The 131,931-nt window shown below is 53.1% G+C and overlaps 4 protein-coding genes, 1 long non-coding RNA gene, 1 other non-coding gene and 1 pseudogene across 10 annotated transcripts; 2 read left to right on the forward strand and 5 right to left on the reverse strand.

Moving 5' to 3' along the window:
- Positions 1–3,913: 3,913 nt before the first annotated feature.
- On the reverse strand, positions 3,914–34,356 carry LOC118613806. Of its 2 annotated transcripts, none has more exons than XR_004955896.1 (3): positions 31,341–34,356; positions 30,725–30,862; positions 3,914–4,366 (listed from the first exon to the last, which is right to left on the reverse strand). XR_004955896.1 is itself a non-coding variant. In XM_036237599.1 (3 exons), the coding sequence occupies exons 1-3, from the start codon at positions 31,788–31,790 to the stop codon at positions 20,870–20,872; spliced, it is 825 nt and encodes a 274-aa protein (XP_036093492.1). In that variant the 5' UTR covers positions 31,791–34,356; the 3' UTR covers positions 19,914–20,869. The 2 variants fall into 2 exon arrangements, 1 of the variants encoding a protein (XP_036093492.1); XM_036237599.1 differs by lacking the exon at positions 3,914–4,366 and adding an exon at positions 19,914–21,106.
- LOC118614024 lies at positions 24,210–24,328 on the reverse strand (annotated as a pseudogene).
- A 7,965-nt stretch (positions 34,357–42,321) lies between the features above and the next one.
- On the reverse strand, positions 42,322–49,893 carry RRP7A (ribosomal RNA processing 7 homolog A). The gene is made up of 7 exons (XM_016135791.2): positions 49,806–49,893; positions 48,150–48,292; positions 46,826–46,951; positions 46,023–46,140; positions 45,627–45,724; positions 45,021–45,219; positions 42,322–43,812 (listed from the first exon to the last, which is right to left on the reverse strand). The coding sequence occupies exons 1-7, from the start codon at positions 49,876–49,878 to the stop codon at positions 43,727–43,729; spliced, it is 843 nt and encodes a 280-aa protein (XP_015991277.2). The 5' UTR covers positions 49,879–49,893; the 3' UTR covers positions 42,322–43,726.
- Positions 49,894–58,615: 8,722 nt separating this feature from the next.
- POLDIP3 (DNA polymerase delta interacting protein 3) lies at positions 58,616–82,086 on the reverse strand. 3 transcript variants are annotated; one of them, XM_036237600.1, is made up of 9 exons: positions 81,939–82,086; positions 70,100–70,490; positions 69,275–69,361; positions 68,250–68,345; positions 66,272–66,451; positions 65,655–65,732; positions 63,468–63,597; positions 61,687–61,753; positions 58,616–60,700 (listed from the first exon to the last, which is right to left on the reverse strand). In XM_036237600.1, the coding sequence occupies exons 1-9, from the start codon at positions 81,950–81,952 to the stop codon at positions 60,523–60,525; spliced, it is 1,221 nt and encodes a 406-aa protein (XP_036093493.1). In that variant the 5' UTR covers positions 81,953–82,086; the 3' UTR covers positions 58,616–60,522. The 3 variants fall into 3 exon arrangements, with proteins under 3 accessions (XP_036093493.1, XP_015991272.1, XP_015991273.1); XM_016135786.2 differs by lacking the exon at positions 81,939–82,086 and adding an exon at positions 80,440–80,597; XM_016135787.2 differs by lacking the exons at positions 68,250–68,345; positions 81,939–82,086 and adding an exon at positions 80,440–80,597.
- LOC118614426 lies at positions 80,875–81,024 on the forward strand. Its single transcript, XR_004956033.1, has one exon. It is a non-coding gene; the product is annotated as a U12 minor spliceosomal RNA (small nuclear RNA).
- On the forward strand, positions 82,083–93,925 carry LOC118613807. Its single transcript, XR_004955897.1, has 4 exons — positions 82,083–82,220; positions 88,509–88,758; positions 88,985–91,927; positions 93,790–93,925. It is a non-coding gene; the product is annotated as an uncharacterized LOC118613807 (long non-coding RNA).
- LOC107505560 (NADH-cytochrome b5 reductase 3) lies at positions 84,051–107,118 on the reverse strand. Of its 2 annotated transcripts, none has more exons than XM_016135788.2 (9): positions 106,987–107,118; positions 98,432–98,563; positions 96,341–96,413; positions 95,911–96,017; positions 93,925–94,054; positions 93,364–93,447; positions 93,069–93,154; positions 89,829–89,928; positions 84,051–85,198 (listed from the first exon to the last, which is right to left on the reverse strand). In XM_016135788.2, exons 1-9 carry the CDS (start codon positions 107,005–107,007, stop codon positions 85,026–85,028), a joined length of 906 nt encoding a protein of 301 aa, XP_015991274.1. In that variant the 5' UTR covers positions 107,008–107,118; the 3' UTR covers positions 84,051–85,025. The 2 variants fall into 2 exon arrangements, with proteins under 2 accessions (XP_015991274.1, XP_015991275.1); XM_016135789.2 differs by lacking the exon at positions 106,987–107,118 and adding an exon at positions 105,109–105,219.
- Positions 107,119–131,931: the final 24,813 nt, after the last annotated feature.

Raw genomic sequence — 131,931 nt, forward strand, 5'->3', positions numbered from 1 at the left:
TCTTTATATTAGACAAAAAATGAAAACCTAAAAACTAACATCACAGAAATGGGGAAAGAGGGAAAAGTGTAGAGAAGACGAGGCTGGAACTAGACTTCTCTAATTATCCCTTGTTTTTCGATTTTGACTTCGGAAACATGTAAATGCCCTATTTAATTATAAACTAAAACTAAAACGAAATGAAAAAAAAAATTCCCTACAAACAAAAGCAAAACGAAACAAATAGATGTAACTGTATACAGTTGATGGTTTGATCACTCAGGAACTATTTCAAAAGTAAGTCATTTTACCGCCCATCCCTGATGAGATAGTTTAAAAATTTTTTTTAAAAGGCAAATAAATCTTAAATTGTTTTCAGTAATCATATGGTTAGCAATAACATTGGTATGTTCCTGAAATATATCACATAAATTAAATGTACTATATTATATTGTAATACATATTATATAATATATATTACATGTAAATTATATGTGGATAAAACAAATAAATAAGTAATGATGTTAATGGTTACAAGAACCAAGATTTTCAGCATGAGAGGAAAAAGAAACAAATATATAACCAAAGAAAATAAATAAAAGTTCTATCATCCTAAATTTAAGCTAGAAATCTAAGCGTGAACTCATTACGCATCTTCTCTTTAAAATAAAAACTATTTCCAGCTCTTTCCACTAAAAAAAAGGCCTAGAAACTAATAACCAGGCAGTAACAAAGCACTCAGCTTCCAGATTGTGGTCTCTAACCACCATGTCCCACCAGAAAGAGTTAGGGCCTCTTGGTCGGTTCCAAGTCCGGGTAAAAGAAAGGACAAGATGAGCGTGGAATGTCTGGTGGTATCAGAAAGCAAGAAAGCTCTCCGACTGTTGAAACTCTTCCTCTTCCCTTACTAATTTGTAAAATACTTATTGGCTTTTTCCTTCCTCTATTCATCAAAAGGCCACTAGACAGACGTGAACGAGGTCGGTCGTCAGGAGCAGGCAGACCCTGACTGGGTTGGAGGGTTAGGAGGTCACCCCGCAGGTGAATGGCAGTCCGCAGGTCAGGAGACGGGTGTCCAAAGAAGGGACTGAAATAATGGGAGACGCGTTCCTCTCTGTCAGAGATGGGAGATGCAGATGTGGAGAGGCAGAAGCTAGAATAAGGCCTGGAGTACCGGGCTGGAATTGGAGGTAATGCTGAGGACTCTTTTTTTTAACAGATGGGAGGGAAGTCATGAAAACACACTATTGCTAAGCCTCTTACACTTCCCACGAAGTAGTACATTATCACTTAAAGGCAGACTGCGATTAACGGAAGTTGTAGCAAAGCAACAATTAAAATAATAAATGAGTTATAAAGAGTAAGCCAACAAATGAGATGTAATAGAATCATACGAATATTCAATTATGCCAAAAGAAGTCAGAACAAGAGGAAAAGGGAAACGGAAAACAGGACAGATAAAAAATGAATATCAAGAGGATAGATTTAAACCTACCCATATCAATAGTCACGTTAAGTATGTTTTAAACATCCAAACGTAAAGAGCAGAGATTGTCAGAGAGGATAAAAAAGCAAGGTCCGGCTGTATGCTGCCTCTAAGAAACACACTTCAAATGCAAAGACACAACTAGGTTAAAAGCGAAACGATAGGAAAAGATACACTGTGCTTCACTAATCAAAATAAACAACTTCATATCAGACCAAGCAGATTTTGGAGCAAAAGGTATTACCAGGGATAAAGAAGGTATATAATAAGGATAAATGGGTCAGTCCATCAGGAGGACATAGCAATCTTAAGTGTTTATGCACCTAGTAATGACCTTTGAAATGCTTGAAGTGAAAGCTGACAGATCTACAAAGACAAATAGACGAGTTGACAATTTAGTTGAAGACTTCGATACCCTTCTCTCAGTAATGGATAGAGCAAGCAGACAGAAAGCTAGTAAGTATTTAGAAAATTTCAACATTATCAACCAACTTAACCTAATTGACATTTATAAAACCCTATACTCAACAACAGCAGAACACACATTCTCCTCAAGTTCACAGAACATTTGCCAAGACAGACAATATTCAGGCTAAATCTCAATGCACTTAATAGGATACAAATCATACAAATTATGCTCTCCTATCGCAATGGAATTAAATTACAAACTTATAATGGAAAGACCTCTGAAAATGCCTTGGAAACGAAATAAGATACTTCTAAAAACCCATTGATCAAAAAAGAAATCAAAAGAGAAATCCGAAAGTATTTTGAACTTACTAAAAAGGACAACACAACATATGCTTGGAAACGAAATAAGATACTTCTAAAAACCCATTGATCAAAAAAGAAATCAAAAGAGAAATCCGAAAGTATTTTGAACTTACTAAAAAGGACAACACAACATATCAAAACCTGTAGGACTCTTGGTTATAGATTTTTTTGTAAATGCTAAACAAATTCTCCTCTTTTCCCAGTTCGCTGAAAGTTTTAGGTTTTTAAATCATGAATGGGTGTAATATGTAGTGAAATGCTTTTTCTCTATTAATTGATATGATTTTTCTTCTTTAGCCTGTTAATACAGTGGGTTATATTAATTGATCTTTGAATATTGAGACAGACTTGCCTAAGTAGAATGCATCCTACTTGGTTGTGGTATATAATTCCTTTTTATATATTGCTAGATTTAATTTGTTAACATTTTGTTGATGATTTCTCTAAGTTCATGAGAAATATTTTTCATGCCATCCTTGTTTGATTTTGATATCAGGGTAATACTGGCCTCGTAAAATGATAAGTATTCTCTCCTCTACTATTTGCAGAAAGAGATTGTGTAATACTGATGTGACTTTTCCATTAAATGTTTGGTAGAATTCTCTATTGAACCCACTTGGACATGGAGATTTTTTTGATGGGAGATGTTAAATTATTAATTCAATTTCCTTAATGGTTATAAGACTTTTCATCTTGGTTGGCTTTTGGTAGTCTGGTTTTCAAAGAACTGGTCCATTTCATCTGAATTATTGATTTATGGGTGTAAAGTTGTTCATTATCTTTTCAGTGGCTGTAGGATCTGTACTGATACTCTTTGTTTCACTCCTGATATTGGTAATTTGTGTTTTCTCTCTTTTCATCTTGTCAATCTTTCCAGAGGCTTATACGTTTTATTCATTTTTTTTTTCCAAAGAACTAGTTTTTATTTCATTGGTTTTTCTCCTTATCATATGATTTCTGCTCTTTATCATTTTCTTTCTTCTGCTTGTTATGGGTTTATTTTGTTTTTTTTTTTTTAGTTTTCTGAGGTAGGAATTTAGGTTATGGATTTGAGACCTTCCTCTTTTCAAGTGTAAGCACTTCACATGCTATATATTTCCCTCTAAGTTTCGCTGGGCCTGCATCCCACACATTTCTATATATTTTCATTTTCAGTTCTACGTAGAGGATTATTTTTGAAAGTGGCACCACGAGATGTTTGGAAGAGACGAAGACAGTGATCTACTAAAAATCATGCTCCTGCCCGAACCGCACAGAGGTGTCGCCAGGAAGTGGCATAGATATTCCTTCTCCATCCTCTCCCTGTGCACTGCTGGACGATAGTGGAGCCAAAAGATGGCAAGGGTTTGGGGTCCCCGAATCACACTGTGTGGCGAAAACCTTGAACCAACCATGAAGACTCATACTGGTCTGTTTTATGGGTTAGAGACATGCCTTTTGTGTTAAGCTCTTAAGAGTTTGGGATTTATTTGTTAACGACAGCTAGCATCTCCTCGCCCGTTAACCGCAAAAACTCAGCATTGCAACTTGAAAGACGCCTTCTAATAACCCATTAGGGACAAGGCGACCATGAACATACTTGCACTTCCTGATTTTGGGTCAGAGTCAATTCTCAGGCCTTAATTTACTGCCTTGTTATACATTCTGTACTGAGCACTCTCAAAAAAAAAAAAAAGAAAGAAAGAAAGATTTTGGACGTTAAGACCTGATCAGAAATCCCAGTTCACAAGTGATTTGGAGTGACTCAAAACCACGGCCTCAGAGCCGTCGCCTCTGACGATGCCAGCCTGGACCTCTGCTTTTCCCGCACTCACATCTGCTGGAGACACGTGTCTGGAGAAATGAGGACCCCGCACTGTCTCACCAGACTGTTCTGTTTCCTTCGTCCCTGTGATGGGCACACAGAGGCCTCGGGGAGGAGCCGATGCTCTTGGTTACTGATCCTGTTCTCGGGTCTTTCCGCTTCAGTTTTGTAGTCAGGGAGGACGGGGTCTGAAACCATACACACAACACGGCCCCAAATGCCTCTCGCTGTGTCTCCCATTAAAACGCTGCTCTAGTCTCGGACCTCTCTTGTATCCTTTGCTGTATCTGTCTCCCTGGCCATTCTTTTTCAGCAACATGTACCTATAGTCAAAATAGAAAGCAAATGGTTATATTTTTAAAAGTTACACATCTTCCCTACCAGGCCGAATGAGGGCATTTCCCCCCATCTTTTCTCTCTGCACTTCTCATATTAAAGCTATTGAATTTGAGCTCTATTAACTCCTAACTGCTTTATAAGCTCTGATTTATAGAACAAATTACCTACGTGGCACTCCAGAAGGAACTTGCCTGTCAGAGAACACCGGAGTTGGCGTTCGGCGCCCCGCCCCCGCGCCCGTTTATTCATTCACGGCATGGCGAGATGCAGAGGCCAGAGCAATTTCATCAGCCCTCGGATTTCACGTCCTGCGAGCCTCCTTCTCCCCAGACCAGACCGCTACCATAAATAGACATCACGTGGCTTCCTTTTATGATAAGGTCAGAGCAAACGAGAGCACTGGGAGAAGCCGTTCCGAGAGGCAGGGCTCTGAGTTCCGGGTCCAAAGCCTGTCATCTTGCTGGGGGGCGCGGGGGGCACGGGGCTGGCTCGGAAAGGAGGGAAGGCGGAAGGACGGGGTTCACCTCCCAAGGCCAGGCCTCTGGCTGCTGGGGCGCTGCCCTGACTCCCAGCGGCGGCCTCTGCCCTCAGCCGCCCTCACTCCTGGCGACGAGGCCAGCACATTTCCCTCCCTGCCCGCCTTGCCGGGCTCTGTGGCCCCCGGCTCACCTTCTGACGGAGCCATCGGTTTTTATTGCTGATAGGAGAAATCATTTCTCTCTTAGCTGAATGTTAACTGGCCTTCCCCCCACCCGTTCATCCAGTCAGGACATGTAGTCCCCTAGTTTTCTCCGGCCCAAGGGAAAGGTAGCTTAGTAGAGAAGCCTTCCGGAAAGACAAGGAAAGTGGATCTTGCAAAATTGCTAATCGGAGATTGCTGAATCAGAGGTTAAGAAAGCGCTGAGGAGGAGTGCGAGGAGTGGGTTCTAACCATGCGTTTCATAGTTCCACGAGCGTCCCTGAGTGTCCCTGACTACGGGCTCGCTGGCTGCAGCGCCTACAGGCTATAGGGGGCACAGACTCAGTAGGGAGCCCCACGAACCCAGCGGGGTCTGCTTGAAACGTAGACCGAGAGCACCTTCCAGGTGCCAGGCACCAAGACAGGTCCTAGAGAGGCGGACACCTCTCCAGGTGTCCAGAATGACGAAGACACTGTCCCAGGAGACAAACCGGGGCCATGATTCGGTGCGACCAGAGCAGTGGCAGAGGTAAGCCGGGACACCGGCAGCTCACAGAGGGTCAGAGAAACTTCCTGGAGAAAGCCAAGCTGGAGCTCAGCTGCACAGGGACGACTCGGGGACAGCGGCAGGGGCATCCTGGGGGAAGGGGACGGTCTGTGCAAAGTCATGGTGCACGGAACAGGGCGGCACATGGGAGGCAGCTGTGGAAAGTTTGGTTTGGCTGAAGGTTAAGGTCATGTAGAGGACCGGGTCACATCAGGGCCTGGGTACCCAAGCAGGATTTTTTTACCCACATAATTTCATGTACTTCAGAAGAATAGCCTTATTGGGATTTAATTTATGTGCCGTAAAGTTCACCTGCTTCGAGTGTACAATCCAGGGATCTGTAGTATATTTGCAGAGTTGTGCACCGTCATCATAATCTAACTTTAGAACACGTTCATCATCCCCCAAAAGAAACCTCCTGAGCAGGGTTTCGGACAGGGGCCTGGCAGCAGGGCAGAGGGGTGTGCGGGGGCAAGCCTGGCCCCTCTTCGAGTCCAGGACACGAGCGACGATACAGCAGTGACCGCGCATGAGAGCTGAAGATGTGCGGCTATGATGGGGTGCAATTTCCTCCATCTCTTAGATTCTTCTTCTTCTTGACAGGGCAAGAACTGGGTTACGAGCACTCCAGCCACATTTTCGCCGGCTGGCTGTTTAGTGGCAGTGATACAAATCAGGATGACAGATGAACGTAGACGATTTACAGAGAAAAATGGACAGAGGCCATATTACAGCAAACTCCAGAACTGGGGAGCTTCTGCGGGATGGGAGGAGCACAGAGCGCTCTCCATGTTTCATGCAGCAAAAACCACAGCTTGTTGGTGCCAAAAAGCGGGTGGGGGGGGGCAGGGGCTCTGTCCCCAAAGCTCTGTAGGGTGACTGCGGTGTCATCACTGTGAACCGGGGTGGCGAGTGGCCCTACCTCTGTGTAGTGCAGGTGCCCCGCTGAGACCCAAGGACCAGAGAGAATGAGCACACCTCTATCTTGGCTTTGGGGAGCAGGTGGGTCTGATCTGAGCAGGATGCTATGATAATTGTATCAGGTTTTTTGTTTTGTTTTGTTTTTAAATTGTGAGTAAAAAACAAATTAAACCGATTTTCACCGTAAGGAGACTCAGTCTTGACAAAACCTTGACAAGGATAATGAGCAAAAGCTCGCCCTACAAAAATGTAGAAACGCATGATAAAAAATAACCGCACGCATAAATTGTTAAGTGCCTGGCTGAGTTAACGAGCTGGAAAGAGGTGTCCCCCAGGGGCCAGAGCACAGAAGGAAAAACCAGGGTGGTAATCTCCTGATTTGATCCCACAGCTGCCTCGGAGCAGATGCGAGAGAGGGGCGGAAGGATAGTGGCCAGAAACCCTGGGGCCTCGGCTTCGGTCTCCACGTTGAGACGAGATGTGGAGACGGGAAATAAGATTTCTAGCCGACAGAAGGTGGAGAGTGGAAGCTGGGATTCCTTGCGGGAAATAAGATTTCTAGCCGACAGAAGGTGGAGAGTGGAAGCTGGGATTCCTTGCAAAGCCAGGCTCCTCTAAGGCCTGATCTCTCAGTGCAAGGGCGGGCTAGGAAACCCCGTCTCCGGGCGCAGGAGGATAACAAGGAAGCTCGTCTATCATAGTGCAGGTGAGAGCAGTGGGGGCTTAGAAAACGATCCCCTGGAAAGTGCAAACTGCACGTCTGTGCATTGAGGGGGGCTTGAGGTCCAAGTTTCGATTGCCTGCCGGGAGCTTATATCAACAGAATAAAGATTGGTTCCAGGCTGGTTATAACCCTGGGCCACCTGGTAAGGCAGATGCAAAAAATGGCTTTGGAGGGACCTCCTTCTTCTACATCAGGTAACAGAAAAGTCCCACCAAAACAACAAAAAACAAAGAGCAAGCTCCTCCAGAGGTGAACTCACCACATGGAATCGCCAGTGCATGCAAAGAAAGAGCCGGTCTTGAACCTGCTCACGGGAGGACGGGGCCCTAAGACTCTGAGGAAGAATGCGCATGATGACGAGAGGCCACAGCGAAAGCTTCGAACTCTTAAGAAAATAACCATACATTATGAAAACAAGAAATCTGAACACTTCTTATAGAGGGAATGATACAGTGTCCGAGATGCACCTTGAGATAACCTCGGGGTGGGCGCCGTGCGAGGGAGCATGCGCACAACTGGACCAGCGGCGAGCCGATACTCGCCGAAGGTGAAGAATGATGAACGCGTGGGGGGTGCCTACTCTCCCTTCCCTAATTTTACATGCACTCGAAAACTTCCATAATAAAAATTAAAAGACAAACAAAATAAAAAGCTCCAAACAGAACTTCTCGAAATGAACAACCTAAATATTGAGATTTAAAACTCAGGACAGGTTTAGTGGCAGATCGAACACAGATAAAGAGAGAACCGATGAACTGGGACACATAAAGAAACCTCCAGAACGCACAGTGTGGAGAGATACATGTAAAACAAACCTCGAGGGACTTTAAGAGACACCGAGGGTGGACGACCCCATCGAGAGCGGTTCGACATTAGGCAGTGCTATGCTGCGACCCGACGGTCTCACGTCTAGTCGTAGACGCTAAGGAAACTTTGGCGTATGAGCTTATAGCTACGTGTGAGAATGTTCATAGAGAAAAGACGGAAATAAGCTAAACGTCCTTCAGTGGCAGAGAAGGTAGATGGTATTTTATTCATATAACAGATTACGATAGGTCAGTAAAAACAAATAAATGGCATCTACACGTGCCTACACGAATAAATCTCAAACACAAGTTGCAGAGGAATAGTTCCAAACGATCATTTTAAAGTTAAAAGATATGAAACAATACTACATATTGTTCAGGAATATTGACACTTTTAATGAAATGTACTATGAGGAATAAATGGGATTATTACATATGATAAGAGATAATAAGTCTAAAGACTACTATATCTGAAGAAGATATAATGAGTCTGAACTTTTTATGTAAACAATATAACATGTCGAGAATTGTCAGAATTACGAGAAGTTGAGCAATCCGCTGTGTTAGTTCGAATCATCCAAGAAACAAATGCAAGATGGTGTTACACAAGAGATTTACTGGGGGAAACACCTGTGAAAGGTAAAAGGTGAAGGTACGAAGTGGGCAGGAGAGCCTCAGACCACTCATGCAAGTCCGACAGCCGTGAAAGGCGAGAGGGAAGGAACGAGGCAGTTTCCGGCCGCTGCAGACAGAGGAAGCTCTGGCCGGGCCAGTGGCAGTCCCCAGGCGAAGGCTGCCCCGTGGGAGTCTTACACAGGGCAGTGATGGTCCAGTTCCTGTACCCGCCGGTGGGAAGTCACTGGCTGGGGCGGCCTGGAGAGGTGGGAGGGGGGAATGTGGTTTTGGCGTAAATGCTACAGTGGGTCTGAAGGCGTCACAGTCGGAAGCCCTAGGCTATGCTCCCTGCGGCGGGTTCCTTTGAAGGGGCATCCAAGTGGCATCTGTCCATCACAGTAAATGTCATAATGTAAGGTAATAGACAGCCCTCAGGAATGGAGAGTTCAAGCAGGCAAAAATGGAGATATCCTCTTAAAGATCAATGGACAATAACAGATTCCTAGATCCAAGAATTAGAGAATATACCTTTCAAAGCACACGTGGGGTTTCGTAAAAATCGCCCATGTGGTAGGTCACACAGCCGTTCTCAACCTGTACAAAGAATTGACATTTGGCCACGATGAAATGAAATTAGAAACAAATCTCAAACTATTTTTTCAAATGCATATGTTTTGCATCTAAATTCACGGATCACTCAAATAAGGGTCAAAGATATCATAAGAGAAATCTTAAACTATTTGGAACTAGAAGATTATTAGATGACTATGCGCTAAACCTAGAGTAACACTAAAGAAGATATATAGTCTTAAACACACCCATTAGGACAGAAACATTAAAAATGAATGAGCTAAGTGTCCGACTCTAGAAATAAGGAAGAGACTAGAATAAAACAACAGAAACAAAAGTAGAAGCGAGGAAATAAGAAAATAGTAAAGATACGCACAGAAATTAAAGGACAGAACGAGAGGCTCGACGAAACCACAGCTGGATCTCCGAGAAGACTGATAAAACGCAGACCTCTGGCAAGAGCGGCGAAGGGTAGAAAGGAGGAAGCACGAGGCGTCGTGGGAATGAACGAGAAGAACGGAACGCAGCTGGAGATCCGAAAATAGCGACAGCTCACGTTTACAGTCGGCCTTTCCACCTCATCCGATAATACGGTGTTTATTTGCAGTCTAGGTTGCCATACGAATCCTTTCTACAGAATCCTCTGCCTGGGTACAGTGACCGAGATCGGCTAACCTTGGTACAGAACTTTCCACGAGCCACCCCTTGCCCCTGTCGGGTGCTCGCCTGCCTCCATGCTTTTGCTTAGGCTGTTTGCTCAGCTCGAAATGTCCTTCCCCTTCAATGCGTCCTGCAAGGGTGGGCTAAAATGCAGCTCCTCTGGCTGTCACTGCCAGCGGCACGCCCATTAGCCACTCTGCCCTTCCTCCTTACCAGCAGAACGATGCTTTTCTTCAGGATAATAACATGCCCCATGAATGACCACAACGACAGCGCTATCTTCCCAGCTTTGGTGAATGAGACGTAAGTAAAAGTTTGCTAGGTATATTTTTTTAAGATTTTTGATCTATCCATCCACCCACCCACCCATCTACCTGTCCACTCGTCCATCCAGCCAGCCACCCATCCATCCATCCATTTACGAGAGCCTAGAAAGTGGCACGTACATTACTTAGGTACTTGACATAAAAGTTAGAGATATTTGTCACCTGCCTTTAAGTAACTACACTCTATTTGGGAAGACATATAAGGAAACAATTTGTGGTAAGTGCTGTGCTAGAAGTAAAAAAGAGGAATAAAGTTTTTAATGTGTTAATATTTTTCCCTTCTCTTATTCGACCAGAGGCTTCTGTTAGCCTCAGGGAGGATGGTAATTTTTAGGGTAAGAATGTAACAAGAAAACAAGGACCTTTTTACTTTTGAGCATCAAGACCGACTCTAAGTGCACATGAGACTTGAAACGGAGTTTGGTTCCGAAAAGAAAGGGGTTTCATAAATTCCAAATGCTCCCCTTTAAAAAAGGAGAACGGAGTCTGGTGGACTGTGGTCATAAGCAGGGCGTACAAGGTCAGGGGATGTGACTTAGGGGAGTTCCCACCAGGTAGAGAGTGACAGGGGAGCAGACACCAGGGGCCTGTCCCCACCGTCAGGTCAAAACAGCAGTGGGAAGGCCCCAGGTGAGCCTGGCACCAGGACACGGGGCTGCCAGGGGGGACGGCTGCTTGTGGGCACTAAGACAGACACCCCAGAACCACCTCAATCACGGGTCTCAGGCAGGAGCCAGGGCCCCATTTGGGAAGAAGCTTGGAGGAGCCCCGAACCTGAATGTCCTTGAACTATTGTCTCGAGGCGTCTGAGTTACCAGGGAAGGAGTTTTTGAGGCCTGAGGAGACTGAATTAGCTTTGATTAGCAAGTTCATGTGTTTTTAATTTCTTTCTTTTTCTGCCCTTAGCAGGAGTGGGGACTTGTGAGCAAGATGAATCAGTGCTGGACTGTTTTTGGTTATATTTCTGTGTGCTTCTGCCTACGGCATGCAGACTGTGACCCCGGACAGAGGCGTGCATGGTGCTGAGCTAGAGGGCTTGGGAGGGGGCATCGGGGGCCAGCTTCACGGTCGCGTACAGGCCCTTGCTCAGAAGGGTTCCGTGATTAGAGTTTCATGCTCTGTGGTCACTGTCTTGAAATCCTTAACGACTTCACCTTTGAATCTCTGTTTTGTAACAGAAGTCTGATGGGATGATGGATGTTTAGGGGCTTGGGGCCCCAACTAACAAGCAGTCCCGCCTCTCACTGCCTCCTGGGACGAGCCGGTTCTCACTCACCTGCTCCTGGCCTCCCCCTTTCCACCCCAGCCCGCTGCTGCCCTCAACCCGGGCTGGTGACTGGGGACGGTTGGTGGTGGGGGCAGAGGGGAGGCGAATTTGTTGCCGTCACCCTCAGCTCCCAGCAGGGGCCTCGGGGCAGGCATGGTGGCAGCTGTCTGCACTCCAGGCTGGCTGTGCCATGGTGCGTCTGACAGACAACGTGGTGGGGAGGAATCTATGCCCATCCTTTATCTGGGCACCAAAAAAAATGTGTCCCGGCACGGAAGTTGCATTCCTTTGGGGTTCCCCATCCAGCACGAGCAGGCCCGTGGGAAGGGGAGATGGACTTCCTGCCCCCAGCCAGGGCACTGTGGGGTCCAGTGGCTGGCGAAAGGGGGGATCTGGAGGCCTCTGAGGGTCTACGCTTTCCCTTCGAGGATCCTCATGCCAGAGGGAACCTAATATTAAGTAGCAAGTAAAAAACACGACAGGCCTTGGAAGGAAAATGCTTTGTGTGTTCGTAGAACGGCACTTCTTCCTACCTTTTGAACAAGAGGCCTGCGTTTTCATCGCCCGCCGGCCCCCACCAATCATGCGGTCAGCCCCGGCGTCCGGGGAGCTGGACCAGGAAGGGTGTCTGCTAAGCCTCAGGCCTCTGCGTGGGCTGGCCCACCAGGATGCAGGCGTCTACGGCCAAAGCCCAAAAGGCATCACCCCGTTTCCCAGGCTTCCTCAGCTTCACAATCGAAGTGGGGCTCCGGTGTAGAAATACTGAGGCCTGATTCAGTCTCTCGAATCGGTCAAATAAGTCCGCCCCCTTCTCTTTGAAGGGCGTATCAGCCCATTCAGCAAATTTAAAAGGTGACCTTCTCAATGAGCAGCAATTGTCTGCCTGCTACTGGTCAGATCTCAAAAAACTTTGTAGAGCAAACCCACGAGAGTCGCACGTTATCGAAACGCAGCTGCCTCACACAGAAGCAAGCTTGTGCTTGGCAAAGGCGTGGAAACCATACACGACCCGGCCTGGGAGAGAAAACCCCAGAAAGCTGCAGGCAGCGGCTTCCTTCCCACCTTCCCTGTCTGGGGCCCGTTCACTGTCTTGCCAGGTGGCCCTCCCGGGCGAGCTCTGATGGAAGACAGAAAATTGGGGAAATGGGAATAATAAAAAAAAAGTAGCTTGCTATTACAATTCAGAAAAGCCCATGCTTTCCTCTTAAATTATCAGGACAATAACTTGGCGAGACCTCCCCGCCGCGGTCGGGATGAAGCGGGTACATTGGGAGACCTGTCCTCAGTCTCCTGCCGCTCTCGACTGTCGTGGGAAAGGAGGTGACACTCCTGGTGAGCCGGGGCCTGGCCCCGTCTGGTGCCCCTCCTTGTATCAGCACTTGGAGCTTTTCTCTGGGAAGCCGCGCCTCCACTTCCCGACCTGGGCACTTCCGGGGGGGCCGTCGCCTGACTGCCACCACATGTCTAACAAAGGCAAGGGAGGGAGCGGGCCAAGGACGGGAGGCCGAGAGGCTGGGCCCCCCCCGGCCGCTGCTGCAGAGGCGGCGGCAGAGGACCTGGGTTTTTGCCCGGCTTTGCCCCCCCGCCCCCCGAGGCAATGATGGCTTTGGGTAAGCTGTTTATTTCATTTGCCTTATTGGCACAACGGAAATTTAAATACCAGCTCCTTGCCATCCAGTTTTTCACTCGAGATACACTGAATGCCTACTCGGTGCCAGGCTGGGTGCTATGAAAGACAGAAAGGCCCCCACGCTGCGGATCTTGTAGCTACAGAGAAACAGATGATAAACACATAAGCAGATCAGTAATTTAAAGACTCGAAAAGTCCCTAGAGATGACACATAATCCTCGGCTCCCTGTTCCTTAGCCGACTTCCTGCCTGAAGGCAAGTCCTTTCGGCTCCACCGTCAGACCCCGTCTCCCCACATCACTGCGCGGAGGTCCCGGGGGGTCCTGGGGGTCCCGGGGGTCCCGGGAGCCCTCGCTGGCCCGCCTCTCCCGTCTTGCCCTTTCATTCAGCTCCCTCCACACCAGCTATGGCAAACCCTTCCCCAGCACCAATCCGATATTATCCTGCTCGAACTCTCCCCCGGTTTTCAGCCCCCGCGGAGTGCCGACCCCCGTGTTCTCAGAGGCTGCGAGGTCACAGCGACCCGCCCCCTGTCCTCAGACCTCCTCCCTACTCCCCCTCGGTGACATCCGGCCACCTGTCCTCGCTGCTCGGGCACCCTGCCATTGAGAAGTTACCTGTGTCTCGGTCTATGCCGATTGGTCCAGCGCCGTTATGAAAAGTGCCGCTTTCGCTCTCGAAGGCCCTGGCTGGGTGATGGATGAGGCGGCCGCCCTGGCCTCCGGACCGGCTATTACGTTTTCTCTCCTCCGTCCAGCCTGTTCCTTCCCAGGATGGCTGCTGCCCTCTCTCCCTCACCTGCTTCGGGTCTCCGCCCACGTCGCCTTCAGCGATGCGTTCCGTGACCACGCCATTGACACGGCACACGCCCCCGACCCCGGCACCCCCATCCTCCTCCAGGATCGGCTTTTCCTCCCTAGAATTTCTCACCACCTGACACACTGTTTTTCTAATTTGTTCACTGTGTCCATCTCTCCCCCACGGAGGCTCTGTGAGGGCAGGACCTTTAATGTCCTCTTCACGGCTGTATCCCAAGGGCTTAAAACAGTGCTGAGCACCCGGAGGCGCCCGAGAGAGGGACTGCGTGAAGGTGGGGTGCTACTCTGGACGAGGTGGTCAGATAAGGCTTCTCTGAGGGGCTGACACTGAGGTAAAGACCTGCAGGAGTTCCCTGTTGCTGCCGTAACAAAGTGCTACAAATTCAGGGCCTTAAAACAACATACACGTATTATCCGACAGTTCTGGGGGTTAGAAGTCCAAAAGGGGTCTCACTGGCCTAAAATCAGGGTGCTGGCAGAGCTGCGTTCCTTTCTGGAGGCTCTGGGGGAGAATGAGGGTCCTTGCCTCTCCCAGCTTCTGGAGGCCACCCCCTTCCTTGGCTCGTGGCACCTGCCGCCACCTTCAAAGCCCGCAATGGTCAGTCACGTCCTTCTCATGATGCCACCTCCGGGTTCTGAACCTTCTGCTTTTCTCCTCCCCATTCAAGGACCCTGTGATCACGCTGCGTCCGCCAGACAATCCAGGGGAATCTCATTGTTTTAAAGACAGTGGATTAGTAACGTTCACTCCATCTGTAACCTTCACCCGCCCCCCCCCCACCTTGCATGGGACATAATATAGTCACAGGTTCTGGGGATTAGGACGTGAATATCCTGGGGCGGGGGGCATTATTCTGCCTACCACAGTGGGGATACTACTTTGGATAGGGTGGTCAGGAAAAGCTTCTCTGAAGGCAGGATCTGAAGGAGCCAGCATATGCGAAGAGCCGGAAGGGGTTCTCAGGCAGAGGGAGTCGCATGTGCAAGGACCCTGGGGCAGGGAAGAGCTTGGGGTATCCCGAAGAAGGTAGCCCAGCGCGGCTACAGCATGCTGGGCGAGGGGAAGGGTGGTCCAGGGTGTTTGGGGAGCGAGGCAGGAATCGGTCAGTGTAGAAACGAGCACCTGCTGAAGCCCCCCGTCCGCGGTGTTTGTCACTGCAGCCCGAGCGGACTACGGCACTGTCACCTGTGGCCTTCCCGGGCTCGGGGCGGCATCACCCTGAACTCTGCCTCCGTCTTCACAGGGCCACCTTCCCTCGCTGTCGGCGTCTCTGCACCCTACTTTCCTTCTTCTTATAAGGACACCAGTCATTGGATTAGGGCCACCCTAATTCAGGGGGACCCATCTTAACTTGATTATGTGTGCAAAGACCCTATGTCCAAGATCACACTGCCAGGTTCCAGGTAGACATGACTGCTTGAGGGGCACTGCTGAACCCGGGACCCCTTCAGTTCCTGGCCACCTCTCCAGGCCACCTCCACCCACTCTCCTGGAGCTGCTCTTGCCCAGAGACACCTTCTCGGACAGACTTCCTGGCTGCGGGTCTGCACACAACTCAGCCCTCCTCTCCAACCCATCGCCCTTCCCCCAGACTTTGATTCCAGCTGCAACTTTTTTTTTTTTTTTATCAATAAATCTTTCTATAGTGTATCTCCCCAGCAGACTGAATACAGTTGAAATCCTCCAGGTACCTCCTTTCAGGTCCGTTTCTCTCTGTAAAGTGCTTATCTTAGAAAACCCAGGTGGAATCTAAGTTCGACCTTTATACCAACTAATTAGCACACACGCAGGCTCCCGCTGCTAAATGGAACCGGTCACCCTGAGCAGCGGCCGGCGCCAGGCCTGCGAAAGGAGGAAGTGGACAGCGATGCACTGGGCTCCGCCTTCCGCAGGGGACACCGGCTGCTGTGTCCCCCTTAGTCAGGTGGCCCGAGAACCCCAGGGGACCACTGGTGGTCCTCCACTTGGGAAAGGAGGTAGTCGGGACCCTGGAAGTTTACAAGACTTCCTCAGGGCTACACGTATGCGATCAAAGAAGATTCTGGAATCCCGCCTCCACGTCTCTCTCCCATTTCCCACCCTGCCGGGCCTAGGCCTTCGGCACCCACGTCCTGGAAGGACTTCCCACCGGCCGGTCTTGTAAGATGACGGCAGATACGCGTCGTGCTCGGTTGTGCTTGTAACAGCCAAGAGTCCCGCCTCCGGTTAGCTCAGGTCCTAGAAAATGTGCCGGGTACACTGTGCCACCAGGGGCCACCGCCCAGCGGCCGTGAGATATGATTGCCGCGAAGGGGGGCAGAGAACAGTGAGCGAAAGAACTTACCAGATGTTTAAGTGACGGCGGCCCCCTTTAAACACTCCGCTGGCCCTGCCTGGGTAGCTCAGCATTGGCACGTTCCTATCTTTTACATCTTCTAAACTTGCAAATGACTACACAGCAGTCAGTCCATTCCGCGGTCAAAGTCATGATTCCCTCAGCAGGTGGATGCAGCGCACTCGGAGAGCGGTAATAACCCGCGCTCTGCAGCGAGCACTTTTTCTTCCCGCTCATGATTGCTGCTTCGAGAGAAGGGAGCCGCCGCGCGCGCCCCCGTTACAAAGAGGCACTTGGAAACGTGCTGCAAGAGGCCTCTCTGTCACCAGGAAAGACAATGGAATACATTTTAAATGCTTCCCTCCGCGTTCTGCCAAGCAACAGCACTGAACCCTCGGGGAATTCACTTTACAAGGAAAGAAAATGAGGCCCAGCGTCCCCGGCCGGCTGCCTGCGCCACGTGCGCTCCTGCTGGCGGTCCCTGGCGCCAGAGTTCGCACGGGTGGGGCAGGGAACGCCGGCTCCCAGGGGTGGCCGCTGGGAAGCGCTCACAAAAGGGAGTGCTCTCTGTAGTGGCTCTTGTCCCTTTCTGTTTTGAAGGCGCCTCCGAGTTTTCCCAGTGAACCTGCACTCCGCAGAGGACAAAGGGATTACAAAGTCCCCTCAGCGCTGTCTCTGGCTCTTCTTTCGTCCCCACGGAAGGCTCCAAGTGCCTTTGGCGCACAGCAGAGGACCTAGCGCTGGGCGCCCCCCTCCCCCCACTAATGCTCGAAGGGACGGATCCCTACGCTGTCTCCAGAATGAAGTTCCCACCGGAACGCCCACCGCTCATGCTTTAAAAATTCCTCTTGAAAATAAAAGGTAACCAAAGATTCCAGCCAGCAGGAACTTTAGAGATGGAGAGCTTGAAATTATTTGCTCTGAATGTATTGCTAAACCAGCAGGGTCATTCTGATCATTGATCTGCAAACCAGCTGGGTCAGACAGCGCTCAGTGCTGGACCCAGGGCTGGTGACAAGGATGTCTGACGGTTTGGCCAATTTGGCCCACTTTGGGGAGGAGCCAGTATGAATCAGTGAAGAGTCTAAATTAAGCAAAGTATAATAAAATATAACCATTTGAAACGATCTCTTTACAATCTTATTTTAAATTGTTCATGCACATTGTAAGGAAAGGGTTTGATAGGGTAAATTTGGGGGTGGTGCCTATCTACCAGAATCGAAGGAAATGATGTTTTGACTCTTGCTATAAACACAATCGAGGGCCAAAGTAAATCGTTTCAACTTCCATCACTACTCAGGAGGAACGAATATGCAGGATTTCTCATCAAACAAGACTCTCAAGTAAAGCAAGTTTTGCTTTCATTAACTAAATAAACTTATGAAACAGTATAATGGCCACGTAGTCAATATTTTTAAAAATCAAAATTTGGCTATTTAGAAGCCAAAGTATGCCTCTGTAACCAGAATATAAGATTTCTGACACCAGAAAAATCCTTCAACCATGATCATCTTTGACCATCTCTTACTAAGTATTCTTTGCACATAGGACTTTTAAGGAAAGTTTAGATCTGGACCTCACTTGTGTTATTCGGAGTTCTGCAGAAAGGTTTGCTAAGGTATAAATCAATCCTGAATTAAGACTAAGACTCTTACCAAGGCTGAGCTCCCCACTACAAGTTACAAAATATTGATTAAATGCTTTTAAAGGAAAATCACTAAGTCCATTGACATCATGCAGCACACAGACAGTCTATATGGAGTATATGTTTGCATTTAATTTAAAAAATATTCACATGCAAAAGAAACATTTTTCAGAATCCTTGTGCGTAATAATTGTGTGGACCAAGCTCTGCTTAAAAGCGTTACCTTCGAAAGACTTTTTGGATAAAGATTATGGGATAATTCATATCTCAATTCCTAACTATCCCTAGATTGTGTTTTCGGTCCCTTTTATTTTCTATTTGCAAAGTTCTTCATCAGCACCCATTTCGTAAACAAAGAAACTGGAGCACAGAGGCCACTCGCTTGAGCCAGTGATAGAACTGGTCGCGAACACAGAGCTGTCCTCTTCTGTTGTGAAGCCACAACCCCAGGGTGTGTGTGTGTGGGGGGGGGGGGCCGGGGAGATGCCACACCTACCCACTCGCCTGTGTGTAGGAGGACCAAGTATTTCAGAAATACACAGAGTTGAACGATGCAGTGTCTAAGTGCAAATGTGTTTTGAAAGACTGCCTAAGGTTCCTATAAGGTTTCTAAAATCTTATTTGCTGTTTAATATATAATAAGTATTGAATATCAACCACACATTGAGGTTTTCATAAAAAATATAATCCTGAACTCAGGCTTGCCCGTGAATAAATAACATACGAAGTGTGGAGTTGGTAAATGCTGCCCATGAGTGAGATCCATGTTGAAAGATGCAGTGTGCAATTTTTACATCAGGTGACCTTTCGCGCGCTCTCCTTGCATTTTAGGGTTCGGTACGGTACTCATTAAACACTGTGCAGATTATCATATAATACAGAGTATCATATAATAATAATAATCACATACATATATGGGCTAACATTTTTATAAACCTGTAATTTTCGAAAAAAAATATTGCTAACAATTTTTAAAATTGGGACTACATAATAACATCTCAGAGAATAATATTGCATGAAAACACTTTGGAAAATGATGTTTTCAGAGTATGAAAATTGTTCTCTTTTCCTCAAAAGTTGTAAAAAAATCAAACCAAAAATACAGTGGGCATGGTCTAGGAGGAAACCTACAGGTCGATCAGGAGACCCTGGGCAAATCATTTCATTTCTCCGGACCGTGATTCTTGCTCTCCGAGGTCCAGGGTTCAGCTCCCACCAGGATCTATGACCTAGCCTTTCCCACAGCGTTCTGCCCAACCCCTGAGCCTCACTAGAGAAAGCTCCTTAAATCATGGTCCCTGTGTGTTTAGAGTCAGCCTCACGCTACGCACCTTCTGCACAGCTACAAGGCTGCTCCACGGGGGTTCGACACAGTTTCGCCAAATGAATCAATGACCCGAGAAAGCACACGACCGATTACTGTGACATGGCAGTGTGAGGACAAAGGGGCGGGCACCTGTTATGAAGCGCTGCCGCTAAGCAGAAGGGTCATCAGACATTCACAGTACTTTACCGGTTTATCTTTTATCCATCCATGAATAGAGTCAGCAACACCTTATTTTGCACTGACTTGCGGAATTTACTAGCAGCAGAGGAGAGAGCCAGAGTGGCAGGTGAGAGACCCATCCTGCTGTGTACGCGCTTCTGCTGGCACCAAAGGGTCATCGTGAAACCAACCAGGAGCCTAAGCTCCGCTCGCCACAGAGATGAAGGAGACGTCTGCTCTGGCTACGAAAGTCCCGCCAGGGGCTGCCCTTAACAGGAAAATGAGCCAACTGCTGCCCGAGTCCTAAACAAAAGTTGATTTCCCATTGTTTCTGGTCTGCGTCTAATTCTGCAGGTGTATATGAGAAGCACAAACCAGCAGTCACAAAGCCCCCATCTCGCCCTTTAGGGGGAAAAAAAAAAAGCTGTCGAGAGGAAAGGAATTAATTATGCTGAAACTGGGAACGCTCCATAGGGACCGCAGGGTGGCCTCACAAAGTAGCTCTCCATGAAGTTACTGCATCGTCTCAAAGGGGCGGGGGGAGGGGTCGGGGGAATGGGAGGCAAGAAGGGCCAACAGTGACTCTCCGTCAACTCGGTCAAGGTGGCACTTGGGACTACCCTGAGCCGGGGCTCCTCCCCCTTTGCGGGTCACCCGTGGTCGGAGACTCCAGAGCAGGCTCTGGGACGCTCTTCACATGCTGCAGGTGAGTCCACGCCCCAAACTTCGCACCTCGCCTGCTCCGTCCAGAGCGCCTGGCACTGGCATCCCAGCCAGGAACCGGCCCTGCTCCCCTCCCCCACCCCGCGGCCTCTCTCCTTATCCGGTCTTAGCGTTTCTGATTCACGAACTCCAATCAACGAAATGTTCGCGACAATAAAGAACTTGTTTTCTTCAAGACCAGTGTGCCGTTCATCCTTGCCTCCCAGTTCCTTCCCACCCCTGCCCCGCCCCCCGAAACGGAACCCCAGGCAAATTCTGAGAATAACCTTGTCTGAAACCCAAGCTTCGGCCCCAGTGAGAAGCCAGCACTGACGGCTCGGTGGGGGCGCGTTCGCTTAGCTTAGGAAGGGCCTGCTGGGGACCTGCTGGGGAGATGGTGGGGGCAGCTCGGGGACCCCATCCTTGCCCAGCTTCCATTCGAGCAGAGGGAGGCACGCAGCACAGACAGACAGGAGGAGCGATGTGCTCTTCTCCGTGCTCATACAGAGGCAAAAGGAACCTGTAGAGGCGTGTGAGGGGGACCTCGCTGCTGGGGTGCGGAGCGGCCTGAAGTCACGCGCTCAGGGCAGACCTGGTGAGGAGGCGGCATTGAGGACAAGCGCAGAGGAGGTGGCGGAGCTGGTCACAGCGGCGACTCCTTAGGAGAGACGAGCGCCCGCTCATTAAAGGCGCCTGGCGGTGCCAGGGCCCAGAGCGGAATCTGCTCCGTGTTCCCAGAGGCCTACGTGGCGGGGGGGCAACAGGCAAGACCGAGGTCAGCAGAGGAGCTCGGAGAGGCACCGCGGGGCGCTTGCAATGCCACGTGAGGATGCCCGCGCGGAGCGGGAAGGACGGAGCCTCTGCGGGACTCTGAACAGGGCCCTGCTCCGGCAGTATCTCCAACGAGAGGTGAGGTGGCTCCAACCGGCCGCCCGCCGCAGAAGGGGAACGGAGTGGACAGGGTCTGCACTTATTCTAATGCACAGCCAATGGCATCTCAGGATAGACGGCTTCTGGGGTAAGAGAGGAGAGAGAAGGAAGGACGAGTGTAAGGGTTCGGGCTGAAGCGACGGGGGGGGGGGGGGGGCGGGGGGGGGTCGCAGGATGAGGCGTGTCGGGGGTGGGGGGCGGTCTGAGATGAACGTGCAAGCGGGGATGCTGAGGCGGCGTCTGGGCGCCAGGGGGTGTTCAGGGGAGAGGTTCCAGCCAGAGACACAAAGGGGAGAGCTGTCAGGCATGATCAAAGCCCTGCGAAATTGCCGCCAAAGGAGAGAAAAGGTAAAATTAAAAAAATTAATTTCTGGTTCATGCAGAAATGTTAATTTCATCCAAAGAGAGAAGATCATGAATATATTCATCAGGACTTCACAGAAAATCAAGTTATCACGAATAAATTTGGTACGAGCTGGAGTACAGTAGATGGTACTCTCCGCTCTTAGGCCTCTTCGCCTTGATCCTTTTCTGTTCTGTATTTAAATCATATAAAAACATCATGTAGCGTCTTAGGTCGTCTTAGTTGCTGGGCTTGTCAATTTGATTCAGTTTGGAATAATGCCGGCCTCTCCAAATGACCAAGAAGTCTGCAAAATTTTTGATGTCGAATCAGGGAAGACGAATATAACCCATTTTAAGATAAAAATTGGGTTCCGAATGTCAGTACATGTCTTATTTCAGAACTTCCATTGATATAGCACTTAACAGGGGACACCCCTGATCAGATCTGACGTGGAAAACACCCTCGGGGCGTGGGGAGGCGCCCCCATGAGGGCCGAGGGGGACGACGTGTGCCACACTCCCTGAGTGTAAGTCGGTCCCACCCCCCGGGCGCAGAGGACTAACGACCCGCCCGGCTCCCAACAGGCCCTCTCGCTCTCCACTTCGTATGGTTCTTCCCGATAATAAAGGAGTCGCAGATTGGCTCGAGGAGGGTCAGAAAGGGAAGCAAAAGGGAGCATAAAGGAGCCAAACGAGGAAGGACAGGAACGGCAGCTCTGAAACCCCCATCGCTCGAGACCCCGCAGATCATCGGTGCTGCGGTTGGCGCGGAGTAAAAGACGTTTCATTCTAAAGGGTGAACTGCATCCCCTGTACCGCCCGCCGGTAACGCGGAGCCCTCCCCCAGGCTCGACCAGCTCAGTCCGTGATGCTGCACACATTTCTTCAAACACTAGGGACCGTGTGCAACTGGGCGACAGCTTCCGGGATGCCCTCCGAGTACGTCCCGGTCTAGGTATCTTCCGTAAAAACATGCTATTTATGTTAATATTTAGTAGACATTATTATTTTCAAGTGCAGTAATACATATTTTTTAAATTTCTCAGCTTTAATAACATGTAATTTAGATGTAATCCACATAAACCAAAGCTCTTTCAGGTCCTCATTTTTTTTTCCTTTACGCCTACAGCACCTGGTCTTCCTGGGTGGTCTCCCATCCAAGTACTAACCAGGCCCGACCCTGCTTAGCTGTCGGATCCCCAATTTTTATGAGTGTGAAGGGGTCCTGAAACCAAAATGCTTGGGAACTGCTGGCTTAGTGGAAGAGACAAAGAAGCACATAGATAAGAAATTGGACTGGAAATGCCCAGTGCAACGAGCATGCGCGGATGGAAGGGAAAGGCCTCGCGGACCGGCTGGGCCCTGAGGAGAGGACGAAGCCCGCCCGGCAGAGCGTGGAGGCCGAGCAAAGAAACGCCAACCTCCTGCCCTCCCGTGGGCGGTGAAGGCATTGCCTCCCATGTCTGTAAATCTCTTAATGTCCGGTTCTAGAGGGAGGACTCTCTCTATAAATGTACTGCTTCGCTTTTTTACAATTATTATATGTTGTTTTTATCATCTGAAAAATGACGTCTTTTCCCCCAAAGATGTGCGCAGCTCTTGCAGGTGACGCCCTGCCAGGCAGTGTATCTGGCTCCCAGCTTTCGGCTTCACTTCCTGCACTCCGTTTAAAGTCTCTTTCCTTTCTGGCTCTGCTCACGACTCCCCGTCACGCCCAGTTCCCCAGTGCCTGGTGGGACAGCCCCGCCCGGTGCCCCCTCCTCTAACCCAGCCTCTGCGCCCCTGGCCCCAATGTCTGTCTAAAACACAGATCCACTTTGAACTACTTCCTTCCTGGGAAACGTCCCAGGTTTCCACTGCCTGTGAAATAAAAGCCAAACTCTCTGGCATGTCGATACAGGCCCTCCGTAAAACTGGGCCTAATTTCTTTGCTCACTTCCAGCCACTCCCCTGCTCCCTGTTACCTGTGCTCAAGCCACACCAACCGTTCATGGCTCTCAACATGCCACACACTTTAGGCTTTTTCGTCCTCTCGTCCTTGCTCAAGGAGCCTGGACTATGGCTCCTCCTTTGCCCTTACCTACCCCCACCTCGACCCCGCAAACTGACCCCAGGCATACGAATGCTTACTTTTCAAAGTCTGTGTAAAATTCCCTCCTCCTGGAAGCATTGTCTGCCTGCTCTGTCCCCTTAGCTCCTTGTATACACCTTTATCACACACAGTCCACTGCAGGAGTCAACAAACCACGGGCTGGTCGTCTGCCTCCGGTTCTTATACGGCCTGTGAGGTTAGTGCGGTTTTTACGTTGTTAAATGGTTGAACAAAAATCTAAAGGAGGAAATTCTGTGACACATGAAAATTATACAACCTTTAAATGTCAGTGTCCACAAGTAAAGCCGTGCTAGTGTGCTTCGGTATTTCCTGTCCACGGCTGCTTTTCACGCTATGGTGACAGCTGAACTTGCAACAACAGAGACTGTAGGACTGCAAAGCCTAAAATATTTATTATCTGGCTTTTTACAGACCAAGTCTGCCAACTCCTGGTCTACTCTATGTATTTATATATCGGTTTGCAACTAGACAGCAAGCCCACAAACATGAGAATACATTGTACATCCCTGTTTATCTGTAGCCTGTAATATTGTATCCAGCACACAGCAGGATTTCAATATTGAATGAGCAAACGCCTAACTCTTCAGTAACAGCAATGTGCTCTTGAGAGGGAGAACGTGCCGGGTCCTGATTCACAGAAGAAACGCCGCCAGAAAAGAAAGACCATATCAGGAGTGACTAGGGTAGTAGAAGTTAGTGGTTTTTTGGTTTTGTTTTGTTTTGTTTTATGCCTACAGCACCTGGTCTTCCTAGGCGGTCTCCCATCCAAGTACCAACCAGGCCTGACCCTGCTTGGCTTCCGAGATCAGACGGGGTCCGGCTTGTTCGGGGTGACATGGCCGTGGACCCGGGACTGTGGCTCCACTGGGGCACAAACCTAGGACCTTCCATACATAAAGCATACTTTTTAAGGACAAAAATCGAGAAAAGCTGGTTCTCATGAAAAATTTCCAGGCTCACAATTCCACCGATCTTATCCGGCACAAGATCTTGTAGTAGTAGTAGGCTGTACTTACCTAAGACTTCATTTAAGACATACAAGGGCTATTTCCTCTCTCATCATATCTAAAGAGCTGTTTAGTTTCCAGAGTCCCCCCATAATTTGGTCCCACCCTATTTCTCCAACCCCAAATAGGAATTCTCTCCCCACAGACAAGTTGGCTCCTCATCCTGCCCCAGGCACCTGCCTCCTGCCAAGGCCACCTATCGAACTCTAAACATCCTTGAAGACCTATCTCAAACCCATCCCTCCGGCCTTGAAGATATCGACTCCTCTAGAATGCCAGGACATGCACGGAAAACAAGGCAAATTACCTGTGCTTTGTTGTTTGAGAAAAGTTTTAAAATCTAGTGGCCACAACGGAACCGTGTGCTCTTTGTGAAAGAGCGCGTCCTCTTACTCCATTTGTGTATCCCGCACAGGCCTAGACCCTCACCGAATGCTTGTAGAAGGTTTGTTAAGTTGGGAGGGTTGAAAAGAAGGGGAGCTAAGAGGAGACGAGAACCCACAAACTGTAACACACGCAGAACCAAAGTAAATTCGATGACATACATAGGCTGCTAAGGGCAAGGCAGTGCGATCGGCGAGAGGTTTAGGGAACAGGTACATTTGAAATGATCGGTGAGTCCTGGGGAGGTTTTTCAGTCGTAGGCACGGGGCGGACGTCGCAGACTGAGCCACAGAACCACGACGCTGCATTCCTCCATCCTTCCCAGCGCTCCGCTAGGCCCGAGTGCGGGAGGAAGGAAAAAGTCGGATTCGGCTGGCTAACACACGATTACGGGCCTTCCATGGAGTAACTAACTTAATTTTCACAGCAGCTCTCTGAGGTTATTATTCCATTTTACACATGCGGGCATGGGGGCAAAGAGAGGGTAAGAGTGACTTGTCACAAGCACACAGGTTATCAGCGTCAGAACCAGGATTTGCACCCAAGCAGGGGGCACGGCGTCTGAGGTAAGGATCCATTCACCACACGGGTTAGTACTGGGAGAGGGAGACTCATTCGGAAGTCTTAAAAAACAAAACAAAACGACAAAAAAAAACACTCGACTTCAGACTGATTATTAATCTATTTCTTTACATGCCACATTGATCATTTTTTTTTGGGGGGGTGGGGTGAACCAATGTTCATCTTAAATTTGTTTTCTTGAAGATAGCCTGGATCTATGAAACCTTCACCGCACTGTCCCCAAATGTCCATCAATAAATAGGGGCCACCAGCCATGAAAAGGAAGGAGGCAGCCCTGCGGGGTTGCTAGGGAATATGACAAAGCCTCTGTCCTCAACCAAACTCTAGCCAAGCTCCTGGGAGCCCCCTTCTCCTCTAGAACTCGCCCTTGGCCTACGAGAACTGCAACTTTTTTTTTTTAACATTGATCGATGTTGGTTTCCGGCAGCTCAAAACTGTCCCTCGGATGAGGACCCCGGCCCCTCAAAATGCCCACTTGAGAAAGCTCAGGCTGCCGAGAATTGACCATTCGTTTCGGCCGACACTGGAAGATAAACCCCGAGCCCCCTCTTTGAGCAGTTATTTTAGGAAGTTTACAATTGTAAGTCTTTCCTCCGTCCCTTTGACACGGGTCTCCCACAACCCAGGAGTGTCACTGTCAAGGACCGGAAGGCGATTCATTTGGAACGTCAACATCAGGAGGGACAGGGCCCCTGGTCCCCCAGTCTCAGTGGGAGGGCAGAAACCTGACTCCCATAATTGCCAGTTACCAGACCCAGCGGGCCTGGAGCGGGCGCGCTGACCAAACCCTCTTACTCGCTTTCTGTAATTTTTCACGTCTCTGACTTGCTCCCCTCCCTCCTCCCTCCTCCCTCCTCCCTCATTTTCCCTGTAAAATGCCTGGTCACCTCTGCGTGGGTCAGAATGGAGCTCGGCTCTGTCCCCAGTGCAGCGGTGACAGAACGACACCTGTTGTTACCACATTCGCTAATGTCTGGCTTAGTCTTTGACACGTGCTCACCAAGACAAAGTGCGGAAAGTGCCAGGTACGGGCCTGGGTGGCTGGGGACAGCGTGGGAGAGGCCACGCTTCACCAGGCGCACTCTCAGCCTCGTCCGTTATAGAGTTTCCATAACTCTCTTTAAAAAGAAAGAAAAACATGCTCAGCCATGCCTTTCAAAGCCAAGGAATAAATACTGTAAGAATTTTAAGATATATTTACTGAATGCCGGGCATGGTTCTAACTCCTTCATCTGATTAACACATTCCGCCCTCAAGGCTCTCTGGAGTGAGACTTTACTGTACCTATTTTTCAGACAAGAACCTGAGGCACAGAAAGGTTGAGTAGCTGGCTCAAGATCACAGAGCCAGCGAGTGGCATAGCCGGGCCCGATCCCCACGCCGTCTCTGGCAGAGCAAGTCTGTCCATAAAGACGCGAGGACAGCGTCCACGGCAACTTGGTAACAAACGTCTTCACATTTGAAAAAATAAAGCACTGCGCTGAGCACATAGTCACTTTAAGCCAAAGAGAAAACGTTCATCACTTGTTTAAGCTTTTTCTAACAAATACAATGAGACAAAACACGTACAGGGGAAGAGGGACGGAGGAAGACGGAAAGTCTGAGGGGGTGTGCGGGAGAGGAAAAGGGGCCACGGAGAGAGAAAGAAGGGGAGACAAAGGCAGACAGGCGCAGAGGTTCCCCTCACCCGCTCCCTGTTTAAGATTTCAGTAACTTATCTTCCTTCCAAAAGAATGGAAAAAACAAAACCCCAAATTCATGGAAACTGGGTACGCTTGGCATTTAAATAAACATGCTTCTTTTTCATAATTAGATTTATCTTTAATTATGAAATGTCTTAACAAACAGAAGCAAAGCACCCTTAAAACCAACTCACGCCAGCCTCCAAAATAAACTAACTTTTATCTTATAGACAGGAGACTTGTTGCCTTTGCAAAACTTAAAATCCTGCAAACTTCACCCAATGTTCTTGTGAGTAACACATATTTTGAAGCATTTCTGATTACTCATTTCAACGGGTGCTTAAAACGCTAAAAGCCTGAGAGATACCAAAACTAATACACAGACTCTCCCAAGGAAGGCCTGTGTCTAGAACAGTAGCCACAGAGGTAGCAGGTTACTTTGGAGCTATGCAGGTGTACATCACCTCCCTTATAAAACAGACATTTTTTCAGAATATTCTATTAAACAACAGCAACTGGCATCTCCCATTTCATGTTTCCCCATTGTACTTATTGGCCCTAATTCAAGAATATTTTAAAATAAATTACTTCTCTCACAGCTGTTTTTATTTTGACCGTTTATTTCAGAGGTCAAGCTGATAATAGTAATAATAATAACAGCTGCCATATATCGAGCACATATTACTGTATCAAAACTAAATATTGTATGTACATTATTTTATTTAATCCTACAATAAGTTTTAGGTATTTAACTCAATTTAAAAAATATTCATGCATTATAAATCGATAATGGCGAAATATAAATATTCGAACAAAATTTATGAAGCTTACAATAATGACTTGACAGATTCTTAAGCTTAAAATACATCACACCAAGAAGCTTAAAAAGCAATTAAAAATGCAACCTTTGGCCACTATGTCGGTTTTCACCTACGTAGTCAAAGAAAAGTTTTGACTGCTGAGATAACTAGTGCCTCCAACAGGCTAAGGTAGCACCAAGAAGCTTACATCTGCGATCTCTTTTCTCACTGAATGATTTTTTAAAGCTTCTTTTTATCTATACTCTTTATTTTATGCCAAGCAACCTACTGGCATTATCTCATTGATTAAATGATTCAATACAAATGAAATTCTAAGAACCATGCTACACATAGCAAGTGCTCAATAAACATCCATTATGATCTTATTTAATCTTCACGTACCTAATAATTCCTAATAGGAGAAAGATTACTATGCCCCACCACAAATGAGGACCGAGTGCTCAGTCCGGAATGACCTGGCTAGCCGGTGGAGGAGCCCAGCTGTGGTCACTTCTCACTGCACATTTGATTTGAGAACATTCCTGGAAAGGACTCGGTGGCTTGTCAAAAAAATATATCTGCTGTGTCTACGGGCATGCCATCCTGAACAAACCCCATCCAGTCTGATCTCAGAAGCTAAGCAGGGTGGGCCTGGTTAGTACTTGGATGGGAGACCACCTAGGGAGACCAGGTGCTGAAGGAGTAAAAAATAAAAAAATAAGGGATTGTAAACTGACAAGGTCCTTGCATCTGTGAGGTCAACCAAGGGTTGCCTTGCCTAAAAAATTATAAAAACTATATACATATATGCACCGAATGTAAGTTCAGTTCAGAAAGAGGGCACAACGTAGATTCCATGTAGACTGGAGAACACTGTAGGAGTTACAGGAGATCTGGAGGGGGGGTGGGGGTGGGAGGGGGTGGGGGTGAGGTTATCAGGACACGGGGTGCAGAGTCAGCCAGAAAACCATATGAAAACAGGTCCCACCTTACACAGCTTCTAAGAGGGCTCCTGCCTCCAACACACCTATGCTGAGCGCCAGCTCTGTACAAGGCCTGCTCCTGATGCTGCGGAATCAGACTAAAGGTAAGTCAGTGGTAGTGGCAGAACGGATCAAAGACGAACAGAAAATGACTGCAAACTGGGGTAAGTGAGGAAAGCAAAGAGGGCGCAGAGCTAGTGTGGCAGCCTGGCCCTGCCTGCCCACTTCCTGCTCCAACAACTTCGTTCCTGCCTGCCGCCCCCACCCCACCCCACCTGCCAAAGACTGTCCGGCTAACTTCGGGTCTCTCACAGCTTGCCAACCAACCAGCGTTCTTCCTTATATCCGCAGCTGTGTAGGAATGACAAGACTATAAAACTGCCCGTTATGTTACAATCGGGGCTCAGCTGTTCGATGAGAATCCGCTGAGCCAGTGCCGGCGTCAATAAACGCTGCTTCCTGCTTATAGCCTCCGTGTCCCGCCTGTCTGTGCGAGAATCCCACAACGCGAGGGCCTAGGGTTACACCTTCAGATGTTTCAGGAAGCAGCTGCTTAGAATTTTCCTATTAAATGTTTTATAATCGAATCCTATGGACAAGAGAAGCTCCTCCTGAGGCACTCACTGTAAAGTGGCAAGCGACGATCTTTTAGCATCTTTGACCCCGAAGCGGTCTTTGAACAGAAAACGTTTGGAGCCCCTCACAGAAGTGGATGTGTATCAATCTCCACTTATTCACGCCAGGGAAAAGAGCCCTTCTGCCCCTTTCTCTTTAATTAAGTCCAAACAAGTAGCAATTAGGTAGGAAGGGGCAGCGGGTCTTGCAAGGAGCCGGCAGCTCTTGCGGCGCGCGCCGCGTCGCCCACGGCGGCCCCGGGGACGGCGCGCCGGGCTGCAGGCAGGCGGCGCGCCGGCAGGGGGCGCTGCAGGCCTCCCCGGCCGGGCCGGCGCCTGGGGTCCCCGCCTCCCCCGGCGGCGCCGTGCTGAGAGCCTGGGGTCCCGCCACGCCCGGGCGGTGTGGACAGTGCACCGACCCTCGCCGCGTTTCCCCTTTTTGCTCACATTCACCCTCCACCCCGCGGCGCCCGCGTCCGTCCTCGCACGCGGCCCACCGCCCGCGCCGCCCGAGCCGCTCACTACGGGCCGAATTCAGGGTCTGCGGAACGGCGGGTCTTCCTCTAACTCACCCGGAAAGCCCCCAACAGACGCCACCCCGCCGCCCTCATTTCGGGAAACGCTTTCGCCAGAACGAGTCGCGCCTCGCCCCGAAGGGTGGGAACGCAGTGAGGGCGCCTCCCCGCACGCATACCCCGCTCTGCCCCGCGGCTGGGAGCCGTTCCTCCCGCCCCGGGGTGCATCCCAGGGGCGCGCGCCCGCAGCCCGCGCGCTCCCGTCTCGCCAGGCCCCACAAACCCGCCCCGCGCGCTCCCGTCTCGCCAGGCCCCACAAACCCGCCCCGCGCGCGTGCCCGCCCCGCGCGCTCCCGTCTCGCCACGCCAGGCCCCCCAAACCCGCCTCGGGCGCGTGCGCGCAGCCCGCGCGCTCACGTCACGCTCCCCACCGCCTCCCCGGAGCGCGCGGCCGCCCCCGCGCGCCGGTCCTCCTGCTCCCCACGATGACGGCGCGCGCCCCGCCTTCCGCGAGCCCCCTGCGCCCCTAGAAGCAAATCAGCGCCACGGAGCCATCCGAAGGGCGGGAAGGGACTGGTGGGCGGCGGGAGAATCGAGTCGAATTGAATCCGACCTCAGCCCGCGGGCAGCGCATCCCTCGCCCGCGGGCCCCGGGCCGTGGCATTGAATAAAATACCTGTCTCCGCAGTGGCGACAGAGCGGCTCGGACGGAGTCCTGCCCGGAGCTCGCGTGAGGGCCTCTCGGCGTCCGTGCGGCCTCCATCCAGCCTGGAGATCGTTCCAGACGCCAACGGGGCCGGCGCGGCCGTTTCACCTGGGGAAGAATTAATTCCCTGACACGGGGAGCGTGGCGAGGCGCCGCTCGGGGGCGCCGCGGGCCGCGGGCGTCCGGGGGGACGGAGCCCAGCCCGGGACACCGCGATGGCGACACGCCGAGAGGCCGGAGCCCCGCGCTCGCAGACGCTCGGCCCCGGTGGGATGACCGGAGTCGGGCTGCGCGAGGCCCCTCGTGTCTCGTCCCGAGGCCAGCAGCGCGGGGCCCTGTGGGAGGGAGAGTCCAAACAACGACGAGGTGTCCAGGCCGACCCTGACCTCCCTCGCGACGTCCATGGACCTGCCCTGCTATGCCCGAGGCCAGAATAATTACCGGCCGCCCTCTGTCGAACTGCTCCGTTCAGTAAACATTAATTTAGCGAGGCCCCGCGCTAGACCCAGCAAGAAAGGGGAGATGCGCACTGGGAGTCATTACCGGCATCGTCATGGCAACCACACTTGTTAGGCCACCAGCCCACCTGAACCGTAAGGCTCCGGTCGCGGGCTGGGTTCCCTGGGAAACAGAAACCGAGTCTCCGCGACGTGCACGCACGAAGCCCGCCGGGCAGCGAGCGCTCCCGGGAAGCAGCCGGTGAGCGAGCGAGCTGGACGGGGCCGACGTCGTGCTGCGGTGCAGCCGGGAGCCTCAGCCACTTGCACCGGGAGCTCAGGAGCCGGGGTGGCCCTTCAGAGTTCTCCTGAATCGAGGAAAGGGGGCCAGCTCTCTGTACCCCTGCGTGGACAGGCCACTGGCCTGGGACTGCCCTGGGGAGGGCACATCCTTGTGCACCGCAGCTCCCTTCAGGGAAGGGCGAAGCCGCAGGCGCGAACTCCGCCGTGGGCCGCCGCAGCGACGCTCGGCGGCAGCTGCAGGAACGGCGCCTCCGCACTAGCAGGATTCTGGGTACCGCGCCCCACACCCGGCGCATTCGTTCAGGGCAGCTTGTTTCATTCGCCTCTGCTCTCTGCACACTTGATTCCTTTCCCCTGCTACTTAGGCTGCAGGGGTGGATGGTCGTACCACAGCTCCCTTTTTAGATGTTCCATTCTAAACACAAGCGCAGCCGAGAAAACAATCCAGTTTAAAAATGCACAAACGACTTGACATTTCTCCAAAGAAGCTGTACACGTGGCCAATACGCACAAGAAAACGTGCTCAACATCATTAGTCGTTATGGAAATACAGAACAAAACCACATGATATACTATTTACGCCTACTAGGATGGTTTAACCAAAAATACAGAAAATAACAAGCATTGTCGAGAATGTGGAGGATTTGGAACCTCTGTACATTGCTGGGGGGGGGGTGGTAAAATGGCGCGGCCACTGTGGAAAATAATTTGGCCATTTCTTAAAAGGTTAAACACAGAACTACCACTTGATCCAGCAATCCCACTTACGGGTGTATATTCGAAAGGATTAGAAGCAAGGACTCAGATGAACTTGTGCACCAATGTTCACAGCAGCGTCATTCACAATAGCCGCAACAGCTTTTGGCCTTCACAAGCAATATTACTTGTACACATATCTCGATAGACACGTGCGCCAGTTTCAAGGGCTCCGGTTTCTCTAGGTTTTATACATAGGAGAGGAACTATTGAGTTACAAAGTATCAATCGTCAGCTTTAATAGTTGGTAAAACCTTTCAAAGTATCCTAATTTACACCCCGCCCCCCCCCCCCACCAGTACTTTCAATGGCTCCACGTCCTACCCCAATGCCTGGTATTATCAGGCTTTCTAACGTTTTCCAACCTGGCGAGTACGTAATGGTATCAACTAGTCTCTAGTTAAGTAAACAGAAAAACGAGGCGTTTCAACAGAGGGACTTTAACAAGGAAAACAATAAAGGCGATGCTGGCCTGGAAGGAAATGCAAGCTAAGAAAGACGGCAAGATTAGTGCATGCGAGAAGCGGACCCAGCTCCTAGGACTGACGTATACATAGGAAGACCGACGCATCCTCCATCACCGGCTGCCGGGGACTGGCTGAGATGCACCTGACGTTTTGGCGAACACAGAAAGGGGCTCCGCCTTCGTGGTGCTGCTAACTACAATTCCGGAGCAACGTTTCCCATTTCTAGCACATTCACTATAGCTCCTGAGAGAAACGCTTTGCAGCCTGTCTCAATGAATTTTACCTTCAGCTTCCTAACCATGCCGACCTGCTCGCCTGATGCCCACCTCCTCCTAACTCCCCCGCCTTCCTCAGCCTGTTCCATCTCCCGAATCTCTCATCTGTGCCCTTTTCTCCCTCCTGTCACCACGGACTGTCCCATGGTAATGACACCTGACATGTCCCTCTTTCCCAGCTCCCAGCACATGGTCTCACACAAACCACCTGCTCCAGAAATGTTTCTTTGATGAATCTGAAAACCTAAGGGTTGGGGACCGATGAACCATAAGATGCCCTCCAGCTGGACGTCTGGCCTAGAGCAAGCAGCTTCTTTTCCTAACACAGGGCCATAGGAGGGGAGGGGTGGCCGCGATGACGGTGTGGCTGTGCCAGCTGTTGAACTGCTTGAAATGTCGTCACACCTGATGGTAAAGAGCCTCTGTGTGCCCCTTCCCAGGGACTCCCTGGGGGCACACCCCCCACAACGACAAGGGGTTGAGAGGACCTTACTTAGCCTGTCGGGTGGTTGCACAGTTTGAATACAGTTCGAATATTACTCAGAAGGGTGAGTTTTGGAGAAGAGCTGCTCTCACTGAGTCAAGAGCTTGTGTTTTGGGTGAACTCTATTTTGTAACTTTTAAGGTCTAATTGAAATGAGATGAAAGCCCAGGGTCCCCGGGGCAGAAGAACTGAAAGAGCAGCTGTGGTTATTCTCAGACAGGGCAGAAATACTCGGCAGTCACTTTCCTCCAACTCCTCCTCACCTTAGGAATCTGGGAAACAGGTCAGGCGCCGCCCCTTGGCGTGAGGGGGAGGGGAGGAGGGAAGAGCTTGCCTGGCGGAGGGTGCTTAGACACTAGGACTAAGGTCAGTAGGACAGGGCAGGCTGGCAGCCACCTCAGCCTGCGGGCAGCGGAGCTTGGAGAGCTCTCAGGACGGCATGCGGCGGGGTCCCGAGGACTGTGCTGCCAGCCCCAGGCCCGGGTGGCAGCAAAGGGTTTTTGGGAGCTCCAGAGAGTTTGCCAAGCTGCCCTGGAGTCTGTCCCTCACTCGGAAGCCCCTGTCACCAGGACCAGACACGCCGCAGGGTGTCCATCCGCCACCTTCAGGCACTCAAGTCGTCCTCTGTGCCCTCAGGCTGCCGAGACCCCTGGTCACCAGCCCCTCAGTCACGCCACGCTGGGCCCTGAGCTGCACCCCTGAACTGCACCCCTCCCCGCCAGTGACTGTCACACCATTCGGAGTGACAGCATCAGTTAAACCAGATGAGATCGCCAACCCTGGAGGGCTCCTGACTCATAGACCCTAATGTCACAGCTCTGCAAGCGCTTGGCAGTTGACAGATTGCCTTCCCGCTCCTGCGCCCAACCTGAACCCTCCGCGGGCCGGGCCGGGCTGGCCGTGACTAGTCAGGCGACTCAGTCGGGATTACAAGGCCAAGGAGCAGGGGCTGGTCCTGTGCCACCCCTCACGGGGTCAGAAGGAATCACCTCTAAGAGAGTGCGCAGCTGAGGGGCCCCCCGAGGGTGGGCTGGGGGAAGGGCTCTGCCTCCACTCAGCAGAACCACGAGCATTTAGAACCTGCTGACCTCCCAGCAGAAAAGCATGGAGCACATGCCGCAGGTGGAGGCCTCCAAGAAGCCCCTGCGCGGGTTCAGCTGGGAGGAGATGCTGCAGAGGTGGGTGCCACCGGGTGAGAAGGCGGCGGGATTGGGGGGAGGCCTGGGGGAGCCACGGGACACTGAGGGGAGAAATCTCTGGGGCACGGAGGAAGCGTCCATCCCCTACTTGCGAATCCACACCAAGCCCGTTTCTCTCTGGGCATCCGGCTTCCTGGCACCCGGACGCCCAGCTGCGGCTTTACCGGCCTTCCATCCCCCCCACTCTAGCCACGCCCTCCAGCCCTCGCCACACTCTCTGGCCCCCTTGCGCTCCCCTCGCACACAGCGCACACTCTCGCCTCCCACGCCCCGTCTTCCCTCCGAGAGACCTCTCTCCGGGGCCTTGATAGCTCCCCTGCTCCCCCTTTGGGCCTCGGCTGTCTGCCTTCCTCCGAAGGCCCGAAGGCCTGCCCTGACTCCCGCTCGCTGCCCTGCAGGTCATCTCAGGCCCGGTGGTGAGCACGACTGGTTGGTCACGTGGCAGCGTGTGGTAGTCGGGGCTCTGTCAGTGCGTGTCGCCTGCAGGAGTGAAAACACGGGCGCGCACGCGGATGTGCATGCCCCGCTCCGCTCCCTGAGTCCACGAGGGGTAGCCTCCCCTTCCCTGCCCTCCTGTCCTTTCCGTCACCCCTCCCGACGCAGACGCTCCTACGACTGTAATTTCCTAAGTGGCAAAAGTACTAGAATCATCTTTTGTTTTAATATTTGGTCTCTGGACCCAGTTCCTAACACAGAGGTCCTAAATCCCTTGGACTTTCCCAGGTGACAGGAGCATCTTTTGCTCTCATGAGGAGACTCTGGGTGGACTCCCAGAGAGCTTCGGGATGGGGGCCAATCCTGGGGGAGCAGAGGAGGGCTGGAGATTGAGGTTCCTCCCTGCTAGGAGAGAGGCGCGAGCAGAATCCGTCAGAGCCCTGCCAACACTCTGACCTTGGGTCTCTGGCCTCCAGAACCACGAGGGAATAAATGTCTGTTGTTTAACCTGCCCGGTCTGTGGGACTTCGTAACCGCAGCCCGAGGAAGTGGAGGCAGATCGTGGAGAGACCACGCTGGCTGACAGAGGTGTCCCAGTCTCTGCTCCAGAGTGGACTGGCGTCTGTCAGAGGCTCTGGGGCCCGAAGAAAAGGACTTGGGGAGCCTGGAACACCAGCTCCCTCGACGTCACCCCATCGCACTGGTGTCTGGGAGCCTGCATGGACTTCTTTCAGGTTAACCCCAGGCCACAAAGGGCCACGACTGCTTCAGAGGGACTGTCCTCAACGCAAGGGCCCAGCCACCTGTCCAAAGACCCAGATATATTTTTTTATTCTATCATAATATCACAGCCTCTAACTCCTGGCTGCGGCAGGAGAGCGGGGATTCTAGGGTTCTTATAATATCTCCTGTTTTCAAAACTGTTTTCTTATAAAATGTACATTTTATGCAGCTTTTCGGAGATTGCAAACCCTTGGGGGAGGCGTCTCTGGCAAGTCACCGGAGGCCTGAGGGGCAGTGCTGGAGCAGAGCCCGACCCCCCAGGCAGGGCCCGGCCTCGCCTCTCTCCTTCCGGGAAGACGGAGGTGCTGACATCTGCCTCTGTGCGGTGGTTGAGGCAGCGAACGAGATGTTAGCGGCAAAGGCCTGCTGGCCCTCGGCACCCCTCGAATCTGAACCTGAGAAAAAGACCGAGCACCAACCGCTCCTACTCCATAGACGCCGAGGCACTTGTTCTTGGCAGTCCAGGGCTGTGGGTGTGCCAGGGCATGCCAAGGTGTGCAAGGCTGTGGGTGTGCCAAGGCTGTGGGCGTGCCAGGGCATACCAGGGTGTGCCAGGGCTGGGGTGGTCCAGGGCGGTCCCGGGTGTGTCAGAGGACTGTCCTGGAAGCGAGCCTTGGAAGAACAGGACTTGGCCAAGGGGAGGAAAAGCCCAGGCTGCAAGAAAGAGGAAACGGTGCAATGGGATCCTCAGATAATTTGGGGATCATGGCACCCCCAAGATAATCTCCTTTTAAAGTTCTTTTACATTCTCTGAGCAGCTTCCTCCCGGTCCTGAGGAAGGAGGAAGGCAGCGAGCCCAGGGTCACCCCGGTCCCACACAGACAGCAGGGGATGGCCCTCAGTGCAAAGGGTCGTGGCCAGGGCTGAGGGTGGCCCGGAGGCCTCAGCTGTGGTCCCGTTAGGCTGACACAACCCAGTAGCGCGGTGACCAGAAAATCGTCCAATTCCATGGTCCTTCTATGTACTTTGAGTCACAAATACCTAAGAACCTCGATCAACAATCATGTAAATGTATCATCTAAATGTTCCATAATCTCTGATTACAGGGGGAAACTGAGTAATTGTGAGGAGTTGTCTCCATAGCTGCGTCGCAGGGAGGCCTAACTCCTCTCCCTGGGGGACCCCGCCCCGAAACGCTGCCGCCACCAGGGGTCTGATGGCCTGTCCAAAGAGCCTCGCTGTCATCCGTCCGTTTTTATCTTTTAACTTGATATTACTTCCTGAGCAGGTGCTGGGTCACATGCGTTAAAATCACAATGATATGAATAAGATGCGCCCGTCTCTCTGAGTCTCACCCCGTTCGCTGGCTCACCCCCACGAGAACCCCCTTTTAAGTTGGTTCCCATCCTTCCGGTGTTTTCTTAGGTAAATACAAACACGTGCAAATACATGCCCTCGTTTCCCTGGCTGATCCAACAGGTCCCCACTATAGAGCCGGCTCTGCGGCCTCCTTGCTCCTTCCCATAGATCTTGGAGATCGGGCCACGCCGTTTTTACAGACTCAGAATGTCCCCTACGTGAATGTGGAAGCGAATTAAACCAGTTCCCTACAGGAGAGACAATGTCCAGGCTGTGCTGTGACCGGCAAAGCTGCACGGCAGCTGAGTTCCTGGCTCAGCAGGTTTAGTGACGTACAGATCACGGGCATGCACACAACTCCAAACCACACCGAGGTCTCATTTCTCCCCTGGGAGGGGAAGAGGCATGGCCAGGCACCCTCCAGGGCTGTTGCTCAGCAGCCTGGCCCATGATGGATGAGGGGCCTGTGTCCCTGGCTCTCACACACATGGAGTTTTGCACATATCTCAGCATGGTTTTAACTTGTTTGCATGGTAAGGAGGAACATCTCTTGCATTTTTTTTTTTTCTGACAACTGTACGTTCCTGTCCTCTTCCTATCTTTCTATCGGGTTATTCATCATCTCTGTTTTTAGGAACTCTTCAGATGTCACAGAGATTGAATTGCAAGTACTTTCTCCCAGCTTGTCATGTATCTTTTGGCTTGTCTTAGAGTTTTCTTTCCTTGCGATGCAGAATTGTTAAATGTAATTGAATATGTGTCTTTTTTTTTTTTTTTTTTTGGCTCCTGCATTTCATAGTTTAAAGCTCGTGCTTGATTCTCATACAGTTTGAGGCTGAGTGTTGGCATTTCAATATTTGGTATACTGGGTGTTTCACCTGGTGTATAGGGTGAGTTCAGACCTACCTTCATCTTTTTCCATAGAGCTCCTCAGTTGCCTAACACCATTCTTTAAGTCTGTCTTTGCCCTCCTTGACGAAAGGGCTGCCACATCGCGCCCTGCCTGCCTGTCTCCGGACCTCTGCCTTTCCATGGGTCTGGCTGGCTGTCACTTACTGGCACAACGCAGTTTAAATTATCGCGACCCCACAGTGTGTCTTACTGTCTGTAGGACAGTTCCTTTCATGGCTCCTTTTCACCTTTTTTCCTGCTTTTCTTGTTTCTTTTTTTTTTTTTTCTGTGTGGAGTGGCCGAGCACAGTGCTATCACTGCAGGTGCTCTTACTGCGACTGTTCAAGAGGGTGCAATGCTTTGCACACGTGAGACATTGTCATTACAGGCGGGACGCTCTGCCGTCAGAGACCACTGAAAGTTGTTGCCCGGACCCAGGCTTGGACCTGGGGCCTGAACCAAGGCCTCTGCCAAGGGCATGGGGATGTTTGAGTTTTGCTTTTGATCCAACTGAGATTTGTGCCTTCAAAATAGTATGAGGTGGGAGCATTTGACATCTTGCTCCCTGGCATAAGTCAACAGTCTGGCTCCATTACACTCTTAGGAAAATTGAACAAAACAAAACAAAAATGGTGATGCGCGGTGGGGGTCCATTTCCATTTCTTCCGGGATGAACCGCCGGCTGGTGCACCGCCAGCTGCCGGGGCGGTCAAACCCGCCGGGGCTCGCTCGCCGAGGCGTCTCCTGTGTGCTGATCCTTGGGCTGGTGGCTTTTTGCCAGATTCTCTTCGGCAGGGCCCCAGGGTCCCCGATGGAAAAGCTCTCCTCCAGAGAGTGCTCCTGGCTGGTCCCCTGGCCTAAGCCAGGTCACTCCCCAGGTGGCAGTGTGGTAATGGGGGTGAGACCCACTCTCCACTGACACAGAGCACAGGTTGGCTCTTTTGGGTGGCTGGAGATGGCCCTTCCATCCCCTGGACACCGTCTTACGCAGCTGTCCTGCAGCAGGAGCCGTGGTCAGCCAACGCCAGACATGTGTAATTGAGGTCCTGACTGAGCCTCTAAGCCAGAGTCCTGGCCCCCACAGGAGGTGTTATTACAGCGAGGCTGACAGGCCATGGAGGGACAGGCAGGACAGCGGGTTGGGGGCCCATGTCCTAGCTGAGTCCTGGTGCCATCTCCAGTTAGCTGCTGACTGTGACACAGTTCCTCAGCCTTTCCGACCTTCGCTCGTGCATCAGCACAGGTCTGGGTGAGCCCTTCCTGCGGGCAGGACACACCTGTCTTTTCCTCAAGTCAGGCGCTCCACCGTGGGAGGAGGTGGCCCGCATGCGTCTGCAGTAGATCTTCGCTCATCTGGCCTTGTGGGTGACATGGGAACCTCTGTTTCTGCAGAAGCACTCGAGGTCATTTCAGCCTGAGGAGCCGGAAATGGCTGGAAGGGGGTCAGGGCAGAACATGGGCAGTGAATTTTCGGAGCTGTGACCAGATGGCATGCGGTCGTGGGAATTTTATATTCACCGTGATGGTGCAGGGGCCCTGGGCACGGCCTGACAGACTCGGTCCTTACGGGAGCTTCGCTGAGTTAATCCACTCACTACACACTCGTCCTGTCAGGCGGGAGCTGCGAGCCGCAGACACAGGGCACTCCGGTGCCCTCGGGGGGTCCTCGGCCCAAGGCAGCACCGTCCAGTCCAAGTAACGTGAGCCTCGCGTAACTCTGCATCTTCCAGTAGCCATATTAAAAGGGTAAAAACAAACAGGTGAAGTCAAGTTTAACACTTTTCAGCTTGTATCCGAGACGCTATCGTTTCGGCACAATCGCGACGAACGGCGTGAAGACGGCTGGCACTAGTATTTCACACCGGGGCTTCCAAATCCGGCGTGCGAGTCACGCCAGCGGCGCGTCTCAATTTGGACTGTTCTGAGCGCACGGTTGTTGTGGCACGGCACAGAAAGACACGTACGTGGTTACAGGCAGGGCAGTCAGGGCTCTGACGGAGGCCAGTGGCTTATGCAAATGTCCTCCTCACGGGAACCGTCGGTGCAGGCAGAGTGCGGGGCCCGGGCCAGCTGGGCGGCCCCGCAGGCCAGCTGTGGGCCGCGAAGCGGGGTGTGGAGCGGCCACACCTCAGCCAAACTCTGGGCTCAGAAGTAGCCCAAGGTACTTCTCTGCATTTAGTCACACCTCACCGTCAGGGAATCTGGGAAATGACGTCTGGATGGGCAGCCATGAGCCCAGGAGGAGCGAGAGCACACTTAGGGGAAAACGTCTCTGGCCCGTGGCGGTCAGAGGCCCCTGTCGAGGTGACATGGCACTGGGAGCCGTCCTGGGGTGGACGGGTGAGGCAGCCGCACCAGGTCCCCCACTGTCCTCGAGAGACAGGTTCCACACCCACAGCGGCCCTCGGTGCCCGGTGGCAGGAATTCCCTGGGGTTTGTCTCTGCAGCTGGCGTACTGCAGTGATCACACCGGCGAGGAACAGTGTGAGCCCGCCATCAAGAAGCTGCAGGTAGGCCTGCACACTGCGCATCAGGGGAGCCTGAACCCGGCGCCCAGGACGGGCTGTGAGGCCACGCCACCATCTTTCCTGGGAAGCCCCCAGTAACTAGTGTGTGGAAGGAAGCCAAAGTAACGGGAGGGCTTGGGCAGCAGGGGATGGGACAAGGACTACACCACATTTCCAACAGGAATCTGTGGGGACACGCCCAACGCAGGCAGAGACTGGCACGCGTCAGCCTGGCCCCTTCCCTACGTCCTCCAGCCACCCCAGCCCCTCACACCGCTAGGCCTGTGCGCGCCTCCCTCTGCCTTCCTCCTCTCCCCCGCCCCAGCGCCCGGCCATAAGCAATTCCTCCCTTGGGTCCCACGGCAGTGGACATCCTTTCGGTGGCTTAGATGCCACTCCCCGCTCCACTGCAGCCATCCTGCACTGTGGTATGCCCAGGGCAGGAACGGCCTCCCGGGGACGCATCTGTATCTCTGATGCTGAGCACTGGGTTTAGAAAGCATGGACTCAAGACGTGCACATGCAAACCGCAGTGAGAAACACTGCACACTCACTAGGACGGCCGGACTCTAAAACCGAGGCAACTGTCAGCAAGGATGCGAAAAACCAGAACCCTCGTACACTGCTGTGGGGCTGGGAAGTGGTGCGGCCACTTTGGAAAACAGCCTGGCAGTTTCTCAAGCCATCGTTACCACGTGACCTTCTCACACGGCATGTCCCTCCCTGGTGTATGCCCAACGCCCGTCCACCAAACACGGCGATGAGTCACGGCAGCCTCATTCATGGTAACCGAAACGTGGAGGCAGCCCAAATGTCCGTCGTGGACAAACAGGCCACATGCGGTCCAGCCGAACAACGGACTGTTTTTCAGCCATGAAGATGAAGCACGGACGCATGCTACCACACAGAAGAACCTGGAAGACGTCACGCTAAGTGAAAGCAGCCAGACACAGAAGCCCACACACTGCAGGGTTCCGTTCCCGTGCAAACCCGAGTAGGGAAACCTAGTCGATGGGTGCTGGTGGTAGACTGGGCGCTGTGTGTGAGACAGAAAAGATTCAAATTTTTTTTTGAGGCAATGAAATGTTTTGAAATTAACTGTGGTGATGGTTACACAACTGAGTATACTTAAAACCATCCATGAAATTATATACCTAAAATGGGTGAAAACTCTCTCAGTGAAGCTGTCAAAAAAAAAAAAAAAGTATGGCCTCAGGAGCTGTTCGGATCTGGGCTCTGCCACGAAGCGGCAGTCAGGCAGTAACTGCGAGCCGGTCTCCGCCGAGCCCGAGCCCCGGGGGGGTACCAAATGGCTGAATCTTCAATTAAATCTGAGCTCAGAGGGACCCAGCTGTGGGCGAATCCGAGGGTAACCCAGGCCAGGGCGGAGGGCGCTGCACAGAAGCCGACCTGAGATGAACCCTAGTTTCTCCTCGTTTTCCAGAGCAATTCAAGATTAGGATGTGAGGAGAGATTCTGACAGGAAGGTCTACTTTTTCCCATCTTACGAGATGAAATGTCTTAAAGGAGGTAAGTGTGGGAGCTCAGGGTAGCTGGGATGTGCGGGGTGCGGTGGGGTCAGGCCACTCTGGGATCCACTGCGCCTGACTTTTTGTGCACTTGAACCCCTGTCTGGCTCAGCCCCAGGTTTAACAGCTACCTGACCCCAGGAGCTACCAGGCCTCATGCCCCTATGATCACAGTCCCCAGAGACCTAGAGTCACATGTAAATCGGCACAGAGATAGACTGTTTACTGGCAAATTCCCAGCTTTATTGTCCTTACATGACCCCCGGGTCAAGCCCAACTTAGCCAGAGGCCATTTCACAATTCTCTAGGGTCCCAAATGGGAACCGATGACCAGGACCCTCAGGGAGTGCCGGCTGCAGGCGGGCCTGGGCCTCCAGGTGCGGGGGCTGGGCCTTATGCTGTAACTTCCTCCCGGGAGCACCTGGCATTTTGTGATCATGTGGCACAAACACCTGACCCTGGGGCCTCTGCAGACATCCCGGCGTCCCCACAGAAAGGAGCTCGTGTGGCAGGCTGGCCAGCAGGCGCATCTTCCCTTCTCGTCAGCTGTTCTCCCGGGCAGGCGCGAGCTCGCAAAGCAGCTCATTCCGTTCCCAAGTGGACCTCATATGATCACCAGAACCGGCGGCGCCCCGAACACTGGCCCCTCCCCAGCTAGACAAGTTCACAGCACAGAATGGCCCAGAACCCAGGGTTTGGGCAATAGGCCCTTTCTCCCTGGCTTAGAGCCAGGGCCTGACTTGCCCCCTGGGCATGGCGAAGACGGGCCCTCAGAGCTCTGGGTCAGTCGCTGCCTCACAGCTCACCATGGGGAACACATCTGAACTCTGGGGAGGTGGCGCACCCCAGGGAAGCTGGGACAGAGGGTCCCGGAGCCACCTCTCTGAGCCACACCTCACCGTGCATGCCCTCCCTTCTCCAGGGTCAGAACTTCTTACAGAGCAAGGAGAGGGTCTCAGCCTAGCTGCAGCCCTGGGCCTGGGGCTACTGAGACCTCATGCTCACCTCCCTCCAACCGGACACCCTGCCCCCGAGTGCCCCCAGCCAGCCCAGGCGTGGTGGGGGCAGCCTCAGTGGCCTTGACCGGCACGGGCTGGCAGAGTGGAGCGTGAGGGGGGCGAGACCGCCCACCCACGGGGAGCTGCGGCGGCTGCAGGGAGGAGGGGCTGGGACAGGCCGGCCCGGCCTGCAGCGTCTACAGCCTCTTCCTGCTACCCGACTGGATGAAAAAGAAATCGTTCTTAGAGCCTCACAGCTTTTAGAGCTTCCCATTGAGAGAAAAGGGAAAATAAAGCAGACACGTATCTTTGAGAGGATCTGGAGACAGGGCGGGAGCAGAGACCAGGAGCGAGAAGAACTGCTTTCTGGGCTGATGGCTTCCCGAAGACCAAGTCCTCATGCTGGGCACGCCTCGCCAGGACGGCCCAGGACTGCTGAAGCACAAGGACCAAGGGGCGACAGTCCTTCAGCCCGCCCCGTGTGGGCTCAGACCTCTGGGGCTGTCTCCCGGGGCAGCTGCTCAGCCGGGCGGTCTGGCGAGCAGCCCAGGCCCTCACGTCCTCGCTGGCCACGCGCCGGCACCAGTGCACCACCCCGTCCGTGCCGGCTCAGTAGGGACGGAATCTGCGCTGGGCCCGCATCAGCTCGATCCTCTGCTTGTCCTCCTCGAACTTCTTGCGCAGCTGGGCCAGATCTGGGGCGCGGGGAGAAGAGGACAGGGCCAGGATCAGACTTGGCTGGGGGGAACTGCGCCCCACTGCCCCTCACCAGTCGTGGCCCCTCCCCTCAGTCCCTATGCCGCGCCGGGGAGCTCGGCACTGCCTCCCCTCACATCTGCTTTGGGAAGTGGTCTGGATGCTGCAAGAAGCCAACCTGGACTGCAGGCCCAGTCAGAGGGGGGAGGCTGACGTGGAGAAGACGGCATGCCTGAGTCACCACAAAAAGGCCCAGAGAAAGCAAAAAGGGACTTGCTCCCTGCCACCACCATCACCCCCCGGGCCCCTGCCCCTCCTGAAGGTAAAGGAAGGAGGCTCTGGGGGTGCTGGGAGCCCCTGGAGACACCTTTCCCAGCTCCTCCCCACCGCAGCAATCAGACTGGGGAGGATGTTGGGAAGAAGGGGGACTCCACCCCCAGACTGCCACAGAAATCAGATGGCAGCTCTGGTCACTGGATGACTGGGTCGGAGGGGAACGTGGGGCCTGGAGCCCAGTGGGGGGAAGGCTGCGGGAGGCCTGCTGTCAGGTGACCTGGAGTGGACCGGAGCAGGAGCAGAGGTGACGCAGGAGGGGTGGGCAGTGTGGGAAGGGGCAGCGAGACGGCAGTATGACTGGGTCGGGGGTCAGGGCCTGTCCCCAATCCTGGGCCCCTGGGGAACCGATCCTACAGGAGACCAGACCAGGCGGCGGGCCAGCGAGCTCAGCACCATCGCTGCCCAGTCGGCCGCAGATCAGGTGCCACCCTGGGGCGCTCTCCACACAGGCCCGCCTGCCCCACGCCACGCAGGCGCGCACGGCCGGCGGCGGCCCCTCAGCACCCACGGCAAGCACCCGACACGCTCCCTCTGCAACCTGCTCCTTGCGAGAAGGCTGACAGTCTGGCACTAGCTGCCCAGGGGTCTGGTGCTGGGTCCTACGTACCAGGTACCCCTGCAGCCTCTAAGTAACACAGGGGCCCCCGAGGAGAACTCTGGGGAGCAACAGGGGGACTACTGCACAGGGTGCTGCCAGGCTGGGACCCGAACCCCAGAGCCTGCTGGGGAGTCTGTGCCTAAGCACGCCCCAGCGCGGTGCCCCGGTCCAGCGCTCGCCCTCTGGGATCTGCGCGCTGGCCGCAGGCCTTGTCCACGGCCGGGGTGCCGAGAGCAGCGGGGCGGGCAGACAGGGCCTGGGCCGTCCCCTTACGCTCCATCTTGGTCTCGCGGTGCTGCCAGGCGTAGAAGTTGAGCAGCTCCTTGCGGGCGCGCTTCCGCTTCTCCCTCTCCAGCACCCGCAGGCTCGCTGCCTCCGTCCGGGGGAGCACGGGCCGCCGGCTGCGGCGGGTCACCTTCACCCAGCCCTCCTCGTCGGGGACCCCTTCCTCCTCCTTGGCCTTGGCCTCCTCCTGCAAGGAACACGGCCCTCTGATGGGCAGGTGCCTGGGACCGGCCCTGCGGCCTCAGGAGCCCCTCTCGCCCACTCCTTTCCTGGTTCTCCCCGCACCCCGCACCCAGAACCACCCTGAGCACCCACCGGCAGCCGCTGCTGCGTCGCCCCCAGCACACGCCGGTGCACGAGCCGGGAGGTGGCGCAGACCGGCCAGGGCTGCCTCCTCCGCCCACAGACCGTCCCTCCCTACAGGCCACCCAGAGACTAGACGCCACCTATTAGGTGGCCCGGGACTCGGCAGGGGAAAAAGGAGCCTGGACAGGCTGCCACTGACCCTGCCCCTTGGGAGCTACACGGCACCTGTGGCAATGTGGTCCCTGTGGCCACACAGGCGATGGACAGCCAGCCCTGTGGAAGCCCTACCTCCGCTATCTTCTTGTCGTACACCTCCATGAACGAGTCCACCTCAACCCGCAGGGCCTCAGGGTCCAGCACAGAGTCCGCATAGTCACTCAGCCACTCTGGGGGAAACGGTTCGGGGAAACGGTTCCTCAGGCCCGACACTCAGGGGCCCACCCCAGGCCCCGCCGGGCCCACCGGGATCATCTTACACGGGCCACAGGCATGGAGGCTGTGGCTCAGGGTTCAGGAGATGAGGAAGATGCTAGAGGTGGCTAGAACCTGCCACCCCAAGTGCCAGGCCCAGGTCTCCACGTGCTGCTCTCAGGGCAGGTGAACACGGCGGATGCCATGCCCCGCGCTTCCCCCGCCGCCCCAGGGCCCAGGAAGGAGGCGGCCGGCACCTCCCGCAGTACTGACTGTGAATGCCGCTCTTCACGGGGTGGCTCTCTGTCGAGACCAGCAAAGGGCCCTTCAGGGCTAAGGCAGCTGACACCCCATTCGGCTTCTGGAACACCACGTAAGCTACCTGGAACCCCTGGCAGAAGGAAGAGATGTCACAGGCCTGGGAGCCTTCTGGGCCTTCCAGCCACCCAGGCGGGGCAGGAGGGCTCCCCCCGCCCTCAGCCTGGCTTGTCACTGGACCACGGAAGACGTGCTGGGTCCCCGAACCGTGAAGATAAACCAGAAGGCTGTCTGTAATCCAAGGGAGGATGGCCGAGATCCTAGTGATCCAACTTCTGCTAGAGGCGACCTGTTCCCACCTCTTCCCCAGGGGCCTTTCTTCCCGTCAGGCCAGGGACTCAGTGACAGCGTGCTCGCCCTCGGCCAGGAGCGGATGGGCACTTGGGGCGCACACTAGTTCAAACTCCACTATACCAGGAGGAGGTGTGGCCACGGGGGACACAGGGACATGACACTGGGACCACTGAGCCTGGGGGAAGCGGACTGGGAACTCGGGAGGCCCCCGGGGCGGCAGGCAGAGACCGGGCCCAGGATAATGGAAAGAGCCAACAGGAGGCCAAAGAACGCGGCAAACCCGGGAGTGGAGGCTCTGATCGCCGGACACCCTCCTGGACCCCACACAGCCGGGACTGGCCTAGGACCCCAGGGAAGGCTCTCCCACTGCCACCTTACACCGCCTTCCCCTCACACACAGGGGACACGGCCCTAGCCCCACCGCACGCCCCCATTCCAGCAGACCCCAGCACTCGGAGGCTTACCGGAACGGGCCTGGGGTGAAAAAATTTCGACTTTGGCTCCTTTGCGCTCTCAGTGAGGTCCGGCTTCTCCTGTAACTCCACTGACTGGACAGGGCCGCAAGGGGACAGGAGGCGGGACAGGCACTCCTGAGGAGGCCGAGGAAGCAGTGTGAGAGGACTTCCCAGAATCTCCCTCTGCCCCTGGAGGTCTGGGCCCCCGTCTGTGCCCAACCTAGGGGTGCACAGGGCATCGCCTGGGAAAGCCACAACCAGCTCGACATGGAGGTCAGAATCCTGCCTTCCCAGGTGAGACAATAGACTTGTTAACTTTTATGTTAAACACTGTGCGTAAAAAGCCACACCTCTACTGGCCAGGGGACTTGGGAAGAGATGGAGTACGAGGTGTAAGCTCTCCGGCTTTGTGGCAGGTCACAGCTGAAGTGTATGCCCTGGACATGCCTGGTGTTCTCACCAATCTAAAAGGGATTTCTCACTCTGAAAGGCATCTTGCTAAAAGGCCAGTCTTTTCCTATCAACTTCTCTGAGTAAAAGATCCCGAAAGTAAGATTATTAAATTATTACAAGCATAGCTGGGGATATTTGTGGTGTTATCTGATTTTTAAATCTATGCTGTTTGATGAGGATGATGATTTATTTGCCTTGGTGGGATGAGGGGCACCAGGAGATACCTGCGGGTGCAGGTGATGCTGTTTCTCGATGTGGGTGGTTACATGGGTATGTTTGGTTCGTGAAACACTACGAAGTGTACACGTCTGGCCCGGGGCCTTCTGCGTACATATGCTATTCTTCAGTAAAGGTTAAAAATGACACCCTCTCTTCTTAACGGTTCCTTCTTTCTTTAACTGTAATCTTTTAGAAATTGATATTTCCTTTTTGGAAAAAAAAAATCTAAAGTCCAGCAATTTCATTAGTTTCTCTTCTGTATATTTAACTAATACTAAATTTAACAGTTTTTTGGAAGAAGCTGACATGTCTGGATTGTAGATTTAGAAGTAATTAATTTAGTTTCTTATACTTTTCCTAATTTTTACTTTGAACATGCATGACTTTTATAATCAAGGAAAAACAACATGCAATTCAAACAATTCTGGGTAATAATAAAAAGCCTTGGGCTCCTGAGAATTACATTTTTAAAAACATTTCTTTAAAAAGCCAATTTCCTGTCAGGAGAGGGAGCCAGCCTTCTAGATACCTAGTAGGGTACCTAGGGCTTCAGTTAGCTGCTTCCATCTCACCATTCAGTACTTGGTGGGGGCCAGTGAGAGCCCAGCTCAGCCTAGAGTCCCGCCGGAGCCCAGAGTACCCCTCTCAGATACCAACTCACCGTTGTGCAGTATGGGGGCACATTGAGGACAAAAAGAGTCCGCTTCTGAGGCCAGGAAGAGTTGGTGCCTTCTCGAACTCTGTGCTCTCTCATGTAGAGGTAATGCGAAGCCTGCTGCTTTTCAGAGAACTTGATCGGAACGGCTGGAAGGAAAATGGGGCAGGGAGGGACGACATGGAAGTCAGGTTCAGGGTGTCCCTTTCTAGTCCCATCTCCCTCTCCACCCATCTACCCATCATTCACTGAGCCCTTCCCCTGCAAGGCCTGCAGGGTGCTATGCAGTCTCTGACAGTGAATGAACAAAAACTGTGCCAGGGAGGACCCTCCACGCTGGTGGGGGAGACAAACCATAACCGGGCAATTATTATGGGTGGGGAGCGAAACAAGACGAAAGTTCAAACCCTGCTGCTCCTGGGGGTAAACATCGAGGTCTTTGCCATGGCTGGAGGCCCTGCCGCCCTGACCCCCCGTGGCCTCTTCACACACCATCCTCCCCTCATCATTCAGCACGCCACCCACTCTGGCCTTCTCTCTGTTCCTCCAGTAAGCCAGGGCCTCCCACATGCTGTTCCCGTTACCTAAACGTCACCCCTCTTCCTTCCACCTGTTCTTTAAGTTTTAGCTTCAGGTTTTAACTTCACTTCCTCAGGAGAGTCATATGCCAGGTTAGATCCACCTGCTCTGTGCCTTCCTAATTTCTGTCATGGTCTTAAGTCTATACTTGTGTGATTATTTGGATAAGCGCTCATATTCCCATAAATTTCCATCTTAATAAAACTGTTTTGCATTTTTCTCACCACCTGTTCAGAGCTGTAGTCCCTACACTTCGGAAGTTCACATGGTAATGGAGGGAAACAATGAGCAAGCAGGCAGTGACAAGCCTGAATCAAACAGGAGAGAAACAGACAGGGAGAAGTAGTGGGGGTTGAGAGCAAGGGGCTAACCAACCCGCCGGCCTCTGAGGAAGTAACGTTAAAGCTAAGACCCAAAGGACACGAAGCTGTGCAATGGTCAGGGCACAGCTGTTGCACGAAGTGAGGAAGGGGGCTCAGCAAGTGCGAACCCCCCGAGAGTGTAAAGAGCTTGCTGCTTCGGAGGAGTAAAAAGACAGACCTTTAAGTCAGCACCAGCCAGAATGCGTGGGGCCACGCAGAGCGACGGTAGGAAGTTTGGGTTTCGTTTTAGGTGCTACCTTTGGCCACCGGAGGGAGTTCGGTGGGTACGGGGCTATGGGTGGGCGTGTGAAGCAAGCATGGATTTAAATCTGACTTGAGAAAGATCATCTGGCGCCGGGGTGGAGAACAGAAGGCAGGGGTAAGAACAGAAGCAGAACCAATTACAAAGGCACGCTAATTGCCCAGGTGAGAACTGCGGGAGGCGGAACTGAGGAACTGCAAAGAAGTAATAAGGAGACGTGCTCGCCCAGGGAAAGGTGGGAGGAGGGGTGATGGAGAAGAGGGACAAGGGGGCAGGGGGGACAGACGCGGGTTCACCCAAGGGAGGCCAAAGTGGGCTCGTCCCGGGAGAGCGCAGCCAGAGGAGAGGGCCGCGTGGGTCTTGGGAGACCCGGGGCCGCGCGACCTTCCGGGGCCACCGCCGACCCCGGAGCCGCCTCCCCGCGAACCCTGGCCGTGCCGGGCCCCGCCAGCCCCTCACCTGAGTAGCCCGGCGGGCTCGGAATGCCCTCCTGAGGGTCCCGCGCCGCACGCTTCCTCCTGCGCGCCACCATCTTGCCGAACGGGAAGCCGCGGGGGCCGCTGGGAGTTGTAGTTAGGGGCTGGGAGCGGCGCGTTTCCATGACGACGGCGCCGCGTGGCGGCCCCGCCCGCTGAGTTACGCGCCCGCCTCTCCGGCCCGAGTAACCCCAGGGCCCAACCTTCGTTGACTCGTACTGTAAAGTCTGCACCTGAACTTGCGAGTTAATGTCGGCGTGGACGGGGCCGTTCACGCGTGTGAACTCTACTCTTCATTCCACAAATAACAGTGACTGCTCCAGGCACTGTCCTAGGCCTAGAGACACGGAGGTGGTACAAAATCGAGCCTCCCTGGAGTTTATATTCTAATGAGGGGAAGAAACAATAAACACACAAAGAAGCAAAATATAAAACGTATGCATTGGTGCTAAAGAGAAAAAATTGAGGAGGGGGAGTGTGGTGAGGGGAGGCTTTGCAATTTTAAATAAGGTGAAGGCTTCCTTTAAGTGACATTTGAATAAATACTTGAAGGAGGCGAGGGAGCAAGGCGTTCAGGTGTCCGGGAGAAGAGTACTCCGGGCTGCGGGAAAGGCAGGAGCAAAGGCCCTGAGGCTGGAGCCTCCCGGCTATGGTAGAGAAATAAGTAGCAAGCAGACCAGCATGTCGGGAGCAGAGTGGCCAGAGGAAGGATCTGAGGGGGCAGGGGACCGACGGATCCTTTAGGGTCCGGTAATACCGGAAGCACTTTGATACTCTGCCTGCTTGTGATGGGGGCCACTGTGAGATTTTGAGCAGAAAGGAGAGATGTGTAAACAGTCATCTTGGCTGCAACACTGCAGCTAGACTGCAGGAGGGCAAGGACAGCACTGAGAACGTTTAGGGCACCACTGCGCGAATCTAAAGGAAAGATGATGACTCAGTCACCAGGGAAACGGCAGTGGAAGTGATGAGAGGTGGTCCGCTGTGTTGAAGAGTTCCTGTAGGACTGGCTGACAGGTGGGATGCGCAGGGTGAGAGAAGAGAAATCCAGGACGACTGCTACTTTCTGGTGTCTGAGCAGCTAGAAGGATGGTGCTCCCCCTTCCCTGCTGGGCCCCGTCGTAATGCAGAAGAGATGAGGCTTAAATTGTGATGACGCAGCACAGGTGTTACCATCACGCCTTCCAGCCAACTGTCGCTGTGGAATTGCCCTGGAACTCAACTGCTTAAAACAATCACCATTTTATTATTATCTCAGGATTTCGTGTTAGGAGTTTGGGCAGGGCTTGGTTAGGTGATTCCTTTGCTCCATATGGTATTGACCAAGATCACTCGGGTGGTACTCGGCTGGGCTGGAGTGCTGGGTCCAAGCCAGTTTCATTCACAAGGCTGGCGCCTTAGCAGGATGGCTGGAAAGGCTAAGCTTATGTTGGACTGTCAACTCGAGCACCTACCCATGGCTTTCTCGGTGTGCGTTCTCAGTAGTCAGTCTTCTTACATGGTGGCTCAAGGCCCCCACAGAGTCTCCAGGGGCAGAAAGTGGGGAAACTACCAATCTTTCAAAGTCTGGGCCCAGAAGCTCGGTGAGTCATATCTGGTCAAAGCAGTAACAGGGGCCACTCAGATTCAGAAGGGACACAGACCCACATCTCGAAGGGAAGAATATCAAATAATCTGCAACCATCCTCAATTCACCACTCCACTCCCGGTTACTGTCAGCTCCTGGGTCTCTGTTGCCATCTGGCTGGCGAGTCTTCTGATTCCAGAATCAAATTCTGAGGATGTCTTAAGGCCCTTCTGGTACCAACTGTTTTAGAGTGGGTTCCCCCAGAAACAGACCTTGGGACAAGGATTCAGGCTCAAGTAGTTTATTTGGTAGGTGATGCCATGAGACTCCACTAAGGGGATTTGATGCATGGCTCTAAGTTCCAGTACTCCACCCTGTGTAGGCTGATAGCCACATCACCTCTCCTCATTTCAGCCTTTGAAATCCAGTATTTAAGTCCTTGTGATCAACAAATACCTTTAGGGTAGCTATAGCTCCATTGTTAGCTTAACATTCCAGTATCTAGATTCTTCATTTTTGTACCTGGAGACATTCTTTATTTTTGTGGGTGCACAGCTATTAAAGGAAGGTTGTTATGTGAGAAGCTGCCAGGTGTTTTGTAAGGGGAGGGTTTCCCACATTACTTACTAAGTTCTGCTTATTGCTGGAAACAAAGGTCCTATAATTTCAGCTTGAAATGGTCTCTGTAGGAGATTTTTCCAAAGCTGTCTGCCAACAATTCCTCCCATTCATGTACATTCATGCCACTCCTTTTGTCGAAGTGTAATCGATCTATGTGCTCTCTTGACCATGCCAATCTGGTGACTTGCTGTGACCAACAGAATTTGATACAAATCATAGACTCGGGTTTTCTAGTTCAGGACTTAAGCCTACAGCTTACAGCCTCTGGGGATCCAGCCACGTAAAGAAGCTCGACCTAGAGCTGTAAATGAAGCACATGGGGGGAGAGAGGCTGCCAGCTGAGGGGTGGTCACGTGAGTGAAGTCGCAGCGGCTGTGCCAATCCCAGCTGACTCGAGGAAATGAAGCTGCATGAGTGACCCCTGCGAACGCCACATGGAGGAGAGATGAGCCATCGCTGCTAAGCCCTAACCAAAACAGTGCGGAAATCAATTATTCTTGTTTTAAGTCACTAAGTTTTCATTTCAGCTTTATTGAGATATAATTCACATACCATAAAATTCTGTTTAGTATATTTACTAGGTTTTGCCACAATCACTATCTAATTCTAGAAGATTTTCAGCATCCTAAAAAGAAACCCCATACCAGCAATCTCTCCACACCCCCCTCCTCCCGCCCCCAGACCCTGGGAGCCACTCCTAGTCCAACTTCCTGTCTCTGTGGATTTGCCTGTTCCGGACATTTCACACATATGGAATCATGCAATATGTGGTCTTTTGAGACTGGCTTCCTTTGCTTAGCATCATTTTTTCAAGGTTCATCCATGTTGTAGTTTGTATCAGTACTTTGTTCCTTTTTTCAAAACCGTAGTAAAAATATACATAAATTTAACATTTTAACTATTTTGAAGTGTGCAATTCAGTGGCATTAAGTACATTCACATTTCTGTAAAATGTCTCCATTGTCCACCTCCAGCCCCTCGTAACCACTATTCTACTATCTCTATGAATTTTATACTAGGTACCTCATATAAATGGAATCATACAGTATTTGTCCTTTCGTGTCTTTTTTCATTTAGTATGTTTTCAAGATTAATCTATGTTGTACCGTGTATCAGAATTTCCTTCCTTTTTAAGGCTGAGTAATATTCTGTTGCATGTGTGAATGAAAATGGGGTTGTGAAACACGTCTGACAAGCTCAGGGACCAAAAGTAACCTCACGGGGTGACCTGATCATAAATTCTGAATTGCCAGGTTATGGTGTGCAGTCACGCCCAGGCCTATAACTTCCTTAGTAAAAGATTTATCTTTACCTTAAGTAAGCCTTGTCCATTTTCTTTTGCTTCTAGGTTAACACACCTCTGAAATGCCAGAGTGAGCCTCTTTTCCAGGCCCCTGGGGAGCACATGATCTCGTTGCCAGAATGCTATCCGCATTTACTGTGAATATTTCCCCCATTTCTCATCTGGTCAGAGACTGCCCTGCCTTGCTTTTTCCCGCGCCTTAATCTACCACCAAATGGGTTTCATGTAATTTTCCTTCTGTTCCTTCCTTTGATTCCAAATGCATAAAAAGAACTGCCAACTGCCATTCTCTGGAGCATTTTCTCAATCTGTTGAGAGCTTGTTTCTGGGCATGTCCTATTTGGCTCAAAGGAACTTTAATGAACATAAAATTTTCTATAGGTTTGGATGCACTTACGTCGACACATGTATAGACCACGTAGTATTTATCCATATCCATTCAACTGTCGATGGACATTTGGATTGTTTGTACTGTGGACTATTATGAGTAATGTTATGAACATTTGTGTACAAGTTTTGTGTGGGCACATTTTAACTTCTCTTGGGTATCCAGGAGTGAAATTTCTTGGTAACCGTGTTTTAACTTTTGTGAGAAACTGCCAAACTGCTTTTTCCAGTGGCTGCACCATTTTACAATCCCACCAGAAATGGACGAAGGTTCTAACTTCTCCACGACCTCGCGAATACTTGTTATTGTCTGTCCCTTTGATTATAACCATTTTAGTGGAAGCGGTGTCTTTTGTGACTTTCATTTGTATTTCCCTAATGACTAATGATATTGAACATCTTTTTGTGCTATCATTGGCCATTTGTGTAGCTATTTCTTTTTCTTCTTGAGAAGTGTCTTCTCAAATCCTTTGCCCATTTTTAAATTAGGTTGTCTTTTTATTGAGTTGTAAGAGTTCTTTCTCCTTGGATACAATTCTCTCATCAGATATATGATTTGCAAATATTTTCTTCCATTCTGTGGACTTTCACTTTGTTAAAGGGGTCCTTTAAAAGCACAGCAGCTTTTAATTTTGATGGTCAATGATTTTTTCCTGGATATCTGGTTGTCTTTGAGTCATTTATTGAAATGACTATTCTTTTCCCCACTGAGTTGTCTTGGCACCCTTGTTAAAAATTTACAAGATACATGAGGCTTTATTTCTGTATTCTCCATTCTGTTCCAGTGATCTATTTTTTCTATCCTTATGCTAGTAACACATTGTCTTGATTACTGGAGCTTTGTAGTTAAGGTCTGACACTGGGAAATGGGAGTCCTTCAATTCTCTTCAAGACTGTTTCGGCTACTCAAGGTCTCGTTAGTTTTTTTCAGCGTTTTGTAGTTTACAGAATATAAATTTTACACTTGTTAAACTTATGCCTAAGTATTTTATTCTTTCTGACTATGCTAAGTGGAATTTCTTAATTTGGTTTTTAGATTGTTCATTGTGAGTATATCAGTCGATCTTGTACCCTGCAACCTTGCTGTTTATTGGTTCTAGAAGTCTTTTAGAGGATTCCTTAGCATTTTCTATATTCGAGACTATGCCGTCTACAAATGGAGATAATTTACTTCTTTCTTTCCAAGCTGAATTCTTTCCCTTTCACCAAAATTGCCCTGGCTACAACCCCCAGCACAATGTTTAACAGAAGTGGTGAAGGGGACATCCTTGTCTCTGATCTCAGAGGGAAAGCTTTCCAGCGTCAAGCCAGGCATTACTGATTCCACTACGACCAAAGAACACACTGCATGACTTCAATTCTTTTACATTTGTTGAGATCTGTTTTATGGCTGGGATATGGTCTATCTTGATGTATGCTCCATGGGCACTGGAAAAGAATGTGTATTCTTTCGTTGGGTAGAACAGTCCATTGATTTGATCCTGTTGGTTGACGGCGTTAAGTTCTTCTATGTCCTTGCTGGTTTTCTATCCAGTTCTCCAATTATGAAGACAGAGGTGCTGGAGTCTTCAAGGGTTAAGTGTGGATATGCTACTCTTTCCATTCAGCTAGCTTTTGCATCTCATGTATTGCAACTCTGTCGTTTGGTAAATACATACTTAGGATTATGTCTTCTTGGTGGATTGAGCCTTTCTTCATTATTAATGTTCTTCTCTGGCCCTGGTAACTTTCTCTGCTCTTAAGTCTAATATATCTGATATTAGTTATACACACTTTTCAAAAATAAGGTGTGCATATTTAAAATTTTCCATCCTTTTACTTTCAACCTGCTCATACTATTATATCTGAGATGACTTTCTTGTAGACAGCATGTAATTACGTTATATTTCATCCATTTTGCCAATTTGTCTTTCAATTGATATATTCAGACCATTTGCATTTAATTAGTGTTACATTAGGGCTTAAATTTCTCATTATTTTTTTTTATTTCTGCCTTCTGGTAGGTTATTTGAACTTTTTTTTTTTTAGAATTTCATTTTGATTTGTCTATAGTTTTCTTGGATTCATTTCTTATCATCTTAGTGGTTGCTCTAAGATTGTATCACATATACATAAGTTACCACAATATACCGTTGTCCATATTTTACCAGTTCGAGTGAAATGTAGAAAACTTTCCTCTCTTTATACCACTTGGCTCTCTCCCATTTATAAAGTAATTGTTTTAAATAGTTCCTTCGCATATATTGAGAACTGGATCAATGTTATACCATTTGCTTCAACCATCAACCGTAATTTAGAAAACTCAAGGGAAGTATTTTATTTACCCACAGTGTTACCGTTTCCATTGTTCTTCCTTCCTTCTTTTCTGGTTTTCCAAGTTTCCTTTTTATTTTTCCCTTTATGTTTCGAGAATTTCTTTAGCTACTCTTTCAGGGTAGGTCTGCTGGCAACAAATTCTCTTGTTTTCCTTCATCTTAAGAAGCCTAAATTCTCCCTAATCCCTGAAGGATATTTTTTGCTGGGTACAGAATCTGTAGGTGACAGTTTTCCTTCACTACTTAGAAAATGTGCCGTTCCTTCCGGCTTCATGGTTCGCGATGAGAAATCGGCTGTTGCTCACGTTGTTTCCCTTATGGATAACGAATCGTTTCTCTTTCACTTTCAAGATTTGTCTCAAGTTCTCAGAGGTTTGGCTATGAGGTGTCCTGGTGTGACTTTCTTTAGGTTTAACTTGTTTGGGGTCCACCGAGCTGCTTGAATCTGCAGGTTTTTATCTCTGGCCATTTCTGGGGAGTTTACGGCCATTATTTCTTCAAAGACTTTTTCAGCTCCACCCTTTCTTCTCTCCCTCTGGGGCTCTGATCTTATGTGATAGGTCCCCAAAGTACTTTTTAAAATCTATTTCCTCTGGAGTTCAGATTGGGTAATTTCTATAGTTTTATCTTCAAGTTCACTGATCCTTTTCTTTCTCCTTCATTTTTAAAATTTTATTTTTTGACTCCAAATGGTTCTTTGTATTTTGTTTCTTTGCTGGAACTTCGTTTTCACTTGAAGTGTGTTCATAATTGCCTGACGCATTTTTACAATGGCCGCTTTTGAACCCTTGTCAGAGAATCCTAACATCTTTGTCATTTCAGTGTTGTCGATTGTCTTTTCTCTTTCAAGATGAGATTCTCCTGATCTTTGGCATGAGTGATTTTCAATTCAAACATGTACATCTCGGGTATGACGCTGTGAAAACTCTGGATCCATTTTTAAACATTGTTGCATGGCATGTCTCCTGATGGGGATCGAAAGGCGCGGCTTCATTACTGCCAGGTGTGGGTAGAAGTTCAGGTTCCTTATGACATCTGCTGACACCCAAAGGGGAAGCGTCTCCTAGTTACCGCTGGGTGGGAGTGAGTTCCATCACCCGCTTCACGTCTGCTGGCAACACCCCGGCTGGGAGGTACCCGGGTGCCTCATCTCTCCCCTTCAGGTGGCCTCCACTGATATGAACTGAAAGTCCCAGCTCCCTACCTGGCATTCTCTGACATCACCCCAGCAGGGATTTCGGGGTAACCCTAATATAGGCTAGTAAGGCTGGAAGTCGAGGCTCTCAACTTAGTCTTTGCTGGTAAATTGGGTCTGCTTTTCAGTCTGCTAAGCTACTCCTTTTCTGATCCTTGCTGTTTTTGTTCTGCTTCTCCAACACCCAGTTTGGGATATGTGAAGCGAAAACTCAGGGAACTTAGCACCAGTCACTCCTGGGTCCCGAGGTCCCCAGACTGTCTTCTCCCCACTTTCCAGTCTTATGTTTGCTTTATATAAAATATCCGGAGTTGTATTTCATTGAGAGAATAGGGGCCCTTCCATTCCCTCTTCCCAGAAGTGGTCCCCTTTTAATATCATAATAAAACTGTATGAGAATGTCAAATGGTGCAGCTGCTGTAGAAATGGGAACAGTGAGTCCTCAAAAACTTCAAAATAAAATGACCATATGATCCAGCAACCCCACTTCTGGGTACATGCCCCAAAGCATTGGATGCAGGGTCTGAAAGGGATAGTTGTACACCCATGTTCACAGCAGCATTATTCACAATAGCCAAAACATGGAAGCAACCCGGGTGTCCATCAAAGGATGAACAGATAAGCAAAATGTGGTTTATATACACAATGAAGCATTATTCAGCCTTAAAAGAGAAATTCTGACACGTGCTACAACACAGACAACCCTTGAGGATATTTTGCTGAGTGAAGTAAGCCAACTTGCAAAAAAGACAAGTATTGTGCGATTCCGCTTATGTGAGTAGTCAAAATCATAAAGGCGTAATGGCATAATGATGGTTGCCAGGGCTCGGAGGAAGGGAAGAATGGTGAGTTATCATTCAATGGGTGTAGTCTCAGTTCTACAAGATGAAAAGAATTATAAGGATGGATGACGGTGATGGCTCCGCGACGATGTCAACGTGTTTAATACCACTCAACTATATACTTAAAAATGGTTAAGACAGTAAAATGTAGGTGTATTTTACCACACACACACGCGCGCGCGCACACACACACACACCAACAAATTATTTTCCTAATGCATAGTTGATCTGAGCAGTAACTTTGAGTTGAACTTCAACCCAAGACGAAAGCCAGTCAGGTTCCCTCGTCCCGTGAGCAGACCTGTCTGGGCTGGAGCTGACCGTGCTCAGTCCTCAGTGAGGCACTTTAGTGCAGCAGGGACTGAGGTGCCGCGCCAGGGGCTCCCACAAACACTGATGCTCACGTTCTCTCGGCTGTGGAGACCTCGGTTCAGTGAGTCCTACGAGAAACTGTCCCTAAGGCCAGAGCTGGTGAGCAGTAACGCAGAGGCAAATTCCTGTTTCTGGTTCCAAGTCGTACAAGGCCACCTAATAAAATCTTTTAAGAAATGACAGCTCAGAAGTAGGAATAACAAATGTTTATTCAGAAATGGATTAAGTAACAGAGTCTCCTCCATCTCTTAATGCCTCTTCCTCTCCGTTCGAACAAGACACACGGACAGGGGACGTAGGGGAGTGGGAGGTGAGGAGGGAAACGAGGATTGGCCCACCACCTCCTCCCGGCTGGGCTTAGCCCGCGATGCACACACGGCTATCGGGAGAACCGGGGCCACGTGGCCAGTCGGCTGCAGCTGCCTCAGTGAACTGTGATAACCGGAGCGGCCTGGCAGGGACCGGGGGGAGCGGGGAGGGGAAAGCCATGCGGGCAGGTAGTTACCACCTCTGCTGGAAACAGAGTCCGAGCAGTGACCAGACTGTGCTCGGGACCCGAGAAACCAGGCCCTGCTGCCCTGCGTGCTCTCCTAGGCCGAGAGGGGACAGTGTAGGAGGAACGTCTTCCAGCTGCTGAGATCTGAGTCTGCGCCCGTTCAAATGGGAAGGCGGAAACGAACACTGCGCTCCTCACAGACCCGGAGAGTGGAGCACCGTCAGGCACGTGTGTTCCTTGGACTTCCCAGGCCCGGGCGACCTCAGAGCTGGAGGACTGAGCTGGGTCCAAACAGGTCATGAGAGGTTCTTCGTGTCTCAGGCCCTCTTGACTTTCTAGGCTTGTGACTTTCATGCTACTGATTCTGTAAAGCTCCCAGAATCTGGATCCCCAACTTTCTCCAGCTCTGCCAGGCTGGACTCCCTTTACAGTCCGAACAAACCAGTAGGAGACTGGGAACGACTGGAGTCATGCTGTCTTGGTGTGCAGGGCCTGCCCCAGGTGTTAGTTTTGGCCCGACTCCGTGGAACCACGCTGAGGGAATGACCCAGTGCTCGCCCGGAAGGCGCTTTGCTCTCTCAGTCCTCTCCCCTCCTCCCACTGCCAAGGCCGGAAACTACCCCTCTGGTCAAGGATGGATGGGTCACTTAGAATAGTGGAGTCATGCCCCGTGGTGGCCCCTGGATATACACCTCTCAGCTTCCCTGACTATTGTCTCGTAGACACAGATCAGAAAGAAAAAGCCAGGAGCAAGCACGCCTCTCCCCTTTCAATAACCCTCCGAACCCACGACGTCACAGAACTACAGAGAGCTGGCACTGCCATCAGAACCAGGACGTACGGTGTGAGCCAGGGGGAACGGGAAGGGCTAACGGTGCAGGCCCTCCCAGCACCGACGTCCAGAAGCTCAGCGCTGCAGTGGAGCACTTGGCACACCCAAGGGAAATGTGGCCTCTCAGGATTCCCTGGGTCGCCTGTGACAGCTGGCCCTCCGGGCCCAGGCAGGGGCACACTGTTCCTGGCAGAGCAGCAGCTTCTCCTTGTCCTGGCCACAGGGCCCTCTCCAGACCGGGCTGGTCTGGAGCCAATTACCAGGAGAGGACAAAAGGCCTGTGACCTGACCCCTGCCCAGGCCACCTGCACTGCCCAGGCAAGAGAGGGGCACGGCTCCGGAGCTGACCCGGCTCCCATTCCCTGTCTGAAAAGTTTAAAAAAAGGGAGGCAACCCTTCACCCCGGACAAAGCTGTGTCCTTCAAACGGCCCCTGACCAGCAGTCCACGGAGCCACAAGAAAGCCACGCGGAGAACCGAGGCCACCACTTCCAGATCAGAAATCGGTCTGGGGCTGAGGGTTGGGGGGAGGCACTCTGGGCAACACAGACCTACCTGGGTGCTGAGGTGGAGGGCGAAGAGACACTACGGGAAACAGTAACGCACGGAAGAGCACGGGGCAGACACAACACGGAAGGCGGGTCGGCCAGTGAGGACGCCCTCTACCCGCCCCGGGGCCTCCAGTCCAGCGGCCCGTTGGTCACACGCTTTGCTTTGGGAAACAGAGCCACCCTCCTCCGCCCTGCTCTGGCTGCCTCATTCTCCCGCCGCTCAGAGCTTGATTTTGAATTCTGTGGGCTGTGTGGTCACGGAGGCCCCCGAGGACTTGAAGAGCGCCTTGAGGATGGTGTCAGGGTCCACTTCGGCAGGAGGGTTGGATGAGGTGGCAGAATTCACCCTGCGAGGCAGCTCACTCTCCTTCTTCACTGAGGGGCTGTCACTCAGCCGTCTGTGGGGAGCGGGGAAGCCAAACCCTTGTCAGTTCTCTCGGTCGGGGAGGGACCCCCCATTTACCAAGCATCTGTTGCCAGTCAGGCGCTGAGTGTAACACTGTCCCTACCCTTTTATCTCACTTCATCTGTAACACACCTATCATTTTTGTTTGTTGATGAAAAATCTGAGATGCAACCTGTTGTGATCTGGGGTTTTAAGTTTAGAAAATGACGCATGTCCCTCTGGGGTGGTCACACACACATCGACATATTATACATTCCGAGAAGCCTTTAAGTAAAGAAATCAATTTAACTCTATTTAGCCCAATGGCCATAAAACTCACATTTTTCAGAATACAATTTAGTGCTGGCATATAGCTCACGAAACTTGTCCGAATCACACAATTCACTATCCAGGATCCAGATTTGGTCTTTCTAGATTTCAAAGTCTATTTTAGGCCTGCCTCATACTACCCCGCCCACCTTGGCAAGTATATTATCCTCCCTGGGTCTCTGTCTCCTTGTCTATAGAAAGACGTCCTACCAGGCTAGACATTTTATGCATCTTGGACCCCAAAAAACCCTCGGTTCTGAGCCGGCCGTGCACGCCCAGGTATGTGCACACGACGAGCGGTGGCCGCCAGCACTGTCTCCAACAGCCTCTCAGGAGCGGGGGGAGGTTTTCCGTCCCCCGGGCGATGCACGCAATCATGCAGAGACGCACAACTGGCTTGCTCTCTACTTTCTTCTCAAATGTTTCTAAAGTCTACGGCTGGGACTAAGTCTTAATGCTAGCCCCGTGAGGTCACTCTCCTGCGAAAATAAAAGACAAGCCACTTGGTACAAATTTAAGCATCCCAACTGACCGCTTGCCATCAGAGCACAGGAAGCGGACTGGAGCTGTGATGCAGCCATTTACCCCTCAGAATGAAGAGGGGATCGTGCGGAGGAGGCGAGCGGAAGCGCTCCACCCATTCCCAGCACCACGGCCTCTGGAACTTACAGCAGGATGGGCTGGTCCGAGGTGATGACGTTCCCGTTCATGTGAAGGTTGCACTTCATGGGTTGCCCTGAAAAACCAAAAAAGAAAAGGCTCCGTCGTGAGACTACAGCTCCTCACACACGGGGGCAAGGGCCGGCATCTCCGTCAGCTCTGACTCCACACTTGGGGTGGGGCTGCCGGACTTCAGTAAAACCCAGGGACTAAGGAATCCCGGTGTGCGGGGTCCATGAAACCTTGGCAACGACAGCGCCAAGAAGCAAAGTGGCAGCAGACTTCACTCGGTACAGCAGGAGATAAGAGTGGAAGGGAAGAACTGGACTCAGTGTGAAGCCACCCGATCCTAGCCATGAAGCAATTAGTAAAGGAAAATGTCTATGCTATGAAATTAAGTGAAAAGGAGATTTAAAAATACATGTACAGCCTTTCACTCTGTCCATGAAAGATGAACTGCTACTGAGTACTGCACTCCCATTGTATATAAAATGTGATAAGGGAAATAATAACAGAAAAATAAGACTAAAAAATTTTTACAAAATTTTTTTAATTAAAAAAAAAAAAATAACAGTACAAAAAGAGGGAGTAGAGCCACAGGGAGTTAACCTTTCTCTCTCACTGGAATTAAATATCAATTTGGGATCGATTCTGATATATTCTCTCTATAGGAGACACACTTCAGATTCAAAAATATGAAAAGGTTAAAAGTAAAAGGAGATATATCTTAGCAACCCTACGTGGCTATATTAATAGACTTTAAAATGAAACATGTTACTAGAAATGAAAAGGAGCATTTAATAAACTGGTAAGAGTTGATCTATTAGGAAAAGAACAAGTAGAACAATTATAAACATGTACGCAACTAACAACAGAGCCTCGAATACATGAAGCAAAAACCGGCAGTGTCAGAGAAAAATAAATACCATACGATTTCCCTGATATGCGGAATCTAAGGAACGAAGAGAACAAACAAATAGAAAACAGACCCACAAATATGGAGAACAATCTGGTGACGGGAGTGGGAGGGGGGTACTGGGAGAAGGTGGGGAAGGTTTAAGGTACAAATTAGAAGCTGATAAAGGGCCCCGAGGATGGGGCGCGTGGCACAGTAACGGCCATGCGTAGAGCCAGAGGGAAGACAGAGTAATAAGGGGGACAGTCTTACAGACTATTTAAATGTCTAACCGATGTATCGTATACTTGAAACTAATAAACACAGTTATAAGAAAATAATAGAAGTGAAAAGAGAAGTAAACAAACAATAGTTGAAAATTACAATACTTCATTTTTAGTAATGAATGGAATCATCGGGCAGAAAATTAACAAAGACACAAGACTTGAAAAACATTATAAACCAACTAGACTCAGCTAACACCTGCCCAAGACCAGCAAAACACATATTCTCCTTAATTACTCAGGAGGAAACTGAGAAATTCACAAATATATGAAAATGAAATAAAATAATCCTAAATAGCCAATGGGTCAAAGAAAAATATCTGAAAGGGGGAGGCCCCGGCTGTTGGCGCCCCTGCCAAGACTCCTTAAGAGAGCCATCCATGGAGAAGAGGTGTTTCCCTGCCATCTAGCTTGGCACTAGGGCTGGGCGAAAACGCAGGGCCTTGTGGAACAGGCAGCTGGCAGCTCTGCACTACCCAGAGACTGCACCTGCCTGTTCCTGGGACCCAGAAGGTCCCAGCCAGCTCAGACAAAGGCTCGTTCCGAAGGCCTGCTGCCCGACAGGAAGCAGTGAGGAGTCGCAGGGTGAAGTGGCTGCTTTCCTGACTTACCGTCCAGACACCGGTTGTTGTATTTCTTATACGCGGTGATGGCGTCGTCCTTCTTTACAAAGACCACCTCTGCTACCCCAGGATGGACCAGCCGAGCTCGCTTCAGGGCCCCGCATACACAGAAAAGCTCCTGCCAAGCACAAGAGGAGTCAGCCCTGGGGGAGAACGTCGGGCCATTATCCTGCTTGCCTGCCATTCGCAGAGGGCTCTGGGTAGACAGGCAGCTGCACTCTGGCTGAACATGCCAGTGCTCAACTTCAGGAAAGGTCCATTTTAGGGGGTGTTCTTGGACCATCCACAGGCCTCAGCATGGGACCAGAGAAGGGGACAAGCTGTGCTGGCAGTGAGAAATGGGCCTGGGTTTATGAGCCCTGGAGTCTCTGTAACCTTCAACAAGTCACCACTTCATCAACAGGGATAACAGTTTTGGAATTTCTCAGAGAACTCTATCATGAGAATAAGTGTGTAGACTTATCAAAAAAAGGTAGTGGCTATTAAGTCATGTAGGAATCCGTTAAAAATAAATTCTGGAGTTCTATGTAGAGTGACCAACTGTCCCAGCTGGCTGACGTGGGGATTCCCAGGACAGAGGACCTTCAATGATAACCAGGAGAGTCCCCAGCAAAACCAGGATAGATGGTCACCCTAAATCAAACAGACCTGGGTTTGACCTCTGGGGCTTTGTCTCTTCTCAGCAGTATGACCTGTGGCTCTAGCAAGTTAGCTCTCTGACTGCGAGTTTTCTTTTCTGAAAAGAACGGGTCTAGCCTACCTCCCAGGTTTGCTGTAAAGCTCAGCTGAGATCATTTTTAAGGTGGTGCTCTGTAAACACATTATCATCATTTACTCCAATCCCTCCTCAGTTTACAGACCAGGAAACTGAGGCCACAGAGGGACCACAGAGGCTGACTAGAACCCAAGCCATTTCTTCACCTGCAGCTGCCCTTCACAAGGCTGTTATAGGGACAAAGAAACTAATAAAAGGGTTGTTGATGTGATTAGTTTTTTAATGATAAAGAGAAATACGTCAAATATCAGAACCAAGATGTGGGACTGAACACCAGGTGTGATCCCGATTCGACTGCTGTGATTCTTTCAGCATTACCTACTTGGGCACGAAAGAAGTGAGGGTGACTGTTACTCGCAGTATTCTCTGAGCGGTGATCATCAGAGGTGATCAGTTTTTCCACTATTTCATATTTTCAAAGACCCTGTATACAAACTGCCTGGCATGTAATAAGTGCTCAACAAACGGTAGCTATTATTACTTCTATAATCAGAAAAAAAAACTGTTCTAATTCTTTATAACGTGTCAAGTATTATTACACAGAGCAGGCTATAATCTTCATTCAGTGTGTACCATTCACTGGAGTGCCTGCTTAGTTCTGAGAGCGCTCATACAGCACTTGTGTGTTCTACAAAACCGTTACCAAACATGGCGGCCAGTGTGGGCTGTTCCAGAACCTGGGGCTCAGCTGCAGGGAGGCGCTGAAGTCTCCAGCTGCATTCATCCTGAGGTCTGACAGTGCAAAGTTACGGGGTGCCTGGATTTCTTAATTAACAGCTTTTCTTGGTGTCTAATAAAATGAGGTGGAAAAGGAGTCCTGGCTGCATCTGGGCCCCCACTCGCCAGGCACCAGGATGGCCCAAGAGCAGAATCCAGAGGAGCCAACCACCCAACACAACAGTTCGCCTCGCTCCTTTCGCTCTGGAATCCTCGTATGAAAGCCCCAGAGGACGCGGAAGCTCTGAAGACCCACCGGAGACTATGAAGCGCTGGACGCTGCGCCCAGGACTACAGGATCCCATTCAGGACCCGCACCGGCGCGAGCCCGGGCCTTGGTTTAGCGGCTGTGCGGAAAAGAGCTGACACAGCCAGCCTGACTGCCACACTTTGAAAGGCCTGCTTCCAAGGCTGGCATCTGGGAACTTGGGTTCTGGGAGGGATCCCCATTTGTTGCTGCGGGAATAAAGTGCATCCTGTGTGATTCCACCGGGAGATGGCTCTGGAAGTTTGTGCCTGGTTTCTGCTGGCCTTTGCCCATGAGCTTTTTCTCTTTACTGACTTTACTTTGTATTCTGTAATGAATCTTAGCCCCAACATGACTATGCCAAGTCCTGTGAGACTCAGGGACCCCAACACTGAAGTGGTTTGAGACTGAACACCCTGGCAATGCAAATACTCACAACGATGTCCTCTTCGGTGACTCGAGGGTGCAGATTATTCACAGTCATCTTGGTACCTTCCAAAGGGCTGAGGACGGGCTGCCACACACAAGAGTGTTACCAGAAGGCAGAGAAGAGTTATGTGCTCAACCCCAGAACTCACTCTAGATGAGGGGCCGGGAGGGCCCCGAGAAAACCCCACGGAGGGTCCGGGCCTCAGCGCCCATCATGCCGCACCACCCTATACTAAGGGATGGGGCCTCTTCTTCTTCGCCAAATATGCCGGGCCCTTCCAGGCCTCTGAGCCTTTCTGCCTGGAATGCCACGCCTGTTTCAAGACCGGCCAGCTCAGATGGCACTCTGTCCTTAAAGCCTTCCCAGATTTGCCCAGTGGAACTAGCTGCTAAATCACCAGACACAGTGCTCTGTCTGCAGGTGTCTTCCCGACTTGTCTGCGAGCTCTTTGCACTTGGGGGCCACTGAGTCTTGGTTTGTTCCTTTGTAGAATGGGGGTGGCAATGCCTAGCTCGGAGAGGTGCTAGGAGGATGTAACGGCGTTACGGACAGCCCCCTGCCCACCCAGCACGGGCCGACTCTCCACTGGTGCGATCACTCCCTCCCCTTCCCCTTCGCCTTACCTCAGCAGGCGGCAGCTCTTTGGGGGAATCCTCCTTGTTCACCAGTGTCCGGGACATGCTGGTCAAGGCTTTCGTTCGAACAGAGGAGGGGAGAGCAGGAGCTGCGTAGGCGTCATTCTGAACCACTTTGGTGAGAGGGAGGGCCTTGGCCATGGAAAGCTTGGAACCGCTCAGTCCAGCCTAAACAAAGAGGCAGATAGGAATCTGAGATGCTGGTGACCTGCATGCCCCACTAGGGGCTGACAACCCCCACTCCCGAGGCCTGCCAGCTCCGATTCCATTAGCGGTCTGAAGCCAAAGAGGCTGCCAGTGGCATCCCGCAGGGAAGGGGCGGGAGTGGAGCAGACATGCAGCCCGCACACATGTTCGCAGAAGCCACTTTCCCGTGCTGGAAGCCCTTGGCAAGACGCTGCCACGTACCCCTGACCAGGATCCACACGCTCCCCCATACCACTTCGAGTCTATAAAAACGCAACAATCTGGGGCTGGTCAGAAGGCAAAAAGCTTGGGGTCAAGTGAACGCCAGGCTGGCCGGGAATAAGAACCCACCCTTGTGAAGGCCCAGACTCCCAGCTTTTTGGTCCCTCTTCTGGCTATACAGAGGCACCACACACAGGCTGAGCCCTATCGGCCCGTTGGCAGAGTCTGCAGAAACAGTTCCCTCCCTCCCTGACACCCCTAACTGGGGCCGTGGTCCCTTGGAAACATAAAGCAGGAAGTCCCTGGTGTTAAGGTGTCTGAGGGAAAAAACGGATGACGCAGAAGTAGCAGGTGGTCTTGCGCATTTAGGGCAGTGTCCACCAGGCACTGACTCCGAGGCGAGGGAAGGGGGACGCAGCAGCCAGGAGGACGACGGGACACGGTCGATTCACTAGCTTCTCCGAGTTTAGAGGAAAAGTCCTCCCCATGCCAGATTCCACATTCTTCAAGCCACTTTGCATCTTGAGAGCCAGTGCAGCATAGTGATCAAATACAAGGCCTGCGAGTAAAACTGTTTACGCCTGAATCTCAGATCTACCACTTCCGAATTGGCGGACAATGAGCAGGTATTGTTTAACCTCTCTGTGCCTGATTCCTCATCAGTAAAATAGGGATAATAACGGCACCCATCTCACAGGGTGGCAGAAAGGAAGCATCTTAAATGGGTTAATATAAATACAGCAGTTTAGGGTTCTCAACTAGGATCGGCCGCTGAGCCAGCAGACAGCCCCCTACGCGGCAGACCGGAGAACCCTGATTATTGGAAAGACCCAGCCCCTTTGTAACAAACTGGCATCACTCAGCTTCACATATAAGTTTGAGAGCTTCTCTAGTAACCAGGAGACTGGTCCACACATTCAGTGCAGTGACCAGAACTGAGTCTGTGGGCCTCTCAAAACAGACACTTACTTGGCTTGGGTCCCCACTGGCTTTCTAATCTGTAACTTGGCTACATCCACTGAGCTGCGCCATGCAGACCTCCCTGATGTTCCCACATGTTACTTTCTTTCCTTCTCTGCAGAGTATCTGACTCTCATTCTAGTCTATCAAGTTTTTCTTGAATTCAAGTTTCCTGGCTGTACCTCATGAAGTCCACAGGTAAGGTTCAGATTATTTTGTTAAGACACCAAACAAGGGAAATCCAGATTCAAGACTGGGCCAGAGCTGCTGACCATGGAGGAAGGGGGAATGTAGAAGGTAGAAGGTCCTGCCATGAAGGAAAGAAAATAGGATTCTGTCCTGTGATGTCACCCCCATTTCCCCGGAACTGTCTCAAACACAGCAAATGCGAGCTGCAGCTCTGCACTTCATGATCTGTGGGACCTTGAACTAGTCAGTAGACACCTTGGTTTCTAACATTTATAAGTGAGGGGTTGAATTAGTTCCAGTTCTAAAAATCTTATGACCAAATGAAGAAATATTTCTGAATTGAAAGGCCCGCTCCCATCCACCTGATCAGACACACATAGCAAGTATAGGAAAAACATAAAATGCCCACCACGTGGTGGAGAAAGCTGCCTGAGGCTGTCAATTTCGTCTGTTTGCTAGGAATGGGAGCTGCAACATCATCGTCTTCATCCAGGTCGTATAAATTCTGAAAATAAAGACATATAAGCTAATGTGGCATACAGGCTCTCGACAGACATCTGGCACAAGGACAACTGCTGGAGTGAGCGAGTTGGAGGGGGAGCAGGGGTGGGTGTGGAGGTGCCGAGGGGCACTGGCCTCCACGGCTGGAGCTCGAGTCCTGACAGGCTGGCTTCCTACCCTGCAAAGCCCGATGAAAGTGCTGCAACTTTCGGATACATCAGAAGTACCTCCTACGAATGGGCAAAGCCTAGGAGGAGTCCTTCAAATATGAAAGCCCATCCCAGGCAATCTAGCATACAGAAATAAACCCGAACCCTAGAAAGAGCTTTATCCACAAAGAAGTTCAGAGAAGAATTTCCAACAGTGAAAAGTCCAGTAAAATGGTTTAAAGGAACTGGAATGTATACTCAATGGTTTACGTAGTTATTAAAAACGCTGAGTTACAAAGTGAAAAAAGAATGATACAAAACTGGATTAGGACTATAATCACCACAACAACTGTTTAATAAATAATAATGACATTTAAGAAAACAGGAAGCAAACAGCAGAATGTCAACAATGGTTGGCTTTGGAGAACAGGAGCATGAGGAACTTTATTTTCCTTCCAATATTTCTCTATTTTGCAAATTTTCTATATTATGCACATATTAATTTTACAATAAAAATTATAAAGATTTTCAATTTCTCTCTGCCCCTTACGCCTTCTCTTCCCAGTTAAAAAATTTCTTCGGAAAAGTCATAAAATACAAAAAATCAAATGTAATCCCTCCCCAGTTCTTCAAACTGAGAACCTTGGGCTAGGCCTCAGTTGATCTAACCACTAGGCCCCATCAAAACATATAGATATGTACACATATACATCAGCGCGCGCACACACACACACACACACACACACACACACACATATACAGAAAGCACACACTCACACTCTACCTGTTTGGCCTGATGGTTGTTGACGACGTTGATCCTCATTCCCGCAGGATGGGCATTAGGTGGTGTCATGGTCTTTTGCTGTGGGACCTAGAAATACCCATTGGTCATATTTCACCCCACAGGGCCTACATGTGTTCTCTATGATCGCTGAACTTAAAATGTGTAGGCACTCCGTTGTGGTCTTTGGAAAAAGGCCTTACAGAGTGCCTTGTACCCAAAGCGGGAGAGTGACAGGAAGACCCGTCATCCCAGAGACCATGTGACAATGCATGCGTAGGGCTCAATGAACTTGGCTCAGTAAGTTCACTGCTGCTGCTGTTCCTATGACCAAAGTGTCTGTGCTGACCGAATAATACTGTTTCCACCCTTTCTGGGGTGGTAGCTGCACCAGGAGCCAGGTCTGACCGGGCCCCTACCCTGGTCCTCCCAATGACTGGCTACGTAACTCCCGGCATCATAATCCACATCTCGGAGGCCGAGGTTCTTCTGTGATAAGACTGCGGGAATAACCCAGGGCTGCAGTGAGGAATAAACAGGGTTGTTTTATGTGAAGTGCCTGCCACAAAGCACATGCTCAACAAATGTTTTGTCCTTTTCTCTCTCTTCCCTCCACCACTATCTCACTTAGGAATATCACTGGACTTTCTCTGGACCCCCCGCCCACTTCTTTTATATAAAACTAGACAACATCTTGCCTTCCTTATGGTTACTATACGATCACCTGGGGAAACTGTCATTTTGCCGGAACACTTCTGATCCCTGCTCCCTTCCAGAATCTACAACTGTGACTGGCCTCCCGGAATTTATGACAAGAGCCACACCTACCTGGATAGTTTTAGTGAGCTTCAGAGCCGGGGTCACTGTCCCGATGGGAGGGCTCATGAAGGCAGCAGGGGAATTCCGCTTCAAGCTGAGCTTCTCCCGCGCATCGGTCACCTGGCGGGGCTTCTGGGGCACTGTGCTCTGCTGCTTGCGGGAGTTCAGCATCTCTCTGGCATCCTGCACTTTCCCTTTGATCCGGAAACGAGCATCTTTCTGCAATAGCTTTTCTCGGGCATCCTTCACTCCCAGCTTGAGCCGAGCATCTGAGAGGCCTATCTTCTGCCGGGCATCAAACCTCTGCTGGAAGGTGGCTGTGCGTGCTGGCTGGCTGAGGAGGCTCTGCTGGATCCCAACTCGTGATCGGACACCTCCAGCTCCTGGTCTGACATTGAGCCTGCAAATAAAAACTGCAGCATTTAGTGGATCTGGGTATCAACAGCAGCCTGTGGAAGCAGAGCCCATGGGAACAGAGGCGGCTGGAGAAACCAAAAAGCTGCTCCCCATCCGAAAAACAATTAAGCCTAAATAGAGGCTTCTTTCCTAGTTTCATGGGTTTTAACTTGGCCCTGAAATAAATTAGGAAGGAAAGTCCACTGTTTCTATCACCATGTAAAAGCGTTGTGCTCCCCAGACCAAGTGTTTTGAGACACAGTTAGGGACAAAAACTTCTAAATGACGCCAAATAAAATAAGCATATCCCCCCAAAATAACCCCACACATCTGCAAAGCAACGTCAGTTTCTAAAGGTCTTGCACATCCATGCTCTCAGGCAGCCCTCAGAGCACCCTGTGAAGTGGGCATTATGATGCCCATCTCACGGTGGGACAACAGGCTCGGAGAGTTAACTGATTCACAAAGGGTTTCCAGGTGGCCTCCGGCAGCCTCACGCCTCCAGTGCCAGCAAACACTCCTTCCTGGGCTGGGATCAGGAAAGCCAACACGTGGGTCTGATGTGGGTCAGAGCAGCAGTCCCCAACCTTTTTGGCACCAGGGACCAGAGAGAATCTAATGATTCTATGAGAATCTAATGCCTGATGACCTGAGGCGGTGATGCTGGCACTGGGGACCGGCTGCAAATACAGATGAAGGTTTATTCCCTGCTGCTCCCCTCCTGCTGTGTGGCCATTTCCTAGCAGGCCGTGAACTGGTGGCGGTCCACAGCCTGGGGGCTGGGACCCCTGGGCTCAACTAACAGACTGAAGAAAAGAAAAATAGCCACTGCCCCAACTATTCCTACTCACAACACTCCTGACACCAAATGCGTGTTTCCCCCTCACGTCAACCGGTTTTCCAGCTCTCCTAGACCCCAACTGAATGTCCTACCCACCTGGAGTTAGTGCAGACACCGCAGGGCAAGGGCTCATTTCCACGAAACCGCCCTCGCTTCACGTGCCAGTCCCAAGTCCTGGGCTTCCCATTCCTAATCAACGGAATGTAAGTCCAGGGGACCCACAATACCCTCCTCAACGATTTGCTAGAACAGCTCACAGAACAGGAAAACTTTACTATTATCGGTTTATTATAAAGGACACGACTCAGGACCAGCCAAACAGAAGAGATGCATAGGCGAGGTTTGGGGGAAGGGGTGAGGAGTCTCCACGCCCATGCAGGGCGCCTCGCCTCCTTCCCACATGTGGATGTGTCCACCAACCCAGATTGTGTCAGGGTCTTTGTGGAGGTTTCATTTCATAAGCATGATTGATTAATCATTGGCCAGCGATGATTAACTCAATCTCTAGCCCTTCCCCCCAACCCTGGAGGTCCCAGGTGAGAACAGGGGTGCGGCTGCAAGTTCCAACTGGCTAATCATGCTTAGGTCTTTCTGGTGACCAGTCCCGATCCTGAAACTACCTACCTAGGAGCCCGCCAAGAGCTGCCTCATTAGAACAGAAGATGCTCCTATCACCCCTATCGCTCAGGAAAGGCCAAGGGTTTTAGGACCTGTGTGCCAGGAGCGCATCCAAAGGTGCATCGGCCTGGTCCCAGTAAAAGAAAACCTGGACCTTCATCTCATTATCACTGGACTAAAAACACCTGCAGCTTCTAGTAGGCCAGAGCCTCACCTAAGTCAGCGACGGACAGTACCATTTTTCTGTGAAAAATGACAAATTACTGTATGATTTAAATACTTTCTAGTGCGTTTATATAACTGGGTGAAAGAGAAAGTGAAAAGGGTCATTTACCAAATCCATCCAATTAGGTTTGGTGGCGGGTGGGGGTGGTGGCGCTCCTGCTTCTGTCCCTAGTCTCTCCTATAAGGACTGGAAGACGAGATGTTAGACAGCTGGGGAGAGGGGAACAGCTGTGTGGCAGACAGAAGCCATCCTCCTTGGGCTGGGCTACCCTAGGCTTTGTGGCCTGCAAAGCCACCGGCGATAGTGAGGCTATGCTTTGTGGTGACCACAAAGGGGCCCCTGGTATTTATGCAGGGGACAGCAGAACTTCATAACAAAGCCTTCCCCCTACAACCAACGGGCCAAAGTTTTGCCACCCTGTAGCGGCCTTTTGGGATACTGATTTAAGCTGCTGATTAAGAGACAAAAGATGTAGAAAGACCGCCTAAGAGATTCAGATAGAAAAACCTACTTCAGAAAGGGAGACGGCACAGAGACCTTAGCATTAGACAGGAAGACTCCAAGCAGGAGCCTGTTTACTAGATTCCCCACCGTGCGTCTCCTTATTTCTGGGTTGCCTAGCAAAATTTACCGGCCATGTATGTTCTGCTCTTCCTCAATTACCTGCAAATCGCCTGTTTTCATTTTTGAAATCTCAGAGCCTCTCCTCCCCTTCCTTTGTCCAAAATGACACACATACATAAATACATACACGTTTTACCTGTCTGGAATTTTCATGTTTTATGGAAATTCCCCATGCACAACTATTACAATTTGATCCGTTATTCTGTCTTTGCTAATCTGATTATTAACCCAACTAGAAGAATTCTGAAGGTGGGAGGAAAACTATTATGTATCTTTTTAGCCCCCGTTGGCTTTTTTTTTAAAGCCCATCAAAGTGTGGACCAAAAAGGGGCTACATAGAAATCTTGACAAGCTCAGGGGAAGCCTGCGCGGTGGGCCTTACAAACTCGGAGACCGAAAGTAACCACACGGGATGGTCTGAACATAAAAACTCCTAACTAAAAACGAGTCATGGCAAACAGTCATACCCTGGGCCTGTCGCTTCCTTGACAAAGGACAACCTTTAAGTGAGCTTGTCTACTGTCTTGCATCTAAGATAACACACCCTGGGAATGTCGGAGTAATCCCTTTTCCAGACCCCTGGGTATAACTGCACCAGAGCACAAGACTGCAGAACCCCCCATTGTTATCTTATTCCCCAAAGGCCAGCTCTATGTGCTGTAAATGTTAGTTAGTAACTCCTCCGCACCAGCCAATGTAAAGAAGCGTGCGTCTCTTCTTTTTACTTTCTATCCAATCCCGGAGATTCCCCTGTGCTGCTGTCTTCCACCCCCTCGATCCACCACCACAGACGTCAGGTAACCCTCCTTACGCCTTCTCCTTTGATTCTAATATATAAAATAAGCTGCAAAACTGCCATTCTCCAGAGCATTTTCTCAACCTGTTGAGATTTTGCTTCCCGGCAATTGTCATGAGTTTGGCTAAAATAAACTCATAAAAATTCTCTACAGATCTGGATGTTTCTTACACAGACAAAAGAAAAACAACAGGTTACCAGTTCACACCAGGAACTACCACTAAAGGCCACTCCTCACTGGGGAAAGGGTTTCGATCAACACGTAAGACCCGGATCTAGATGAAACAAGTCAGTGAGAAGCACTCCAGATGAACTCCACTCATCACACCCTGACCGCTCTGAAGCCGCAGGCCTTGGGCTGGGCAATCAAGTCACCAAAAAGAGCACAGTGAAGAACAGGCCTCCCACCCGGGGCTCTGACTTGGGGGTGGCGGACATACAGATATCCAAATAATCCCCAGGCCCCTGTTCTAGGAAAGGCCAAAGTCTGTGAGGCTACCACAAGCAAATGGACACCTGTAGGGCTGTGGGAAGGCTGAGAGGCCTGCAGTTTCCGGGAAGAGCAGACTGTCGAAGGGTGTTCTAGGCAGAATGGACGTGGAAAACGCACATTACAGCCCACGGTTTGCCACTTGGTTCTTGCAGCTCTGGCAGTCCCTCGAGGAGGCACTCAGCTCCCACCCAAGAGCGTCCTTCACTTCTCCCACATCAATTCCACAGCAGGAGGCTCCCTCCTAGGAGCATTCAAGTGCTGGACAACGCTTCCATTAAGGCACTTACTATGCAGCATCGCGCTGATTTATTTACAAGCCTGCATCTCCCGCAGGACTAAGAGCTTCTTAGGGGCACACCCTGGAGCTCCTCACCTGTCACCCCTGCTCCACGGTAAAAACAAAGGCTCAAAGAGCTTTCACATCCCGAGCTCCAGCTCAGTGGCAAGACCCTACAGGGCTCCTATCAATCTTTTCCTTCTGGACTCACAACCTCTGTTAGTTGCCATTGCCTCCGTCTCACAGAGGAACCAAATCACTGAGGTAGCGGCATGGCTAGGACTGGACCCCAGGCCTACCTGACTCCAGAGCCCACAATATTTTCACTATAACAGGCTCCAAGCTTCCCTCCTTCCTACTCTAAGCCCCAGGGGAGGTATGAGTGGAGAAGCGAAGGCTGCCCCAAAGGGCTTCCCCTAGAGAAAACTGCCTCTGCAAAAGCGGACCTCTGTCCAGCCCCCGCTGACCAGCGCAGCACCCTGCTAGGATCCTGGCCACCAGCTGCTCCTCCCAGCTCCTACTGACGCAGCCCGGGGACATGGCCGCTGTGGATGTGACCCTAAGAGTGAGACCCACAACGATCCTGCCTGCCCCAAAGAGGGTGAGTCCTGACCCTCCTGCAGAACTTCAGGAAAGGCCTCCCGAAAACAGAGATGCTGGTCTCTGACTGAGAGAACATTACAAGCACCAACAGTGGAAGACTCCGCTGATACGCACATCCACTAGACGGTGGGCATCAGACACAGCTCATTCCAAACCTGGGCCTGTCCTGAAGACTTCCTCTCTTCATCTGTCTTCTCCAAATCCCACCTCCTCCCGTCGCCAGGGTACCCTCATTACCAGCCATTTCAAATATTTGTAACTAAAGGAGTACCATGTGATACTCTGGTGATTCTACGATACTACAAAATTGGGCAAAGCAAGGCCCCGAGGCATCAATTATACTTTCAAAAAGTCAAGTTCCCCAATTTCACCAATCATTCAAGAAAGAAAACATCATTGCCCATAAAATAGGGCAAAAAAGGGTAACCAAAAGTGATTATTTTGACTAAAGGAACAAGGAGATCCTTTTTTTGAGTAGCTTTTATTAAAAATCACCAAAATCTGAAAACATACCAAATGCCAATCATCAGGTAAATGGACGTACCTTGTAGTATGTTACAATTAAATATTACTCAGCAATAAAAATGAACCACTGATACATCAAAGACAGATGGAGCTCAAAAACCTTACGCTGAGTAAAAGAAGGCAGACATAAGAGTTCATACTGATTACTCCATTTCTATGAAGTTCTAGAAAAGACTAGCATCTATAGTGACAGTAATTACATCAGTGGTGGCCCAGAGAACGAGATTCTTGAAACAAATTTCATATCCCTGAACAGAGGACAAAAAAAGGGGTAGGTTAGTAAACCTTCGCAGGAGGGGCAGAGGAGATTAGGCCCCCATAACCTTCATTTATATTCCTCAACAATTCCCGCTCTGATGATCAGTAATGGCTATTTCAAGTGCTCTACTGAGAATTCACAGGAATCTATGGTTGACATGTAATGTCTGCCATGGCCACATAAGGGGCAGTTGGCTATCAGGGTGTATGAAAGATTTTATAAAGAAGACCTCAACTAACATTTTTGAACACTTACTAAAAGTCTATAAACTTTGACACACCTCTTTTAACCCTCATAACTCTGAGAATTAGGGTATCATCTGCATTTTACAGATAAGGAAACGAGATTCAAGGAGAGACTCTCATTATAGTCACAGCTGTAATGGTGAAGGCTGAATCTGAACTTCACTATATCTAGTTAACACATCAATACGTTAAGTGTGGGTCAAAGATAAAGACCAGAACTTGAAAGGTTCTGAGAATGAGTACTGTCCTCAGGCTAAGGAAAACCTTAGGACTCCAGTCATGTCCAGGGACACAGGACACTCTCTAATGACTAGAGGGTGAGCACACACACGCCAAGGATGGCTGACAGTGTGCTTGCTTGGGACCCACGCACCATGCGCTTGTCAGGCAAGAGAGACCACTAAAAATCACCAGCTTTGTGCTATTGTATTTTATCTGCTGGAACAGTGCAAAGGGTCCATTAGGGAGAGGGAGATCATGCAGCTGTGGACACAGGAACATGAGCAAGCTACTTTCCCTCAATCCTATGTATTCGGTTCCCTGGTTACAACTAGTTCTTTTCAACTCCTTTCATGAACACCTTTAGGGGGTTTCAGTGTTCAGGTTTTTTATAATCACTGCTTCTCTTCCCGCATGAAAAGGCAGCTATTCATCCCAGCAGGTAGCAGTACTGGTTATAAGGCAAGCATTAGTCATCAGGAATTTTTCAAATAAACACTCCTGCTGGGGGTAGGTCGCTAAAACACAGTCAACTGTTACCCTCCTGTTCCAAGGACTGCTGAGGGTTCCCTAACAGAGCCGAACCCCTCAGCAGAGCCTCTGGTCTGGCCCCAACTTTTGCCTGCAGCCTCAACCTCTGCAGACTACCTGATGTTCCGGAAACACATTCTGCACTTTTGGCCTCAGTAAATACATTTGGGAGGAGGGGAAAGGGAGGTTTTGAGCAAGTCTCATAACACAATCACACCTGAAACAGTGCAACTCTGCACTGCCTCTAGACACCAGGTACTCCACAGGGTCTTGGGAAGAATGCTGTGGGTCAGAGGGCAAATGGTCCACTGGAGCCTGGCATACATGTGATGACTAAAAAGGGTCTGTCTGGGACTAGCAGCTAGCTATGGACAGATGTCCAGTCCAAAGGATTCAGGCCCAGATTATTATAAAGAGGGTTTTAATCCACAGAGGTCTCTGGGTTAAGTATGTGTGTGTTGAGGTCATCTTTATAGGGAGAAAACACAGTTTGGTTCTATTACTGAGGGTCAATTCTGAATTTAGAGACACAAAGAAAAATAAGACAATCTCCCCTTACCCTCCAAGAGAGTCTTGTGCAAATGTTTCACTTTATTTTTTTATTATTTTTAAAATTATTTTTAAATTAAGTTTATTGGGGTAACGTTGGTTAATGCCATTATATAATTTTCAGATGTTTCACTTAAATCATAATTCTCCTCCAAGTTATGTAACAATTTTCTCCTCTTTGTTTTAGGTCTACTTTCCTTTATAGGAGAACAAGCAATGAGGACCAGAGCCCTGGCCTGAACTGAAAAGTTCACTAACCCCTACTCACATGGCCTCAAGGACCCCGAGGCAGGGCATGTGACCCAGGGCTGCTCAACTCCAACACACTCAAGGCCTAACTTTCCCACTGCGGCTGCCAGGAGGCTGAGGACAGACAGCTATCCTCTGAGAATTAAAATCATCAAACCGGAGGTGCCTTGACTAACTTAATAGCTATGCTTTCTAAAGGAAGAAACTGACCAGAGGGTGGTCAGTTACTGCAGCTGGTGTCCTGAAGAGACTCGTCCACCCCACTGAAGTCACTAGAGGTGTTCTGTGCATGCGGAACAGTGCCTCCCCACGGCCCCTCCCTTTCTCTAATTTTGCATTAATCAAGGAACCTTCTGATAATTAATTTGGACCCAGGTAATAATAAAGATGACTCCTTTCTTGACTTATGAGGTGAACATGAAACAAAATGACTGCTCTAAAGAACAAGCATGTTCCATGACCTATAGGAAAAGAGGTTATTTACACTTCCACAGGTTCAGTCTTTCTCTATTTCCACTAAGAAGAAGAAAGACGTTTTCTGAGATAGTCACAAGTTCTTCCTAAATTATTAAGCTCAAAGTTCTTCCTGGGACATCCATGCAATGTTAAACCAAAATTCCCAGCAAGGAGACTTCTAGTAAGTATGTAGAATAGATTATATTTACTGTAGGAAATGACATTTGTTCAGACCTTTCATTATTCTTGACAGGGACACCCCAGATTTAGTTTTTCTTTGTCGGCGGTGCGAGTAAAATAAAAATGTAATTTCCAACAGGTTTAACCCAAATATAGCATGCAGTCCAGTTTCTTCCACACCGGTCTCTTTACTCATACTTTTCCTCAATCAAATCTGCACATAATGGCAAAGCAATATTCTCACATTGAAAACTGGTTGCTATTTACTTAAAAGCCTTCCATTAAAAAAAAGCTAACATCGATTGAGCCCTGAGTACCCATCACTTTTGAAGTACGTTATATATATTAATTCATTTAGCTCTGACAATAACCTAATGAAGAATTTCCCATGTTTTACAGATAAAGCAAGAGAGGTACAGAATGGTTAAGTAACTTGCATAAACTTACATGGAAAGTGGGAGAAGCAGGGAACTGAACCTTGGCAGTCTGACTCTAGGGTCCCAATGCTTATCTAGCATGTCCCCAGGAGACAAGCTCTGGCTTCTATGGAAAAGCCCATGATAATTGCTGTCTTTTGCTGAACACTAACTACCTGGTACAAACTTTAAAATATATCTTCTTATATTCTTATATTCAATATTCTCAATGACCTATCAGGAACCATTACTACAAACTGCCCATCCCGGAAGACATCTTGCCAGGGAGGGACAGGACCAACAATGAGGCCTGCCAGGTGACCAGGTCTGCCTAGCTGCATGCACAATCCCTATACTTCCAATGGATCCACACCCCCAGCCTTCCCTGCAGCCCCACCCACTGCTCAACGCGAGACGTGCGCACGTGCGCACACACACATCCACCAGAAAAGTACAGACCCAACAGACAGACCACCTGCAGTCAGGGAGGAGAAAGACTGCACAGAGTGTGTGTAGAGGGAAACTGTCTCCTTCTGCAACAGTTGAGCAAACCTATAAAACCTGGACAGGTTTAGAAGTGGCCAGAGGATCCAGCACCAATTCCACACCAGTTACACGAAGGAAGACCTAGGAGAGAACTACTCACAGGTAATGGTTGAGAAAATTAATATCGAGTGCCTGTCATGAACTTGGTTAAGTGTTGGCTGTTGAATTATGGGGTGATGGTGCTGGCAGCTGTAGTGGGGGTCGGGGAATACATTTCAGATAACAAGAGAAAGAATCTAATCTCTAGCCACTGGCACAGGCGAGATATTTATAAACACCTGCTAAGTGAACTGAGAAAACAATAGGTAACGTCTTTATAGCCTGTACGCTGGAAAACTACTGGCCAGGTTCCCACTCCTTCATACAGGTGAACTGGAGCTCATTAAGGCTGCAGATAACTAACAATATTTGAGGGTCCAGAGGGAGTTTGGGGCACATAATTGCAAATCAACTTCGCAGGTCTTCACTCAGACCCAGAACAGCCCTCTCTGAGAACCGGGAAATCGCCTGTTCCACCTGTTTTTCTGCCCTGGCCTGAGGGTCAGCTCAGCCAGCAAGTGAAACGCACTCAGCCCCGATTCTCTGCTCTCTGTGGCCCCGGGCAAGTCACTCTACCTTTCCCAGCCAGACTCAAGCTCAAATGCAAAATGGGGGACACACTGCTAGCTGGCCGACACGACTGCGAAAAGAGCAATGGGACAGGATGGCCACGAAGGCGCTTACAGAACCTGCAACGCCGCACAAAGGCAGGCCAGTGTTAACAGAGGCGGCTCGGATCGGGGAACCGGGCGCAGGGCGTGGACATGAAAGGTCCGGGGTTGAGGTCTCAGTTTCGGCAGGTACACAAGGGCAGAGTCGTAGCGAGTCACTTCCCCGCTAAACTTCAGTCGTCCTAACTCCAAGGCCGCGCTGAGATCTCAGAGAAGCGGGGCCCAAGAGCCAGTCTCCTCAGGGGAGGGGGCTGCGCGGGAGACACCCTCCGGGCCCCGGGGGCCGGCCCCGGCCCTCAGCGGCTGCAGCCTCGTCCCCCACACCCCCAACCCACGGCCGCTCCCACCAGTTGGGCGCCCCGGCCCCGCCAGCCTCCCCGGCCCGCCAGAGCGACGGCGCCTGCAGCCAGTGGGCGGCCGGACGGCCGGGCCCGTCGCGGCGGCGGCGGCGGCTGGGCCAATGAGGAGCGCGGCTACGGCAGGGGGCGGGCGCAGACGGCCCTCCGCGCTGCGCCGGGCCGCTCCATTCTCCACCCCGAGCCCCGCTAGGCCGCGGGCCCTGAACTGCGAAGAGAGGAAAGGCTGCTCACCGCCCCTTTGCCGCAGCCCCGCGCTTCCGGATAAGCTCATCCAAGGAGATGTCCGCCATCTTACACCACCGAGCCGCTACGATGGCCTTAGCCCTCGAGCCCGCCCCTTCGGCGGCTACGGAGCAACTAGCTGTTTCCGGCGGTCGGGCGACGAACTCTCGCGACGGCTCAAACCAGGGAAGGACCGGAAGGGGCGGGAGCTCCCCGTGAGTCTTAGCGACAAAGGCTGCTTATCTGCATACGACGGGTCGCGCACGACCATTAACAATTCTCCCCGGACGACAAATAAAATGAAAAGTTAGATAAAAGATTTACTAGTGATTAAGACCAACTTTAAGGGAATGGAGCTCTCAGCTCAGCAGTCACCTTTGATACTCACCGTAGGGCTAATGAGAACGAGATTCATTACCTAGGAAGTAACTCTTACAAGCCTTTATGCCTTAAACTTATGAGTAAGGAAAATAACGATTCGGGGTGACGCCCGAATCCTCACTGCTAATGTGAGACGAATTTTTGAGCGGGTAAAGGTTGCCCCTGAGGTGACCCGCCTACTTTGCGGGATGCCTGGGAGTTGCGACCTGCCCGACCCCCGTTATCTTAAAAGAAAGAGCAGGCTGATGAGAACGAGGTCCTGCTTCTTTTCAGCGCGCTCAACTCCTACCTGTGTTCACTTTGCCCTTAATCTGTTAATCTTTTTGTCCTTTCAAAAATTACAGCTTGCTTCTTGTTTACTGGTTAAAAAAGAGAGACAACAGACGTGTCTGAAGGTAGAAGCAAAGCTGAGTGGGTGGGTGTTTAAACGAGAATCGGGGCCGGAGGGCGCGTTCCTCACCGCGCGTGAGTCTGAAGCGGCCCCGGTGTTGTCCTAACCGCCCTGCACGTCGGCCGGGCCTTCCAAAGTTGCTGACAATGTTTATTATTTATGGCCCGTGAAACTGTCCATTTCTATACAGTTCGTGAACCTAAAGTTGGCCACGTTAGCCAGTTCTCTGAAACTTCCCCCCTATAACTACGGTACAATGTCAGCCGCTTATTTGTGATTGAAAAAGAAAGACACATGCGGCTCCCGGCTGCGCACAGCCGGCCCTCATAGTGGGGCTTAAAAAGCAGTGCCCACGGGGCTGAGAGCTGGAGGAACGCCTGGATCACGTGCCGGGGGCGCCCTTCTTGGCGGCACGACCTTCGCAAGCAAATTCCTTCACCTCTTTGTACCAGTCTTCCTGATCTGTATAATTGGACAAATAGCACAAGTCGTTGCGAATGTTAAACAGACCGATTTCATGAAAGTGTTCCATACATGGAATTGCCTCGGTGCAACCCCAGCCTCCAGCACCGAGCCTGGCATGAGGCGGGGTGTTGGATACATGTTTGTCGAATCAATCAATAACGGATGCAACGTATTTAAAACAGCGCCGACCATGGACTAAGTGCTCTATGAGTTATCATCATCATCATCACCATTATTTTCTAAGCCCAACACTGCCGAGCGGAGTACGTACTCTTGAGAGAACATCTCGCCACGATTAAAAATCCTTTGTGGGAAGCTCCGCGGAGACACTGGGCGAGAGAGCTGGATCTGCAGTCGGCCACCAGACACAGGGGAAGCCAGGTCCCATGGCCGTGATTCGGCGCTGCTTGAACCGCGACCACTAAGTGCCCCTTCCTCCCTGGGGTGCGGGAGAAGCGCCAAGGCCACGGAAGAGGACCGCGGAGGCAGGCGCAGAAGAACCAAGAAGTGGCCGGCGGACCTCAGAAGCTAAGGGCCTGTCGCGCCTTAAAAGGTAAAAATAAAAAGTCCCTTAAATGATTTTTTAAAGCCAGCACAATAGGGTCATTAATGGAGATCAACTTTTTTCTGGACTTGCCAGCGGGGTGGCCCGCCCCCAGGGGGCATTTCGGAGCTTTGCAGGGTTGTGTTTGGTTGTCCTGGCGACAGGGATTCGGTCACGTGGGGGTGGGGACTAGGGTGGGGCAGCCTGCCTGCCCTCCCAACGCAGGCAGGCGACATTCCTGAAGCAGAGAGGTCCGTTACGATTCTCCGAGACAGGCTTCCCTCCATTTCTTGTCTTAAATACTCAAGACTTTTTGCCGAGTATGAAAAAAAATGGAATTGCAGCTGCGCAGTAGCCAAGGAATTGGGTCCCTCTTTGTTCGGAAATTGATCGCCCCACCCCGCTTCTTTTCCTTTCTTGCTTTTATAGGATAGTTATAGCTTTGTGTGTTTTTAAAAGAAATTATTCTGTGTGTACGTGGGTGATATTACTTATGAATCACTTCAGGAGGGTAAAGGTGCTGCTGTTACAATTCTTTTAAAATGGTGTCAGGTCTGAGAGGAAGGAGAATCACTGACCAAGTTCACACGCTCATTTTAAAGATGGGGAAACTGAGCCTGAGGGAGAGGCCGCCCAGTTCATGTCCTCCCCAGCTCCAGAAGATGGCCTTTCATGGGCTCAAGCTGGTGTGTGGTCAGCTGGGACACTCAGGCCTGTCTTCTCGTCCAGACCAGGACAGGAATGAGAAGGCCCACTGTGTGCAGTGCTCAGCAGAGTCCCCAGCACACAGTGGGTGTTGGGAAGGGCCACAGGGGCCTGGGGTTCCTAGGTTGAGTCCCAGCCCTGCCTGCCCCAGTACACGTGAGGGCCAGGATATGGGCTCTGGGGACAGAATGGAAGGTGAGTTGATGAGAGAAAGGGGTTCCCCCAGTACCCAAGGTGTGGCCTCGGCTGAGCTCCCCCATCCTGTCCTCCCCCCAGTCCTCTCGGCCACCTGCATCCTCGGACCTGTCTGGAAGTTTATTCCACAACCTCTGCGCTTGCTGCTCCCACCCCCTCGCACCCCTACCCCAGCACCGCCAGCCCCTTCCCGTCACACTCCAGCATAAACGCCGTCTCCCGAGAGGGCTTTCCGGCCACCCTCACTCCCACACTGTCTCGTTGCCATCTTTGTCTTAGCATTTACCATCATTTGTTCCTTGTCTGATGCCTTGCTCAGCAGCACCCCAGCAGCAGTGGAGGGCATGTTGGGGCAGAACACCCCCGGCCCCACCTCCGGCCCGACAGCCGTTCATGGCCAAGGCTGTCTTTCCAGCAGGAGATGGGGCCAGTGACGTCCCCCTACTTCTCTTAGGGCTGTCAGGAGGAGAAAGCAAAAAGGCAGGCACTGGGGACATCAGAGTTGCCCAGAGACAGGGCTGGAGACGCTTGTAACGTGGAGATGACCTGAAGGGTGGGCATGAGGGGAGGGTCCGGAGCCCCCGGCCCAGACTTCTGCCTCCTGGCATCTATCCAAAAATAAATCATCTGGAAAGAGGGTGAAGATGGCCATTGTTACTTACGAAATTCACAAATTGGGAACGGCCTAACTGCCCAGCCATAGGGCACTCGCCGCGCACTGAATCATGACCCACCCGGGTTCACGGCAAGGATGTGATGCTGCTGCGGACAAGCAGAGGCCGCACGGCGGATCCTGTGGCTTCATCACGGTGACCGGTGTCTGTCTCTGGATGCCCACACACACACCCCCGAATAAATGCCAGGCTTTGCACAACCCCTTCCTGTCCCCCTTCCCTGCCTCCCCCACGGTGACACAGGTCACAGCCTCAGGAGCTGTGGAATGGTTAATATTAGCAAAGTTTTATTTCAACTTTCCTTCTACTCATAAATGACTGGAAAAGCCGACAGGCAAGAGACTAACCCGCTGTTTACGCCAGCAACGTGGCGGCCACAGAGCACGCAGCAGGCGGGGGCTCCGCTCAGCATCCCCCCACGTTGCAGGCGGGCAGCGGCAGGGGTGGGTTTGGGACAGAGCAGTAAATGGCATCGTCTTAGCTCTGCCATCAGGGCTGGTGGCCCAAGACCCTGAGGTGGTAGGTCTGGCTGCCGAGTTGACGGCTTGGAACCCCCAAAGCTGCCCGAATGTTTGGGTGTGTTGGAGAAAATATGGAGGGTTCGGGAGGGCCCGTGTGCCAACTGGCAGGGCCCTCAGCCACCCCTCCTCTCAACCAGCTGGTGGAGAGCCAAGCTCCCTGCTGGCCAGGCCTGCCCGGGCCCTGGCAGGGGCAGCCCATCGCTCCCAGGACTTTTTGGTGGTACCTGTCATGTAGTGTTAGGTGCTGAGGCCTGGCCTGGCCCTGAGGCAGGTAGTGAGGGGCGGCAGGTGAGGGTCCCAAGGTGGCGGCAGAGGAGACCCCGGCACCTGCAGCTCTGGGCTACCTGGACACGTGCGTTTATTTCCACACTGCGGTCCGCTCTGGGACTGGGGGGTGGAGCACAGTGCTCATGGCCTCAGCCCAGCAGTGTGGGGTGAGGGACGGACAGGGCCTGGGACCCAGGATCAATGGTGAGAGCCGGTGAGGGCCAGTCAGGAGCCCGCCCTGAAGGTGGCCGGCGGCGGCCCACCAGCAATAGAACCCTGCTCCCGAAGGGGCCCAGCGGGCTGACCAGCCAGGTGTGGGCAGGCTAGGCTGAGCCCCAGGCCAAAGTGTGAGATGCGGCAGAAAGTGATGTTAGGGCAGGATGGCAGGGAGGGCGGGGTGCGGACAGGGCACGTGAGCACGCGAGGCGGGCGCGGGGGGCCGTGCCCGGCCATCAGAAGGTGAAGCAGCGCTCCTTGGGGTGGCCCACGCGGTCCAGGTTGGGCAGGCAGGCGTACTGGATCATGGGCGGGGGTCCGCACATCAGCACCAGCGGCTCCTCCTCGGGGGGCGGCAGGTGGTCCCGGATCATCTCCTCGTTCACGAAGCCCTGGCTGTAGTCCCAGGCTGCGGGGCGGGAGACTGGGTGAGTCGTGTGAGGCCCTGGGAGCGGTGACGACTGCCCACCTGCCTGACGCCTCCCCCTCACCCCCCGCTGACGAAGCCCCCGTGCCGCGAACCCCGCCCTTCTTTCCACAAGCACTGAGGAGTGAAGAGGTGGACCCGAGCAAGCCTCTCCCAGGCCCCGCCCGGCTCACCCGTCGCCCAAGCGCGAGCCCTTCTCACTTCCCAGTTTGCAAAGCCCTCAACTTCCACGCGGCCTCTCGGGCGGCCCTCAGAACCACCTTGTGGGTGAATAGGAAGGGGGTCACTGAACCCACTTTACCGATGTGGACACTGAGGCCCGGAGGACCCAGAATTGAGTTGTCCGAGGTCACACAATGAGACAGGCACAAGGCTGGAATGTGAACTCCAGATCCAAGAGGTCCCCAAGCTGGTGTCCAGCCCCAGGCTCAAGGTCAAAGTAACATCCTCCACCGCCATCATTTCTGCAGGCCCACTGTCTGACTCCTGTCCCCACCAGGGCACAGGCCCGTGAGGAGCCCCGTCGGGGCCACAGCTGTTCCCAGTGCCTAGACAGCCCGGCGCCTAGTAGTTGCTATTAATGATGAACGAAGGACTGTGTCCCAAATAAGCGATTGATGAGCCTGAAGATAGCAAGGCCCCGACACATACTGAAGTTCCAGATGCGGTGGCGGTGGCTCCCTCTCGGTCCTGCCTGCCACTCACATGCACAGCCTGTCCCCAGGTTTCACCTGAGATCCGGAACCTTCTCTCATTCCTCCGAATGACTGATAGTACTCGTGGTGAAAACCTGGCACCCCAAGGCTGCAAGGGCTCTGCTCCAACATGGACCTCAAGGGCTGACCCTCCGCAAGGGCTGCTCACAGACAGAGACCCCCCCGCCCCAGCCTGGGCACACAGTGGCTTAACGGGACGGAGGGCTGGCAGGAGTCTGACAGGGGAATGGGGCTCTGACATTTGGGGGCCATGTTGGGGGCAGAAGAGAAGGAGACAGATGCCCACCCTGGTCCCAGCTCTGGCTTCCAATCTGCTGGGCAAGCGACCCCCCTCTGTGCCTCAGTTTCCACATGTGTACTCAGTGCCGTCTGCCTACCTCGCGGGGTAATGAGGTCTGGGTGAGAGGTCTCCCCACCTTCTTTCGAAGGGGTTGCCCTAACGAGTTGCCTTTTCTTTTGAATGATCACCAGAGGACCCAGGGTGAAACGCTCCTTCCTTCGTGGTTCTTGGGGACCGAGACTTGGGGACCGTGAGCACATGCTGGCCATGCAGCTACGGTCCTCTCGAATGACCGCTGTGCCGAGCAGCTCAGCCCAGAGGGACAGACAGAGGGACCTGCGGATGCCCACCACCTGCCACATGCTCCCTTCCCTCTGGCCACCTTCTGATCTCCCTATGGGTGCCTGACCCCAGGCCAGCCTCTGAGCTCCGGCCAATGGGTGGGGTGACCACCCAGGCAGACTCTCTGGCTAGGCTCCAGAGTTGCAGAAAGGCAATGGGGTCGGTCGGAAAGAGGTAGCAGGTGGATAAATGGAGGTGGGGGGCGGGCAGGGCTGAGCAGGAATGTGAGTGGATGGGAGAGGCGGGGAGGAGACGGAGGGACACGGCCCCTACCGGAGGCGCCCAGCCCTCCACCCGGACTGGCTGAGGCGGAGGGACGGTTTCAGACCCTGAGTCCCTGGTTTCAGACCCTGAGTCCCTCTGGCCAGCAGTACTCGATTATCTGGCTTATCTGTTTTTCACAATCTGGAAGAACCAACCTCCAGACGCCCTTGACACCAACAGAATCGCAGCTGCGGAAGCCCAAGGTCAGGAGGAGGTGACTAGGACCTTGCCTAGATGGATAACACTTACTGCATCACACTGTCTACTCCATGGGAGGGGCCAAGACAGTCTCAGCTGGTCTGGGGACCGGGAAAAGTCTGTCGTGCTGAGCAATGCAGCGTTCTTTCTGTCACAGACAGTGCTCCAAGTAACTGACCCCATTTCCCTTTTTACTCTGGCTGCTGGGAAGCTCGGAATGACGTGCATGGCCCACCCGGGGCGAGTGTGCACGCCAGTCCACGTTTTCGTACCGACTTCGTTCCTGATTCCGTCTTATGGCCCTGCGATTGTTTTTCTCAGTCCACTCTCTATTTGTACCACTCGGACTCGCTCCACGAGCCTTTGGAAGCTGCCTGAACTCTCTTCCGGAAGGGGGCAGAGCACAGACAATATTTTTATAGCCAAGCAATAGATCTGAAAGGACTTTGTAAAAAAAAAAATGCGTGGAACTGTATTTGCTAGTTTCTAAAATGTCCAGATCTACGAGAGACATCTCAGTTTTACGAGGCTTTGTAAAGATAGTGGATTTTCCTTTATACGTGCGCTGAAGGCGGCTTTGTTAGGGAAACACAAGTCAGCTGCATTTGCCACCTGAGCTGGCTCCTCACCCTGCTTCTTTGCGTAGCTACACAATAGCCATGCTGGCCAGTTACTATTGTCTTTCTCAACATCTAGAGTTTTGCCTTATACCAAACATCACAGAAATACTCTATTCTTGAATCGTGGGTCAGGATGATAATAAACCTACCCGTAAAATGATAGGAGACCTCGCAACTGTACCTCCCCTGGTGGGTAACTAACTGGGTGCTGTTAACTCAGTTCCCGGGAGGCAGCACTTTGCCCTTGGCGTCGCCACGTGCCACCACCAGGGGTCAGCGCTGGTCCCCTCCGAGGACCAGGCCCTTCTAGAGGCAGCCGGCCAGGACATGCCCACACCGGCTCGGGAGCCAACCCTGTCACACCACCAGGACCCGGGGCCGGAGCAGGGCTAAACCACCCTTGTTTTCCTCCCTTCCGCCGGGACCTGGTATGAGATGAATGTTCGTATCTTCACCAGAAGAACACGAGCGGCCCCGCCCCCCGGGCCCCGCGCCCGCGCCCCGCCTCGACTCCTGACCCCCTTCCCGCGCCCCGCCTCGACTCCTGACCCCCTTCCCGCGCCCCGCCCCGCGCCCGCACCCCGCCTCGACTCCTGACCCCCTTCCTGCGCCGCGCCCGCGCCCCGCCTCGACTCCTGACCCCCTTCCTGCGCCCCGCCCGCGCCCCGCCTCGACTCCTGACCCCCTTCCCGCGCCCCGCCTCGACTCCTGACCCCCTTCCCTAGCCCCGCGCCCCGCCCCCCGGGCCCCGCGCCCGCGCCCCGCCTCGACTCCTGACCCCCTTCCCGACTCCGCTGTGCTTCTCCTGGGTCGCGCCACAACCAGCTGCTACGCTCATTGCTCATGAGCCCGTTTCCTGTTCATCCCACTAGGACGTCGGCCCATGGGGCCACGCTGGCTTCATGAACACACAGAGCCGAGGGTCAGACCAGGGAGAGACCTGCCTAGCTCGGAGGAGCTGGCCTAGGATGGCGGGTCCGGCCAAAGGCCTTGGGACACGGCTGTCAGGTCCACCAACCCCGTCAGGTCTGGCTCTCAGCGGCGAGGCCCAGGACCTGATCTGGTCAACCCGGGAGGGCGGCTCCTCTCTCAGGGATGGACCCGAATGACCCGGCTTGTGAGGTGGGTGCCAGCCCCCAGCCCGCCTGCTCATTTCTGGGGCAAGAACAGCGCTGTGTGTTCCCCACACCGTGGATGAGCCCCCAGGGAACCGTGGGGCTGGGCGAGGAGCAGGAGGCCCAGCAGGGGCAGGGCGGCAGGACGTGAACACGATGACAAGCTGGCGCCCATATGGGTGCTTCAAAATGCTCTGCTTTCTAACATTTAGAACTTTCTCATGAAAATGCAGATCCAGCTTCCCTTAAAAAGTGAAAGGCCTGGCCTACAGGGCATGTCCCTGCCTAGCAGGACTGCCTGCACTCGAGAGGGGACTGCCCCCCCTGCACAGGGCAGACGCGCCCCAGCTGGCCACAGTCCCCACCGCTCCCTACAGCCTCCCGACGCCGAAGCCAGCACGGCCGCCAGTATTATCTACTAAGAAGCCAGAGGTGCCGCTTCTTTCACAGCAACGAAGATATTTTCTGATGCCGCGTCTCCCTAAGACAGTGGGTTAGCTGCCAGAGGGCAACCTTGTTTCGGGTTTGGGGGCGGCCCTCCTTCACTGCCTCCCACGAGGTCTTGGTCCCGCCACAGTCAACAGCTTCAACACCAGGGCAGACTCGGAGGGTAAGCGCGCATCAGCCCGGCTTGCCCCCAGGGCTGATGACCAGAGAGGAAACGGGTGTGAAGTGTCTTACACGGTACAAACTGCAAGCTGGGAACAGTCACCCCTACTCCAACTTAGGACCTGGAGACCCAGCCCAGAGGGAGCCCCCGACCAAGGGGAGAAGGCTGCCCTTCTCTGTCCGGCAGGTGCAAGGCCTGGCTGGCACCGGAGGAGCATGTGAGTTCAAGCCCCTGCCCTGGTGACTTGCTCTAGCTGTGTGACGTGGGGCACTGACTTTCCCTCTCTGATCCTTCCTCCCGCCTCATCTGCAGGTGGGTCACGCCACCTCCCTCTTACGGGGCCACGGCGAGAGCATGCACCAGAGGAAACCACGCGAGCAGAAGGCTCAGCACTGCGGTGGGCTCGGCATGGGTGGGCCTGGGCCAGCACCCCACCCCACCTGCTGCCTCAGGCTTCCCCTGCTCACCTTCTGGGGCTTTGTCCACCGTGTACCAGAGCTTGAAGCGTGCGGAGTGCTCATTCCTCAGTTCCTCCAGCTCAGGCCGCAGCAGGATGTCCTTCTCAGTCTGTGGGGGGACAGGGCCCAGGAGTCAGGAGGGATGGTGGCAGGGATCGCCCTTGGTGACACTCCTCACCCAACGGCTCATCATCCTGTCACCCATGGGCCACCCACTTGGCCAAACTCCCAGGAGCACAGACTGGCAGAGCTCACCAGACTCCAGGAATCCCACCCTCTCCTCATCTCACCTCGGGAGCGGACAAAAGCTACAGGTGAAGACGTTCATTACAAACGCAGTTTACAAGCGTTTTTTAACGTTCTGGAGAAATGTTCCCGATATAATGGGGAGTGGAGAGAGCAGAAAACAAAACTTAAGATGGGAAAGCTCAATTATGGAACAAAGGCGAGAGACGAGGAGGAAATATGCCGAAATAGGCATCGTGATTATCCCTAGGGGCTGGTTTAACACCTACAATAACGACTGGCTTAGTCAACAGAATGAGGGTTCACCACCCTCGTCCCTTGGGCAAGGCTTTACGCTCTGGCTTTCCCGTCTGCACAGCTATAAATTAGGAAATAGAGACCTGGCAGCCCCACGGGGCCGGACAGAGTTCAGCCCACTGCCATCTCCTCTGGGAAGCCTCCCCAGACCCCCCAGGGCTGTGCCAGAGTGACCATCTTCCTACAGCTTTGCCAGCACTGGGTAAGAACGGTTTACTCTTTGCCAGTCAGACGGATGGAAAGCAAATCTCATGTTTAATAAACGAGTTTGCCATTGGTCTAGTCATATCTTTTCTTATGAGTCTGTATTCTTTACACTAGGGATATTAATTTTTATTGGTGATGCATTATCTATTTATATGTCCCCCCTCCACCCCGGGAGCTTTAATTTTTTTTTTTTTCCCAGCAGAGGACTCCCACAGTCTTTTCCTCTAAGGGCTCACCTTCGGGGTCTTGCTTAGATTGATCATCCTCATCATTCATTCATTCAACGATATTTGTGAAAATGCTTAACTACTCCTTTCAAAGCTTCGTTTCGTTTTCACACATACACACTTTTAACCTAAACTTCACTTTATTATAAGGTGAAGTAGGGACGTTCTTAGTTTTCCCCAAACGTGTAATAACTAACCCAACACTCCTTTTCCTCTCTCCACTCAGGTTTCAGACGTCACCTGCTTCAGAGACACAGTCTCTTATGTACTTGGGTCTGTTTCTAGGTCAGACTTGTTCAACAGGACTCTCTGCAATGATGGGAATGTTCTAGATCTCGGTTATCCAATGCGGTAACCACTGGCCACATGTAGCTATGGAACCCATGCAATGTGGCCAGCGAGACTGGGAAAGCAAGCTTTTAATGGTATCTAACCTTGATTGATTTCAATGTAAATAGCCACACATTCTAGCATATTCCAGCACAGTCTAGACTTTCCCTGTGTTTCTCAGAAAGGCATTAAGTCCAGGAACCCAGGTGTCACGTGTGGCTCTACAGCCATGTTGTCATCACGGATGCTGTTTAGTATGTTTTAACATCTAGTGTTCCTTGTTATTCTTCTTTTTCAAAACTTACTTGGCTGTGCATGTGTGCTTCGCCTGTGGGACCATTTTATTATTTTGTCATACGACAGGGAAGAAAATAGCCCCCTAGGAGTGAGTATTAGTTCATAAAGAACCAATGACACCTTGAGAGCATCGGTCTCTCTGGCCAAGAACAAGGCATGGCCCCCTGGCATGAACCCTCCCGTAATGTCCTTCTGAAAAAGCCGTGTTTCCTTATGGCCAAGGCTGGTGCGGAGCCCCGAGCTTTTCCGACTCAGGAAACAGGAAGGAGGGAGGGGCAACGGCTTGGTTGCAGCAAAGCAGTGGCTCTCAGGGTGTCGGAGACCCTTCGGCGGGCCCCTGAGGTCAAAGCGATTTTCACGTAATACTAAGACTCTGCATTTCTCTCGCTCCCTCGTACATGCATGGTGGGACTTCCAGAGGCTACGAGACTTGAGATACTGCGCCGACCGAATGCAGAAACATGTGGAAGCCAGCTGCTTCTACGAAGCCAGATGTCACAAAAGGTGTGCAAAAATGTAAAGCAAAACAATGGCCTGTAAAATATAGCTATTTTTCATAAAATATGCTCTGATTCGAGACCTGGTTCCACCGCTTCCTGGGTCCACCACTTCCCTTCTCTGGCCCTCTGTGTCCAGAGCTTACAGAAGTGGGGCAGTCCCACCGCCCTGGCTAACAGGCAACAGGCTCGAGGACGCCCTGCGTAGGTGAGAGATGGCCGACAGCCTCCAGAGACTAACCCAGCACCGCCAAGTTGAACTGCTGCTCCCCCTCCCTCCCCGCCAGCAGCTTGGAATTTCTGGCTCTTTCCACCTACCCCTGGGACTAGTCAAGGCCACCTTGATTGGCCACAGGGCAAGGTTCTGTAGCTGTGCGGGAGTCCAAAGACCTTGGGCAAGCCCCTCTCTCTCTTCGCTTGGTTTCCTCACAAATGCACAGTGCAGAGCCCGGGCCAGATGCACGCTGGGGCAAGCTGACCTGAGCCGTATCCGAGAGGTACAGGGGGCCTGGGCATGGCTCCCACACTGCAGGGAGGGGTGTCTCAGCCTCCCCTAAAGGGGCATCACTTTACAAAATCCACCCAATCAATCCTGAAACACTGAACCAGGAAAGACCCTTGCGATGACCTTGCTTTATCAGCTCATTCCAGCTGAGGGCGCAAAGCCCAGAGGGAAAATGCCTCAGGGCGCACAGCAGGCGAGAGCAGAAGCGGAGTGTGGGGAGGAGGACATGCACTCAGGACGGACCAGGTGCAAAGCCTGCCCGGCTCGCCCAGCTCGGGGACCTGGTGCGGGTGTGTGGTCTCGGTACCTCATCTGTGAAACAGCCCTCCCAGGCCGGCGTGTGCCCACTTCACTGGTGGGTTCTGAGCCCTGTTCGTGGAGGGAGCGCTGCGGTTCGGAGGAAGCAGCCAGGGGCAGCGCGGCTCAGGTGGGGGTGCTCTAGGTGCCTCGCCCCTCTCCATCCCCAAGCGTCAGGCCACTGGGCTCAGGGCTGAAAAGCCCAGCCCCCGCCCGCTGCCGCGAAGCTGCCTGTGCTCAGGATGTTTGGAGCACCCCCCACGCGTACCCCTAAACATGCCTCGCCAGGCCCAGTGGCCCCTCTCAGCAGGAGCTGGGTCTGCACATCTCGAGACTGTCCACTGACCTGATTGGCAAACAGCAGGTGGCACACGGTGTGGTCATCTGGGTCCTTCATGATGGCACGAATCACCTGCAGCATTGGGGTGATGCCTGCAAAATGGCAAGCCCCACACGCTGCGTGAGCGCCTGCTGCATACTCACGGGCAGGTGCCCAGGGGACGGTGCCGGGACATCTGGGCCTGGGTCTCTGACCTCGGGCAGCTCACAAGCGCTCACCCCTGCACCCCGTCCCACGCCCTGACCCCCACCCGTGACGTCCGCCTGCGGGGGACTCCGTGAGGGGCTCCGTGTCCACGTACCCGTTCCTCCCGCGATCATGCCGACAGACTTCACTGTCTTGATGACGGGGTCGGATTTCTTGTCTGGACGGATGGCAAACTTTCCTGGGGAGAAGAGAAGGGGCGAGGCCCAGGTCTCAAACACAGGTGTTTGGGGGTCAGTTAGGCTGGAGAACCTGGCCCCGCTTAGGGGTCCGAGGTGCGGGCAGCCACCATTCAACCGCAGCCCGTAATGGTGAGGGAGAGAACGGGCAGGCGGGGTACCAGGGCCACTCGACTGCCCAGAGGAACACAGGGATCAGCCCTTCACGCAGACGGCACAGGGCACAGCACGGAGGCCGGCACGACCCTTTGGCTCGTGTTCAGCCAAGTGAGGATGGTCCGGATGTGGGCCCTGAGGGCAGCCAGTTCGCAACCCCTGTACTCACCAACTTATTCCTTTTACAGCTGGGGAAACTGAGGCCCCAGAGACGAGGCATCTTGCCCAACCAGAATCACCCATCCAGACAGCAGGAGAGTTAAGACCTGCGCCCAGCATTCACAGCACCAGCTGGGTCCTCGGGGAATTCCAACCCACTTCACCTTTGCCCTGGTAGACCAGCAGCCCGTTCGGGCCCCGGAAGTCGATGGTGTCTCCGATCTTCAGGCTTTCCACGTACTGAGACATCTTCCCTCCAGCGGGAAACTTGGGATGGGTGTTTTTGAAGTAAATCTGCAAGACACACCCACAGTCCTCGGTCCCCAGTTTCCAGAGTTGCGGGGTAAGCTTTGGGCCACCGTGGGAAGTGTCTCTTAGGGGCTCTTCTGCAGCCCTGTACGGCCTTCTCATGTAGCGCCCCATCCACCCGTTGAAACTTACCCACCTGTGTCCTGTACCCCCAGCAGTCTGCCCTCCCCCTAACATGTCCTTGGAACGAATAGCCTCGGCCTGGCGTACACAGAGCAACAAACTCAGGCCTTGATTTGATGCATAAACATTCCACTGAGAGCTCGGTGTCCCAGGGAGCGAGACTCCGGCAGCCGACAGCCATCGCACAGTGAAGGCTAAGGCTCCGGGAAGTCGGCTCAGCCACGCCCTCCTGGGGGACGGTCAGTTCTTTCCATTTTGTGCTGTCATAAAAACATCAAACTTCCTGCCCTGTGCCCTTTGGGATTTCAGCTGTGTGTGTGCGGTGGGGAGTGCAGGGAGATGGGGGCACCCCGGGCACAGCGGACGCCGGGCCAGGCCTCTGACCCGGACCCGAGGCCGAGGGCCAGCGAGGTCTCTCAGCCAGGAGGGTCGCTGTGAGTTTTTCATCCTCTCCTTGAATCCCCCCATGTTCTCCACATCTGGCCTGAGTGATTTCGACAAGAACAGCTGCTCGGACCCTCGCCACCTTCCCTCTGCTCTGGACAAAGCCCCAAGCTTCCGGGGGCCGCCGAGGCCCTGCCTGACCCCGCCGGCCTCTCCCACCTCGCCTCTCTCGAGCCACCGCCCTCCCGCGGGTCTCCCTGTGAGCTCGGGTCCTTTGCGCCTGGAAGGTCCTTCTCCTCCCTCTTCTTGGCCACTGCCTCATTAGCTGCAAGACCTCACCTCACTGTCGCCTGCTCAGGGGGCAGCTCTCATCAGCCCGCCCCGGCCTGTTCCAGGCACTCAGTCCTGTGTCCTCGCCCCCTGACCTCTGCGTGACCGTGCGGTCAGTGTCTGCTCTCCAGCCAACGGCCGGTTCCTGAGGCCGGGCCTGCGTACCCAGCTTAGGGTCTAAATGACACCAAGCTAAGAAGCAACTCAGACCAGAACCAGGACAACGGGCCCAACACCCTTCCGGCCCTCACAGACCCAGCACCTGCCCCAGGACTCAGCAAAGGGCTCTGCCTCTGACCCTGTAGCCCTGCAGGTGCCCTGGGGGTGAGGCCTGGACTGGTCTGGATCCGTGGGACGTGCAATCGGAGAGTGTGGGTCGCTGCCGTAAAGCCTGTGTTTCTAGTTTTCGTAAAAATGTCCCCGTCCGCAGTTGTCACCTCTCTTTCCACTGAGCACAATGTTTTTACGATCCTGGCTGGCTATCCCGCGTCTCTCTGGTCTGTCGCCGCTATTGGCTGCATCTTCTCCCTGGCCCGTGACAGGCTCCATCCAGAAAGCTTGTCGCCCCAGCTCCCAAGATGACGCCCCGTGAGCTGCTCGCACTGCGCCCTTAGCGAGTCTGTGGGTGCTTCTCAGGGAATCATGCTCAGGAGAAGACCTGCTGGTCACAGAGCTCATGCACCAAGTGTGGCAGAGCAGGCGCCTCGGCCACCATCAGGCGCTCAGCTCTGAGCACAGGACACTGAGCCCCGCGCCTGCCCCTCGGCCTTCCTGGTTCCTCTTCACCAATGAGCGGCCCCGTGTGAAAACACCTAGGCCGAGCCCGGGCCCTGCCCTCTGCCGAGTCGCCCACACGTGGCTTCTGCTGGCAAACTACAATTTGCTTTTCACTCAGAAATCAGGCACGGGGAGCCCTGGGCCTTCAGACGCCAGGCTGTGGGGAACGTGGGTCCCCCAGAGTCCTTGGCGCCCCGCCCTGCATGGGCATAGCGGCGAAACCTCACCTTGATGACCAGGTCCACGAAGCCCTTGTCGTCATCACTGGAGACAGGCGTGTAGGGCCGGATGACCAGGTTTCCGTCGACTCGCGCCGAGAGGTAGATGTGCTGGCCTGCGGGATGCACGGGGGTGGCCCTGGGTGAGGGATGGCCCCAGCGGGCCTGCCGGGCCTCGGCAACCTGCTGCCCTGCGCCCGCCCTGCTCAGCTCCCCCTGCCCGCCCAGGGATCCCTATCACGGCCCAGCCCCTCCCACCACGCCTCCGCTCACGCTGGCGCCACTGCCGGGGACCCGGGGCACATCCCCTCATTCTGACACTTATCCTCGAGGGCAGAAGGGGACTGTCACCTTCTCTTTGAGGCCTTCCCTGCTTTCCCTAGTTGACGTACAAAGTCCCCCCACCCTGCACCCCAACCCAGCGCCCGGCTCCACTCACCAACGGGGAGGCCCAGGACGTGCTGCGGCGAAGGCAGAGCAAAGCGGAACCGCCGGGTGTCATGGCTGATGACCTACAAGGAGGCCCAGGCTGTTGGGACGGCACCCAGGGCAGAGGGGCCGACCGGCCCCTGCATCGCTGAGGGAAGTCGCACGGGTGCCCGCCACGTGTGGACACACGACCTGCACGCGTGTGTGTGAGGGCAGAGGTCGGGCACACCCTGGCTCAGAGAAGGGCAGTGACCTGCCCAGGGCCACACAGCGAGGTGCTCAGAATGGGAGGCGAACTCAGGATCCCAAAGGGAGGCTGCCAAATGGCCCAGAAAATTCCAGGGACAGGAGGGAGAGACCCACCTCTGCCATCGGCTTGAGCAGTGTCCTGGGGTGGCGGGAAGAACTTGGGGACTGGGCTGGCAAACTAGGGGTAGAGCTGAGACAAGGCCCTACGCGCCCAGGCCTAGACTCAAGAGAGGGGCTCTAGAAACTACCGTACCCAAAGCCACCTGAGAGCGAGGGCAGCTGCGACCCCGTGGCTGGCGGCACAGGGCGGAAGGCGCGTGGCCCCCGGGTAGGAGGGCAGCAGGCACTTCCTGTCCAGGGTGGGGCAGAGGCCGCCTAAAGGGAAGGAGCCCGGACTAATGCCCCAGGATCCTCGGTCTTAAACCAAGGCCAGCGAAGCTGTGGTTAGAGCTGGGGTCTGAACTCAGTGCCCTGACTCCTGACCTGGGCCCCACCAGGCCCCTGTGGGGTTTCCCCTGCACCCAGTGCAGCCAGGAGCGTGAGTGTGGGGGTGCAGCTCGGAAGGCAGACGGCCGCCCAGACCGTGTTCACATGAGGCTAGGTGAACTGGCAAGGCCCCCTGATGGACGGTGTTCCACTCGGAAAGAGGGACACGGACTTCTCCAAAGAAACCGTGTCGCCCTGAGCATCGCTGAAGTGCGCAGGCAGAGGACGGTGGCCTGGACCTCAGGAAGAACGGCACCCAGCCACCGCTTAAGACACAGGCCTTGCTGGACGGCCGGTGGACCTCTCTGCTCTGCAAGCCTCTGCCCTCCAGCCAATGGGGTCTCAAGGCCTCCTGGGAGCAGGTTCCAGGATTACTGACTGGTCCTGGGGCTCAAGGTCAGAAACCCACACACCAGACAATTTTTAGAGGAAGAACAGAAATGAAGGGACGATACTGATAATTTAGCCTCTCTCTGGTTTTTAACTCTTCTGCGAACTCCAGGTACAACCACAGATACACATCCCATGAGCCTCGAGAAGCCCCGGCTCTGAGCAAAGGAGACTTGAGGCTCGTGAGGAACCTGGGGCCTCTGGGACAGGTGAATCTCTGCTCCAGGACTCAAGTTTTTCCGGTCACGCCCTTCTGGCCACCTGCTGCAGGTGGCCAGAAATAGCACGAGGGAGGGGCTCAGATAGGGGAAGAGTAGGGAGGAAGGCAGCCCTTAGCGGCACCTGGCGAAGGAGGAAGGGGATGGTTTTCAATCACGATCAGGAGCTTAAAACGGGAAATGTCCCACGGGGCGGCAGGAGGGAGCCTAGCAGAGGGGCAGAGGGCGCGTCACAGTGGCATCGGGCGATCAGGCAGGGCATCTGCACAGATGTGACAAGCCAGGCCCTGAGCAGGTGGCCCTGGGGGGCGGGGAAGGGGGAGAGGGAGGCGCAGTGTGCCGAGGAGTCCCGGGGACCCCCGGAAGGGAGGCCTGAGTCCTGGTTCTGCCTCTGACTTACGGTGCGACCTCTTTCACCCTGTTTTCCCACCTGTTAAATAAGTGTTTGAGCCCAAAAGTCCTGAGGGTCCCTCCCGCCTGGACAGTCTGTAGGAGAGTGCGTGTGGTTCGGACAAGGCGCTCTGTGGTCAGAGCCCTGGTTTCGAACCGCTCTGCCCCTTAGCGGTGGCTACAGAAATGGACCTCGCCCGCTTTGTCCACCTGTAAAATGGGCTGATGACAGGACCTCCTTCGAAGGAGCCACGTCCTGAGGACATAGGAGGTGCCCTGGGAAATGCCGTGATGCTGACAAGGAGAGAGGTGCCTCTGGGGGCCCACGCCCTGTGACCCCTCCCCGCCACGTGCGGTCCGACGGTCACCTCCTTGTCGATGAGCCGCAGCGGGTACTTGATGTCCGGGTTCTCGAGAGTGATGGCCGGGGTGGAGCGCTGGAACAGCTTCATGAGCAGGCTGTAGAGGAACCAGACTGGGGAGAGGACCACGTGGCCCAACTGAAACGACAGGACGGACCCACGAGGTCAGCGCGGCATGGGGAGGGGCCTGCTCCCTGCCTTTTCCTCGAACGCGCCCGCTGGTTCACACCTCCAGGCTTCTGCTCGCACTATGCCCACTGTTCGGAACACCTCCTCACCAGGAAACCTCCCAGCATGCATTTTGGCACTAGCTGGGAGGAGTTAGTTACAGAAAGCAGACTCATGAAATCCATCACGGCATTACTGAGTCCGTTTCCCTCAAGGTACAGGGACAAAGAAAGCTACATAACTGAGCGTGTATCCCTTTTTACTTTGGCTGCCAGGAAGCTCGGCATAATAGTACACAAAAAAACAGTGCTTGACCCCTGTGTATCTGTACTCTCTCTCTCCCTTTCTTCCTTTAGTCAATTTCCCTGGTCTCATTAAGCTCTATTTAGGCAAAGAGACAAACCCCGGAGCCCTGGGATTCTACTTTCAGGTGTGAGGGGCAGCTGAGGCACTGGGCTGCGCACTGGGAAGCTCTTCTCCTTGCTGGCTGTGTGACCCTGGGTAAGTGCCTTCCCCTGTCTGAACTGAGCTGGACCAGGTGATCTGTGAGGTCCCCCAAAGCTCTGAGAGGCTACTATTCAGAACCACGCAGAGCCCAGTACAGGCATTAACCTCATGACAACCCTATAAGGTCGGTACCAACGTCACAACCACTTTACAGATGAGGAAACAGCTCAGAGAGGTGAAGCAACTTGCCCAAGTCACACAGCTGGCAGGTGGGGAGCTTCGAACCTGGGTCCGGCGGCCCCCCAATCACTTTCTTAAACATCAGGCCAGTGCACACTCACCCTGTTGCAAGGGCCCAAGAGGCTCCTCCTTGCCAACCCCTGGCCCCCACGTCTCAGCCTCACAAAGGAGTGGTTTGGATTTTTTTAACAGAGACGACCCCAAACCTGTGGCAGGATAGTTCACTGCTCAGGTTTACCCAGAGAGGACACACGGGCCCGCTGCCCTTTCTAGCTGTTTTTCGTCCCTGGAGAGGTCACCTCTCTGAGCGCAGTTTCTTCAGGTGTGAAATGGGGATCACAAGCCACACTCCCTGGGTTGTGAAGGTGGAAATAAGCCATGGAAAAATGCCTAACCCAGGCCAGGCCCCCGGCAGGCCCTCGGCCATCCGGAAGTCGGGTCCTGAGCATCCTCCGCTATCTGGACCACAAGCGAAGAAAGGAAGAAAACCTACAGGGGAGGACGCAGCAGACACCCCCTGACCAGAGAGTGCCACAGGAAACGCGGCAGCCAACACCGCGCACATCCAGGCGCGATGTGGGAAGGACCCGCCACCGCCCTGCGGGCTTCCTTCAGAAACGAACAACCTGCCTCTAACCACGAGGAGACACCCAGGGTCATTCTCCAGAATAACTGGCCGTGGCTCTTCGAGATGTCAATGCCACGAATGAGAAAGGCCGGGAAACTGGTCCAAATTAAAGGAGGCTCTGGTAGGCTGAACGGTGGCCGGGAAACTGGTCCAAATTAAAGGAGGCTCTGGTAGGCTGAACGGTGGCCCCCGGAAGACACGTCCACCCACATCCTGGGGAATGTGACCTAATTTGGAAGAGGGGTCTCCGCAGATGTAATCGAACCACAGATCTTGAGGTGAGATCATCTTGGATTATCCCAGTGGGCGCTGAATCTCATGACAAGTGTCCTTATGAGAGAGAGAGAGAGGCGGGGGGGGGGGAGGGACTCAGAGAAGGCCATGGAAGGCAGGGCAGACTGTGGTGATGCGGCTGCAAGCCAAGGGTTGCCGGCGGCCGCCAGAAGCGGGAAGAGAGAGGAAGGACCCTCCCCTGGACGGCCGGAGATCGCCGCCCTGCTCACACCCTGACGGCAGACTTCTGACCTCCAGAACTGTGAGAGAATCAATTCCTGTTGTTTCACGCCATCTAGTCTGTGGTAATGTTCACGCGGGCCTAGGAAACCCATATAGTGACCAAAGAGAGAACCGAATGCATCGTGTGGTTTTGGATTAGATGCTGGGCTGGGGTGAAAAACGGTTGGGAAGGGCAATGCCGAGACAACGCGAAATACGAATTCGGGCCCTCGGATTAGGCAACAGTGTTTTATCAATGTTCCCTTTGTGATTTCCTCATTATCCTGTGTCAGACAAAAGAATGTCCTTGTTCTCAGGAGAAAGTAAAGTATTTAGGGGCAAAAGGGCATCATAGCTATAACACTCTCGAATAGTTAAAAAAATACACACACAATAAAGCAAAGGTTGACATGTGGTACATTTGTGGGAAGAACGTACAAGGGCTCTTTATACTTTCTTGCAACTTTACAATAAGTCCGCAATTATCTCAAAATAACAGTGGGGCGTGGAACAGGAGAAGCCCACTCTGGTGGCTCAAATCGCGCGGCTGAGACCCAAAAATTCATGCAAAACACTGGTTCTCAGGAAAGTTGTTTCATGGCTTGTTCACTCACCCTCCCTACGACACACCCCCCTGACCCTAGTTCTCTCAGCAAACGGCTGCCTGTGTTCTTCTTATCACAATCCTACAAGTTCCCTTTTTTGCCTTGGCTGCCAGGAAGCTAAGCCAAGTTCCTTGCGTCCTTGGAGGCCTCTCTGCTTCCTTCCTGGGGCTCCTGAGGTAGCTTATTCTGCACAGCACAGACCTGGAGGTGGTCCCTGCCCTGCTGAGGGCGAGTAAGGTGATCTTCACCTCTCAAGGCCCAGCCCCACTCCTCCCCACTTCCTGGAAGCCGGGACAGGAGTCCTCCCTGTCTACGAGTCCGGGGAGGACGCCCTCTGGCTGAGCACCTGAGGCCTCTCTGAGCCTCCATGTTCCCTCGTGTTCCCTCCTAGAGAAGGTCAGAGCCACCGCCCTGTCCACCTCCTGAGGGGGCTGGGTTAAGAGACGAGAGGGGGCGAGCCCCGTGCACCGAGGGGGGTGTGGATGTGGGTGCACACACAGGAACTTCCCGCCACCCTCATGGGGCCGACACCACCGGAGGCTGGAATACCCAAATGAAGGAAGGGCAGAGGCGCCAAGATCGCACGCCAGGTCTGGTCCTGTTCCCCAAACCGGCCCAGCGGCTTCAAGCTGCCCGGCCCGGCTGCAGCTACAGGCCCTTTGTTGGGCTCAGAACAATGTGCCTCTCTCACAGGCAGGGCCTCCAGGCTGGGCGCAACTGAAACCTTGCTCCCTGGGGGCCCTGGTCCATGATGGGTCTGCATGGAAGGCCTGGGGGGCAGGGGGGGCTGGCCCAGACTCCACCCTGCCCAGGGCCACCTGCCCATTTAACTAGCGCTTACCTACCATGTTCCAGGCCACCGGTGGCGTTTCAACCCACCCTGGGTCTCGTTTGAAAGGCCCTACTTTGTAACCCTGGACTCCGGGGTCCAGAGACCTGGGTTCAAGTCTCGGCTCAGGAATTCTGAGGAAAATCTTGGCCTCTCCATCCCCACCTTCCAGTGCCTGAGGATGGCCCCATCTCAGGCTGGGAGAAAATGAGGCAGGAAAAAGGCTGTGCACAGAGCAAATGTGGTCAGCACCCCCAAGCTGGCGCTGTTCCAGGTGTGCACCTGAGCTCCCCGGGATAATCCTCACGTCAACCCCAGGCCACCGGTGCTGTGATTATCACCCGGTTACAGATAAGGATCCTCAGGCCCGGAGAGCGTCAGGAACATGCCCACGTCACACCAAAGCCAATCCTCATAGGACCGCGCTGATGACAAGTGATACTGTTGTCCCTGTTTCTCGGAGATTAAGTGGCTTGCCCACAGTCACGCAATGGGTCAGGAGTGGAGCCAGGATTCAGCCCCAGGCCTGTCTAACCCGAAATGCGGCTCGCCCAGAGCTCCCTCCCAGGACAGGCGCCCTCTCTGCACCTCAGTCACAGAGCCCACAGCCCAAATGCCCCCTGCCCCACGAGGATAGGATCCCACATCCCGCCTCCCGCCGTGAGGCCCCAGCTGCTCAAACCAACAAGACGCCCCATGCCCTCCTCAAACACCCACCGTGGCTCCCTGCTGCCCACACTCAAGGCCCCTACTGCATGGCCACAAGCCTTCTTGCCTCAGGCCTTTGAACACTCTCCCTTCTGCCCTTCCTCTTCCCTCAGCCAACCAGCAAACTCCTATTCATCCCTCAGAGCCCAGCTCAAACGTCAAGTCTCCCGACTGGCACCGCCCTCGCTGGTCAGGCCCTCAGCCGCCTTCCACAGCCTCTGCCCCACGCTGTGAACTCCTTGGGGGTGAGGACTACCCTGATGGTTCCCCTGCTATGGCCTCTCCCATCCCATATCAATCGGAGAAGCCACATCCGTGTTTAGAGAACACCGTTAAGGGAAAAGCCGTGTGAAGCTACATCTGCAGGAAACCACCATTGTTGGGAGCTCTGGAAATAAACTTAAATGATGCCAAGAGCCAACTGGGGTTGTGTCTGGTGCTCTCAGGAGTTTTATTTTCCCCCCAGCACAGCTGCTTAAGTGCACGGCCAAGTTTAATAACATAAGACCCCCTCAGCCTACAGCTCGCTTCAGTCTGCAAAACTCCCTCCCTTGCATTTCCTCAGACCCAGAGGCCAACTGCACTCTTCATTTGACGAAGGGGGAAACTGAGGCTCGAGGAGACCCAGGGTGGAATCTGGGCTTCAGTTTCTGATTTTCTGTCGCTCATCCCGAATCACTCACCTGCCCCGAGCCCAGGATTGCTGCCTGCGCTAAGTGTCGGGCCCCGAGAAAGACCCGTAGGTCAGCACATCTGAAGGCGAGTCCTGACACTGGCTTCGACCCTCGCACAGACCTTCCAGATCCCGGGCGCCAGCTTCGTGTGCCCTAGACGCCAGGCCCGGGCTCAGACAGCGGGGCCCGCTCCCCACCTGCGGTCACAGTCCACACAAAACAGCGGACCCCGGAGCAAAAGCCCCGGAAGGCCAGGGGGACCTGTGTGTCCCTTCGCCACTGGATCCCCAGAGCTCCCAGCAGGGACACTCAATAAGTATTTGCGGATAAACTTGTTAAGGGACAACAAGCCCCACCCTCAGTCTCTCTCTGACTCTTTATTTTGTCTGGAAGTTTCAGGACCTAAGGCAGGAGGCCAGATCCTTCCGGGCGAGGGTGGGGCATGCTCAGCGGGACCTGTCTAAAAACCAGGGCCCTCTCTGCAGAGCACAGGCCCAGGTGGGCCAGGGTCCTGGCTTCCTGGCTGTGTGCTCACCTGTTAGGCACACCTGCCTCCCAGAGGGGTGGTGGGATTGGAGCCACAGCTGGAAGAATGCTCACGCGGGCAGCTGACAAATGTCAGTGGCCTTCCTTCCAGTCCCCAGTCCCAACGACAGGGGCTCCTCAGAGCCACATATGATCTCGCGTCAGCCTCAAGCCTGGGAGGCGGGAGCTATTGCCACCCTTATTTCAGGAAAGTGAGGAACCTGAGGCTTAGGTGACAATTCCAAGGGCCAGGATTTGAATCCGGGTGTCTGTGCACTGAGCCGCGATGCCACGTGGCCTCTCCGTGCCCACAGACGCCATCTGGCCATTGAGAGAGCAGACGAAGACGTCACATATGTGCAAATCTCTATCTGGGGAGGCAGCTGTGGGCAGACCCTCACTGTTAGTCAGTCCATCGGGCCACAGACCCCAGTGGGCACACCTGCCAGGGCCCGTGACAGAGGCAGGGGGCGCAGGCCAGGGTCCCCAGCCCCGAGGGGCTCAGCCAGTGGGGGAGACAGACATGAGCAGACGAAAGGGTGCAGTGGAGGGGCAAAGCCTTCACGTCCAGAAAGTCGGAGGCTTGACCAGACACATGAGGGGTGGGTCGCCCTGTTCCCACGCCTGGGGGAGAGCCCACGCTCTGCGTCCCCAGCCCTGTCTGCGGCGCCCCTCCTGCCCCTGCGAGCAGTAGGAAGAGTAAACAGGAGGCAGATGGCTGAGGCCAAGGCCTCCTCCAGCTCCTCCTCAGCTGTGCTGCTCACACACACACACACACACACACACCCTCTCCCGGGCCTTCACCTAATGCTCCACAGGCTGCACTCTGCCCACCAAGGAACACACCGCCCACTTTCCTCACCTCTGCTAACGCGGGGTACAGAGGGGGAAACAGGGTGCCAGAGTCCCCGGATCTCTCCAGGGAGCCCCCGGCTCACCCACCGGAGCCGAGGGGCTGATTAGCCTTGCTCCCCACCACAGGGCACCCTGCCCAGCTGCCCACCCCCTGGAATGCCCCACTAGGACCTTGGCATCCGCTCTGCCCAGGTCAGGTCTCGCGGGGCAGAGGGATGTGCCAGTCCTGGCCCTCCCTAGGTGCCAGGTCCCTGTGCTGAGGCTCACCTGCTTGCTGCCTGCCTGCTAGCTGTCCCACTGGGATCTGAGTGGCCACCTCCCTCAGGAAGTAGGAGGAAGTGGGAGGGATTGGAGGAAGTTCCACGAGGCGGGGGCCTGGACTGCAAATGTGGGAGAAGGGAACCCAGAAGGAGGGGCCCACGACAGAGGAGACGTGCCCTGCCTACCAAGGGTCACTCACAGACGAGGCTCAGAGCTGCCAGGGGCAGTGGGAAAGCCCCGGACTCTACCTGTGGCGGTGGCCTGTCGGGGCCCACTAAGCACTCACGACTGCGCTGGGAGCAGGAGAGCCACGGTCCAGGACGGAAGGCCGAGTCCCCAACATTCTCTTTAGGTGGCTGGTAGACTCGAATGCCAACTCCTTGGCCGGGCCCCCCAAAGTATGGGAGGAGGCCTCCCTTGCAGCCTGCACGTCTCAGATAAGACGCTTAGTGTGTCAGCCCAAGCTGGCCTCCCGCAGACTGCGTGGAGCCTCTGCACCAGGCGGCCTGGCCAGGGTCTGCTGGGGGTATTCTCAGCCATGCGGGGATCTCAGCGGGCCCCACTTCTTGGATGGATACGGTCTCCTGACTCCCAAACAGGGCTCTGCCCCTCATGGGGGTGAGAGGGATTTTGGCTGTTCAACAACAATGTATGGAACAGCCACATGCTGGGGACACAGTGACAAATCCAACCAAGGTGGACTAAAAGGTGAGAAGCACCATGGGAAAAAAGCGGGGGTGGGGGCGAAGGGGCTGAGGACGGTGATTTCTGGGGACCGGGTCAGGGCGTTGCACTGAGGCGGGGGTAGCGTCCACAGGGTGGGCCATCGCCTGGGCAAGGCTGCCTTTTGCTCCGAGCATCCTCCGAGTCCTGAGCTGGGCCGCGTGGTTGTGAGCAAAGGCCAAGGCCAAGAGGCCGTTTGCCTCACTCTGGACGTTTATCAGAGAGTCTGAGGGAGGAGGCAGGTGCCCTCCATCCAAGTCCAAGGTGCCTGGGGTGGAGGTGGAGGCCCTGGGCTTGATCCTGCCAATGCCAGCCTCCCCACGTGCAGCGAGCACGTGGGACCTGACTGTGTGTGGGTAGGTGGGGTGCTGCCCTCTGCCTACACCCTCCACTGGAGCACAAGCCCCCAGCACTGCCACTGTGGCTTTGGAGAAATCTCAGAAGGAGGGGGGGGGCTGAGGGGAGAAAGGGGAACCCCGAGCCAAATGAAAAGTGCTGGCGTCACAGTGGAGTTTTGGGCTCTGCCACCAGTGGTTTGGCCAAGTCTGAGTCCAATTTTTCCATCTGTAAAACGGCGTGAGCGCGGGTTAGGTTAAGAGCACAGCTTTGTCGGGGCAGGAGGAGGGCCCAGGGGTTGCCATGGTTGCCCGAAGATGCCTAAAACCCCTGCAATCCGGTGACATCACAATATTCACACACACACACACACACACACACTCTTTCACTCTTAGAGTCACAGATACACAAACTCTAACACAGCTCACACTCACGGGTACTCACTCACACTCCCCCCACCGCCCTCACACGCACACACTCACGCACTCACACTCGACACCCACAGGCCGCCTTCACGGTCACACAGTGGCACCCTCACAAACTCGTATGCACTCGTTCACACACATACACACACTCGCGTTCACATGTCGGTCACACTTGTTCAGCCACACTCACTCTCACGAATCTCATTTGCTCAGTCACACGTCACTCACGGTCACACCCCGTCGCACAAACTTTCCCGGACACTCGCACACTCACTCGTAGGGACCCTCACTCACGCGTACACTCACACTCACTCGCGCACACACACCCCGCTCCATTCCCGAAGCGGCAGGGATGAGGGCGCCGGGCTGAGCCGCTCCTGGGTGCCCTACTCTTTTCGTACGCCTTTGGGGCAGAAGGGCTGGGCCCAGCGACAAAGTCCAGGGCATGAGTCACCGCGCCCACGGGCACGCCCCGGCCAGGGTGCGGTGGGGGGCGGGGGGCGGCGGGGTGCGGTCCTGCACCCTGCGCCCCGGCCTCCCCGCCCTGCCCCTCCCGCAAGGAGGCGCCGCCCGAGCCGAGGCCCCCGCGCCGGCGGGTCCGCGGCGACCTGCGCCCCGCGCCCGGCGCTCCCCGCCGCCTACCGTGCTCAGCTGGGCCCCCATGGTGGCGACGCGCCGCGCTCGCTCCGCCGCCGCCGCCGAGACAGTCGCGCCGCACGCCCAGGGCCCGCCCCGCCGCCGCGTCACCCCCGGAGGAGGGCGGGCCCTGGAGGGGCCCGGTCGGGGCGCGGGGGCGGGAGGCCGAGCGCCCGCCGCAGCTCCGCCCGCCGCGAGTGCGCCGGGGAGCGGGGGCCGGGGGCGGGGGGCGGAGGGGGAGGGGAGCCGCACCCGCACGTGGCGCGCGGCGGCCGCGCGGGGACCGCCCGCTGTGTGGTCGCGGGTGCGATGCTGGCCTTCTCTGGGCCTCGTTTGCCAGCGCAAACGGAGGAAGATGGCGCCCCCTTGATGGTAACGAAAATACAATCTGGAAACTTCGCCGCGGCCTCCGAAGCCTGCAGGAGCCGGCCCCGCCTGGCCTGGCCTCGGGCGGCGCCGCTGAGCGCGTCGCTGGGCCTCGGGGCCGTTCTTGTTCCTGACACTGCTTAGCTGGCCCTAAGTCCGGGCCTGCGAACGTGTGGTTCCCGCTATCCCCGGCTGCCTCGGGCCACCCTGCCTGTCATACGGGCAGCACATCACTTGTCCCCTCCTCAGCAAGGTCTGCCCCGACCCCCGTGCAGGCAGCCCCTGTGGTCTAACTAGCCTGTAAAATTGAGCTGAAGTCATCCTGCGTGTCCCCCGGGGCGATGATAAGCCGCCAGCCCGCCTCCCCGCCTTGGACCCAGATACGACTTCCCGGGACTTTGACCAGCTGGCCTGCGGTGGGCGATGTGTTCCCGCAGCGTGATGCTGGCCAGGCAGGGGCCTTCCAGGCAGAAGGAAGGGGGCAGAGCCTGGACGTGGGAACGAGGTGGACAGATGCAGGGTCAGCAAGATGGGAGGGGCTGATAGGGCTGATACAGCCAGAGCTGGGAGCACAGTGCTGTGAATCAGGTCAGGGTGAGGCCGCGTGGGGCCCCAGGTGAAGGGGACTGGGATGTGGGAGAATATACAACAACCCGGAAGGTTTGGGGCAGGTGGAGGAGTGACTGCTGGCTTTAAAGGGGAACTGGGGACAGCATGCAGGCTGGGACACAGAGAAATCTACTACCAGAGAATACAAGAGTTAAGCGTGACAGCCGATCAGGTAGGTATGATTTCAGTTTTAACGATCACAATTCTAATATTATAAAGGAAGTAATGAAATCGGAAAGCTTGACTTCGGCGTGAGTGACCAGTTACTTCCCACTGCCAGGCGCTTTCTAGGCTGGCTGCGGGACAGGTGGCCCTCACCATCGACACCTGCCCAGGAGGCCCGGGGAGCAGGGCGCTCCAAACCTCCCCATTTCCCCCAGTTGCTTCTGACTTTCCTCGTGATGATTATCAAGGATGCAGACGTGTGATGTTGGAGTTTCTTCTTGTGAAATTTGGAGGTGGCTAAGCTGGCTTTCTCCTTTTAATCATTCTCACCAGCCATGAAGAATTCCCACACAGGGCTTTTCCTGGAAAGACTCATCCCCTCAATGTTGGTTCGATTAAGTCTATAAATGCTAGTCCTGCAAGCGATCCTACAAAATCGGAATTAGGATGGAATCTATTGTCTGGCCTTATACGGTCATTTATATTATTAAACGTAACTATAGACTCAAAAAGGAAATAGCTTTCCTCCTAAAGTTATCATACTATTAACTGCCTCTCTTAAGATCATATCAACTGTCCATTTCTTCCCCGATTTATTTATTTATTTATTTATTTATCTGTTTGAACTTTTTCAGAATTGTTTCTGTACATAAAATTTAACATCCACAACATAAGTTACTAAGCATTGCATTCTCACCGTAATAAATCCCGTTTGCATTCATACCTCAACCCACTGACGTACTTCACTGAGTAAAGCTCAAAAGGAGAATTTGCTCCTGCGCACATCCGGAAGCTTCCCTAGAAAGTATCCTGCCTGCCAGGCTTAGCCTCACACTGGCATTGGCTCCTGCTCGCCTGTGTGACCCAGTCCATGGCCACGTGTGAACTTGGGGAGGCCATACCTGGTGCAGAAGTGGGCAAAGGCTGATGAAGCCAAAACTGGAGGCAGATTGTGTCTGCTGGGGACGCTTCCATGGCCAGAATGATTGCTTATGAGCTCTGGACTGTCAGACTCCAATGTCACCAGAGACCCCTTGCAGCTACGCCATCCAGTCACCTTGGTCCTAGGCCCGGCAATGTCATCTTCCGGCTGACCTAGCCCTGACGAGGGACTGGCCCAGGGGCATTTATTTTGCCTAATTATCAATTAAAGCCTCAACTGCCAACAGAGCTCCTCCCTGGGGTTTGGACCTGCTGGCAATGGCCGAGCGAGACCCCAGCCCGTGCTGCTTCCCAGCCGACACGGCCACGATCCCCCTTCCCTTCTCTCTGAGCCCCCCTCTTCTCCCCTCCTGCGCCTCGGATGGCAGGATGTCTCTCAGGGGAGGCGGGCAGTGCAGATTGAGGGAGTTGTGGCCTGGTTTCTTGGGGGGCTCCTCACCTGCAGGACTGCAGGCGGCCTCGTGGGTGTAGTGTGCATTGGGGGTGGTGGTGAGCAGGGAGAAGGACCGGAACGACATTGAGGAAGCAGCCCCCTCCTGCTCTTGGGACTCAAACCAAGTCGGGTGGGTCCGGCTGCCATTCACGGTGTGACGCAGGCCAAGGCCTTCTGTTCTCAGGCTCCTTCGCCAAGCAGAGGTGGCGGGCTGCAGGGTCTTTAAGATGCTTCCGATACATTATTCTGGGTGTGTGTTCCCTCAGGCTTTTTATTTGGAAAAGTGTCAAATGTACAAAGCAGTCGCAAGATGAGTACGGTGAACTCGCATGGCCACCGGTTGTTAGCGTTTGGCCTCTCTCTCCTTTGCTCTCTTTCAGTCCGTTTTTGCTAACGATGGAGAGAGTTCAGTTGCGGACAGGTCACCCTTCGCCTCTCCGCACTTCGCCGCGCATTTCCTGAGATCAAGGCCTTTCTCCTACATACCGCTGTGCAATGATCAAGTCTAGGAAATTTAACGTCGATACGACATTGACACACTAGTCCCCAGCCCTCACTCCTCTGGCCCCAGTTGCACCATAAGGTCCTTTCTAGCTATTATTTTTTCTGGCCCAGGCTCTCAGCCCAGGTCGAGCTCCGCGTTTACGTGGCTGGTCCCTTTTTTTGTCGTCTTTAATGTGGAGATGAGGGCAGAGGGCAGGTGATGAGTTGCCCCACCCCTGCTGGCGATCGCCAGGTCTTCCCGCTGTCAAGGGAACTTTGACACCGCGTGACACTTTCATCGGATGGTTTTAGCATCTGGCACGATCCTCGCCTGAATCAGTTATCATTAAGGTGGTTGAACCCTTTACAAGGTACTTTAGGAGGTAGGGTGGAGAGAACTTTGTCCTCGTCATTTCTCAAGGTCCTTCAGTGAGCCAAAGGGCAGAACCACCCCACATGCCTATCTGCCTTCTGGACGTGTCCTCCCCACTCAAAAGTTCCTACTCAGGGGTTTGATCCTTGGGCGAAGCTGGGAGGCAGGACAGAAAAACACATGAGTTTCATTATATAGAAGAGGAAACTGAGGCCCAGAGGCGGGAGGAGTGGGCGGTTGTGGAGCAGCCCCTCTCCAGGAGTCTCTGGGTTCCGTGGTCTGGAACAGGAGTTTGGAAAGGAGACTCTTAGGCAGACTAGAGGGCAAAGTTTTGGGGTACAGGTTGGGGCTGTCTGATCCCTGGCAGTCCCCCTGGTCCCTGTTACCTGGGCAGGACTTCGCTTGCTGGATTTAGCAAAGAAAAATGTAAGCTGTCCAATTAAATTTGAATTTCAGGTAAACCATGAATAATTTTGTGGTATAAGTATGTCCCAAAGATTGCACTTAGAAATATTAATACTGAAAATTATACTAAAACCTCATGATGTCTGGGGTATTTGGACTGACACAAGGTGAAATACAGGACAGCTCATTCGATTTTAACTTCAGGGAAGTGGCGAGTAATTGTTTTACCCGGATGAGGGAAACGGACACACGTGGCAGGTGTGCCCAGCTGTGAGAAAGGAGGCGGGCGAAATTGGTGGTGCCTCGAATGCTGGAATGAGCTACCCTCCCGAGAGCAGCTGACAGCCCCGAAAGGCCATTGCCAGGCGGTTCTAGGAAGTTCCCTCTGGCTGTGTGATGGTGGGGAGCTTGGGCACAGGGAAGCACAAGACCAGAGGGACAAAAGGCCAGAGACCAGTCAGGGGGTGGCTGCAGTGGCCAGCGACGTGCCGTGAGGATCGGGCCCGCGGCCAGGGGATGAAAAGCGCGTTCGGGAGGCAGAACAGCTGGGGAGGGGAGGCAGGAGGCTTCCGGCCTGGTGTGTGTGGGGGGCAGGTTTGGGGGGACTGTGGGAGCGGGCAGGAAAAGCCTGGGAGGCAATGCAGTCCAGCGTGTGGCGTTCTGAAGGGGCTGGCCCCAAGGGGGAGAGTGGCCCTCGGGTGGAGAGAAAGGGATGCAGAGGCCGGGTCGGGTGGTGGGCTGGTGGGCTGGGCAGTGACCTCTTAGCAGGCATTTCTGTCCAAATTACTGCCCCACTTCGTTTTTGCTATATAGGTTACTGGCTGAACCCCACGACCCTGGGAGGAGAGGAGAGGGCAGGGTCTCCCCCACTCCTGGAGGGGAGAAACCAGAACCAGCCAGATCACCTACCCACCCCTAGCTGAGTGTCTGGAGATGCCCGTGAGATGATTTGTCGGAAGCAAATATATTAATTCACTCGGGCGTTCGCAATTTAAAGAGGCGGCTTATTTTAAAGAGAAGATGCAGCTTCTTAGCCAGAGCCCGTGGTAGCGTGAATGGCTCAGTCGGTGAAGGTGCAGGGAGCGGGCCCTGGGGCAGGAGGTCGGCTCCAGCGTCACCACGCCTGTCCTGCTGGGGCCTCCCGGAGCCACACAGCCTGCTCTGGTGCCATCTCCGTGCAAGCAGAGCTGAAAGGGTTGGTGGAACAGGCGTCGGCACCGTGCACCCTCGAGGTGACAAGCACAGCGGGAGATCCCCCCAGGAGGATGGCAAGCAGGCCCGGACTGGAGGGTCCGAAACTGGTAGAGCCGGCAGAATGCGCCAGGCCCCTGCGGCGGGTGAGGGAGCTCCGCCCCGCAGAGCCCGAGGGCGAGTCACGCCTACCCAGGGCACCCTGTCTCCACCTCACAGGGAGGCTGAGGCTCAGAGAGGCTCGCCCAAGGTCACGCGGCTGGCCAGGGCTGGGGCTGGAGTTTGAGCTCAGGTCTATGTGGCCCCCCAAAAGCCAGCTCTCCCCACAGCCGCCTCTGCCCGTAGGATTGGATCAGCATCTGTTTTTTTCTTCATTGCTAGCAGGAACAGCCTTACAGTGGATGGCAGGGACCGACTGCGGGGGTGGCGGGGCCCTGTGTCACGTCCCCAAATCCTACTTTCCCCAGACAGAGTTTTTCAGATCTTGGCTCTTGCTGTGTGACCTTGGGCAAATCACTCCCTTCCCTCTCTGGACTTCATTTTCCTTGGCTATAAAATGGAAGATTATCTAAAATCCAGGTGGAATCTAGATAGAGCAGAGGTTTCCGACTGCTGGCCAAAGGAGGCATCCAGCCCATGGACGTCTGTCCCGGGTCTGGTTTCATTCAACTCCATCGCCTGGTTAGGGTCCCTGGCTTCTTGTGTCACATCTGAGACTCTTGCTGGACCAGCTCCCAGCCCCGCAGCCCTGCGGGGACTGAATTTGCAACCTCCGCTGGAGCCGATTCTCAGATCCTCCCCGGTGCCCCCCATGAGCTGTAATTCCCATGCGCTTTGCTCCCAGGAAGCAGGAGACTGGTGTTCTAGGCTTGGCTTGGCCCCGCCCAGCCATCTGATCTTGACTAGCCACTGGTCCTCCCTGGACCAAATCTGTAACCAGGGTGACCACACCCATAGCAGAAGGCTGTGATGAGGATGAACGGAGATGCAGGCACCCGCTTTACAAAGCCTGATTGGCGGACAGGTGGGAATGAGATCTAGAGACACCGGAGTGTCTATGGGGCGCTGAGGGTGAGGCTTGGGAATCAGAGATACATGTGGCTCGGTGCCCAGAGACACACAGGTGCCGAGCTGAAAACAGTGGGGGAACCCCGGGTCCAGGTCCTTCCCTCACCAGTGAAATCAAGGGAGACCTCACAAAGGAGATGGCATTCGAGCAGGTTCCTCATATCTTCCCTGAGCACTTACTACGTTCCAGGAGCCATTCCAGGTCCCGAGGGTACAGCACTGAGCAAGACAGACAGGAATGTCTTTGAAAAGCTGACCTTTTAGTGAGAGGAAACAGGATAAACCAGAAGTAACGATAATAATTTTTAAAAAGACACTCAGTGTCAGGCAGGGAAGGAAGGACAGAGCAGGGCCGGAGGGGGACCGGCGGTCACGGGAGGGGCGATTTCATAGGGGGGCCGGGGAGGCCCTGCGGTGTCATCCCGAGGTGCCGACAACATGGAAGCAGAGACCTGAAGGTAGTCAGTGAGCAAGCCCCGTGAGTAACTGGGCAAGAGGTATGCCAGGCAGTGAGAGCAGCAAGTGCAAAGGCCCTGAGGCTCCCCTTCGTCAAGAAGGAGCCGTGGAGTCTGTCTGTTCCATTACTGTGACGCTAGCTCTGATCAGGAGGCTCAGCCAGGCCTGCCAGGCTGCTCCCTGGAAAGGGCCTCGCCTTCTTCGTTTTTCATACATCTTGTTAATAAAATCACGGGATGTTCCTTTAAGACTGGTTACAGATTTGATTTAATCCTCACAGCCACCCTACGGCAGTTTTAAAACACTCTACCCATCAAGAGATGGGAGTCTGTGTCCCCTCCCCTTGAATCTGGGCTCTGCGACTTCTTGCCCAATAGAATATTGCAGAAGTGACACTCTGCCATTGTAGGGAGGCCCCGGCCATAAGAAGTTGGTGGCTCCACTTCCTGTCTCTTGTGACAACTCGTTCTTGAAACCCAGCCACCATCCTATGAGGAAGCCCAAGTGGCCCAGAGGGAGAGGCCCATGTGGACCCTCCGCTCAGCTGAGCTCCCGGCCAACAGCCAGTGCTGACCTAGCCAGCCACGTGAGTGCGCCGTCTTAAAAGGAGGGTCTCCAGCTCCCGGTTCAGCCACCCCAAGTGACCCCCTGTGGAGCAGAGATGTGCCAGTCCCCACAAGCCCTGCTCAGATTTCACACCCGTGAGCAAAGTAAAAGATCGTTGTTGTTTCATACCACTAAGTTCCAGAGTGGTTGGTGATACAGTAATAGCGAACCGAAGAAAAAAAAAAACTCATGAAGAAATTCTCCCCATTTTGCAGACAAGAAACTGAGGCACGGAGGGCTGTTGGCGGGGGAACTGGTGTTTGAAATGAGTCTTTTAAGGTTGTGTTTTGATGAACAGAAATTCTTCATTTTAATGACATTCAATCAACCTGTCTTTTATGTGTGGTTAACGGCATATTTGGGAAGTTTTTTTCATATACGACTACGTAATCTCTTCTGACGGTCCACGGTGAATGGCCCTGGTGGCCCAGCACGTGGAGGACGAGCATTCATTGGACCAAACTCCACCGAGAGGTATTTAGTTCTTTCCTAATTTTTCACCACTTTGAACAAAACTGTGGGGAACACCCCCGCATGTACGTCTTTGCCCGGTTCCAGTTATTTCCAAAAACTAAATGCTTAGACATGGAATCACCTGGGCAAAAAGAGAGCAAAGTTTAAAGATTCCTGTAAATGCAGCCAAACTGCCAACGGGCACACTGTGAACAGGCGTGAGTTTTACGACAGTAGGCCAGCTCAATAAACAGAAATTCTCTCTCTCTCTCTCTCTCTCTCTTTCTCCACCTACAGTGCCTGGTATTCCCAGGTGAGAAATTTATTCTCTTCCAGCGCAGGAGGCCAGAAGTCTGAATTCAAGGCTGGTTCTCTCGGAAGGCTCCCAGGGAGGAAGCTTTCTCTGCCTCTCTCCGAGCTTCTGCTGGCGGCCAGCAGACCTTGGTTTCTCGGCTCGTGGCAGCCTAACTCTGATCTCTGCTCCATCTTTTATCTGTGACTGTGTTCTCTCTTCTTTTAAGGACGCCAGCTTTTAGAATGAGGGCCTGCCCTCCATCCGGGATGATTCGATCTTTGATCTTTAAATAATTACATGGGCAAAGATCTATTTCCCAGTGAGGCCGCCGCAGTGTGAGGTTCTAGGCAGCTGTATCCTTTTGGGGACGTTATTTAACCCACCACAGAGCTGCTCCTTTGCTCCTCACCACAGGCCACTTGGTGGAGGTAGATGGGACGTTTCCAGCTTGCGCCCACGCTGTGGGTGCCCCTGGGGCTCTGGCAGATCTGGGTGGGTCCGGGCAGGCCAGTCCTGGATGGCGCAAGCCTGGCTGACAGCCGTTTGTGTGAAGGGCTGCGCAGTCCCCTGGGACGGGAGCTACCCTGGGAGCAGGAGCTGGGTGCGTAGGCTCGACCATCTCCGCCCACCCAGAGCGCTCTCCAGCACTGTTCCAGGTGCCACGTGCTGGACCCCAAAACAAAGTTAGCCACTGAGCTACGAGGCGATCTGAGTCTAACGCACGGCGTCCGTCACTGGCCTCCCCTGGGGCCCGGGCCGCCTGCCACGGACGGCCAGCCTTATGAGCTCTGCCATCCTGCTGTGCCTCCTGCGGGGACGCTGGGCCCGAGCAGGCCAGTGAGTGCAGGGCCGCCGAGCAGCTCTGTTACTAAGTCAAGTCCATGCCCCGCTTTCAGCCAGGGGGAAGCAAACCAGCACCGGGCGGCAGCGCTGATGGACAGACCGGCTGACTGTGGGCACCGCGTGGGAGGCGCCAAGGGTCTGGGAAGCTGTGGGACCCAGAGCTCCTGGTTGAAGAGCTGGTGTTACTGAGGGCTTCCTGTGTGCCGGGGGCACAGCTAGCGAGTGCTGGAGGGGACACAAAGCCAGGGCTGGCGGGCTCCAGGTCCATGTTTTTCACGTGATGCACGGCCATCTGGGACAAAAACCTGAATCGAACTAGCTACGCAGGAAGGAATTTCCTGAGGGCCCCTGGAGTGCTCACTCAGCCAAAGGAGAGGCCTTGGGAAGGACGGGTCCAGGGCTGGGCGGGTGGCCTTGCTGGGTTTCAAACGAGGCTTCTACTCCCACCTCTGCTGGGTTCTTGCACAACAGGACAAGACGACGGTTCTGACTCCACTGCCTCCCTGCGGGTGTTCCGCATGCATGTGGGCCACCAGCAGCCGGGCGGTCACCCAAGAAAAGTCTCCGGCCCCTAGGGAGGCAGAGGTAGCAGGAAGCTGCTCGGTTTCAGTCTCCCTGTGCTGATTCGGGATGATAACCAAAAACCCGTGAGGGCCAGCAGTGCCCGGCCCTTCACCTGAAATTCCTAAGATTCTGGAGCCGACGCTGTTTCTCCTGCCAGCCAGGCAGAGGCAGGGCTCAGGGACCGAAAATGACGTTTAGAAAAGAGAAAACAGCTGGGTGACAGGGGCGGTGCGGGGGGAGCGGGGGAGTCGTGTCCAGTACACACCAGTGACCTCGTTTCATTCTCACATTCTCACTCGGAGAGGCAGGAAAGCCAATCCATCCCACAGATGAGCAAAGCGAGACGGACTCAGAGAGGTCAAGGAGCCTGCCCGGAGTCACACAGCCACAGCAGTGGCGCCAGGTAGCACCCAGTCCCTCCGCTCTGTCCTTTCTCTCTCTCTTCCTTCCTTCCTTCCTTCCTTCCTTCCTCTCTCTTTCTTTCTTTCTCTCTCTTTCTCTCTCTCTTTCTCTTTCTTTCCCTTCCTTCCTTCCTTCCTTCCTTCCTTCCTTCCTTCCTTCCTTCCTTCCTTCTTTCTTTCTTTCTTTCTTTCTTTCTTTCTTTCTTTCTTTTTCTCCTTAGACAATTTTATCAAGTGCTAATTACACCCTTTGTACCCTGCGGGGCCCTCGGGCATATAGCGTGGAACAGGCCAGGCAGGGAACGAGATAGGGGAGCTGAGAAGCGTGGGACAGAGCTCGGCCTCCACGAGGCTCAGTTGCCTCATCTGTAAAATGGGGATAATAACGGTGTGCGCTCCGTTGAAAGGATCCAGTCTGACGACCCGTATACTCTTTGGAAGAAGTCTCTGTGCCTGGCCACACGGGAGTGGGGAACTCTGCTCCATCTCCTGAGGGTGGGTGGTCTACACAAGTCGTCCGGAATTCTGCATGGGAGATCTGTCTCCTCACTCTGCTTATTGAGTCAATCACTTATTTATATCCCGGGTATATTTTTGTAAGACTTTTCTGCTTTGGGTTCTAATCCAATTCTTCCTGCCCCCCCCGCGCCCCGCCCCCACCAATGTTCCGGTTTTGGCCGTTGGGAGCTCTTTCTGCTGCTGGCCCGCGCCCTTTCACATAGTGTGTGCATGTTTCGGCATTTCCTTGGTTTCTGGAACTACATGGTGCTCCACGCTCATTCTGTATCGTTCTTGCCCTAGTCCTAGAAGCAGCCATTTCCCCAAGGAGCCTTCGTTCCTTTTATCGGAGAGGTGTTAGAAACTAAGGTCTGGGTGCCTAATAGTCCACGGTGTGGAGGAATACTTTATTTGTCCGTTCACCCGTTTGTGAATATTTAGGTGGCTTCTACTTCGGAGCTAATGAATAATGCTGCTGTGAACATCTGTGTGCACGTTTGTGTGGACCTATGTTTTCACTCTCTTGGGGATCTATGCAGAGGAACCGCCAAACTGTTTTCCACAGCGGCTGCACTATTTTACATCTCGCCAGCCGTGCACGAGGGTTCCAGTCTCTCCACGTCCTCGCCGACACCTGTCGTTGCCTGCCTCTGATGACGGCCTTGTGGTTTTGATTTACATTTCCCTAATTAGTGACGTTCGGCACCTTTTCATGTGCTTGTTGGCCTTTTGGGTATTTTCTTTGGAGCGGACCCTATGCCCACTGTTAATTGGGTTGTCTGTCTTGATCCCTACTTTCTGGCTCTCCCCTCAATCTGGGGCCTGAGGAGCTTGCCCTCTCCCTTCACCCAGTCCCGATCTTAATCGGGGAGGAGGGAACGGGGCGCCACGCGCCTCAGTAGGAGCACCTCCTCGATTCCCAGAGGTTTTGGCGACTGGGTGTGGGTTGAGCACAGGGTGCTGACGGGGCTGAGGAGGCCTGGCTCGGAGGAGGGAGACCCAGCGTCAGGGAGCAGAGGGCCGGGCTGGTTGACGGACTTGCAGTGGGGGCTCTTCCCGTGCTTCTGGCTGCAGCCCCAATACGGAGCATCCTGGGAACGGAAGTGAGTCCAGAGAGAGCCCCGGGCAGGTCCCCGCGGAGTCGGCCTCCAGGATTCAGATCCTCGATGCAGCTGGGAGTTGGGCCAAGGAAAGAACAGATGGACCTGCGTTCAAGGTCCAGCCCCTCCACCCACTGGCTGTGTGATCTTGGCTGGAGTCTGTTTCCCCATCTGCAAAGTGAAGATAATGGCACCTGCGTGACACACGTGGCCCCTCTGTGGGTCTCCGTTCCTTCCTCCGTGAGGGGGCGGGGAGTCCTGCAGGGCTGTGTTGAGGAGCATGTGGGCCAGTGGCGGGTGCTTTAGATGGAGCTGTCGCTCAGACCCCTGACACCCAAGGGCCCTGCTGGTCCAGCCGCCCAGGCCCAGGCAGCCAGCCAGCCGAGGTGTGGGCTCCCAGCCCCTTGTGGGGCTCAGGCTCTGAGATGCCAGGTGTGGGCACGGGGCTGGCTGGGTGGAGTGGCAAATTCCCACCCAGTCAAGGGGCTTTCTCTGCCATGGTCATGTCCCCTCTCGGAGCCTGAGTTTCCTTATCTGTGCAAGGGGGACTGTACCCCCAGTTAGGGCACCTGCAGGAGGTTGGGAGGGTCAGGGGAGCACCTTCCCCATTTTCCAGACTTCAGTCATTCCTGTCTTTGATGATTGCATGAGGTTTGTTTCCTCTGAGCCCCGCCTCTGCTATTATGTCCTTAAAACGAGTTACTTTTTTTCCTTAGAAAAGAAACTTTATGTCATCACAAGTCGAGAACAAGTATCACTTGCTAGAGATAGAAAGTAACCATAAAGATAAACACACTGAAAATAATGTGATTAAGTTCCAGCTGGACGCTGTTGCCAGCCGGAAGCCTGAGCGGGGCCTGCTCTGAGCTGGACAGACAGAGCACTCAGCCGGACCCAGGCGGACGGCCGGGTGTCCCGGCACCGAACCGAGGCCTTCTCCTCCACCTGCCCCGAAGGCTGGAAAGAGACTCAAAAAGGCAGGAATGGTCTCTTTATGGGAGTCCATGTTACTTAATGCCATGTCCATGTAGCACAAAATGGCCCAAAGACCCCCCCCCCACGGGATGTACCCGCACCAAGCACAGTGGGAAAGGGTTTGCCTGGTGGACCCAGAAGCCCCTCGCACACAGTGGTGTTGGATTTGTGGCTTAAGGCCTCCCACCGCCCTGAGCAGCTCACCCGGGCGGGTCACCGCCCAGGCGAGTCCATCCGTGTGAATCAGGACCTGGGCACCCTGGGATCTTGGTCAGTCCTTGGAATGTGGTTAACAGGAAGCCGTTCTGGTTAACTCCCTCGGGGGACGCCAGGGGCAGGGACCCGACCACGGCCCCACCTGTGGCCCTGTCCCCAGAGGCCCTGACCCATCTGGACATATCCCTCTACCCACAGGGGATCTTGTGTCATTTGTGCACTCAGCCCACTGCACGGAGGCCTTCGTGGACCTGCCTTCAAGGAGCTGAAGCTCGGGGAGGCTCGGGCCCAGAAACGGGTGGTTACAGAGAGAAAGATGGGACAGCACTAAGAAGGAGGGCCCACTGGAAACCTGTGAGCGGCCCCGTGAGGTCGCAGCCACCCCCAACCCGTCTGGGCCGCGGGCTTTGGAGAGAAGATGAAGAAGGAAAAGGGGTGAGGGGCACTGCCGAGGGCCGGCTGGCCAGCTGGGAGGCCAGCGAGTGCCAGGCTGCCCAGAGGTGTGACCTTGATTGGCACAGGCCCGGCCTCCTACACTCAGGCCTGAGGAGAGAAAGACGCGGACGGCACCTGGGAGTCTGCCGGGCTCCTGGGCGGATGCGGGGGAGGTGCAGGTGAGGGGCCTCGGGAGGGGGAGGAACCGCGGGGTCCTGCGGGGAGGATCTTGGGGGGCGACGTCCTCCGACAGCCATGTCAGAGATCTCCCTGCCAAGCTCCTGTCGCAGCCTTGTTATCCAGCGCCCCCAGGTGGGTAATTTGAGAATGAGTGAAGACCTTGGAAAAGGAGACAGGAAGCCAGCATGACTCTCCCCAGATGGGACCCAGGTCACCACCAGGAGCAGCGGCCCGCGACCTCGCCCGAATCTGGCCTCCACCACTTGCCTGCTCCGGGACCTCAGGCAGGTGAACTCAAATTCTCAGTTTCATTATATGTAAAATGGGGTTCAACCACAGGATGCCCTCAGCTGATGTGAGGTCCCCCTCACTATTTTTGCTGGTGAGACCAACTGGTGACAGGGTGACGAAGCCACATGGTGACCTTGAAGGTCTCGGAAAATCTAGAGGAAGCTGAAAAACTAACATTGCAGGTAAAGGCAGGGGACCCTGGCTCTGACCAACATCCCTGCCACCGCCGCCCAAACGACCCCCGGTAAGTTATTTTCCCTCCCTCGGCCTCGAGCTCATCTGTACAGTGGGGTCAGTGAGATGGTATGTGAAGCACTCAACACCGAGGAGACCCTGTCTCCGTCTAGGTAGGGTCACACCGAGGGTTTCATGACAATAAGTTAAGAGACAATGTATGCAAAATGTGTGGCCCAGGGCAGAGTCACAGTAATAAACGCTGGGCTCTGAGACACCTTCTAGGTTCAGCTATTTCAGGGAGAGTCCAGGGAGGCAGTGCCCGGAGGTGGCACCCAGAGCAGAAAGCAGGAAAGGCCAGCTCTTCGCCTGTGCCAGCCCAGACCCCAAGGGACTTCCTCATGGGTCTCTATTGCTTCAGTCCATAGGCAGAGGGACAGGGCCCTATGCAGGTCACACATCGAAGCAGGGGCCCGGGATGGCCAGGGGAACTGGAATCGAAGCCCTGAGGCTCTTCATCTGAACCTGCCTTCTCTGTGTCCACCTCAAATCCTCGAAGCCATGCCTCTGCCTGGAGGCAGCTGCGTGCTCCTCCCTCTTTTTACTAAGCCTGGTAGAAGGAACGAAAGATGTCTTTTCTTCTACCTTCCTAAGTCTGTGACCCTGGGCATATCCAATACCCCCTATCCACCCCAGGTGAGACCTGGGTGGCTGCTTAGTTGAGCCAGCTTCTCCTGCAGGAAAGCTGGGGTGTGGGGCCACAGAGGCTATGTGGCCTGGGGGTAAGGCCTAGGTCAGGCCTGGCAGGAGGCCAGGGGGTGGGATGTCTGGGGACCTGCAAGGTCATAAGCAATCAGAGCAGGCAGCACTGGGGGCAGGGACGAGGAGCATGAAGGCTCAAAGAAAAAGACCTTCGCTCTGCCACCTGCCCAGTATATGACCCTGGCCTAGTGACTTAACCTCTCTGAGCCTCATTTGCTGAATTGCAGAGAATTCTGTCTCTCGCCAAATGTATGGACTGTAGGAGAAACAGCAAGTGAGTAGCTCGATAGATGCTAAGGAGGTATTTGATAAACTCCAACATCCATTCCTAATTCTAGAAAATTTTAAAATATGTAGATTTTTTAACTATGTAGATTTTTCTTCTAAAAAATCAATTTGCCTGTAATAATATGTAGATTTAAAATATGTAGATTTTTATGCTTTCACATGATAAAAATATATAAATATATGACCAAAGCCAGCATTATATTCACGGGCGAAACACTAGACGCATTCCCATTAGCTTCCGGAACAAGGTAAAAATTTCCCGTCACCACCACAACTTAACGCTGCTCCGGAGAAGCTGATCCCCACAATTAAGACACACGAATAAGAGGGGTGAGTACTGGAAATGCGGGGGCAAGGTCCCACCGCTTTTAGATTATTACCCAGAAAAGCTAACAGAATCAGTTAGAAAAACTATTAGAAACTTAAGGAGATTAGAAAAAAATTACTATTTAAAAATCAAGCGAAACTAGTCTGCATGGTAATATGACATTGGATACCTGTCATTATACATTTGTCCAAACCTGTAGAATGTACAGCCCCAGGAGTGAACCCTAATGGACTTTGGGTGACAATGATGTGTCACTGTAGACTCATCAGTTGTAACAAATGTCCCATTCTGGCGGGGGATATTAATGGGGAAGGCTATGCGTGGGGGAGGGGCAGAGGGTATATGGGGAATCTCTGCACCTTTTGCTCAATTTTGCTGTGAATCTAAAACTGCTCCAAAAAATAAAGTCTTCTAAAAAATCAATTTGCCTATATATAAACGCAGGTATATAGTAATCAATATGTCTCTGAAGAGAAGACCTCATTCATAACAACATTTAAGAAAAAGTAAAATGCTAGGAAATAAATTTAGCAAGAATTGAACAAATGCCATGAGGGGAAAAAGGGAGCAAAATGGAAAACAAAAAAGACAGGCTTTATTCTTGGATAAGAAACCCAACAGAATTAAAATGCCTGTTTTTTTTCTAGATTACTTGCACATTTCGTAAAATCCAAACACGCTATTTAAAAAATTAATCGAGTGATTCATCTAGAAGAATAAACGTGTGAAAATTCTGAGATGGAAGAGTAATGAGGAAGGACCGACTCCATTTAGCTATTAAAAGGTGTAATGCAAGTTATTATAATGATCTAAGGTAATTAAGCATTTAATACATTTCAGGCTCTGTTCCAAGGGCTTTATGAAGACTGGACCATTTGATCTTCATTATAGCACTTGAGGTGGTAGGTATCAGGGTTTCAGGGGCTTAAGAGATGCACCCTTTGCCCTTGCCTAAGTTCAAACCCTAGGAGGAGGACAGAGAATCAGGGACGTGGAGACCAACATATCCTTCTTGTTATTGACAGAAGCTGGATTAGAAGGTGGCAGCAGTGGGGTTCTTGAAGCAGAAGTCCCTCAAGAGAACAAAAAGACAAGCTGCGGATGAGGAGTAAATATTTGCAAAACTCATCTCTGATTTCAAAAAAAAAACAACGTGTATCCAAAATATACAAAGAACTCTTATAATTCAACAATAAGAAAACAAACTACTCAGTTTAAAAATGGGAAAAGATCTAAACAGACCTCACCAAAGATGAGGAACAGATGGCAAATGAACATAAGAAAAGATGGCCCATATATTAGGGGATTGCGAATCAAAACAACAGTGAGATGCCACTACAGCGCCCTTATTAAAATCTGGAAAACTAAAATAAAAAGTCCCAAATGCCGGCAAGAATATGGAATCAGAGAAACTCTTATGCTGGTGGAAATGCAAAATAGTACAGCCGCTTTCGAAAACAGTTTGGCAGTTTCTTGCAAAGCTAAATATATTCTTGCCATATGATCCAGCCATCATGCTCCTGGGTAGTTATTTACCCAACCAATCCAAAAACTTACGTCCACACAAAACCCTGCACATTAATGTGTATAGCAGCTTCATTCGTAATTTCACAAAACTAAAAGCAACCAAGATGTCCTTCAAAGGGTGAATGAATAATGAAACGTACACCCAGACAATGGGATACTATTCGCTGCTAGAAAGAAATGAGCTGTTGAGCCATGAAAAGACATGGAGTAACTTTAAATACACATTGCTTCGTCTAAGAGGCCTGTCTGGAAAGGCTTTAAACTGTACGACCGCACTATATACCATTCTGGAAAAGGCAAAGTTATAGAGGCAGTGAAAAGATCAGTGATTTCCCGGGGTTCCAGGAGAGTGGGGAGAAAGATGAACAGGTGGAGCACGGAGGGTTTTCAGAGCGGCGACACTTCCATATGACATTGTAATGACACGTACATGACATGCACCGGTCAGAATCCACAGAACGTACGACACGAAGCCTGGGCTCCAATGTAAAGTATAGGCTTACGTTAATAACCAGCTATCGATATTACTTCATCAATTTTAACACACGCACCACTCTAATGAAAGATGTTAATAATAGGAACATCTGTGAGCGAGGAAGAGAGAGGGAATATGGAAACCCTACTATCTGTTCAATTTTCTGTAAATTTAAGACTGCTCAAAAAAATAAAGTCCGTTAGAAGAAAAGAAATGAAAACCAACTCAGAGATGGACAGACTTTCCCCATCCAGCCACAGGCAGCTGTGAATGCCTCGGGGTGGGGGGGGGGGCCCAGGCGGAAACCAGAGACCTCTATGGGGGCCTGATGAATGTCTGCTTCCTCATCCCAACTCCCCAGTCAGCCTCCCTCCTTCCTTGGGGCCAGAAAACTAAGTGGTGAGGACACTCCGTTCCAGTTGAAGGGGTGCCACCCCGAGACGTCACTTTGGTGTGTCGATTACTTTGAGCTGAAGGCACGTGAGAAACGAGGCGCAGGAAGGGCTCTCTGCCTTTCGGTTTCTACCTAAAAGCAAGACATGAAATTTCCCACAACGAAGGTGCCCACCTGCACCAGAGAGAGAACATCCTTGTCACCAGAGACTGGGCATCGATGCTGAAATAGACCTGTACGAATTACCCTGCTAAAAGAACCCTTATCTTCTAGTAGTTTCCCCCATATATTTGCTAGTCATTGTCCCACAATTTAATACTCCTAGCCCAAACCCCTCCATCTTGTCACATCTCCATAAGTGTATTGTTCTTTATGTGACAAGGGCGTATAAGCTTTGGGATCCAAAGCCTTCTCTGCGTTTTCATTTTTCTTCTGAAGTCTCCTGCGTACACATAAAAGTATTAAATACATTTGTATGCTTTTCTCCTGTTAATCTGTGTTATATATGCCCATTCTTTCTCAGGCCAGCCACAGATCCTAAAAGGGGATTATTAGGAAGTGCTACCCTCTGACACAGGGCACCGGAAGTGCGCCGGGGGAGGGGCAAGGCTCCAAATCCCACAGAACGTTCTACTGTTATCCCTGAATGAGGGAAATTGCTTCTGTCTAATGCAGAATAGACACTAATTGGCCATTTGAGAGCCCAGAGATAGATCTAAGTATAAAGACAGGGAGGGGAAGATGAAACAGGCCTGGGGGAGAGAGGCTGTTGAGAGCCCTCCCCCCCACACACACTCCCCCCCACCCCCTCTCTCTGGGACCTGAAATTCCATCGCAGCCACTCGCTCTGGGTTAAGGTATGGTCGCCCCAGCCCAGGATCAACCCCATCTGCGCTAGCTTAGCCCATCTGTGCTACCCCAGGGCCTGGCTCATGAGGGGCCTGGTAGGCAAGGGGAGCATCATCACCTCAGAATTCTGGGAAGCTGAGGGATACACTGCCTGTGCCCTGCAGCCGACCTGAGCAGCAAGAGGGATTTGAGGGGTCAAGATCTGGGGGACACGGTCCTGTTTCCAGCGCGGGTGGAGCACCAGCCATCCTGGTGATGAGCCCGGTGAGGGGAGGTGAGCGAAAGGATGGAGCCACTTACGGACAGGGCAGTGTGTCTGCCTGAGTGCGTGTGCGGTGGACCACGCGTTGAGTGTGTGCAGCCGGCGCGTGCGCGTGTCACCCGCCGTGGGGAGAGGAGGAGTCGGGGACGGAAAAGTCTGGTCCGCCGCGGATTCGCGTCGGCGGGACTTGGACTCCGCGGGCCTGCGCCTTCCCTTCGCCCCACGGCATCGACGGAGGAGGCGCACAGCCTCCACGGCCCCCCCTGGGTCCTCCCAGACCGTGATGACGCTGGGGAGACGTCGGGGGAGAGCGCGGAGCAGGGGAGACTCCCCCTAGGGGAGCCCCTGGCTCTGAGGTCAGAGGTGGGGGCGCGGGGAGCCGGCGCGCGCCGGCGGGAGGCTCCGGCCTCCAGGGGGCGCCCCTGAGCTAGAAAAGGCTCCCCGCGTCCGCGCGCGGTTTTGGTCCCTTGTATCCCAAATACTCACCCCTGGAAAGGGGCGTGTGCGACTCCGTGGGGGCTTATCCGCCCCGCCCCCAACCCCGCTGCTCCAGACGGTCCAGCTCATTCATCGCCTGTTCACCCGGGGGCCCCTGGGTGGCAGGAGAGGCCGCGGCCCCCCGAGGGCGGAGCTGCACCCTCGGGCTGCGGGGCTCCGGGAAACGCGTGTCGTCCACCGTGGGGACTGGAGGAGTCGGGGAGGACGAGGCAGTCACCGACCCACGGGCGGGCGGGCGGCCTGGGGAGGCTGCCCGTGAGGACGAGGAGTTTAATGGGCGGAGAAAGTGGTCCAGGCCGAGGCCACAGCTTGCACGAAGGGCCAGAGGCGGGAGAGCCGGGGTGTGCTCGGAGCACCGAGCCCGGGGTAGGGAAGGCCGGCTGGGGGCCCCGGCTAGGGGCGGGGCTCTGCCTGCGGAGATCTGCACCCCCACCCGGTCTCGCTCCCCCGCGCGGCGGCCAGGCGGAGCACGCAGCCTCCAGCGCTGGCAGTAAGACCCGCCCCTCCCCCGCCGCGGCCCCGCCCCTCGCCGTCCCTTCACCTGGGCGGTTCCCCCGCCGCGCTGCGCCTCTAGCCCTGTTCCCCGAGTTCTCAGCGCCCCGGAGGCTCCACGTGTTGGTGGGAGGAAGCTCTCGGATGGACGGCAGGGAGTGGGGGGTCCCCTAGGCGTCCCTTTCTGATGGGTTTAACGGGGTCGTTTAGAACCTGACACAGAGGAGGTGTTTAACAGAGGTGACGACTTCTTAAGCAATCTCCTCTAAACCCCCACCGGTGCCTGACAACTACCCTCCAACTTCCGCTCTCGAACTTTCTTCCCTCCCTTTCCACCTCTCTCTTTTCAAAACAGACTCAGCTCCCTTTTATTAAAACTTAAGAAATATACCCAGCTCCCCCCTTCTGTCTTTTACCTGAGTGTTATAATCCTTTAATAGTCCCCCTCAGGGTAACATTTCTATTTCCTGAGAAAGTTCCAGCTACACACACATTAAACCCAAAGGAAGTGATGATGGTGGAAATTCAGGCACCGTGCCAGGCCTCTAATCCAGCCAGGTGAAGGTGGGGTCCTGGGGGAGTATAGATCCAGCTCCCCCATCTCCTTTCAGGTAAGGCACAGGTGCTGAGCCCAGTGTGTGTGGGAGGAGGGGCTTTCCAGAACCATCATTTCCCAGGGGACTTCCTGCAGCACCTGGGCAGGTGAGGCCTGGGCAGGTGAGGACCAGGGAGATTCAGCTGGAGGCTACAAGCTGCGGCAGGACCTATACCATCTCAGGCCTCTTGTCTTCCCCGACAGTGGTGACAGGGCCACCTGTACCTTCTAGGAAGTCCCTCCCCATTGGTGCAAAGTTCTGAAGATGGGGATATTACTGAGGGCAGAGGTGGGGCCTGAGCCTGGCCTTGACACTGATTCTGACTCTGGGCTTGTTCCTTAACTCTGTGAGTCTCGGTTTCCTCCTCTGTAAAATGAGAATAATTACACCTGTTCTGTCTCTGGCAACCGTTTTAATACCTCTGAGCTTGAATGTTCTCATCTATAAAACGGGGCTAATTATAGCCTTTTCTCTCTACCTTACAGTCTTGCAATTAAATCCATCTATCTATTCATCAGATGATAATAATACGATAATAACCACAGAGAGTGCTCGTTACATGCCTGGCACCGTGTGCACTCACCCATCCCTCTGGCCATTCTGTAACACCGCCACTGCGCAGACGAGAAGACTGAGGCCAAGGACTCACTCAGCATCACACGGTTGAGTGTGGCTCGGACGCACTCGGTCTGTCCCCACGGGCACCTCTCTGGACGGTCCACCGCACCAGGGACCGTTGCACGGTGGCCCCAATAAATAGTGGTCGAATGAATGACCCTGCAGAAGCAACCTGGGGGCTACTCTGATGCACCCAGGTCAGGCCGGGGTCTGGGGAGCATCCGCACCCCGCCCTCCTCATTGATGCACGTGGCCAGTGCAGGGTTTTGCATTGTAAGATGCCAAGGATGGCATTTCCCATGTATTTTCATCCCCGTCTGAGATTTGGGACTTTTTTTGGGTCCTCCGGGTAGTTACGGAGACACAACTTGGGACTCCCTGGTCTGATCAAAACAGCATGCGTTTTATCCTCATGGAGACAAGAGTTCAAATCTCGACGGTGTGACGACCCCTCTGAGCCTCAACGACCTCGTCTCTAAAAATGGGGACTATTTCTGACGACTGAGTAGGGCGGTTATGTGAATTAAACAGGAAAATGAGGGTGAGGAATCCCCCGGGGCTGTGGTAGCCCGAATTGATATGCCCGTTTTCCATGGGCCCGTGGACATCCTGCAAAAAGATCACAGACCAGCCCCTGAGCCCTCAGGGGCCCCGATGCGACATCACAGACCGTTTTCTCTGGGGAGCGATACGGTGGCCGTACCAGAAAACGACCTTGCCTGGAATACACCTTCCCAGGTTCCCTGCTCGTCGCTGGGGTCCCTTGCTCTGCCTAATTAAGCTCTTCGTGGAAGCAGAACGTTTGCAGGGGAAGAGCTCGCCGATACCGACACAGGCTGTGGCGGGGCTCCGGCACTGGCTGGCACTCGTTCAATGCCGACGTCGAGTACCACGTCGGCCTCCGCTGCAGGCACAAAAACGGCCAAGACTGTCTTTTTAAAAAAAAAAAAAAAAACTTTCCTTCTAAGATTAATTTTACTATACAAGAAATCAACCCCGTTGTTTAAAAAGATGGAATTACGTAACGGTTTACGTTCAAAGCCAGCAAGTCCTGGCTCCTCGATGTTTCCTCTTAGTTCTCCTTAAAACCTGAACGGTTCCTTTTTCAGCTCCTCATTCCACTTGCATTTGGTCATAGGGAGCTAAAAGGAAGCAGCTGGCATTGTCGACACTCTGCCTGGAGATCTGACTAGATCGACGCGTTCGTTCCCATCTTCCTCCTCGCCACGGGCGACAGTTTCGCCAAATGCCGTGCTGCGAAGGCTAAAATTAAGGCCCAGTGTTAGGGACTGCCATGACTTCTGGCGAAATGTACAGGACCTCAAATGGCCAAAAGGCAAGTCCCCGATCCCGACCCTGCTCCTGTGGGGAAGGTCCTCCAGCTCAACACCCTGTTTTGTCACAAGGACCAGGCCCCATTCCTGTCCACCCCTTAGTTCCCTGCCAGCTGTGGAATTGCACTAACAAGCCCATCACGTCCTCCCAAGGGAACCAGGGGCACTGCGCCCTCTGGATACTGCACGGCCTGCCGCCCTTGCCACCCCCCTGGTCGTTCATGCCCCGCGCAGCCCCGTGTGGCCCCGTGTGGCCCTGCGTGGGCTGCGGTGTCCTCTTCCCCGGGGGCGGTGAGTATATGTGACTCAGACACTGCTGTCCCTCCCATCTGTCCAGTGCGGGGTGTCACATTTCGACCTTTCTCACAGCTTGCAGTGGGGATCCCGCCCCCACCAACGGGGTGAAGAGGAGGAGATTCAATCGAGCGTCTGCTCTGTGCTAGCGTGGGTCACCTAACAGGCGTCCGACTTCCTTCCGCGGCCAAGCGCGGTGTCTGGCCCCCACGCCAATGCCACATGCTCAGCGTTTCTGTTACAACAGCGTGCACTTCTCCATGCCGAACGGTCTTCTGGTCTTCATCTCCGCGTCGCAGACCACCCCCGGGGGAGCAGCTGGAAACAACCGTCGTTTATTCGGTCCCAGTTTGGCCTTTCGTGGGCTGTGTGGGAAGGAGCATTGCCCAGCTGGACGCGGCATCGGGGTGGGGGGAAGGTGGAGACGGTGGGCTGCCTGGAGAATCCACTCTCCAGATGGCTCGCTCACGTGGCTAGGAGCCTCCTTCATCCCCCACGTAGGCTTGTCCAGGAAGCCGTGTGGGTTTCCTCACAGCGTGGCATTCGGGTTTCAAGAGGGAGGAAGCAGAAGCCGCCTGTTCTCTTGAGGATGGGGCCCAGAGTGGCAGAGTGTTGCTCCTGCCTCGTCCTCAGCCCAGCCCACACTCACAGGATTGGAAGTGGTATGCCAGCCACATCTCCATAGGAGAGGTGGCATCTGTGTTCAGAGAGGGGAGGGGTCGTTGCAGCCACACACCCCTGATTTTGCACATGAGGAAACTGGGACTCGCTTCGCCATGGGCCTGCAGGCTCGGGGGGCAGAGCGGCAGTAGAGTTTACGGTTTATGGAGCTTTTCCCCCGTGCCCAGGACTGTGCTGGGTGTCCCCTCGCGGAAGCCCACAGCAGGCATACATGAGGGCAGGAACAGTTACTAGCCTCACTTTACAGATGAGGAGACTGAGGCACGAGCAGGCGGGTCACTTGCCCAAGGCCTTACAGCGTGTAGGGAGGGAGCCCGGGGCGTCAGACCTGAGCAGTCTGGCTCCGCCCCCGGAACCAGCAGCGAAGTCCGAAAGCCATTACATTTTTGTCTTGGGACGTGGTTTTGGCACTAACAAGGTGGAACTGTGCCCAAGACGCTTGCGAGTTCCAAATAAAACAAAACGCAACATTCTTCATGCTTTGCCCCCAGTGCCTTCTGGGAAAATTTTGCCATGGAGTGGCCTACGTTTTCTCAGAGGAACATGGCTGGCTTCTCCCCAATACCCACTCCTCTGCCTTATACAGCAATGGACTTTACTGCCCGGGCACCTGGCTCCCCATCTAACAACTATTTTTCCCAACTCCTCTTGCAGTTAAGGGGAGTAAGGTCTAGCCAATGGGTTAACAGCAGAAGCTACGTGAGTGATCTCTGGGTCAGGCTTGCCGGCTGAGTGAACGTGTGATGGCAGGAGCCGGAGCAGCTGCTTTGGACCACGACGTGAAAACTGAGTGTTGACGGACAGAGCAGGGAGGGTAGCAGCAGCCTGGGCTGTTTGGATGAGTTTGGGGAGCAGCTAAGTTCCTGAGCTCTGACTGCCTATCTCCGGCCTCTTACATGAGGAGGAAATAAAATTCCATCTTTTTTAAGCCAGTGTTAATGTCAGTGTTTGTTTCTGCATCTAAAATTGTATCACAACACAGGCTATCTTCAAGTGGAAAAGGAAGCGCTTGTCCAGGCTTACGGCGGCGGGGCCAGCCTAGGGACTCCGGTCCCTCCCAGTCCTGAAACTCAGTGGCCTTGTGATGAGAAAGTGTTGGGCTGGGCTGAGGGCTCAGCAGTCTCTAAGCTCCGGGCTAAATACTGATCTTTTCCTCCCTTTCTTCATGTGAACTATTTTCCCTTAACCTCATTTCTGACCTTCTGTGATCAAACTGGGGCTTGGACTGCACTTAAAACCCAAATGGAAAGTAAGAAGCTGTTTGCAGATGAATTTCCCTTTCAGTCTCTCTGGAAGTTGGGACAGTTTATAATCATTTTGCAATGGTCAGAAATCCATTTTGTGAAATGCTGTGTTTTTTTTCCGTGTATGTGTGTGGTTTCCCCCCTCTACCAAAACATCATGGAGTCATTTGTTTTGTGTCGTGTTGTTTTCGACTGTTTTATTTATCTATTTATTTTTTTTAAAACTTTGTTTTCCAAGCATAGCTAGGGTGCGGAGTTTCCTGGCAAAGAAATATTCAGGTTTATTTGGCTTCTCTGGGGCATGTTGGGCACATGGGGCCTTCCCTAGGACAGGGAAGAGGATAGGGAGTCTCAGGGGTTGAGCGGGAAGGGGGACAAAAGAATTGAGATGGGGGAGGGTTGTCAGGGGATGGGGCCTGGAGCCACAGCCATGGCGAGGCTCGGGCACAGGCAGAAATGGAAGAGAGGGTGACAGGGCCACATCGGTGGAGGACAGAGGGGGAGGGCAGGAAGCCAGTTCTAACCTCAGTGCCTGGGGCCTCTCCCGGATGGGGTGTGCCTGCCCAAGGGGGCACGCCTAGTGTGCCTCATCAGAGGAGTCAGAGTCAGACTGGCCAGACATGGAAGAAGTGGAAATTGGTTAAAGATCAACGTCAAAATGACCATAAATGAATCATCCTGACTTTGTAGAGTACGCGGAGATCTTGCAAAGTGGAGTTAACGTAGCCCCTCCCTCAAAGGGTGGCTGTGAGGCTTACCTGAGTTAACATAGTGCTTGGCTGAGAAA

The sequence above is a fragment of the Rousettus aegyptiacus genome, unplaced genomic scaffold (genome assembly GCF_014176215.1).
Source record: "Rousettus aegyptiacus isolate mRouAeg1 unplaced genomic scaffold, mRouAeg1.p scaffold_m13_p_2, whole genome shotgun sequence".
Lineage (NCBI taxonomy): Eukaryota > Metazoa > Chordata > Mammalia > Chiroptera > Pteropodidae > Rousettus > Rousettus aegyptiacus.

Bases quoted from the DNA above. Each gene is read 5' to 3' on its own strand.
- LOC118613806 (XM_036237599.1), bottom strand. From the start codon at position 31,790: ATGCGCCGGGTGTGGGGCGCGGTACCCAGAATCCTGCTAGTGCGGAGG. The intron at 30,863-31,340 runs GTGGGCTGGTGG...ATTCTTCCCCAG, and splicing joins ACCGGAGCCTTACGGTTCAG to GTGAAACGGCCGCGCCGGCC. The intron at 21,107-30,724 runs GTATTTTATTCA...CTCTTACCCCAG, and splicing joins TGTCGCCACTGCGGAGACAG to AAGCCGTCTATCCTGAGATG.
- POLDIP3 (XM_016135786.2), bottom strand. From the start codon at position 80,498: ATGGCGGACATCTCCTTGGATGAGCTTATCCGGAAGCGCGGGGCTGCG. The intron at 65,733-66,271 runs GTAAGGCGAAGG...TGTGTGTGGCAG, and splicing joins AAGAGCTGCCGCCTGCTGAG to CCCGTCCTCAGCCCTTTGGA. The intron at 60,701-61,686 runs GTAAGTTCCAGA...CGCTCCCCACAG, and splicing joins TCGGACCAGCCCATCCTGCT to ACGGCTGAGTGACAGCCCCT.
- RRP7A (XM_016135791.2), bottom strand. From the start codon at position 49,878: ATGGTGGCGCGCAGGAGGAAGCGTGCGGCGCGGGACCCTCAGGAGGGC. The intron at 45,725-46,022 runs GTCAGTACTGCG...CGTTTCCCCCAG, and splicing joins CGTGAAGAGCGGCATTCACA to AGTGGCTGAGTGACTATGCG. The intron at 43,813-45,020 runs GTAAGGGGACGG...CCCGCGCCCCAG, and splicing joins CCGCGAGACCAAGATGGAGC to ATCTGGCCCAGCTGCGCAAG.
- LOC107505560 (XM_016135788.2), bottom strand. From the start codon at position 107,007: ATGGGGGCCCAGCTGAGCACG. The intron at 89,929-93,068 runs GTCAGTGGACAG...GTCCCCCCACAG, and splicing joins ACCTGCTGTTTGCCAATCAG to ACTGAGAAGGACATCCTGCT. The intron at 85,199-89,828 runs GTGAGCAGGGGA...CCCGCCCCGCAG, and splicing joins GGTGGACAAAGCCCCAGAAG to CCTGGGACTACAGCCAGGGC.